This window comes from Acinonyx jubatus, chromosome A1, assembly GCF_027475565.1.
Source record: "Acinonyx jubatus isolate Ajub_Pintada_27869175 chromosome A1, VMU_Ajub_asm_v1.0, whole genome shotgun sequence".
Taxonomy (NCBI): Eukaryota; Metazoa; Chordata; class Mammalia; order Carnivora; family Felidae; genus Acinonyx; species Acinonyx jubatus.
The window spans coordinates 210,099,120-210,243,298 of NC_069380.1; the positions used below are offsets into that span (position 1 = coordinate 210,099,120).

The 144,179-nt window shown below is 40.8% G+C and overlaps 2 protein-coding genes and 1 non-coding gene across 6 annotated transcripts; 2 read left to right on the plus strand and 1 right to left on the minus strand.

Moving 5' to 3' along the window:
* Positions 1 to 4,849: 4,849 nt before the first annotated feature.
* On the minus strand, positions 4,850 to 96,773 carry NPR3 (natriuretic peptide receptor 3). Of its 4 annotated transcripts, none has more exons than XM_053201678.1 (8): positions 95,023 to 96,773; positions 81,520 to 81,642; positions 71,347 to 71,513; positions 34,633 to 34,768; positions 28,846 to 28,940; positions 27,346 to 27,481; positions 25,362 to 25,446; positions 4,850 to 5,646 (listed from the first exon to the last, which is right to left on the minus strand). In XM_053201678.1, the coding sequence occupies exons 1-8, from the start codon at positions 95,777 to 95,779 to the stop codon at positions 5,628 to 5,630; spliced, it is 1,518 nt and encodes a 505-aa protein (XP_053057653.1). In that variant the 5' UTR covers positions 95,780 to 96,773; the 3' UTR covers positions 4,850 to 5,627. The 4 variants fall into 4 exon arrangements, with proteins under 4 accessions (XP_053057653.1, XP_053057649.1, XP_026930900.1 ...); XM_053201674.1 differs by having other exon boundaries at positions 25,362 to 25,449; XM_027075099.2 differs by lacking the exon at positions 4,850 to 5,646 and adding an exon at positions 18,801 to 24,325.
* LOC128315890 (uncharacterized) lies at positions 96,389 to 98,132 on the plus strand. Its single transcript, XM_053223683.1, has 4 exons — positions 96,389 to 96,399; positions 96,523 to 96,659; positions 96,742 to 97,190; positions 97,280 to 98,132. The coding sequence occupies exons 1-4, from the start codon at positions 96,389 to 96,391 to the stop codon at positions 97,559 to 97,561; spliced, it is 879 nt and encodes a 292-aa protein (XP_053079658.1). The 3' UTR covers positions 97,562 to 98,132.
* An 11,101-nt stretch (positions 98,133 to 109,233) lies between these two features.
* Positions 109,234 to 109,339, plus strand: LOC113594998 (U6 spliceosomal RNA). Its single transcript, XR_003415472.1, has one exon. It is a non-coding gene; the product is annotated as a U6 spliceosomal RNA (small nuclear RNA).
* Positions 109,340 to 144,179: the final 34,840 nt, after the last annotated feature.

Below are 144,179 nucleotides of genomic sequence, written 5' to 3' on the forward strand. Positions count from 1 at the left end.
TTTTTTGTGGAGCCTTTTGGGCTTTCCATATGGAGTATCATGTCATCTGTGAAGAATGAAAGTTTGACCTCCTCCTTGCTGATTTGGATGCCTTTTATCTCTGTGTTGTCTGATGGCTGAGGCTAAGACTTCCAATATTTTGTTTAATAACAATGGTGAGAGTGGACATCCCTGTCTTGTTCCTGACCTTAGGGGGAAAGCTCTCAGTTTTTCCCCATTGAGGCTGATATTAGCATTGGGTCTTTCATATATGGTTTTTATGATCTCAAGGTATGATCCTTATATCCCTACTTTCTTGAGGGTTTTTTATCAAGAAAGGATGCTATATTTTGTCAAATGCTTTCTCTGCATCTATTGAGAGGATCATGTGGTTCTTGTCCTTTCTTTTATTGATGTGATGTATTACACTGATTGTTTTGTGGATATTGAACCAGACTTGCATCCCAGGTATAAATCCCACTTGGTCGTGGTGAATAATTTTTTTAATGTATTGTTGGATCTGGTTGGCTAATACCTTATTGAGGATTTTTTCATCCATATTCATCAGGACAATGGTCTATAATTCTCCTTTTTAGTGGGGTTTTTGTCTGGTTTTAGAATCAAGGTAATGCTGACTTCATGGAAAGAGTTTGGAAGTTTTCCTTCCGTTTCTATTTTTTGGAACAGCTTCAAGAGAAGAGGTGTTAACTCTTCCTTAAATGTTTGCTAGTATTCCACTGGAAAGCCATCTGGCCCTGGACTCTTGTTTTTGGGGAGATGTTTGATTACTAATTTGATTTCTTTACTCGTTATGGGTCTGTTCAAATTTTCTATTTCTTCTGTTTCAGTTTTGGTAGTTTATACGTTTCTAGGAATTTGTCCATATCTTCCAGATTCCCCTTTTTATTGGTGTATAATTGCTCATAATATACTCTTATTATTGTGTTTATTTCTTCTGTGTTGGTTGTGATCTCTTTCATTCTTGATTTTATTTATTTGGGTCCTTTCCTTTTTCTTTTTTGATCAAACTGGCTAATGGTTTATCAGTTTTGTTAATTCTTTCAAAGAACCAGCTTCTCATTTCATTGATCTGTTTTTTTTTTATTTCGAAAGCATTGATTTCTGCTCTAATCTTTATTATTTCCTACCTTCTGCTGGTTTTGGGTTTTATTTGCTGTTCTTTTTCCAGCTCTTTAAGGTGTAAGGTTAGGTTGTGTATCTGAGACCTTTCTTCCTTCTTTAGGAAGTCCTGGATTGCTATATACTTCCCTCTTATGACTGCCTTTGCTGTGTCCCAGAGGCTTTGGGCTGTGGTGTTATCATTTTCATTGGCTTCCATGTACTTTTTAATTTCCTTTTTAACCTCTTAGTTAGCCCATTAATTCTGTAGTAGGATGTTCTTGAGTCTTTAAGTATTTGTTCTCTTTCCAAATTTTTTCATGTGGTTGATTTCGAGTTTCATGACATTGTGGTCTGAAAATATGCACGGTATGATCTCGATCTTGTACTTGTTGAAGGCTGGTTTGTGTCCCAATATGTGATCTATTCTGGAGAATGTTCCATGTGCACTGGAGAAGAATGTATATTCTGCTGCTTTAGGATGAAATGTTCTGAATATATCTGTGAAGTCCATCTGGTCCAGTGTGTCATTCAAAGCCATTGTTTCCTTGTTGATTTTCTGATTATATGATCTGTCCATTGCTGTAAGTGGGTGTTGAAGTCCCCCACTATTATGGTATTAGAATCAATGAGTTTCTTTATGTTTCTGATTAATTGATTTATATATTTGGGTGCTTCACATTTGGAGCATAAATGTTTACAATAGTTAGGTCTTCTTGGTGGATATACCCCTTAATTATGATATAATGCCCTTCTTCATCTCTTGTTACAGTCTTTAAAGTCTAGATTGTCTGATATAAGTATGGGCTACTCCATCTTTCTTTTGTCAACCGTTAGTATGATAGATGATTCTCCATCCCCTTACTTTCAATCTGAAGGTGTCTTTAGATCTAAGTGGGTCTCTTGTGAACAGCATGTAGATGGATATTGTTTTCTTATCCATTCTGTTACCCTATGTCTTTTGATTGGAGCATTTAGTCCATTGATGTTTAGAGGGAGTACTGAAAGATATGAGTTTATTACCATTATGTTTCTTGTAGAGTTGGAGGTTCTGGTAGTGTTTTCTGGTCCTTTCTAGTCTTTCTTGCTTTTGGTCTCTTTTTTTTTGTTTTTCTTTTCTCCCCTCAGAGAGTCCCCCTTAAAATTTCTTGCAGGGCTGGTTTAGTGGTCATGAACTCCTTTAATTTTTGTTTGTCTGGGAAACTTTTCATCTCTCCTTCTATTTTGAATGACAGCCTTGCTGGGTAAAGTATTCCTTGCTGCACATTTTTCCAACTCAGCACATTGAATATATCCTACCACTCCCTTCTGGCCTGCCAAGTTTCTGTGGATAAGTCTGCTGCAAACCTGATCTGTCCTCCCTTATAGGTTAAGGACTTTTTTTCCCTTGTTGCTTTCATGATTCTTTCTTTTCCTGAGTATTTTGTGAATTTGACTATGGCTATGCCTTGTTGATGGTTGGTTTTTGTTGAATCTATTGGGAATCCTCTGTGCTTCCTGGATTTTGACGTCTGTGTCTTTCCCCAGGTTAGGAAAGTTTTCTGCTATGATTTATTCACAAAACCCTTCTACCCCATTTATCTCTCTTCATCTTCTGAGACCCCTATGATTCTGATGGTGTTCCTTTTTAACGAGCCACTGATTTCTCTAATTCTTAAATTGTGCTCTTTTGCCTTAGTCTCATTCTTTTTTTTCTGCTTCATTATTCTCCATAAGTTTGTACTCTATATTGCAGATTTACTGCTCTGCCTCATCTATCCTTGCTGCCGTGGCATCCATTCGAGATTGCAGCTCAGTTACAACATTTTTTATTTCATCCTGATGCTTTTACTTCTTTTATCCCTGAAGAGAGGGATTCTAAACTATTTTCAACCCCAGCTAGTATTCTTATTATTGTGATTCTAAATTCTGGTTCAGACATCTTGCTTGTATCTGTGTTGATTAAGCCCCTGGCTGTCGTTTCTTCCTGGTCTTTCTTTTGGGGTGAATTCCTTCATTTCATCATTTTGAAGGAAGAAAAGGAATTGATAAGGTAAAAAAAATTAAAATTAAAAAATTAAAAACACACATACACACAAATCAAATAAATGATGTTATATTCTAGGAGTGTTTTGGTCTGGCTATTGAAAAGAGCTTGATAGATTAGAGAAAAAAAGGGGGGGAGAAAAAAGGAAAAAAGGTCGAAAATTTGAGAAAATGAATACAATGAAATAGAATAAAATGAAATGGTGGAAGTAAAATAGAATTTGAAAAATTTACAAAAAAAAGTAAAAAATATAGTAGAAAAAATAAAGAAAAGTGTTTTTAATAAAAATTGAAAATAAAAATATTTTTTCTCTTTCTGTATTCAAGAAAAAGAAAAGAAACAAAAAAGAAAAAATAAAAAAGAAAGAAAGAAAATTGAATAGATGGACCTAGAAAACAGACCGAAATACAATTGAAATTACATTAGTTTCCCCTAGGAGTCAAACTGTGAAGCACTTTATAGTCCATAAACTAAGCAGGTGGAGAGATTTGTGGTGTTCCTGAAGAGCAAGGTTGGCCCAGTTGGGCAGGACTTAGTGTAACAGCTCCACTCTCCACTAGATGGCGCTGCTTAGCTTAAAGGGGTGGATTGTTTGTGGTGCTTGTAGGTGTGTGTGCACATGCGCTGGAGGAGTGAAAATGGTGTCACCCAGCTACCCAGTCTCTAGTATCAGAACTCTGTGCTCTCCCTGACCAGCAATCGCACACCCATCCTTTGTCTCTGGCTTCTGTCCACTCCCCGCTTTTATACTATCTGTGACCAAGCCATCAGGTTGCCAAGCAGCACCTCCCTCCTGAGTTTTATCTCAGATGTGACTGTATTTCCCAATCCCTCATTTCTGAGGGACAGCAGCTTTGACCCACTCAGATCCGCTGGGGGAGGGTCTCACCAAGCAATGGCCAGGTGCTGGCTGCACCCACAAATGTTCACAGGACCATGCTGCTATCAACGCCCAGAGACTGCGGCTGGGCACCACCCTGCCCCAGAAAAAGTTCACGCAATCATGTAGCAGCAGTGTTTCAGGTGTTATGGAAAACCACAACATACATCTGGCACTAGGCTTCACCCTTAATGACCTTGTTCCAGCACCAGTGAATGTGGTTGTTCTCTGGGACCTGCTGGGACTAGGTGGCTGCACAGACTCTACCAAATGCCCTTCCGGCAGTGGAATTGCTTTTCCCCATGTGGACCGAGAACCTTCCAGACCCCACTCTGCTTCTGGGGATTCGCCCTTCCCATAAAAGCACCGCCAGGTATTGAGCTGTGGAGTTTCAGACTCTGCGCTCCCCCTTTTATAGATTCTTAATGGAATTTAAACACTCTCCTTTCTCCTTTCTCCCTTTTTAGTTCAGTCCTTGTGGCTGTTTCCACTTTTCCACTTTCTCTCCAGCTGCTTTGTGGGGGTGCTTTTCCCATACTCTCCCCCCACCCCATCTCTGTCTTCTCTCCACAAGCAAAAATAGCTCCCTGCCCTCCGCGGCTTCTCTCTCCCCCAGTTCACCTCTCCATGTCATGTACCTGCTGAATTCTGTGGTTCATGTTGTGCAGATTGTTGTGTTAATCATCAAATCAGTTTTCTAGGTGTGCAGATGGTTTAGTGTTGATCTGGCTGTATTTCATGGATGTGAGATGCAAAAAAAACTTCCATGCTATTCCGCCATCTCATTCTTTTTTAAAAAAAATCATTATGTCCCCAACATCTAGCAACAAGTACTTAAAACATTTATTGAATTAACAATGAATGATTGCAACCCTTTATACAACATCACATAATCAGCCTTTCAGCACAGAAGGGGGTCTTTTCTGAATTGTGATCTCAATTGTACTTAGAACATTAACAGCCTGGGTGATTTATTTATTTATTTATTTATTTATTTATTTATTTATTTTTTGTGCTGCATTGGGAATCCCATGCTAAGAGGATGGCTTTTTCCTGTCCTACAGACCAGTCTCATGGTCTTTCTCTGCTTCATTGCCTTTCTCACTTTCTTTTTTCTTCTCTTTCTGGCTTCCTCCTGCTTTAACAACCTTCAAGTCACATACACAAGTTGAATTTTGTAGGAGCTTAGGTTTTTTTTCAGTCCATTTTTGAAGTATAATTGACATACAATGTTACATTAGTTTCAGGTGTACTGAAACTACTGATTCCACAGTTCTATACATTACTCAGTACTCACCATGATAACCATATTCACCATCTGTTGCCATACAATTCTATTACAATAGTATCGACTATATTCCATATGCTGTACTTTTCATCTCTGTGACTTATTTATTTTATAACTTGAAGTTTGTACCTCTTAATCTTCTTCATCTCTTCTGCCCACCCCTTAACCACCTCCCCACTGGGAACCACCTCACCTGCCTGCCTGTTTTTAAAGCCAAATGGGATGTCTTTCCTTTAAGAAGTCTCTGTAGTGACAGCTTTGGTCATGGCCACCTCAAGCCTGGAACCAGCACCTCAAGTATTGGAGGTCCCAGGAAATGATACCAAACTGTTGGGTCAGGAAACCAGTAGACATCTAGAAGGAAAAAAGAAGTATACAGTTACAGTAAAAACAGAGCTCCTTATCAGTGATGTCATTCTCCTCAAAGAAATGAGGAATTTTGTGTTTTCCTGATAAATATGAGAAGATCATTAGCTTTGAGGTGACTCACTGAAATACACCCAGAGTGGCATGTTCACTAGGAGACCCCCATGGCATTGCAGGCTGTAAATTATGGTCATTCCTAAGAGGTAACAAGAGAGGTTCTGTCAGCTGTGCAATTACTTTGTTTTGGCAGGACACTTTGGATTCAAGAAAACATTGGCTGGAGTTCAAGGCCAAGATTTTGGATCAGCTGCCACCATAATTTTTCAGAAATGTGATGACTGTACCTCAAGAAATAGTTTCCTAAGTAGGCTGCAGGAATGTCTCTTGTACATGTTTGAAAGGAATGAAGCTCTTGGGGACTTAACAGTAAAGCTGAGTTATCATGGGCTTCTCAAGCAAAGGGTGAGAAGCCCAGATCACATCAGGAATCTTCTTCACCAAATGTAGTGAAGTAATGAGAGAGTGGCTTTAATTGAGATAGGATATGGCTGGACTCTGTATCTTCTACATGATATACAAACACAGCGATATAAAAATCTATCAAGGTTACCCAGATCTCTCTTTGTCATTGAAAGTTCTATGTTAAACTAAACAGCATAAGCTTCTACACTTCTCAGTATCCTGTCTGAATGTAATAATAGTGAAGAGGATAATCATGTGAACATCTAAATGATCCCCAACCCTCTAGAGGGCCAGTAGATGCACTCAGTGTCCATTTCTTGCTTATTCACAGTCCTTCATTTATATATCAGAAAGCATCACTCAGACGAAAATTTCAGGGGGTCATTGCAATTTGAATACGTAAGTCTATGGCTTGACAAGGAGACTATTCCCAGCCCGTTTTTATTTAGCATAACATTGTCTCTAGACAAATACTCTATTATTAACACTACATATTGTGGTTGTCAAGGGAAATATTTACAATGTACCTAAGTTTCTAAGATAGAAAATAAGATAAAATTTGAGTGGTGGGAAATTGGGTGTGAAATTGAAAGTCAAATATTGAGTCAGAAATACCATCACAGAAGCATAGATACGATGCCTACAGAGGAATTGAACATGCTTGGCCAGTGAGGGTAGAAAAAGAAAACACTAGTCCTTTAAGGGCAGTAGCTGGGCCATGCAAATAACAACCTGAAAAGATGAAGCAATCCATTAATTTACTTTCAATTATTACATTCATTTTATTGATTTTATGGAATAAAATTAAGAATATTAAAAGCACTGTCCTATAAGAGAATTAAAAAAATTGCGGTGGGTCTCTGAGAGTTTATATAGGAGGCTGATGCTGGATTCCCCCTTCTATTTAGAAAATTATATTCATTACTCTTGAGGAAGCCTGTAAAATTTCTCTGCTGTACTATGAGTGTGCTTAATTGGTTTTACATCATAAATATAATATTGAAAATGCCACAAGTTAAAGTATTATACAAATGTATGGACTGAGATCTTACTTGGAAAACCTATTATTTTCTATATTTTTCATCATGTTGCCAACTTCCCTATGTGTGCTATGTATGGGTATGTGGTGTGTGAGGGTGGGAGTTGGAAATTTAGGAGGAGATGGGGGTTCTAAGAAGTTCAACAAAAGCAAGGCTTCCAATTATCATATTCCTAAGGGCTCTCAATCTTTTGGACCTCCCCTTCCCATCCCCCAAATTCCAATGTACAAACAAACCTCACTAAAATATCTACGGCTTCTTGTAAAGCAATTTGGGACTCCTAGCTGTGGCCATAAAAGCATTTTTGTCTCTTAGGGATTTCGGTCACAGGAATCAAATCTTTGATCTCTTGGGAGACCCCCAGGGCAGCACTTTCTCCAGAGCCATTAAGCTGGGAGGTTTATACTAATATTCGAGGTTGTTTTTAGAGTCTGAGGTCCTTCATTCTCTAGCATAGGCTAGAGGCTTTTGAAACCCTAGGCTCTAGTGCTGAGCTTACTGTTTATCAACTGTGAGACTTTGAACAGATCATGTAACTTCTCAGAATATCAATTTCTTTTTCTGTGAAAGAGAAGCATCATTGACAGGTTGCATTCTGGGTTCACTTAGTAGGAAGGGGAGAATGGTAAACAGTTGGTATGTTGGTGAGCATTTAACAGCCAGGTCTCTGGAGGGAATGTGCCATGATTTATAGCATTTGTTGATTTCTGTGGTGGAAATACTCATAACATGACCAATTTCTTTATTATTATTATTATTATTATTATTATTATGTAATTTATTGTCAAATTGGTTTCCATACAACACCCAGTGCTCATTGCAACAGGTGCCCTCCTCAATGTTCATCACCCATTTTCCCCTCTTCCCCACCCCCCATCAACACTCAGTTTGTTCTCAGTTTTTAAGAGTCTCTTATGGTTTGCCTCCTTCCCTCTCTGTAACTTTTTTTCCCCTTTCCCCTCCCCCTTGGTCTTTTGTTAAGTTTCTCAGGATCAACATATGAGTGAAAACATAGGGTATCTTTCTCTGCCTGTCTTTCTCTGCCTGACTTATTTCACTTAGCATAACACTCTCCACTTCCATCCATGTTGCTACAAATGGCCAGATTTCATTTTTTCTCATTGTCAAGTAGTATTCCATTGTATATATAAACCACTTCTTCTTTACCCATTCATCAGTTGATGGACATTAGGCTCTTTCCATAATTTGGCTATTGTTGAAAGTGCTGCTATAAACATTGGGGTACAAGTGCCCCTATGCATCAGCACTCCCGTATCCCTTGGGTAAATTCCTAGCAGTGCTTTTGCTGGGTCATAGGGTAGATCTATTTTTAATTTTTTGATGAACCTCCACACTGTTTTCCAGAGTGGCTGCACCAGTTTGCATTCCCACCAACAGTGCAAAAGTGTTCCTGTTTCTCCACATCCTCTCCAGCATCTATAGTCTCCTGATTTGTTCATTTTAGCCACTCTGACTGGCATGAGGTGGTATCTCACTGTGGTTTTGATTTGTATTTCCCTGATGAGGAGCGATGTTGAGCATCTTTTCATGTGCCTGTTGGCCATCTGGATGTCTTCTTTAGAGAAGTGTCTATTCATGTTTTCTGCCCATTTCTTCACTGGATTATTTGTTTTTTGAGTGTGGAGTTTGGTGAGTTCTTTATAGATTTTGGATACTAGCCCTTCATCTGATATGTCCTTTGAAAATATCTTTTCCCATTCCATCAGTTGCCTTTTAGTTTTGTTGATTGTTTCCTTTGCAGTGCTGAAGCTTTTTATCTTCATGAGGTCCTAATAGTTCATTTTTGCTTTTAATCCCCTTGCCTTTGGAGATGTGTCAATTAAGAAATTGCTGTGGCTGAGGTCAGAGAGGTTTTTTTCTGCTTTCTCCTCAAGGGTTTTGATGGTTTCCTGTCTCACATTCAGGTTCTTCATCCATTTTGAGTTTGTTTTTTGTGAATGGTGTAAGAAAGTGGTCTAGTTTCATTCTTCTGCATGTTGCTGTCCAGTTCTACCAGCACCATTTGTTAAAGAGACTGTCTTTTTTCCATTGGATATTCTTTCCTTCTTTGTCAAAGATTAGTTGGCCATACATCTGTGGGTCCAATTCTGGTGTCTGTATTCTATTCCATTGGTCTATGGGTCTGTTTTTGTGCCAATACCATGCTGTCTTGATGATTACAGCTTTGTAGTAGAGGCTAAAGTCTGGTGTTGTGATGCCTTCCACTTTGGTCTTCTTCTTCAATATTACTTTGGCTATTTGGGGTGTTTTGTGGTTCCATACAAATTTTAAGATTGCTTGTTCTAGTTTTGAGAAGAATGCTGGTGCAATTTTGATTGGGATTGCATTGAATGTGTAGATAGCTTTGGGTAGTATTGACATTTTAACAATATTTATTTTTCCAATGTTCATGGAATGCACACTTTCAGATCACAACGCTATTAAACTTGAAATCAATCACAGGAAAAAGTCTGGAAAACCTCCAAAAGCATGGAGGTTAAATAACAACCTACTAAAGAATGAGTGGGTCAACTAGCCAGTTAGAGAAGACATTAGAAAATGTATGGAAACAAATGAAAATGAAAATACAACAATCCAAATGCTTTGGGATGCAGCAAAGGCAGTCCTGAGAGGAAAATACATTGCAATCCAGGCCTATCTCAAGAAACAGAAAAATCCCAAATACAGAATCTAACAGCACACCTAAAGGAAATAGAAGCAGAACAGCAAAAACACCTCAAACCCACCAGAAGAGAAATAATAAAGATCAAAGCAGAAATAAACAGTATAGAATCTAAAAAAAAAAAGTAGGGCAGATCAATGAAACCAAGAGTTGGTGTTTTGAAAAAATAAACAAAATTTATAAACCTCTAGCTAGGCTTCTCAAAAAGAAAAGGGAGAGGACTCAAATAGATAAAGTCACGAATGAAAATGGAATTATTACAACCAACCCCTCAGAAATACAAGCAATTATCAGGGAATACTATGAAAATTATATGCCAACAAACTGGACAACCTGGAAGAAATGGACAAATTCCTAAGCACCCACACACCTTCCAAAACTCAAACAGGAAGAAATAGAAAATTTTAACAGACCCATAATGAGTGAAGAAATTGAATCAGTTATCAAAAATCCAAATAAATAAGAGTCCAGGACCTGATGGCTTCCCTGGGGAATTCTACCAGACATTTAAAGCAGAGATAATACCTATCCTTCTCAAGCTTTTCCAAAAGATAGAAAGGGAAGGGAAACTTCCAGACTCATTCTGTGAAGCCAGCATTACTTTGATTCCTAAACCAGAGAGAGACCCAGCAAAAAAAGAGAACTACAGGCCAATATCCCTGATGAATATGGATGCAAAAATTCTCAACAAGATACTAGCAAATCGAATTCAACAGCATGTGAAAAGAATTATTCACCATGACCAAGTGGGATTCATTCTTAGACTGCAGGGCTGGTTCAGTACTTGCAAATCAATCAATGTGATATATCACATTAGTAAAAGAAAAGATAAGAACCATATGATCCTGTCAATCAATGCAGAAAAAGCATTTGACAAAATTCAACATCCTTTCTTAAAAGAAAAAGAAACCCTCGATAAAGTCGGGATAGAAGGAACATACTTAAACGTCATAAAAGCCATTTATGAAAAGCCCACAGCTAATATCGTCCTCAATGGGGAAAAACTGAGAGCTTTCCCCCTGAGATCAGGGACACGACAGGGCTGTCCACTCTCATCGCTGTTGTTTAACATAGTGTTGGAAGTTCTAGCATCAGCAATCAGACAACAAAAGAAAACCAAAGCCATCAAAATTGGCAAAGATGAAGTCAAGCTTTCACTTTTTGCAGATGACATGACATTATTATGGAAAACCCGATAGACTCCACCAAAAGTCTCCTAGAACTGATACATGAATTTAGCACAGTCGCAGGATACAAAATCAATGTACAGAAATCAGTTGCATTTTTATACACTAATAATGAAGCAACAGAAAGACAAATAAAGAAACTGATCTCATTCACAATTGCACCAAGAATCATAAAATACCTAGGAATGAACTTAACCAAAGATGTTAAAATCTGTATGCTGAAAACCATAGAAAACTTATGTAGGAAATTGAAAAAGATAAAAAGAAATGGAAAAACATGACCAATTTCAAGCTGATGTCACTGAATGTGGAGCTAAGGAGAGATGTACAGTGTGTTACGTGATTATTTTATATTTCCATACAGATACCTTACAGATAGAATAGATGTAAATACTCTCAAATGCATAGAAAATAGCAAAATAATTTGAAAGTGAAATTTTGAGTATTTATTACCATTGTTTTTAATAAAATGAATTTAATTGTAAGCTTATATAACTTAGCTTTGAAGAATGACTTTGTTAACCAGCTCACAAAGTTTCTGAAACTATAATAAATTGTTTTCACAAGCTAGTACAAACAACTCCAGCACAACTCCACACATATTTTCTTTATATGACAGAGATGAACCAGAGAATGACAATTAATTCTTAAATAAGATCTAAGAAAGCTTTTGGGCCAAGGCTTACTTGAATGAGAAGATACAGGATCTTGGATGGGTAGAAATTAAGAATAAAATGCAAAAAAAGCATCCAGACTAATATACAGGGTTTTGGCTTCGGGGGGTTTTCTTTTTTTCTCTTAAGTCAAAGCAGCTAGAAAAAGCTTAAAGTAAGAAAAAAAAAATGTTTCAAAAAAGAAAAAAAATGTTTCAGTGTGCTTTTCTGGAGGATACACTAAGTAAGAAACACAAATACCATATGATTTCACTCATAATCTAACAAGCAAAACAAATGAATAAACAGACAAAAAGCGTTATCTGACCTGTAAATTCAGAGAACAAACTGATGGTTGTCACAGGAAATGGGGGTAAAGGGATGAGCAAAATGGGTGAAGAGGAGTGGGAAACACCAGCTTCCAGTTATGGAATGAGTGAGTCACAGGAATAAAAGGCATAGCACAGAGAATATAGTCAATGATACTGTGGCGATGTTGTATGGGGACAAACGGGGACTACTTGGGGTGAACACAACATAAGATATAGAAAGGTTGAATCACTATGCAGTAGGCCTGAAACTAATGCAACATTGTGTGTCAACTATACTCAAATTTTTCAAGAAAAAAATTTTAAGCAGATAGAAAATGCTTAATAGAGTAAGAAAAAAATGTTTCAGCATGATCGTTTCAAGTGTATTGTTGCATTATTATCACTATCACTATTGTTGTTATTATAATAAGCCGATAATTAGTGCTCTGTTTCACTATAGGAGCTGCCTGTTAACTAAAAGTTTAATTAGTGCTCTGTTTCACTATAGGAGCTGCCTGTTAACTAAAAGTTTAACACTGGAGGCTGGTTTTAAGAAACAGTTATGAAAACCTTTGAAGAGGCATGAGATGTCTATTTTGCCAGTAGTTTTGGTTTAAAAATAGCCTGTTAATCACTCAACTAGTCAGAATGTGAGAGATCTCTCAAGGAAGACAAAGATAAACTATTAGGAATCTGGGGTGGACACAAGTTTGTGTGGCCTCTAATAGAATCAGCCAGCAAAGATTTACTAAACAGATGGATATCTCTAAGACACTGAGATACAACAAGGGGGAAGCGTGGCCCAGGATCTATTCTCAGGTTACAGTGAATAAACAAGCAGACATTATGTAATCCCATCAGACAACAGACTAATGTCTCCAGACTGATGGATTTCATAATTTCAACTATCATTTACCAATGTTTAATTCTGTCAAGTAAAGACATAAAAGCGGGGGGTGGGGGGACCACTGTTATCACTACCATTTGATGATAGAAAATGTATTCTCACAGCTCAGACACAAAATCATAGTTGTAATCTCACGGGGAAAAAAAAGCCAAACAAAGCTTTATATATTCAGTCAATTAGTGTTTATGAACATTTCCCTATTATTGTCCTTATTTTTCTTATTAAAGCACAAACTGCTAACACTTCCTGGACAGACAACCATCCTGAAGATGTGACATGGAAACCTCTGAGCAGCAGTCCTAAATTCTGCTGTAAAGGTAGCATCTTTTTCTTATCATCACGATCAATGTCTGATAGGGCAGTATGCGACAGAGGATTAAAGGTGAGAGGGTCTTTGAGGGTCATCTAGGTATACTTAGGGTGTGAACAACACTAATCTCATGTTGTTACTGTGGCCACTGCCGTATTTCACTCCCTGGCTTTGTCATCTCCTGGCTGGGTGACCAGGGCAAGGTGTAAGACTCTGTCTCAGAGATGATCGCAGTGCCTGCCTCACAGGGCTGTGGCAGGGACTGCATGAGATAGTTTGGCCCTGGAGGGTCCTGGGAAGTTTGATGCCACCAGTGTGAGCCATCATTGCTTCTCTCTGCTGGGAACCTCCCACCCACAACGTTGTGCACACCTCAGGGTCCTCATCTATGAAATGAAGTTAAGGACTAGATAGAATCTACCACACACAAGGTCACATACAAGAAAGATCCCAGGGCCACAGTTATGGGCCAATCTTGACACTAGGAGCCCAAGAACTTGAGGTGCTAAAATAGTAGCAACCCCATTTGTTGACCTGCCACTGCATATCAGGAACCACTTGAACCCTTCAAATGACTTATTATTCTCCTAATTGTACCAAGGGGCAAACTGAGGCAAACAAAGTCCTGTGGTTTGCTGAGACCCCCACAGCTAGTTTACAAAAACACAGAGATTTAAGCAGGCCATTTGAGAAAATCTAAGTTTTAACAAAATTTCACAAAGCAGAAACATCATGGAGTATTAACCTTACAAAAACTATACAGAGTTTCTTTGGGTAATAATTCCCCTGGTGCAGGAAATGTTTTATTTTGGAATACTTAGTACTTGACAAAGAAGATAAAAGGAAAGAAAAGTTTCAGGGAATTCTTTGAAGACCAGCAGTGTGGAAGTTATAATGTTAAAAGGATAAATAAGGTGGCGACTGAAGAGATGGGACAAAGCTACAAGGTTGTTCAAAACAGACAGAGTGCAAGCCCCAAAACCTGATGTAAATTAGTGAAGAACGCTGGATGTAAAAACACTGGGAGTGGAGGGCTCCCAGCAAATTAGAGAGTATTTGCCCCATCAAAGGCATTAAAATTCCTTTTTTTTCTTTCTGCAAACACTAGCTGTCCAAACAGAATGCATCTGCAGAGACTCCAATCATAATCACTGAGACAATAAATGCCCCAGAATGAGGGAGAGCTCACCTGAAGCCAGGGTGGCCGGGGAGGTCTGCAGAGCAGCAGGTATGAACCATCGGGTGAAAAACAGACCCGACTAGAAAGCCAAGGGTTTTCCCGGCAGGAGGAACAAAAGGGATAAAAAGTTGCAGTCAGGAAAGTGTGAGGAATGTTTTGTGTGTGACAAGGAAATCAGTTTGAGGAAGTCAAATTCAGCACAATTTGAACCTAAGGACCTGCCACTAGTAAGACAGTAAAGCCAGACTGAGGGTGTAGAGCTGTGAACACCAGAGGCGGGTGTGGAATCTGATGGGGAAGAGGGAAGCTCATTAGAGGTTACTGAGCAAGACAGTGACGTTGTCAAAGCAGCATCTTAGGAAGACCAACATGGCGGCAGTGAAAAGAAGGAGGAAAAGGGGGGAGTTGAGGAGTTGGGAGGCTGCTCTCCACTACTTTGAGGCTGAGGTGATAAAGGCCTTGTTTGGTGGCAGAGAAGATGGACAGGGAGAGATGGATGAGAATCTGACTGGATGTGAAAGGTGATAAAAAGGAAGCCAGGTCTACTTACAGAAGATGAAAAATGACCACTCTACTGGCCTAAGTGGTTTGGCATGGTCATTGTCTAGAAACAGCCTGACTTCAAACCCCAGCTCTGCTACTTGGTAGCTGGGAGGACTTGGGCAAGTTACTTAACCTTTCTGTGCCTCCATTTACACACTTTTAAAGTGACCGTAGTCGAACTTCATAAGAGTGACACATGGATAGTGTGTCATAGGAACTTCATAGGAGTGACACTGACACATTGTTCAGAAAATGAACCTATTTAAGGTGCTCAGCCCATTTATGGTGCTTAACCCATTTAAGGTGCATAGGTCTCTTGGCATGCAAAGAGCTCTCAATAGCTCACTACTGTTACTGAACTGAGAAGGGCACAGACTCTTTCTCATTCTTCATTAAATACTGAGAACAGTTATGAGGGGCATACAGTTAAGACACCAGGTGACAAGTTTCATTTAGTTAGTCTTTTGTTGGATTTTTTCCTAAAAGCATAAAATACCTTTGACACCACCCAGGACGCTCCTGCTGGAGGAGCACAAATCTCTCCTGCATAGCTGGTTCTTTTTCAAACCCTCCATGGAGAGCACCCAGCACTGGCCACCACACTACAGGATAAGGAGGGGGTGACACAGCCTGGAATGCAGTCTCCCAGACCTGTCTTACTTGACCCTCATTCTGAACTATCGGAAGCCCTTCTGGAAGAGAGGTGTTGTCTCTATTCTGGTCTCTGGTGTCCCTGGGCCTGGGAGGTACCCCTATAGGTATTAGGAACTTCAGGGCTTTGATGCAATCATCTTCTACCAGCCTGCCTGATGCCTGGTCTCTCTTGGCCCACTGGAGTAGCAGTGGAATAAGAATCCCTTTTGTCTACACTATGCAATCTCCCCACCCACCCACTAACACCTTTATGAGGTGCTGCAAAATCCCAGAATTCCCAGGAGAGACTTGGACTGAGGTCAGGCACTGGTGGGAAAGATGTTCTTCGGGACCCATGAGGGTCTTTTATATTGGGGGGAGGGCAGGCATTGCTCTGACAGATGACAGCTGATAGCATGATTGCCCCAGGGTAATGACGTCCAGGGAGCAGTTCTTAGGAATGCTAGGTTCTTCAGTTCTTAGAGGTTCTGATAAGCCAGGGCAAGAAAGCAGGTGTGTGACAGTGCTGATGCGCTAGGCCAGCAGGCGCCTCCACCCCGAGGAGAAAGCAGATTTGAATGAAACTTCTCTGGCCCTCTGAGGGCTGTCACTGGCCCACACTGGCCCTTGTCTGGCCCCTTTGGATGGGGGCCAATGTACAGAAGAGGGACCTCTTCCTCCTTACTGTCATCTCTTCCTACAGCAGGGCAGGGCTACTTGTCACCAAGCCAAATTGTCTTGAAAGGCCTCAAAAATGACAAGCTGGGGGCTTTGTCCCCTTATCCAGGGCAACAGGAGAGTATCGTAATTGTCCTACTGAATGCTTCACTCTATGCCAGGCAGGGTTCTAAGTTTTAAGCCTTCACAGCAGTTGTGAGGTTGGGACTATGACAATCCCACTCACCACAGGGTGCAAGTCACAAGAACGGAGCCGGGTTATAACCTGGCTCCAACAGTGTCCTCATCTATGAAATGGGAATGATACAGCTTCAGCAGCTAACGATGCTCAGGGATGCACAAAGCCTGCAAATGGAATTCTTTTCCTTACTTCTAGTTTGGTGTTAATAGATGATTTTTTAAATTGCTATTCTTTAAAAAAAACACAGCCATTGGTACCTCTCCTATTAGTAGTCCTATTTCTGTCAACTCCAGAAGCCCATGATTTAGCATTAGGGAAAGAGTGTGGTACTAAATCAATGGTGTTTGGAGCTCCGTAGAGCTCCTCTGGAGAACATAGCCCCCACTAGCCACAGTGATGAAGCATATTTGGCCATTCGTGGGAAGTTGCATATGCATGAAGAAGTTCAGAGAGGGAGGAGGAGGTAATACACAAGATGGAGATTCAAGAAGGCCCAGGTCCCCAGGGTGGTCCCCAGGGTGATATGGGAAAACACTAGGAATACTCTGTACATTATGGAGTGAATATTTGTATTCCCCCCTAAAATTCATATGTTGAAGTTCAAATCCCCCGGTGTGGCTCTATTTGGAAATGAGGTCACAAGGGTGGGGGTCTGATCTAATAGGATTAGTGTCCTTATAAGAAGAGACACCAGAGAGGCGCCTGGGTGGCTCGGTCGGTTACACCTGACTTCGGCTCAGGTCATGATCTCGTGGTTCGTGGGTTCGAGCCCCACATTGGGTTCTGTGCTAACAGCTCAGAGCCTGGAGCCTGTTTCAGATTCTGTGTCTCCCTCTCTCTCTGCCCCTCCCTCGCTCACACTCTGTCTCTGTCTCAAAAATAAATAAACATTAAAAAATAATTTAAAAAAGAACAAACATGAGAGAGCCCCTCTCCCTCTCTACTTGTCTACCTCTCTATTTCTATCTCTATCATTGCATTACCTGCCCCACACACACCCATTCCTGGGATTGGTAAGTAATAAATGTGACTTTACTCCCTCTCTGTGAGTATATTGAAACTGTGCCTTCAATCAAAATAACCCCAGGGTTCTTACTTCCCCAAAGTGCGAGCTCTGATGCTAAGGGAGCTAGCTGCCAACCCTGTGTAGGTGCCTTGTGCCTCCTCATTCATCAGATCAGATTCTGCATGTTGTCAATTCAGCACACTAGCTCCAGCTTCCCAACATTTCTATCTGCCTATCTCCCTGTGCACACATGCACCCAGGAAAGGACATGTGAGGATACGGCAAGAAGACGGCCATCTATAAGCCGAGAAGCCCTCGCCAGGAACCACATTGGGAGACATCTTGATCTTGGCCTTGCAGCCTCCATAACTGTGAGAAATAAATTTGTTGGTTCAGACCCCCAGTCTTTGGTATTTTTGGTATGACAGCCTGAGTGGACTAAGACAGCCTGTGTTTCCTGGAGGTTTCCTGGCCCCACCCTTCATTTCTGGCTTGCCCTTCCACACCCTTCCCCCAGCCCCCACTCCAACCTCCAGCCCAGAATCAGCATCCGGCTCAGAATCCTCTCAAACGCGAGCCCCCAGTATGAGTGGCATTCGTGGTGCTGTCAGGGGACTCCATGGCAGTGGTAGGAGCAGGAAGACCAGGGAAATCACTATGTGGTGCTCTGGCTTAAAACAAACCATAAGTAATTTTCCAGGTAATGAAGCAGCTTTTTACAACCTTGAGGAAACTAGAGATGCTTAAATCTCCTCAGTCTAATGAGTACACCAGAACCTGAAGAACTCTCTAGTGACAAAACTGACTTGGGACCTCTTCAAACTGGGCAATAGGAGTCAGTGAGGCCAACTGTGTAGCTGTGTGGTGTTCTCAAGCTGTAGAGATGCAGGTAATAGGATTTCTGAAGGGTTCTTCCCTTACCCTCCAATTCAAGGCTCACCACTCATTATAATATATTGTTTTCTTAGGGCACCTGGGTGGCTTAGTTGGTTGAGCATCCAACTCTTGATTTTGGCTTGGGTCATGATCCCTGTGTTGTGGGATCAAGCCCTGTGTCAGGCTGCACGCTGAGCATGGAGACTTCTTGGGACACTCTCTCCCTCTGCCCCTCTCCCCGACTCATGCTATCTCTCTTTCTATATATAACAAAATATAAAAAAGTAAAATAATAGTAATTTTTTTTCTTATTTCTATAAATTTCCCTTTGCTGGGCAGAAATTCTTGAGTTCTTTCATGGGTACCATTCAAGCAGTACAATTCATCACATCTACTAATTGATCTTTACTTAAACTCCCCCTAGGAAAACAAAGTCCCCAGAGAATATGGATATGTGCAGTGTATGTTGGTTGAATTATAAACAGGAAAAAGTTTCTGTGGGATGTATTTTTAATGAGAACACCATTGTTATAGTGTGAGCATGTGGCATTCTTGCTTAATAGAAACATTTACAAGAACATACATATTTATATCCAAACACCAAATGAAGTAGATACTCTAAATGACCAGTTTGCACCAGAAATAAAAATATATTATACAAAACAGGGGTTATATCCACAGTCATTAACTTTCATTTTCCACACAAAACAATAAATTAAATCACATTATATGCAGATAGTTCTACTTACATTAGAATAATAAATTGTATGTAGCTTGTGCAGCTCTTATTTTACTTTTCTACCACCCTCATGGTAGATTTACATTGGTTGGTAGTCCTATATTTAAGATAACAATGAGTAATAAATGGCCCAGAAGGCAAAGGCTACAAAAGCAATCCTCCACAGTGTCTGTTCCATGTCCTCTTGGTTTCAACCATTCACCACACACAGGACACAAAGCTCAGATTCCCAGGACCCAGCAAAAAAGTCTGCAAACTCACAGCATCTGCATGTTATTGGGAGCGCCTTATCACTGTCTTATAAGTAAGACACACCACACTGAACTTTGTCAGATGTCGGCATTAAATAATAAATAGAGTATCTGGTTTTGAAATCCAAATTTTCCTCTTTCTCAACATTTTCTGCCCAATTATTGTATGACAGCTTTGTTCCCCTAGCAAACAAAATTTGGTAGTCTATGTTATGATTTACACCCTTGGTGGAAGGGCCCTTTATTCCTATGCATAAAATTTAGATCTTTAAACATGTGAATCAAAGCAACAGCATCTCTGCTAACTCTTAATTTTGCTTGTTCAAATCTTTCCCCTAGAAATCATTCCACACCTGATACATCAAAGAGCTATTATAACATACAGATTTTTACTTCCGAGACTCAGCTCCCATTGAAACCCTTTCACCGTGTTTGAAGTAGTTTACAACATGAACATTAACAGCATCAGCTGGTTTAGAATTGCTTTCCCTTTGGTATGAATTAACGTTAGTGGTTAATGAAAAATTTGAACAAACTCCAATCCAGCACTCTTTGAAAGTCATTTTAATCCTAGAGTCTAGCTGTGGGATATGCCTGCAAGAGACATTTGTGAGATCTACATGCTGAAAACCAAAGCCAGGCTTGTTGGAATATACGCACATCACAGGCTTGAACTGCCCCGAGAGCATGTGTGGTCAAGTCAGCATAGGGTTCGATCCAAAGCCAGCTACATTCTTATAGGCAGCACTGTTTTCTCTTCTTTCCCTCTGAGGAAGTGCAGAGGTCCTACTCAAGTCTCTACCTGCATGGGCAAGATGCCGATGCATCTTTGGAGCCATGATGGATGGTGGAGGGGTGGGCAGAGGGAGTAGGGGAGAAAGGGGTGGTAAAGACAGTGGCAGCTTGCAATGCCACCCTCTTCTGTTTCTTTCGGAGGATCAAACTCTTGACTTTTCTTGCTGGGTGTGTCCCAAGCTTCTTGCTGAGTCTGGCTATTGAAGATGGGCTAAACTACTGGGTATTCTGTAGTTTAAAGATCAACTGAAAAGGAAACAGATCCTTCTGAACAGCACCTTCTCATTTCCTATGCTTCTGCACTGCCCCCAAAACATATTCCATGTTTTCAGACAGTTTCAGTTTGTTCCAGTGAAGAAGAAATTCAGCCCATTTTCAGCTTCTCCATGAAGCACTAACCAACAGGGCATAACTAAACAAAACCCATGAAATACAGATCGAGAGGCCTGATTTTGGTTGGTGTTTGGCTTTATCCTGTATCCACTCAGGATCTGGGTTCTTTGTGTCCCAAGAAACATAGGTCCGCATTCCTTTCAATTTATAAACACCCCCTTAATACTGGTGGTATAATATTTTACTTGGCGTCCTAAACAGACTTCCACAAATAGCCCAGTATACTCACTCACAAGAAGGTGGTGATGCCACAGAAACGACTTTCTGAATTGTCACTGTATGAGGTCTATACAATAGCTTTAATTTCCCTGCCAATGGCATATCTTACACTTCCAAAATCAGTACCAACCAGAAGGAAAGTGGTAAATTAGGGAAAAGGGGGACACAGGTACCTGGAATAAGCTAACTCTAGAAGCCTGTGAGTTAAAGTAAAAATCTGAATTTTAGAGAAGAGGAGAAACGGGCATTATCTTTCCATGCCTTTCTCTTCTCCCTCCACTAAATATAGCATCTGAAATGTAAAAAAAAAAAATAAATAAAAAAATAACCAAACTATTTTAAAGCCTATGGAACCATGTATGTAGTTCAGGAAAGGGACAAGCTGACAGTTCGGAGAAATGTAATGCTGTAGGGGCTTCCTCATGGAATCTGTGATCAGCCTGGGGGAAAATATGCACTCTATACAGAAATTTCTTTCTGGATAGAAATGATCATCTGGAGAAGGCTTTTATTTTTGAGTCCGGGGGGGGAAAATCCCTAAGAAGGTGACAATGATGACCATAAAACCTATACTTATTTCCAACACCATAAGTATATACAGAAAGTATATACTCATTCTGACCTATATAAACATCAGCTTGTTTGTCCGGATGAAAAATACTGATGAAGTTTCCCTTTTGAAATCTGAACACCCTAGATTTCAGGGTAAAAATTTATAGAGTGATTTAAGAACTAAAGCCTTACTCATTTTACTGTATGATATGTGGCTTCTGGTGGAGTATGAATGACTAGTTGTCAAAGGTGCTGTTTAGCACTTAGGAACTTAAATCCCAAATTATAATTTCCAGAGGTCTTAACCCAGGGTAAGCTTGGGCCAAACATCTATACTTTTAGCAAAGTTTTCCAACATAATAGAGTTTTCAAAACTTAACAGAGTTTTGGTAACACATGGATGATTTCAAGGAGGAAAGAAGTGAAACCAGACATGTAAAGAAGCAATCAGAAAGAACTGCTTTAAGATTGGAAGAGAATGGCATGCACATACGAGAAACCTCATGATTTGTTCCGCCACATTTAAAAGACTCAAAATCTCAATTCTACCATTTTATCTGGGTGTAAAATATTAAGTTTAGAACTATTCTACTACTTGAAGTAGAAATAAAAGATATTTGCTTTAAAAATGTTAGAGTTAATGGGCCCCTATATAAATTCCAGAAAGGTTAGAAACATTTATACCCAAAGACTACAACCAGGTAGAGTGATTTTTCCCCTGTAATAAGCACATAGGCTTGAAATTTAATTTTTTTTTACGAACACGAGATGGTATAAAATGAATATCTCTAAAATACATTGAAAATATCATTGAAAAATAAAAATTAGAGAGAAATAAGCTCTCAATTCACGAAAATAAGATAGACGCAAACCTTCCATTATGTTTTCACTTTAAGGAGTCCTGAGCTGTTAAATGTTTTGCTTTTCTAGATTATACCTCCCAAACTCTCTTCCTACATTGGAATTTCTGGAGCTTGCATTTCTTGCCTTCTTTTTCCATCTTTTTTTGAAGTCAGCACTTTTTCCTTCACATCCACTATGGAGAACTACAGTATAGTCATTTCGGTTGATCATAGCTCATTCTGTTATGTGCTCTCCAACTGCCTGAATCCTATTTTTTAAACGTGGAGGGAAAATATGCCTTATACAGAAATAATTCATTCACTGAAATAATCCATTGGCCGGTTGAAGTAGGAGTGACAGAGGCAGACTCCTCCTGGGAAGCAACCTCGGCCAGCTTCCAAGACACACAGCTTTCACTCTCTCCGCCTCCACTATTACCTGTGTCAACTACGACCTCCATCACTACCAAGGAATTATTCTAACTCCTCTATTTTCCTCTCTATACATGGTCTTTTATAGTCATTAAGATAATTTTTAAAACTATTTTCCAGATGTTCAAAATGTTATTGAGGAAAGCCCCTAGTGACATAATTACAAGATGGTACACTAATCTGGCAACTTCCTATTCTTCTCTCACTGTTTTCTCCATAAATTATAAGCAAAAATGGCAACCTGAGTTTAAACCTCTGTGCAGAGTATTGGGTGCAAAGTAGGTATTCGGCAAATACCTATTCAACTCTGTTCAAATCCCTTACATATACACCCATAACCCACCATTACACGGGTTATTAGCGGATGACTATTAAGCTTTGTGGAATCAACTAAAAAGGAATATAAAAGCTATCTAGATTCCCTCTTTTAACCAAAACATCACTGAATTTTAGTAAAACGTCATGTGTGCATTTTTTAAATTTATCATCTCTGTGCTTACTGTTAAATTCTAATACTCTTTATAAAGTTGTTCTTGAGGGAAAAGGCTGCCTTAAACCATACTTAATTCCAATAAATTCCACCCTTTATCTTGAAACTCATCATTTGACCAGAACCGGAAGAGGTCCATCCTGAAAATAACTTGCATTTAAAACAGGTAAATTGTTGTTGTATGGAAACCAATTTGACAATAAATTTCATATTAAAAAAATAATAATAAAAAATAAAACAGGTAAATTGTTATACTCCTGTAGAGTCTGTGATCTGAATACAATTCTAGGTCTCTGTAATTAAAGCAGCAATTGGCATTTGGCTATAACCAAGGGCAAGAGGGAAACAGAGAAAAAGAGAAGCATCTTTCATCATCGTTGTTTTGTGGTACACTTTACCCATGCTTTTAAAATATAAGTGAAATTCAATCTTCAAAATGAAAAAATAGACACATTTTCTAATAGCAAAATATAAGATTAAAAATACCTAAAAATAAAATGTTAGTGTGAAATAGGGTTTTTTTACATTAAAAAATGAAACATTTTAGATTTGCCTTTCTTATATAAATCCTCTTATCTTATTAATAGTTACAACTTTCCAGAATAGCTTTTATGAGACACTGAAGGAGACAGGCAGGAAATCCTTTTTCAAGATATGACATCAGGACCTGAATATATACATTGGACAGAGCATTCCTCAACCTCAAATCCATCCAGCAGCACTAGAAAAAGGAATGCTGTATTTCCAACCTTGAGATTTTTCATTACATTTTCTTCTTTTTGGATGTTAAATTCTTTCCAAGAATATTCTACTTTAAAAATGATTTTATTCTAGCTATAAAACATTTCATTTAAGAAAACCACACATTGTAGCCTTATGTGAAATGTCCCCAAAAGCCATCAAGATATGGAGACATTGCATTTTCAAAACATAAATCTAATCATAGGCCCTGAAACAGTATGACTATTTAAACAGAGTGATGTTATATTCTCATATTTGTTTGTCATGAGATGAAAGGCCAGGAGGCATATGGTGATTAATAACAGTTCCTGAGCTTCTAAAGAAATTATACAACAAAATGACTAACTGCTTAAAAGAATGAGTTCTTCAAGAGCGCCCCTTCTGTTCCATTGATGTCTTTCATCCCATCTATCTCCTTAAAGAATCTCAGGGCAAAAGAAAAGGCTTTCTTTTAAGCCACTGAAAAATGGGATCTGATGGAATCTTCCCGTAACTCTCGATGTTTTCCAACATTACTTTCTTCTTGCTGGCTTCTCCTCTCAATGGTTATTCTGTATTTCTTCCTGGGTAAAGGGAAAGTGAATGCAGTAATAAAACCTCAGTTGGCTACAAAATACTATGGTTTCTCTTACAAAGAATGCCCTCAAGGGACATCTGGGTTTGGGTTGATAAATGAGAAGTGACAGAATATGAAACCCTGGTCAGAGATTAAAGCTGTGTGCCCCAAGGCATTATGCACTTCTTCAAGGAGGAAAATTGGCATGCTTTCTGAAATGCCATAGAACAAACCTCCCCCTTTTTCCCTGGGTGCCTTGTGGGTTAAGTCTTGTCTGTTCTGCCACAGAAGCTCTCCCTAACTCCCAGGATGTGCCCTAGATAAAGATCAGACTAAGTATACTGTGACCAAAGGAACAGGAATACAATTGTTCCCACAAAGAATCACATACACCCAGAGTTAAATTTCCATACAGAAATGAAGAAATCTTGGTCTAATGACATGAGAATAATCCACAAACTCAATCACCAAAGATTACAAAGGAATGAATCGCCCTCACCATTTGGGACTATCAGTATCTTGAACACACATAAATATTACAAGTTTACAAGCTTTGGGGCTTAACCACAGTGATAATTAAGCACATGGATTCTCCAAACTGAGCACACACCAGCCTGAGAGTGTAGATTAAGGGCCACCTCCTCCTCTTCAGAAGGTGAACTCAGACACCTATTTCTGAATTGGAGGAAGCTTAAGAATAGGGAAGTTGTTTCTCCTTTGTCTACATTCCCTCTCTACTTACACATTTGGTGGGTAGTAGGAATTTGTGCCAGAATATTTGTGATCAAAGGATAGCAGTGGCTCTGTGGCCGACAGGGGGATGCAACAGAAAGCCTGACCCACTACCCAGTATGCTAACCCACTGATCACCAAACCACCAGGGTCACAAAGACCATCACAGAAGAACAGCTTAGTTCTTTTAACCACCATGCTTTGGGGGTAAGAGCAAGATATAGACAAGTCATAGGGAGGACTGTGCAAAGGCAAGTGACAAGGGCAATAAAGGAGAGTGAATTTTAAAACTTGATAAAAACAGTTCTCACCTGAAAAAGTAGAAGGCCATTAACAAACCAGCTCCTAGTAAGGCCCCCACAACAATTCCTGTCACTGCCGATTCTTCTAGACCACCTGCTTAAAAAAGAAACATAGATAATCAGAGTTCATTTTGAGAAACAGAAATGTCTCAAGTTTCATTCACTGGAAGGTGTATCTCAATTTCCCACTTGAGGCAAATTTTCCCTTTTTTTAAGAAAGATTTTCTAGGGGATCCTGCACCTTCATTTGTTTGCTAAGCGCAAAGCTTCAGAAGCATTTAAGAAAGGACCAGATGGACGAACATACCACTCGAAAAGAGTGAGAACAATGAGAAAAAGCAGGTTCCAAAAGTATCTGAGGAGCACAAGGACTGAAGTTTTAGACACATCCACACTGAGTTCATAGTCAGAGAAGACAACTGGACAGACCATGGGACTGACCCAGCACATCTTACTTTCACAGATGGATGATGACACTTCAAAGTGCTAGAAGATTTGGTGAAAAATGCACTGGGTTAATATTCTGTTTTTAGATGTTCTCTCACCAGAGCCAGAGTTTCATGTCAAAATGTCCTATATAGCTTTGCAAAGATGGGAATAACAACTTGAAACAATCAAATTCAGTAGTGTCCCAGTTATTATATAAACATGACAAAAAGCTAGCTTTATATAAACAGTATAGTGTCAGCCTTTAATGCATTATCTCATTTAATCCTCTGAACAGCTCTAAGAGTTGGGCGCATTTTTTTCATTTTACATATGGGAACACTGAGTTTTAAAGAGGTAAAGGAATATTCCTAGGGTCACAAAACCAGTAAGTGACAAGGGTGGGATTTCAAACCCATGTCCAGTAACTCCAGAGAATGTTCTTAACACACTTCTGCCCTACTCCTCCCTGTAATTATTGCATATACATAAATAACATGGTTTGAAGGCTGGACCCAAAATAATAAGCATAAATACATTAGCCTAAAGTGACCAACTGGCCTGAAAGATCAATATTCACTTGGTTCTCCCTCACTAGCTTATCAAGGGTCTCTCTAAAGCAATGATTTCCAACAGTCTCCTATTTGTAAGCTCCTTATAAGAATGTCCACTTGTGGGGCCCCTGGGTGGCTCAGTCCATTAAGTGTCCGACTTCAGCTCAGGTCATGATCTCGCATTTCATGAGTTTAAGCCCTGCATCGGCTCTGTGCTGACAGCTCAGAGCCGGGAGCCTGCTTTGGATTCTGTGTCTCCCCCTCTCTCTGCCCCTCCCCTGCTTGTGCTCTCTGTCTCTCAAAAAATGAATAAATGTTAAAAAATTAAAAAAAAAAAAAAAGAATGTCCATTTGCTGGGGCACCTGGGTGGCTCAGTCAGGTAAGCATCTGACTTTGGTTCAGGTCATGATCTCATGATTCATGGGTTCAAGCCCCACATCAGGCTCTGTGCTCTGTGTCTCCTTCTCTCTCTGCCCTTCACCCACTCGTGCTCTCTCTCTCTCTCTCAAAAATAAATAAACACTAAAAAATTTTAATTAAAAATAAAAGAATGTCCACTTGCTTCTATCTTTATGACAAGGCTTCTCATGAATAATATATTTTACACTTATTTGCTAATTTGTAAATTTGGGAGTGTTTAAGTCTGAGGGGTAGGAAGGTACCAACAAACTCTGAAGATCAGACTGAGACTTGCTACACATTTACTATTTGATCTTTTTATTTTCCCCAACTAGCAAGGCCAGATGCTAAGAGATTATACATAGTAAGAGATGGAGTAATAGGGAGAAGTCATCTAGCATTTTGGGAAAAGATGAAAGAGAAGAAAGACCTAGAAACCTCTGGTGAAGGTGGGGTGCCAGTTCGTGAACTGTTCCCCTGGGTTTTACCACATCGGAAAAAGAAAGCTGAACGTTCAGAACATGAGCTCCTAGAGAACATCTGTCTTTTAAACTTGCATAACACTGACATTAAAGATGGTGAAACACAGCACAAGTTAAGTCTCTAAACTTACATGATTTGCAAGGAGAGCTGTTTGTGTGCTCCACGATTCTGGTTTCATCTATTCTCAGTTTTAAAGGTCCCCAAGGATATTTGACATTCGGCCGCATTTCAAAACGACCTTCTTTTCCAAAGTAATCACCAATAACCTACGTAAAAGCAGAAAACATGCAAACTGAAAGGTCGAAGTTATCTGTTTCCAAAGGAGGCATAGGGTGGGCTCCCCTGTGACACTGACTATAATGATGTGTTTTTGTGGACTTTGTAAGTCAGGATTTGTGGTCACTGATGGTGCTTTCAAAGGAGGCATAATTGAGGGAGAACTGTGGCTCCCCATGGCAGGAAAGTGGTTACACAGAAAACAATAATCTTGGAACTCATGGCTCTTCCCTTGCTCATCCGAGGAGGTGCTGCTTGACCCGTCTGCCACAGAGCAGCCCACACACAGGCAGCCCTTTGTAAGGCCCCAGTTACTTTTAGGGATGTGGGAGAGAGTCAGGCATCTCATACCCAGATTAAGCCAGTCCAGGTACACAGCCTCATACCACTCATTTAGCTGGGCACATAAAGGGTCAAAAGTATCTTTTAGGAACATCCTGTTTCACCCTCCTCTGTTTGGAAGATTATTCCCTGATTTCGAGAGTTACATTCTCCTCTCTGCTGAATTTATCCCATTTGCACCCCATTTCCAGACAACTTTTTTTTCACTTGGTTCAGTTTTCTTTGATGCTCACTTCAAGGTTCACCCACGGTTCCTGGTTCAAACAGATGTTCCATCAGCTACCTGGGCCCTGACCTAGAAGTACCTTCCCACCCAGGTTCTCAGGATCTGTTTCTCTTTTTTTCCTGGGCACCAGCACACTGCTCCTGAGTGGCCTGTGACATCTCCCCTTCTGTCTTCTGAAGGAGGGCCAGCAAGCTCTCACAGGCTAGCTCATGTCATAGTGAAAAGAATTCTAGATAATCACCAAAATACAACAATCACTGGCATGTACGGAGCATGTCCCAAGTACTTTAACTTCACAGCGAGCCCATAATAGACTATTACTATCCTCCCCTTAGAGAGGGAGAGACTAGAATGCACATGAGACTCAGGCCACTCCAAGGGTGAAAAATCATTCAGTACATGCAGCAAGTGTCAGGTCCAGCTGGCTCTGCTCCTCCCACAAAGGCCACATATATGTGTACTAAGAGAAAAGCAGCAAGCCCTTTAGGCCAGGGTCACATCAAGTGCTATGGAAACATCAACCCTGGATGAGAGCCATCAAAGAAGCACATTTGGCCACTGGAAACAGGATTTCCCCACTCAGGAAAAACATGGAACCATTTCTTGAAATCTTCCAGGATCCCCTCAACCAGAAGGGAGCCCTCTCTACTTGGAAACTCCTAGATTTCCAGCTCATTTTTATTTGGAGGCTGCTCTGGGGACAGCTATTTGGACACCAGAACAAATGCATTCCTTGGAACCTCAACAAGCAGAAGGAGCAGCCGAGGCAGAGTCTCATTCGCTCACCTCCTGGGTGCCCGCCTCCGGGTCTGTCATTGCAATCACAGAGAAGTCCCCGTACCGGTCTCCATTGGCATCTATGGACACCTGCCCGGCAATACCTAGAGGATGAGACGGGAAGAACTCCAAGTTAGTGACTTCAAAGGCCTCTGTCTGCCAACAAAAACAAGAAAGTGAATTGACAGGATTTTTTAAACAAACTCATGCCACAGGGAAGCTCATCAGACTCTGAGCATTTTTGTTGGCATTTGGAAAGACATTGTAATTTCATCTGTGTCTGCATTCCTAAATTCTTAACATTTCTCCATTTAAAAATGAAAAGAAAAAGAAATAAATGACCCTCTTTGGGGAATATGTTTAGAAAAAAAAAAAAAGATTAAGGCTAATCCTGAAAGCAGCATGCTTATCCCAGAGTCTTGTATGAATTAAAAACAAACAAAAACTGCAAAGAGAGAGAGGCTGGAGGTGTGGTGCACTCCTAGACCTGTCATGAGTTCGTGTTATCACTGGCCAAACATTATAGAAGTCATTCTAGGCCCAGGACTCAGTGGATGTGCATCACTATAGGCACACTCAATGTACAGGAGAGCAGAGGGCCTGCTTCACAGGCCATGGGAGCCAAGAGCTAAAGAAGAGCTAGTCTTCACCCTACTTGTGTTCATTAATTCATTTTATTGTGTTTTGTTTTGGGGGTGTTTTCCCAGTTTTATTGAGCTATAATTGACATACCTCACTGTATGAGTTTCAAGCATCCAGCATAAAGGTCTGACTTGGGTATATTGTGAAATGATCACTACAGTAAGTTTAGTTGACATCTGTCATCTCATATAGATACATGAAGTCACTCGTTGTTTATCCACATGAGTTCTGGGTCGTTACTAGGTGCTGAACTGGACACATTCCCCACTCAAGACAGGGGCAGCCTGGACTAAGGATTTCACTTGTTCGCACTGGAATCTGACTGCATGTATTTTAATCCTAGCTTTCACATTTACTAGCTCTGTGACCCTGGGCAAGGACTTAGCCATCTGGGTCTCCACCTTCAGGACTGTAAAAGAGGTACACTAGTACCTCTCAGCCAAGAGACTGTTGAGAAGATTAAATGAGCTACAACAGGTAAAACACTTCCACCACAAGTATAAAAGAAGTTAGTTGTTTTCTTCTACTGTTAGTGTGCCTGGAATACCACCACTACTGTGCCCGGAATCTGGGAGAGGGCATCTGACCATGCCGACACCACTCAGAAAAGGAGCTGGCACATCCAGTTGGAGACTCAAGGAGGATTCAGTAAAAGAGCAGATCTTTCATAGGAATACTAGTAAAATCCATGATTTAGACAAGCAGCCATCAGGAAGTAGCAGTATTCTAAGCAGAAAGGCCAGCCTTGTTCATATTTACAAAGTCATGGAAGCTGAAAGGAACCAGAGGGACTGTGACATTCTGGGGTAGGTGGCCCATGCATGTGGAAGGAAGCAGTGAGACGTAAGGCTGGCATAGGATGGCCAGAGCATGGAAAGCCTGAGTGCCCACACAAAGGATTTCAATTTGCTTTGGCTAGCAACAGTGGCTTAGACAGCTAATCAGTAAAAGAGAATATGTATCATTAGTTGATATTAAATGTCTATACTGTAATTTTCATTAACTAAGCAAGAGAATGCATAGGTCAGCCACATTCTAATTAACTAAGGCAATTTGTTTTCTTTCATTTTAAACTGTGTTAAAGTTCAGTGTAATTCTTAGTGTTTCTATTGATTTGATTCTCTCTGGAAGTAAAATGAATGTCTGGGAAAAGGGATCCCAAGGGAAAGTTCCATCCTCTAGTGTGGTTTGGAGAGGGCAAGTATTTGGGTTTACTGTCCTTTTGGTTATGGTTTGAGGGCCCACTGATTTTTCCAGACTTCAGTCTACTTTGCCGCAAACAGAATGGAGCTACCATTCATCTTGATTTTTTTGTCTTTCTAATATATGCCGGTTACAGAGGATACACCGATCTTAAACTTGTTTATTCTTGACAGCCTATACAACGTTTAAGTCACATATGTCATTTTTAAACATCATTTATCTTGGGGCACCTGGGTGGCTCACTCACTCAAGCATCCGACTTCGGCTCGGTCATGATCCCGCAGTTCATGGGCTCAAGCCCGAAATCAGGCTCTGTGCTGACAGCTTGGAGCCTGGAGCCTGCTTCAGATTCTGTGTCTCCCTCTGTCTCTGCCCCTCTCCTGCTCGTGCTCAGTCTCTCTCTCTCTCTCAAATGTAAATAAACATTTTTAAAAATCTTTTGAAAACATCATATTTATCTCCAAACATATTGTCTATCCAAAACTATTTGTTATCCTGTTCAGAGGTGTTTATAAAGAAAGATGTGTTCTGCTAAGGGTTTTGTAGAGTATTTTATAAGACAAGGTGGCCCTAGTAATCCAAGACCTCATTACACTTTAAGCTATTACAATTCTGCCAAGAAATGGGGTGAGAACCCTCAGGGTGGCCAATTAGCAAGTGAGACTTCACCTGAGAGTATTGTGTATAAGGTGAGATTGTCAAGCTGACAGCAGAATTTTCCTGTACATAAGTAATGAGACTTTCCACCCTCATTTCCATTGGCCTGTAGTGGACTTCAAGGTTTGAGCCACAGTCCTATTTACCTTGTCACTCTGACCTCTCCCACAGAGAGGAAATTCAGCTTCTTCCCAGGCCATTTATTGAGAGCCTTGAAAGACGGTCATTGGTTTCACAGTAATGAAATCCAAATTTGTCAAATAACATCCAGAGTATTTTTCCCTTAACAATTTAATGGTCACTTACAGAATGACCATTTCTCAGAGTTCTTTTGGGAGCTATCCTCAGACTGATCATTGTTTAGCAAATAAAATGGGCTTTCCAAACAATTCAAGCCCAAAACTTACACTGGCTTCAATTATCTTTATATCTGGACAAATAAGAGTCTAAGTTTAGACTCGACTATATAGTTGATTGTTTTAGGACTCATTTCATATTGTCTGTGTAGACCTCGCCCTAGAATGGAAGCATCAGGATGACCTATGGGAAAATTTAGTCCATGCCCTCTATACAATGCTGAATTCCAGCCCTTGTGGGCACCTGCCCTTCCCTTAACAACCTCCTTCAGAAGAACAAGAACAAATGACCACACCATGTAGTAAGGAACAGCTAAAAATGGGATGTGGCCTACCAAGGTTGTGTCCACACACACACTAGTTTCTCAGTGTATTGGGCACAACTTCTGGGAAATCTGACTCTGTCCTAATATGCCCCCTGAATTATCTGATTGGATTCCAGCTCCTCAACTGAAGCAGTCACAAGTTGAGCAAGACAATCCTGGAGGCTTATTTGTTTGTCATGTCCTACAATCTGTCTAAACTTAACATAGATGCTACTCTAGTGTCAAGTAAGACGTGACATTCACTAAAACGACCACAGAGAAACTAAAGCCAATTGTCATCATATTTGCTGCCCAGACAACTGGAACTTGACCTCTCAGCACTGTCCTACCATTCCTAATAAACGAGGGCAGGATGAGGCAATGGAGTGCATTGAAGTCCCAAATGAATGTGTGTGTGTGTGTGTGTGTGTGTGTGTGTGTGAGCGTGCGCGCTCCAAATCTAGACTTGGCAGTACTTGTTCCCATCGCTGAAAAATTTCATTAATTGAATTGCAAATAGATGTAAGCATAGCGCAGTGTATGAAAGGGCTCACATGAAGAGTTAGTGTGATGTAGGACTGAAAGGGCTCTTGTCGGTCATCAGCTAGTCCAACTCCTTCATACAGGGGATGACAGAGAAGCCCAAAATACTGTGACAGTGGCTAGGATGCAGGTTCCCTGAACTCCTGGTCCAGCAATCTGTACTCCATATCAGTGGTTTTTAAATGATACCCATCAGTATACTATACTTTATTTTCCACATAGTCCCCGTAAGGACTCCTTTTAAAGACTTCAGAAAGATCATGTCCCTCAAAACTTTCTGGTGGCTTTCTATCTCACTCTGGGTGCAAACTAAAGTCACCAGCACAGCTTCCAGATGCATGTGATTTGTCCCCCACTCCCTCTCTGACTGTGGCTCCTATCACACTGCCCTTCACGTGCTGTGCTTGAGCCCAACAGGCCTCTTCGCTCTTCGGGGGGCCCACTCAGCACTCTCTCGCCAGATACACTCAAGGTCTCTGTGTTCACTGCTCTGTCTGGAATGTTCCCTCCTAAACATCTACATGATTTCTTTCACTTTACTCAGGTCTCTACTCAACTTCAACGTGCCAGAGACCTTCCCCAGCCACTCTCTTTAAACTAGCAGTCCTCCCACCACCCCCTCCTGTCACTGTCTATCTCCCTACCCTGCTTTATTTTATTGCCCCTGAAATGGTGTGTTTGTTTGTTTATCACCAGTTCCCTCCACTACCTGGAAAGCTCAGCTGATTGCAGGGAGGGTCTTTAGCTCACTGCTGAATCCTCAGCACTTTGAACAGTGCCTAGCATATAGCAGGTGCTCAGGAATATTTGATGAATGAATGGATGCATGAATGCAAAATTGACATCTGCAAGGCTCCAGCAGCTGGGTCATTCTCATTGAGTCCCGTGGTAATCTTCTTTGAGACTACCAGTGAAGTGAAAGGAAACCAGAATTCTATACACTATTAGCAAGAATTCAGACCAGGAGACCTTTTGGGAAGATATTTGGCAATATTTAATGCACCTTAAAAGGCACTAACATACTTTTGGACCCAGATATCTCACGACTAGAAATATTCCCCATTGGATGTACTCACAAAAATTCATCAAGATGTGTAAGATGCTTGAGATAGCATTTTGCATAACAGCAAAAACTGTATACAACTGAAGTATCCGTCAATAGGAAACTGATTAAAGAAATCCTTGTACAATCGTATCGTAGAAAAATATAGAACCATCATTTTAAACTGTGCTGAATCTATGAGTGCTCATATGGAAAAATTTTTTACTTGACATACAAGTTTTAAAAAAAGATGAGATGGAAGAGTGACATTCATTGCATGGTTCCTTTTGTATAAATTTTTTTGATAAGATATATAAATGCATATGTGCTGGCAGAAGGCACAAAATATTTTTAGACTAAATCATAGGAAATTGTTAATAGTGGTTACATTAGGGAGAGGAGATTAGGGTGGGAAGGAAAACTTTCACTTTTCATTTTGTACATTTTTGTACTGTTTAAATTTTCCAGCCAAGAATAGTCTCATTCTTGTACAATTTTTAAATGTCAACAGAGGTTGCTTGAGTGATGAGATTATGGGCCATTTTTTTGCTGTGGTTCATATACTTCTCTGTTCTAAAGAAAGCCACAGCTGATATTCACCATTTTAGAAATAAAATAAAAACAGAGGGCTTGATTGGACTTGCTTATAATCTCAAACTACCCATGATTAAATTGATGAATGTGTATCTGGGATTATTTCATTTAAAACTGATCACAGAACTCTTCACAAACTAATTATTTGTTGTGAATAAGGCTTGTGACAAATTTAATTTGAAGAAGCATAGAGTTGTTATCTAACAATCAAAAGGAGACAAGGTACTTCCTGTTTCAGTGGGATTCTTTCAAAGCACTTTCACAAGCTTTATCTCATTTAATTTTCACAACAAGCCTGTGAGGTAGTTTGAACTTGACATATTATCCTTACTTTACAGCTGAGGAAAACAGGAAACTGACAAAGTCCCATAGGTGTAAGAAAGAAAAACAGAACCAGGGAAGAAGCAGCTTGATCATCTACAGAGTGTTGTCATCTTATAGACTAAATCCTCACCTTCAAATGTTCTGTTCCAAGTCTGTTGGATAATTTTCCCTCCATCCTTCTTGCTGTAACCAGCTCTGAGTACTTCATGTAAAGCCAGAACATAGAGGAGGATGGCATCGTGGAATCCTTCAACAAACATGTTAACCTGAAAAGGAAACCCCAGTTGGGTGAGCCCAAACACCAATGACTCAACGTTCATGAATAATGAACGTTATTCAACGTTAATCAAATGGTTAACAAGTTAGACTCAAGGTTCACAAGCAATGGCAGAGATGGCAAAGTGTAGCCAACAAGAATCATGCCATGATTTTCCTGGTACTGGCTTAGTGAGGAAAATCCTTCCCACATTTAGGAATTTGGAGAGCAGACAAGATATTACACAAGTCAAGGAAATTGTACCTGTTGAGGAGGTTACGTATTCCAGGTGCATCACACTTGCCCATAGTTCCCTCTATACGGGTGCCTTCTTTCTTCCTCACGTCTACTCTCTACCTCAAGCCAGCCTAAGTCCAACCTCCCCCTTTAGGTTTTCATCTCCATCAGTCACCATGATCTCTCCATGCTCTGAATATAAAACTGACTAAGAGAACAGTAGGGATTCACTCATTCATGTTTGGATACTATTGAAAGCCTACTCTAGTGCTGGTGTTAAGGATTCAAAGAGGAGTGCTATTCCTACCTGCCTGGCATCTGTGGGCACTGCCATTCCTACCTGCCTGGCATCTGTGTCCTCTCTTCCATCAGCAATGGCATCTCAGTTTCTCTTTCCAGTTTGTGTTTGTACTGGTTCCTGTGGATCTGACCATCTCTACTCACCCTCTGGACTACCCCTCTCCACCCCAAGTTCTAAGGACAGGAATGGAAATATGCTGGGCCATTGGTTTATCCCAGCCAGGTCCTGGCTTAAGTAAGATAGCCCTTCCCCTCAAGAAACTTAAGCTCCATGTGAATTTGGGGAAGTCATTTAATTTCTTTGAGCATTGTTTCATTCAATAAGCATCATTTGAAAGTTCAGATACCATATTTAAACCCATTGAACATGAAATGAGAAAATACAACCTTGAAATTTAGTAGCTTACAAATTCTGTATAAAAGTACAAAAAAAAAAAAAAAAACACCACACACGCACAAAAGCAAGTCTTTTTATTTCAGGAGAAATTGTCAAGAATGGAATGCCATGGAGCAGAATGAATTCGGCATTCCACAGATGACCACCATAAGTCTTTGTGAGGAGGCATTCTATGCCTCATTCCTAGAAAAGGTTCCCATAGGAAGAGAGCCACAACTGACCTGCATCACCTAGTTCAAATACACAAACATCCATAGAAAACACAGCTCAATGTCCAGTGCTACTTGGCCTCATCTCATCCTTAAGGATGGTGAGTCCTGTTTTTTGTCATAGAAGCAAATGTTTTGCATTTGCCAAAGTCCAGTGCTGAGAGGCTGTTTAGAATAATGGCTAGAGCCTGGGCTCACTACTCAGAGCTGCCACTTCCTGGATGTGTTTCTCCACAACTCTGGGCCTCAGTTTTCCATATCTGGAAAATGAGGAAAATAGTAGTACTTATCTCGTGGGGTTGCTCTTAGGTTTAAATGAACTAATAGATGTAAAAGACTTCCAACAGTGCCTAACAGAGTTGGCACTCACTGTTGGGTTTTATTGTTGTTATTGTCTACATATAGAGAATTATAAACCTAGGGATCCTGCTTAGCCTTTAATTCCTAACAGCAGTATTCAGAAAATAAGCATTCTACTTATGGTATAACATATCTTATGGACCCATTTTACACTTAATGGAAACTAAGACTCCTTGTTCATGCTTTAACATGCCAAGCAGTGTTCTTACTTCCAGAATGTCACACCCTTAATTCTGCCCAAGCATAAGGTATGCAGCCCGCACTGGTCAGTTCCATGGACCATCTGGGAGAAGAGAGGTGTCTGATCACAGAAAAGCTCAGAATTAGTTGCAGGGCCCAAAGTCTAATCCTAGCCCTGACACATTACTTAATCTCCCTAATCTTAAATTTCCTCACTGGCTGAATGGGGGTTTAGTGCCTGCTCATCCCACAGAGCTCTTCAGGGAACTGAATTAGTGATTGCATATAAAACATCAGAAACAGTTTCTGGGACTAAGAAAGCAAATGGTAGACATTGGCTTTCACTCTTAACCATCAGCTTAAGTCTCAGAGAGTCATTATTTTCTTAGGCAAAGAAGAATGATGTACAAATAACATCTAGTCAAAGATGATTTTCTGCTGATTTGGCTATGCTAATTCAATTTTCCAAAGGAATATGAAATTTTCACTTAAGCCATGAAGTCATCATGGCTTAAGAAAGTGTGCATGCTGATGAGTTAATGAATTTTAATAAGTGGACTTTAGGGGCACCTGGGTGACTCAATCAGTTAAGCGTCCTACTCTTGATTTTGGCTCCATTCTCACAGTTCATGAGATTGAGTCCTGAATTGGGCTCTGCACGGACAGCATGGAGCCTGCTTGGGATTTCCTCTCCCTCTCTCTCTGCCCCTCCCCTGCTTGCACTCTCTCTCTCATAATAAATAAATAAACTTAAAAAAAATAACATAGTGGTCTTTAGCTGTGTAATTTCTTAGGCCATGGTAAAAACATTTTTCAAAAAAATCTATCTTCCCTAGGATAATTATATAAAACTCATCCTGCTACACAGGGAAGTCATACAGCCCTGGACTATGGGAAATATAAAGTGGCTCAGAAAAACTCTGGTCTAATCCTCTCAGTACTCTGAGAACCAAAAGAGCATCACTCCCCATTAGTCTTTCTGCACTAATTGAAGGTTTTCCCTCTCCTTGTTCCTGGGGAGCCTAGTCTGAGCCCTGTTAAACTGCAAATTACCAGCCACTGGGTATCAGCTCTCCACTTATCTTCCTCCCCCTCCTGATTCCTGCTCAAAACCTAGGGCCACCATGCTGACATTGAGCACCCAAAGCACTGGACATGCGCCCCAGCATCAACCACCTTCTGGCCCCTCCTCTTCCTTCCTTCTCACTGTGCCCTCTAAATTGCCCCTTCTACAATTGCAGATTATCTGGCTGAGAAACATGAATTTGGATTACCCTTTTCCTAACAGGTTTGATGGTAGAAGAGAATAGATAGGTTCTGAACACATGGCCAGGTCTGAAAACTCATTCTATCTTGATTTGCAAATGGATCGCAAAATTTACCTTCTTTCCTCTCAAAGTGGCTGAGTGTTTCCCTCTCCTGCCAAAATTAGCAGGAGAGCTGCTGACCTGCGCCGAGGCTCACTGGCACCCTGGGCTGCTGCGGAGGAGGTTTCATAACACCTACCTCATAGGACTTCAAGCCAGAAGCAAAACCCCAGAGACCGTCTTTTCTTGAGGAGAACATTCTCACATCCACATGTGTTTTTTAATGGGAGGAAAGCCCATCAGCACATTATAGACACTAAAAATCACAAGTGCAAACATTTTTTTTAATGAGGAAGAAAAAGAGCCAGAGTATTAAGTTGCCTTTGAAACATTTGTCACTCGACCTCCAGGCTGAAAGGAACAAGATCATCTGCTCTGTCCCCCTGCCTGTGGTCATAACAAAATTTGAACCTCGAAATCCATGATCCAGACAGATCATGCTATAGTTACTAATCAAAGAAAATAGGATACCCTTACCTGAGTATTCCAGTATTTAGCATCATTTCTAGCCAAAAAGCTCTTCCGTACCGTCATTAAGCATAAGTCTTAATTAAATTCCTAAATGCAGCCATTCCCCTGCTAGATACCGAACAGAGTTAAGAGAACGATGTAGTTCTTGAGGCGCCTGGGTGGCTCAGTTGGTTAGGTGACCGACTTTGGCTCAGGTCATGATCTTGCAGTTTGTGAGTTTGAGCCCCGCATCGGGCTCTGTGCTGACAGCTCAGAGCCTGGGGCGTGCTTCAGATTCTGTGTCTCCCCCTCTCTCTACCCCTCCCCTGCTCATGTTCTGTGTCTCTTTCTCAATAATAAGTGTTAAAAAAATTTTTTTTAAAGAGAGAACAATGTAGTTCTTGAGCCCTGGGAGTTTACAATCTCAACCAAATAGCCCCACAGTTCCACAAAACACATAGATGAACTCCATACTAGAAAGTTATGAAGCAGAAAGTTATGAAGCAATGAGGGACAAGAGTCAGAGTAATAATTATTTGTGCTGGGTGTCATCAAATAAAGTATCTATCATTAAACAAGATGGAAGTCGTTCATCATCTTCCACTCACTCTGGGAAGTTTTCCAGAACAAGGTAGCATGCTGGCACTAACTCTCTCATCATTTCATCTCCATCCTCCTGATCTTGCCCTTTTAGTTGGCCAGCATCAGATATTCCAAATGAAAGAAAGCCATTTTGCCACTGGCCTTCCTCTCTGATAGTGCCTGTCAGCCATGTCCATTAGTGTTTTTTAATTTTTTTTTAATCCTCTATCATGGGGAAAGCTGAATAGAAATCTTGTTATATTTTAACTGAGTATATAGAGTTGCCATTCATAACATGGCTCTTATCTGTGACAGTGAGCAAAGTCTTTCTTATTTCTCTTTGGAGGGGCAAGTTGATAGATTGATAGATGAATTCTTCAATGCCTGAGTTCCAAACAAGTAAGCAAAGTATGCTGCATGCCTCAGCTGTTCTGTAAAGTGAGAATGAGTAACACAGCAGTAATCTAGCTCCTGGGATGTCTGGATATCTGAGAAAGACTCTAAAGCTCTCAGACCGAGGCTACTGGGAGAAAGCTACCAAAGTTAAATGCTAAGGCTAGGCTGCCCTGGGATTTTGCTTGCGGTATCCACATAACTCAAGCATATCACACAGTGGTTCTATCTTCCTTGCCACAAACCAATGGTTCGTAATGCAAATGAGGAAAGCTGAGGGTGTTGGGCAACATTTCTCAAAAGTCTTTTGAAAAAGACATGACCCTTAACCTCTCACTCAGTTGAAGGGGAGATGGAGGAAAGGGAAATTTTGATGGCTTTCTGAAAAGGTAAGAAGAGAGACGGGTCCAGGACACCCAGAGACGGGTCCATCATAGCAGGAACAATGGCAACTTGTCTAATTAATAATAAGACCCTCAAATGAAACTTATCCAGCTGGGCCCCTGTTGATCATGGACAGGGGAAAGAAATTGCCTGGGCATGCTACATGGGTAGGCCAAAGGTTAGAGAACATTATACATTTGATGAACACTTTACAAGTGATCTACATGCAATAAAAACAGATACTATTTGTTTTAATTCAACTTTCTGTTGAATTAAAAAATGAAAAATCTGTAATTTAGGGGGCACCTGGGTGGCCCAGTCAGTTAAGTCTCTGACTTCAGCTCAGGTCATGATCTCATGGTTCGGGAGTTCAATCTTCACATCGAGCTCTGTGCTGACAGCTCAGAGCCTGGAGCCTGCTTTGGATTCTGTGTCTCCTCTCTCTCTGCCCCTCCCTCACCTCTCAAATATAAACATTAAATTTTTTTTTTACTCTATAATTTAGGATAACAGCAAGAACTTCCATAATCCAATGGACATCACAACCTCTTCAACACCAAAAGGCACAGTTCTCATTCTTACTGGCAGACACTCCCAATGTCTGCTCTTCTGTACTGGGCCTGCCTTCATGGAATTCACACTTGGTCACTTGCTTATTTTAGCCTTGAGGAAAGTTAAGTTGAAAATCTAAATCCTTATCCTAGTTGAAATCTGAGGAAATGCAAAGGTCAAGTGGCTTATTAAGAACAGTGAGGCAGCACATCAGGGAGAGAGCCAGAACCCAGTTATGTGCTAGGCCGAAGCATTGCCATAATATCTGACATATTTCTTTCTCCCTATGCTGGGGTTTGCCCTAAGTTTTTCAAATAACTATCTCTATCCTGGGCTCAGCTCCACCCCTATAGCAATACCTACTAGGATTAACTCAGATCTTATAGCCTCGAGTGTGGCTGCCGACAAACAGAGGTAGATTTTTTTCTCTCTCTCATCACCTAACACATAATGCATCATTAAACAAAAGCAGTCCTGAGAAGATTGTTAAGTCAACTTATGACCCCTCATTTGTCTTCCATACCACAGCAACTGGCTGCCCTTTTAATGACTGCAGCAGCAGTGGAGGCTAAATGCAGGCACCACAGTGCTGATACGTGGCACTCATTTATTTACACAAGCAAACCTCAGCAAGGAAGGCCATGTGGGGCCTGCTGGTGGGGAGCAACAAGGTAGAGGAGGACTCCATGGAATTGGCCTGTTGGAATTGGTGGCTGTGGAGCACAAGCAAATGATAATGACTTAAAAACTCTCCCCTTGCTCATGCAGAGAATTCAGTCATCTGATATATCTACCCTCTGAATGTGTCACACACACGTCATATCCAGATGCTTCTCATCACCCTTACCCTTGATGGCTTAGTTGAGAAATACACATACATAATGACATAATTGTCCCTGGCTTTCAGATGATCAAGTGAGCAATGTCTGCCCTTGGCCTTGATTTCCACCAGTACCTGACCAGATGTACCTCTGGAAGGCTTGGTGACCAAACCCCCAAGACTGCTCTGGACACTCTCTGGCCTCTCTTCCCAGGGGTCTGTGGTCCCGTCAGGCTCAATGTTGAAGTGGGTAAATGTGTATACCAAAATCCAATGAGAGAAGGGCTGGGGCATGCAGCAGATAGTGAGGTAGGCCCAAGCCAGTACAAGGGGTGACCAAGTCAAAGGGAGATGGAGACACGGAAACATGAGAGGACAATTTCTGGCTTCATTATTTCCAAAAGGCCAAAATCAGAAAGCACACGTAAATTCTAATTTCTCCAACTTGATGACATCCTTTTAGACAACCTGAGAACTTCAGATCACTTCTCCTGAATTTCTTGAGTCATCTATAGATACGATGGCAAGGAAGAGATGAGCAAAAATCCAAGTTTAGGTGGGTTTTTTTTGGGGGGGAGGGGTGGTAGTTACTTCTTTTCATTTCTGTCTTGTATCTTAAAATAAAACCAGTCCCTTTTTCTTTAAGCAATTTCAAGATGTGGTAAGGACTGAGCTAAGATCCAGAACCCTAATTCCTAGTTCTAGCATTTTTGATTTATTCAATCACTGTGAAGAGTCAGCAGCTTAATTTTGTTCAATTTTTAATTCAGAGTTTCCCAAGCTGTATTCCACAGAGGAAGAATTCTTTAAAATGTAATGCATGACTCTAGAAATAGCAGTAATGTGTCTAATAAGTTTACAAAATGCTAGGTTGAATAAAGTCAAGCAGTTCTCTTTACTGCCAGATAATTATCATAACAGCTAACTTTTACTGAACATCTCCTACATGCTAAGAGATATGTAAACACTTAAGTTCTACTGCATTTAGTCCTTACAAAACTTTCATAGATAAGTCCTGTTATTATCCCCTGAAAGAGACTCTGACTAACCCTTTAACAGAATGGAGATATCTTGGTCAATTGATTAGGTCAAAATTCCAGAAAATGTTGGGGCAGACAAGCTCTTAGTAGGGGTCCAAACCAGAACTGCCTAGTTACGACATTTATCTTATTGATATGTTCAGCCAACTAATCCTGGAAAAAAAGCTTTGCGCTCTACTTTGTGTTTTTAATTGACTTGGTAGCTCTACAAGTTGAGTACATAGACTGGAAAGAGCAATGAGAGACTATGAATGAGAAGACTAAGACAATGTTCTTCAGGGTGATGGAGGAATAGAACCCACACCTAGAGAGGGAATGAGATGGCAGAAGATGAAAGGAGAAAGGAGGAGAAGGTACATGAGGCAACAAGCTAACTGTCCCTCGTTTCTTAATCCAGTCTTTAAGCCAGAGCTAATACAACATGACTCAGATCAAGTGGATCAGGAGTTCTGATAAGTCATTGACTCAGATAAAGTTAACTGTGTTCCAGCAATTAATAAAAAGGCCTGTTATGCCAAAGGAGCATCTAAACAAGCTGGATGTTAAGGATGAGGGTCCTACTTCAGAGACCAGTCCGTTCCAAGCACATCAGCAGCCAAACCATGTAATAAAAGATCTACTAATGTAATGTTTTTTTAACTAGCACACAACATAAAATGTGATGACTTTGATAAATAATAGTAATAAATGTAGCAAAGCTTCATCTACCCAGTTTCATCAAATAAAAAAAATATGTCTCATATCAGCAAAGTTTCCAGGTTCTTAAACATTATTTCTCTAAGTATCAAAGTTTTTGAATAATATAAACACTTTTGATGGAAGTGCTTGTAAAATTAGCCACATACATTCCTGCCTTGGTAACATAAGTATGCTGAATGTGATATTAACTTATTACGATTCTCCATATGTAAGGCTATGACAATAGCCAGTCCAGTAGGCTTCATTGCTATTGAAAAGTGTACTGGGGGGCACCTGGGTGGCTCAGTCGCATAAGTGTCCAGCTCTTGATTTCAGCTCAGGTCATGATCTCATGGTCATGAGATCGAGTCCCTGCAGCAGGCTCTGCACAGAGTGTGAATCCTGCTTGGGATTCTCCCTCTCCCTCTGCCCTGTCCCCATGTGCACATGTGCACTCTCTCTCTCTCTAAAGGGAGAGAAGAGAAGAGAAGAAGAGAAGAGAAGAGAAGAGAAGAGAAGAGAAGAGAAGAGAAGAGAGAAGAAAATAAAAGAAAAAAGAAAAGGAAAGTGTATTGGGCTCTTTACACAATGCTGACACCAGACTTCTATGTTTCTAGATATTCTCACTTCTTCCATTCTGATAGAACATGAGCTGGGACCCACTTCCTTTTCTGAAATGCTTCCTTCCCTTGGCTACTGATTGTTCTGCATCTCCTTATCTAGCCATTCCTGTTGGTGACTCCAGGGTTCTCAACAGCTAAAGAACTAAGCCTAAATGTTTCAGGGTGGTGAAAAACACTATTATTAGCCACACTCCCAAAAGAACTTTATGCCTTACTCTTTACAAAATCTCTTAGATTCTCTGAGCATGCCATGAAGTACCTTTACACATTAGCCCCTGGGTTTGGAATGCCCTCCACATGAGTCTTGTCTCATCCAAAGCAAACTCCTACTCAACTTTACTGGACATTCTCAGATTACCCTCTCCAGATCCACCTTCTACCCTTCTTCAACCAGCTCTGTGCCCTGTGAGCCTGGCATATATGGACAACATCAACTGGGTCCCCTTGCCCTCTGGTTTCTGGTTGGTTCAGCAGATGAGAGGGTAGAAGGAGATAATGGTCAGGATGTGAGAGGCTGCACTCCTCCACCAGATGCCACAGGTGGTTCTCCCCAACAGCCACAGACCTCATGGGTGCTAGAAACCTCTCCCTCCTCTTGCCCCTTCTAGTCTAGGGGCTGTAACAGCTTCCCACATTTGCAGGCCATGAGGTTCTTTGCCATTGTTTGTTGATTTTCCTTAATTCCACACTTACCTTTGTAATCATCCCTTTACTGAGTTCTCTTTCATTTCCTTTCAGTGTGTCTTTTATTTCCTCCCAGGATCCTAATGGACACATCAACTTTCTGTGAGCCACTCAAACTTGTTCTTGCTGCATCCTTCCCTGAACCACCCAATTCCTCCTTTCTTCCACAAGTACACTTAGTGCACATATTATCTCACTCACCAGTCTATTTTACTCTTTTGCATGCCTCCATACCCTGACATTCCACAAGCCCCTTAATGCACAAACCGTATGTTAGGTACCTTAGTTTTCCTAGAATCTAGCCCTGCATCTAACACAGAGACTGTACTCACTTGAGTTGACTCCACTGTCACCTGTCACTACCTGTTACTTTCACTGTGCCTACTTCTAGATGCCATCTTCTTCTCTCAGACTTACTACTATTAATGTTCTGTAAGCTGGAGAAAGAAATCACAAAGCTCATTATAACTGTACTTAAAATGGGGGTAAACAGTTTCTGAGTGAGGATTTGAGAGATTCTCCTATAATAAAATTAATAAATTAGATGTTTGCTTTAGCTGCTCAAAAGCCTTTTTCACATACTTTTTGCTTTTGACTGGGTCTAATGTAGTTGAGATTGCCATAAAATTGATTCAGCAGGTACTTCTAAGAGAAAGACTTCCAGATTTTGACACCCAATACAGGATTCTCATGCTGAAACAAATAATTCTCAGCCAGTAAATGAATGAACCTTTTTCTTTTCTTTTTTTTTATGTTTATTTATTTTCAGAGAGAGAGCATGAGCAGGAGGGGCAGAAAGAGAGCGAAACAGAGAATCCAAAGCAGGCTCCACACTGTCAGAACAGAGCCCGATGCAGGGCTTGAACTCATGAACTGTGAGATCATGATGTAAGCCAAAATCAAGAGTTGGACACTGCCAAACATTTTTTCTTTTAATAGATTTTTTTGCCATCAAGTTTGCTAAACACACACACAGACACACACACACACACACACACACACACACAATAAAACTAAATATTATCTCCCCTACAAGAAGCTTAATTCCCTACACATTTTGAACACTGTTTATTAAAGGAAATTAAGGAATTATTGGAAGATTTCAGGTGTGATAATAGTATTATAGCTGTGTTTTTAAAAAGAGTTCCAGTACTGGCAGAGTAATTTGTATTAGATTAATTTTTCAAAAAGAAATTAAACTCTCTAAACAAAAAGTTTTAAATTTTTTTTCAACGTTTTTTATTTATTTTTGGGACAGAGAGAGACAGAGCATGAACGGGGGAGGGTCAGAGAGAGGGAGACACAGAATCGGAGACAGGCTCCAGGCTCCAAGCCATCAGCCCAGAGCCTGACGCGGGGCTCGAACTCACGGACCGCGAGATCGTGACCTGGCTGAAGTCGGACGCTTAACCGACTGTGCCACCCAGGCGCCCCTAAACAAAAAGTTTTAAAAAGAACTAATTGAAGACAATGGGAAGTGACCAAAAAAGAGGCCAAAAACAGAGGAAATTTGATCCTTGAAAAACTGGACCACATTTCATAAAAACTAAATGTATATGGTTTTCTTCTAAGGGTACTCCTTGTCTTGGGGTATCTAGGACTCAAGCAGAAAGTCACAGCCTTCTTGGCTTTAGAGGTCAGAGGGTGTAGTTCAGAGCTGATATTGAGGACATACAATGAGGGAGTAAATCCTGGGCAGAAGAGAGCCACAGAGAAGGGAGCATTCCAACCTGTTTCATAAACTTCTGTCCTTAGTTGATTTTTTTAATGTTTATTTATTTTGAAATTGGAAGAGAGAGAGAGAAAGCAAGCCGAGGAGGGAGAGAGAGAGATGGAGGGAGAGAATCCCAAGCAGGACCTATGCAGTCAGCACAGAGCCTGACGTGGGGCTCGAACTCACAAACTGTGAGATCATGAACTGAGCCAAAATCAAGAGTCAGATGCTCAACTGACTGAGCCACCCAGGCGCCCCGAGTCCTTAATTGATTTCTAAACTGCACATATACAAGAAAGACACCAAGGAATCCAGTAGAAAGCAACAGCTGGAAAGCTGAAGAAGCTAAGGAACATTTAAATTGCTGCCTTCTAGAGTTTGTAACTTGAGAAATATCTCAGGCTTTCTGGTAAAACCCCATATGGGCCACACCTTAGAAGTAAAGTCTATACCAAGAGACTAAGGATTCATCCTAAAACTGAAAGTAACCCAAAACATAATCACCTTAATAAAAAATAAAACCAAGCTTCCAAAAGTTCAAAGTGGGTGGTCAGTAATTTAACTGCCTGCTGGAACAAAAATCACTCTTCAGGGGAACATAACTGAATACACTCTCTATAATATCATCCACAACATCCATTACAAACTCAAAAAAAGTAGACATTCAGGGGCAGGAGAGATCATCTATAGTCAAGAAAATAGTGAGTAAAAAGTGACCCTGAAATGATCCAAATGTTGAAATCAGCAGATAAGAACTTTAAAGCAGATTTATATACGTTCAAAGACTTAAAGAAAAAGATGACAAAAAGAAGGACCAAATGAGAAATCAGCGGAGAAATGTAAGGTTTAAAAAAGAATAAGTGGATATTCTGGAACTAAAAAGTACAATATTGAAAAAAGAAATATTCACTGGATAAGTTTAAAAGCAAATTGAGTCCATGATCTTAAAGATATCAATAGTGGGGCTCCTGGGTGACTCAGTCAGTTAAGCGGCCAACTTTGGCTCAGGTCATGATCTCATAGTTTGTGAGTTTAAGCCCTGCTTCAGGCTCTGTGCTGACAGCTCAGAGCCTGGAGCTTGCTTCGGGTCCTGTGTCTCCCTCTCTCTCTGTACCCCTCTCCTTGTGCTCTGTCTCTCTCTGTCTCTCAAAAATGAATAAATGTTAAAAAAATTAAAAATTAAAATAAGCAAATAAATAAAAATTAATTTTAAAAAAGATATATCAATAGTAAATATCTCAATCTAAAGAACAGAAACTATACAAAGTGAACATACAAACCCCAACTGTAATTTCTGTATATTCTACTGTATATTCTACCAACAAAAAACTGAAGATGAATTTTTTATTCTACTTACAACAGTATCAGAAGACATAAAATTATTAGCAATAAATTTAACCAAAGACATGCAAAACCGCCACACAGAAAACTACAAACATTATTGAGAGAAATTAAAGATGACTCAAATAAATGGAGAGATATATGGTCACAGATTGGAAGATTTAGTGTTTTTAAGATGTCAGTTTTTCCCCAAATTGGTCTACAGATCAATACAATCCAAATCAAAAATCCCAGCAAGTTTCTTTTTTTTAGAAATTGACAAGTTGATTCTAAAATTTATACAGAAAAAAGAAAGAACTTAGGACATGCAAAACTTCCCTGAAAAAGAAAAGCAAATTAGAGGACTTGTGTTATCAGATTTCAAGATTTACTGTAAAGCCACAGTATTCAAGACAGTATAGAATTGGTATATATACAAATAAATAGATTAAAGGAACAGAATAGAATCCAAAATCCACACTAATATCGTTATCTGGGTTTTGACCAAGGCATTTAATTCACAGTGGGAAAAACAGAATTTTTTCAACACACGGTAATGGGACAAATTTATTTTTAAAATATGGGAAAAAACTAAAACTTGATTCCTATCTCTCAGCATATACAAAAATTCATTTGATAAGGATCACAGACCTAAACATAAAAGCTAAAACTATAGGGGTGCCTGAGTGGCTCAGTCAGTTAAGTGTCCGACTTCAGCTCAGGTCATGATCTCACAATTCGTGAGTTTGAGCCCCACGTCAGGCTCTGTGCTGACAGCTCAGAGCCTGGATCCTGCTTTGGATTCTGTGTCTCTCTCTATCTCTGCCCCTCCCATGCTCACGCTCTGTCTTTCTTTGTCTCAAAAATAAATAAACATTTAAAAAAAATTTTTTAAGCTATATAAAGCTGTGAAAGAAAACAGGATATCTTTTTATCTTTGGGATTAGCAAGTTTTATTAAAGAGAATACAAAAAAGCAACACACATTAAAAAAAGACTTCATCAATATGAAAAAAAAAAACCTCTGCCATCAAAAAGTATCATTAAAAATACCAAGAAGTGAAAAGTTGAAAGAAAATGTTCATTATACATATTTCTGATTTACATTCAGAATATTTAAAAAGAACTTTTAAATTCAATAACAAAAGTAATAAATAACCCAATTTAAAACTGGGCAAAACACTTCATCAGACAAGTTACAAAAGTAAAGTAAGCCAACAAGCACATGTAAAGAGGCTCAAAATCACTAGTCACCACGGGAATACAGTTTAAAAACTACAATGAGGTACCATCCTACACCCATCAGAATAGCTAAAAGTAAAAAGTTGACAACCCCAAACGTAGATGAGATTTTAAAACAACTGTAACTCTCATACATTGCTAGTGGGGATTTAAAACAATATTACTTTGGCAGATTTTTAGAAAGTTAAACATAGACCTATGCTGTGACCCAGCAATTTCTTTCTTACATATTTACCCGATGAAAATGAAAGCATATGTCCATAAAAAGACTTGTACAAGAATGCTCACTGCAGCCTTAGTCATAATAGTCCCAACCTGAAAAAAAGGGTCCATCAACAGGAGAATAGATTGTAAAATTATGGCATATTTATATAATAAAATATTACTCAGCACTTTTAAAAAGAGAAAAGTGAATACATAAAACATGAAAAATCTCCAAAATGGCATATTAGTGAAAGAAGCCAGGCACAGAGTATACACTGTATGATTCCATTCATATAGTATGTGCTATATGAGTTTAAGAGCAGGTAAAACAAATTTATGATAATAGAAATAAGAGTATTTGCATCAAAAACAATAAACTACTTAGGAATGAATAAATTTAACCAAGGAACTGAAATATCTGTGCACTGAACACTTTAAGAGATTGATAAAAAGAAGCTGAAGAAGACACAAATAAATGGAAAATATCCTGTCCATTCATGGTTAGGAAGAAATAATACTGTTAAAATGCCCATACTGCCCAAAGCAAGCTATGGATTCAATGCAATGTCTACTAAAATTCCAATGGCAATGTTCATAGAAATAAAAAAAAATATCCTAAAATTTGTATAGAACCAGAAAGGATCACAAACAGCAAAAGCAGTCTTCAGAAAAAGGAACAAAGCAAGAAGCATCATACTTCCTGATTTCAAACCATATTACAAAAATATAGCAATCAAAACAGTATGGTATTAGCATAAAAATAGACACAGAAGTCAATACAATAGAATCAAGAGCCTAAAAATAAATCCACACATATATGATCAACTAATCTTTGGCAAAGGAACCAAGAATACACAATGGAGAAAGGATAGTCTCTTTAATAAATGGTGTAGGGAAAACCAGATATCCACATGTAAAAAAATGAAATTGGTTTCTATCTTACAACACTCACAAAAATTAACTCAAAATAGATTAACTTAAAATGTGAGGCTGAAACCATAAAACTACCAGATTAAAACATAGGAGAAAGGTTCGTAGACATTAGTCCTGGCAATGTTTTTTTTGGATATGACAATAATATCAAAAGCCCAAGCAGCAAATGCAAAAACAAACAAGTGAGACTATATCACATCAAAAAGCTTCCGCACAGCAAAGGAAACAGCGACAAAATGAAAAGGCAACATATGGAATTGGAGAAAATATTTGCAAACCATTTTTCTGTTAAGGGGTTAATATGCAAAATACATAAGGAACTCATACAAGTCAACAGAGAATAATAATAATAATCTAATTTAGAAATGAGCAAAGGACCCAAATAGACATTTTTCCCAAACAGTTCATACAGATGGCCAACAGGTACAATGAAAAGGTACTCAACATCACTAATCATCAGGGAAATGTAAATCAAAACCACAATGAGATATTACTTCACAATTCTTAGAATGGTTATTATTTAAAAAACAAGGGGTGTCTCCATGGCTCAGTGGATTAAGCATCTGACTCTTGATTTTGGCTCAGGTCATGATCTCATGGTTCGTGAGATCAAGCCCCACTTCAGGCTCTGTGCTGACAGCATGGGGTCTGCTTGGGATTCTCTGTCCCTCCCCTGCTTGAGCGCTCTCTCTCTCTCTCTCTCCCTCTCTCTCTCAAAATAAATAAACATTTAAAAAATAAAAACTAAATGGGGCACCTGGGTGGCTCAGTCAGTTGAGTGTCCAACTTCAGCTCAGGTCATGATCTCACCGCTTGTGGATTTGGGCCCTGCATCGGGCTCTGTGCTGACAGCTTGGAGCCTGGAGCCTGCTTTGGATTCTGTGTCCCTCTCTCACTCTGCCCCTCTTCCGCTCTCTGTCTCTCTCTCTCTCAAGAATAAATTTAAAATATTTTTTTAATTTTTTAATAAAAAGTAAAAAAATGAAACAAAAATCAAGAGATAACAAATATTGTCAAGGATGTGGAGAAAAGGGAACAATTGTGCACTGTATGTGGAATTGTAAATTAGTACAGTCATTATGGGAAACAGTATGGAAATTCCTCAAAAATTAAAACTATGACTACCATATGATCCAGAAATCTCACTTCTTGGGTATATGTCTGAAGGAATATCTTGAAGAGACATCTGCCAACCCATGTTCATTGCAGCATTATTCACAATAGCCAAGACACAAAAAACACCTAAGTATCCATTGATGAATGAATAAAGAAACTGGTAGATATACAATGAAATATTATCCAATCATAAAGAAGAAGGAAATCCTGCCATTTGTGATAATATAGGTGAACCTAGAGAGCATTATGCTAGAAAAATAAGTCAAAGACAAATGCTCTATGATCTCACCTCTAAGTGAAATCTAAGAAAGTCAAATTCATCGAAACTGAGTTGAATGGTGATTGCCAGGGGCTGAGGATGGGAGAAATGGATGGGGAGATGTTGGTCAAAAGGTACAAACTTTCAGTTATAAGATGAATATGTTCTGGGGATCTAATATATAGCATGGTGACTATAGTTACCAATACTATATTGTATACTTGTATAAAATAATAAAGAGTCTTATATGTAGATACAAACTAAAATATTTACAGATGAAATAGAGGACACCTTGGATTTGCTTCAAAATTATCAGGAGTTGGGGATGAAGGTGGGGGAAAGTTTATAGATTAAATTACACTGAGTTGTTGAAGCTGAGTGATGGGGGCATGGAGCTTCAATACTTCGTGCTCCCTCTTTTTATATATATTTTAAATTTCCCACATAAAAAGTTTTCTTTATTGGGGTGCCTGGGTGGCTCAGCTGGTTGAGCATCTGACTCTTAATTTTGACTCAGGTCATGATCCCAGCGTCACGGGGTTGAGCTCTGTGTCAGGCTCCACACTGATGGGGCTTGCTTAAGATCCTCTCTCCCTCCCTCCCTCTCTCTCTCTTAAAAAAAAGTTTTCTTTACTAATCAGTTCCCTAAATGAACAACTCCAGCCTGGAAAATAATGGAAATTTTCCACAGTTGGTGCGATTAGAACGTATGAAAATACTAACAATCAGGTCAACATTCATGTTTTGTTCAGTCTAGTTCTTTGTCTTCTATCATCAATCAAAAATTTTTTTAAATTTTAAATCAATAATTTTTTTAAAGACATTTATAGATCTGAAATATCATGCTAAAAGAATAGGGCAACATACCAAATGATCACCACACTCTCAGTCCCATTTGGAATCCATCATAATGAACTTATCTGAATCATTCTGGAACATATTTTAAGACAGCCTTTGAAAACTATGCAAATAATGAGTTTCATATGCTTACTAACTACCAGGAAAAATAGTCATTCCTTGTAATTATCCTGAAAGTATGCCTTCAGGTCTACAGTTTGAGAATTCAGTTAAGTCTTCAAATTTCAAGAAATGCCCATAGTTTTCACAAGGTTGGATCATGCTACATATTATTATACATTTTGAAGAGACTGGTCTTTTTAAGTCTATCTCATTAAGAAAAGTTTTTTATCCCCTTGAGCAATTAAAAGATACTCCATTTCTTTCTTAAAATCTGTAGAGCTAACATACACTCTGCTAATGTGAGGAGACTCATTACTCTTAAGAAAGTTACCAAAACAGTGACAGTATTCTAGATGCAGATGGGTCATGATTTTGAATCATGGCAGTAGTTCCAATATTTTAAAAGGTAGAATAAGACTGAACTCAATAAACATATTGGCCACAAAAGAAGAAATTCCTGGTATAGCCCAAAAGAATTACAGAATTACAAAATTCCACAACATGAGGGAATTTAGAGCTCCTTCAGTCCAACCAGCGTATTATGTAAATGAGAAACTGAAGCCCACAACTGTTGCCTGATTCACTTGAAGTCACGCAGATATCAGGACCTACAACCAGAACTAAAGACTCCAGACTCCAAACCAGCACCATCATCAGTGTTAACTTGCTTATCAAGCAAGGCACCTCCCTAAGGACCGAATTCACACGCAGGGATAGAACACCAAGGATATCAGCCTCTTTCAAAGACTAACATGACTTCTCTAACATAAGATTTCCAAGAACTTATCTGCATATCAGGAGGAAGAAAAAAAAGAACGCAAAAGTTTATCCTAGCAAACACGTTTTTAATTGTCAGGGAAATAGGATCAAGGCAGAGGAGGGGGGCAATAATATTGGATACCAGATTCTTCAATTGTTAAAGAGAGCTCTAGGGCTGCTAAAAAAATAAAAATAAATTTTAAAATTTTTTAAAAAGAAGAAGAAAAAGAAAAGACAAATTGTAAATTGAAATAAGCTAGAAAAAAAAGGGCTTAGCCTCATTAAGTCCACTGCTCATAAAGCCAATTCATCATCATTTAAGAACCTGCTATGTTATTTTAAGAGCTGAGACAGGGAACTTAAAGGGGGAAAGTCCTAATTAGACACTGTGTTCTCAAAGAACTGAGATGTCAAAAATTCTCTGTCAAATATCACTGTCATCTGATGCAAGGACCCTCCCCCACTCCCCGGGCATAACGAATGCATTAAGGAGGTTGGCAGTCAGCTCACATTCTTCCTCTCCACCCACGTTCTTGCATTCATACTGGGAGATTTCAATGTCCCTGTGCATTATTCATTCATCCAACACCATAGCCTCTTGGTTCCCTGACTGCCATTATCTGACAAATTTCATCTGCACTCAATTTCAACTCACTCTCATGCACATGCCCTAGACCAATGCTTCTCAGACTTTAATGTGCATACAATTCACCTAGGAATCTTGTTCAAATGCAGATTCTGATTCAGTAGGTTTGAGGAATGGGGCACCAACATTCCTCATTTCTACAATCTCCTAGTTGATACTAATGCAGCTACTCCATGACCACTGTTTGAGGAGTAAGACCCTAGACCTCGTCATCACCTGGAACTGCTCTACTTTCAAAATCCTTGAAAATCTCTTATTGACTATAGTCTCCTACTTCCTACTTCCTTCTGGGGGTAGAACAAGTTCATTGAATTCAAATTTCCATCTTCACTCACCCCCTTTATGCTTATTCCAGCGAAGTGCTAAAATGGAGCAATTCCCAAAAAAAGGATGAGGCAGGCAGATACCGTGTTATCCAGGTGGAGGAGCCAGTGGGAAACTGGAAGCGGGGCCTGCCACTCAGGAGAGAGGTTGCAATTGGAGATACAAATTTAGGTGCTATCCACAGAGATGAACATCCCACCTAGACAAGTGGATGTGCTGCCCAGAAGTGGTGTTTAGAGAGAAAAGGGCCAAGGGAAGAACCCTGGGAAACATCAGTATTTGTGGAGCAAGTGGAAAAGAGGATTCATGAAAGGACACTAGGGGGGACCCCAGTGGGCAGAGAACTTGGAGACAGTGGTGTCTTGGAAGCCAAGGGAGGGGCAAATTTCAAAACAGGAGACCTTTCCAAACTACTCCCCTGTGAAATCCTTCCGGTCAAGCCAGGTTATTTTGCTCATTATTCCCTAAATGTGTCTAATGGCATTCCAACTTCTAAGCTTGGAGTCACTTAGCTTCACTTAGGAGGCTCATCTGTCCCCATCTCTTCTTAACTATCCTTCCAGAGACACCCACACAGACACTAAATTGTCCTCACTGGACCCAGCACAATGCCTTGACCAAAGGAAGGCCTCGATAAATGCTTGATGGTATCCACACAGATTCAAACAGTAACCATCTTCAGGCTTAACTATACACATGGTGATAAACTGGGTCAAGTGGTCAATAAAAATACATGTGCACCTAGAGAGCATATGAACTACACCTGAAATCTGTTCTACCCAAGAAATTCTTGGACATAGGGTTGACATAAATACATGTCACTGCTGAGCAGAGAGAAGGAAAACTGTCCTAAAATTGAAATGCATGTAACTTGTATGGCAACACTGGGCAAATCTGACACAGGGCCATTTGCTAATGAAATCAAATCTTCAAGATCTTTATGACAGGATAGAAACAAAGCCATCTGACTTCGGTGAGTGGGTAATTATCTCACACAGAGATAACAGGAAAAGGATAGAATAAAGGAAATAATTAATAAAGATCTCCAAATTTAGACCAATTGTCAAATTGTTTATTATACCAAAAAAAAAAAAAAAAAAAAAAGATATCCCCTGTTCATCTCCTCCCTGCCTCTAATCACAGCCCGTGGGAGCAAGATTTTCAGAAATTTACGAAATGAAGCAAATTCACTCCAGGGGGGGAAAGAATCAGAAAATAAATACTAATCCAAAATAATTTCTTACAGCTTGAGCTACTTTCAAATTTCACAACTGGGAAGAGGACTGAGTCCCTAGCAATATATTATTCTAGTTCCTCTCTTTTAACAATTGGCTGGGCCCCAGGAAGGGTGTCATTTAAAACTGCTACTGCCTGCTCGCTTGCAGGGCTATGGGATCTTCTGCTCTCAGCTACTGGGGCTATTTTCTTTGGACACTATCACTCAAAGCGCTTAAGCTTATAAAACCCCTTTACAATCATTTTTCATAACTCCCAAGAGCAACTCAGTGCGGTTTTCTCCATTTCACAGATTAAAGTCTCTGGCACACAAGGTGGCATGCCCCAAGGTCACCAATTGTTTTAATGCCCATTAATTAATATTTATTGAACCACTACCTTGGGCTCCTCCACCACATCCACCCACACGGGCAGCAGCATCAATGGCCAGGCCTCATGAACCAGAAATCTACCCTTGGACTTTAAAAACCTGTGGCTGCTGTCAGCATCGAACACCAGAGTCCTGTGTTAGCGCAGTGGCCAACAAAGCTGGCCAGGCCCTGTCTGCCTCCCTTCTCCCAAGCTGGAAGGCTGAACACACGGGCATTCTCTTCTGGCTCCTGTCAAATTATGTGAGATGCAGAGTCCTTTTGCTGCTTGCTCTACTCGTGAAATAGAGCAAGGCTTCGTGTAAGGGAGTTGAAGTTTCTGAAATCACTGTGTTGCTCTAGCCGTGGGGTGATCTGACTAAAGCAATGTCTCCTGAGCAGAGCTCTCCGAGAAAGAATGAATCCTGACATATGGGAGGTTCTTTCAACTGAGGCTCTTTCATATGTCAGGCTCCTCCTGACAGCAAAATACCACCTTTAGGTTCATTTATGTGAGCCTTCCTTTTCTAGATCCTTCCTTTAAATGTGATATCCTGGTAAGGCCCATCTGCTGAACCCCAGTATCTTTGTGTAAATGAGTTCTTCACCAAGTAGAAAAAGACAGATGCTGAGACCCTGAGCGCCCAGGAGAACCAGGGGAGAAAGCAAAAAAAAAAAAAAAAAAAAATCAGAGCTTTCATCCTCTACAATTTTGCCATGTGCTCCTTCACTTACGGTAAGGAGTATAATTGTGGGAGCTAATGCATGTTCTTTCTGCAAGCTAGACTGGTCATATATCCACAGTCCATATTTTATGTGATCTGATAATTCTAAAAAGAAGTTAAGGGGCGCCTGGGTGGCTCAGTCTGGTAAGCATCCAACTTCAGCTCAGGTCATGATCTCACAGTTCGTGGGTTCGAGCCCCGTGTCAGGCTCTGTGCTAACATCTCAGAGTCTGGAGTCTGCTTCAGATTCTGTGTCTCCCTCTTCTGTCTGCCCTCCTCTGCTTGTTCTCTCTCTCTCTCTCTCTCTCAAAAATAAATAAACACCAAAAAAAAAAAAGAAGTTAAGTTGTGTTTTCATTGTGAAGAATTTGGCCAAATGTACTAAAATGCCCTCTACTCCATTAAGTGACAATAGATGTGAAAAAAAGTAAAACAGCTTAGCCTTTCAATTGTGAAATACATTTCCACACTGCATTGCTATTTTAGTCATGCATATTTGAGTATATTGTCACCCTTACTGCAAAATATCTTTCTAACTGAAATTACATCACTGTACACAATGGAAATGGAAAAAACAATAATTGTCTTTCAAAAGGTCAAAATGAAACCTACTGCCTGGAAAAGTCCTTTCTCATAGGTACTGTGGCTCTTCTTTAAACATTTTCAGATTGCACCTATTCTGCAAAAAAATAGTATTTTTTGCAATTAAGCAATCCACACCTGCAAACATGTGAAAATCACAAGCAAATGGACAATTATTTACAATCAAACAAAAAAGTACTTTAACCGGGAGATTCCCAATTTTTTAAAACATTCTAATTTGGCACAACTAATTGAGTTAAAAGTTGTAAGAATAATCTATTTCAAAGGATTCTTCCTCTGTATTTCAAGAAAAGGGAAGTAACTATATTTTAGATTTCAGTACATCTTTATTTAAATGTGTTCTGAAAGCCAATTGGTATTTCTTTAGCTGGAAAAAAGAATGGCTTTTAATAAGCCATTCCTCTTGCAGTGCCACTGTCTGCTGATTACATTTTCCTAATAAAACTAATCTTATTAATATGTTGGCATGTGAACTCATTATTTTTCTGCTGTTAAAAGCCAACTTGTGGTTTGCTTTTACTCTTTCAAATACAATTAGCAAAGCTCTCCAGTGCCTGAAAGGGTCTTTTCATTCAGACAAATTATTCCTGGGCTGGTTTTAAAGAAAGGGGGTGAGGACAAAAAGGGGTGATGGCTGGTGCACGGGGAAGAGTCTCCTCCATTCTGATGTATCTCTGGAAGACACGAAAACTTGCCTGTGCACAGTCTCACCAGAAGAGGGGCCAACAGGGCTTGCACCCATCAGCTGCGGGTTTTTTCTTACATTACTTTCACCAAAGAGCTAATTTTTAAAAATCTCAATCAGAGTGCACAGAGTCAATTAAATGATACTATTTTAAGACAAGAGGGGGTGAAGTGTCTGGCAAAGATTTTATTGATGATCTGATAACTTTTCAACTGATGTCACTTCCCACACTGTTCCTGTGCAAAACCAGTGTCAAAATACAAGCTGGTTTAGACAGCTTTACTGCTAGGCCATCCCCTCATTGAAGGAATTGAGAGTTGTTTTTCAACATTTCGGACTTTCCAAAATGTAATGTCTGCCTATCTAAACAATGATTTATTAAACTTGTCTCTGTTCAAATACCTTGGCTAGATACATCAGCTGCTCTCCAGCTTCCCTTTTCATTTTTGAGTGTCAGAGGGAAACCTGGAAGACAGGAAATGCCCAAATACATATCCCACCTCCCTAACAATACCGTTGCGCACCAAACACTGCCAGAATATTTGTTTAATTAGTTAAATTTTCAACTTTTAAATAAGGAGAAAAAACAAGCTATGGGTGGCCTGTAACCTCAAACGAGCAAATATTCAAGGTTATAAAATCACCCCCTGCTCAGAATACCTGGTTAGAAATAAAAACAGCAGTTACCAAATTCTACCCCAAGTCAAGAACAGAGGTGGCATTAAGAAGCATGAAACTAAATTTGAAAGCCAAAACACTAAGGATGAAGCATTATTTCGTAGAAAAAAGACTCTACATATTCTTTATAACTAGAACACCTTTCTTTAACAACAACAAAAAGCCATTTCTGAAATTCACTGGAGAAATACTAAAAAACAGTTCTGAGCCATTCTTAAAAACTATGCTGTAATTTTGTGCTTGTAAAAGTACACTTGTAGCTGTATCTTTGTTAATGCAAACTGAAGACAGAACACTACAATTACTGAATTCATGTATACAAAGGTGAATTATGCATATATAAACAGTTACACATCATAGAAGAGTGACCAGTTCAAAGCTGAAGAAAAGTTGGTCCTTTGTTTTTTTAAAGCTGGAGTAATGAAAATTTCCAAGAGATTTTCCTGATGTAATATTACAAGCAGCAGAATAGTACATTGTCATAAAAGTCTCCTAAAAATGGGTGTGGGGGGTTGGGGAGCACTTGTGATGATTGTTACACTGTGATTTTTCAGTAAGGGATATGTACATTCCATACCCAGAGAAGGACAATTCTAAATTAGAAAAACACTTTCCACATGTTAATAACAGAAACCCGGAAATGGGAAAGCTTCTCAAGGTGGTGGCCCAAATATCTGGTTTTACAACAGAGGAAGCCCCAAGAGGTAAAGGGACCTGGCCAAAGGCTTTCTCGGCCCAAGTTCACTGCCCTAGTTCACAGTCAGGAACTCTGCCTTCTCTTCTATAGCTCTTTCCCAGCTGGGCTGCCTTTGGCTCTAGAGTAATGTTGTCTGCAACCCCGGAGATAACTAAGGGTTGGATCACATTCAGAGGAGACAGTCCCTACATAGGAAGGTAACTGAGCCCCACATTGGGGCCCTCTTAACATGTTTTACATCTTCAAATGTCTTTTAACTTTTTTTCTGAAATATTTTGTTTTACAATAAAAGAGTCCTAGCAGATTCTAGAAAGGGTTTTAAATTGCTACCACTGCATTGTGATAAATTACAAATAACATATCAGGACACAAATAGCTCCCATTATTTTTATTTAAATAACCCATCTTCAAACTTTTAACTGAGTCGACTTGGCTTTTTAAAAAATCTACTTTAAAACCTAAACTTCTACTTATACTGGCAACAGGATCCCTAGATGATGTTCCTGTATATATACAAAGGAATCACTTACAAGTGAAGCTGGTCCATAAGCTGTATTAGAGGAGTTTAGCCCTAGACATAAAATAGAAAAAGGTCTTCATACACCAGTATGACAAACCTGTAAAAGACAACCGTTTTCTTAGTATTACTGTCAATCTATGTCACTTGTATATAATTGCTTTTAAAGAATCACAGAAGGCAGGTATGTCTGTGAGGGGGAGAGAGTGAGCACTAAGTTGGTAAATCAAGAAAAAGCAGCCACTAGAAGGGAAACTATAACTGAATAGGAATTTCTAAAGGAGCTACAGCATTTGAGGCCAAAAGAAACATGATAGATCCCTGTCTCCAACACACACACTCTCTTTCTTCCTTGCTTTGAATATAAGATTACCCTCCTACCCCTGCACTAACAAACAAACAACAACAACAACAAAAAAAACCCAAGATGCCATCACCTTCTCTGAACATTTACACGGTACTGAGAGTCAACAATCCAGGGTGACTTCTGGTAAACCACTCTGGTAAAACGCACATTCCCTCCAAAATCCCTACCAAAACAACAATAAAAATATCTTTTAAGGTATAAACTTATAAGTGGAAAGAGTACAGGAAGGAAATAGATGAGAAATGTCAACAAAATTTTGGAAGCTGGAAAGGGGTAACCAATTCAACAGACCTGAAAAACTAAAACTAGAGTGTGCACAGGAACAGGGCAGGCATCTCCAGTAAGAAACAAAGAATTCCTGTACAGAGGTTCTAGAATTGGAAACACTAGTTACCTCTGGAGGTAGGGATGCCCTGCAGATGAAAATGGCGGGATTCATTGAAAGTCTAATAATGGATCACTTCAACTCAAGTGCACCCCACCTTCCAGCCATCACCAAACCTTACCCAGAAAAAAAATTGCCCCTTCCCAACCAGGCAGAAAAAAGGAGGTTTATTGGCTGAAGGTGTTGACACAAAAAAAGATCTGAACAGGAAGGTACCAGGCACATCTAGAGCTCAGGTGAAGCATAAAACTGAAAATCAGGTTTAAGTGGAAAGTCTGCAATCCTAAAGGTGAAGCTTCCCCACCATGGGCTCCCAGAATGTAGGAAAGGCTTATGATTCTCAAGAAGAGATTTGGAGAATTCTTTTTTCTTATATACAAAAAAAATTTTTAAGTTTATTTATTTATTTATTTCGAGAGAGAGAGAGAAAGAGTATGTGTGCAAGTGGGAGAGGGGCAGAGAGGGAGAAAGAGAGAGAGAGAGAGAGAGAGAATCCCAGGCAGGTTCCACACTGTCAGTGCAGAGCTGGGCTCTGCAGGGCTCAAACAAACAAACCACGAGATCATGTCCTGAGCCGAAGTCAGATCCTTAACCGAATGAGCCACCCAGGTGCCCCGTTGGAGGAGAATTCTTTAATGAAACTGATAAGCCTAGGAGATACAACCTCCAGCTAATCATATTTGGGATAACCCTTTGAAAAAGCTAGCTCAACATGTTATTACCCTACAATAAAGTCTACTTCTAGACACATTCCCATGCACACAGAGCTTCTAGATAGCCTCTTTCATGGCTCACCCTTAAATATAAACAGACAGCTAAGGATTACCAACAGTTTAAGAAAACCTTGTAATATGAAAGAAATCACAATATTTTTATAAGGAATCTGATGTAAGTAAAATGCAATGTAAGTTAAAGAAAACTTACAAAAAACACCTTGTGTCAGCAAAAGTAAGATACCAGAATTATAAAAAGCACCTTTGTTTTATGTTCCCTTAGAAAAAAATTCTACTTACTAAATTATGACAGTCTACCAGTTATGAAATGGATCCCGACTTCAGGTAAGTTAAATGTGTTCTAGAACTGATGAAAGGATATATGCAGAAAGATAAGATATTGAATCCAGGAAACAATGTCAGGGTACTATTTTTTAGAAAGAGAGGCACTCAGAGAACAAGAGAGAACTCTTAGAAATTTAACATATGATAGCAGAAATTAAAAATTCCAAATATCTTTGGAAGATAAAGGTGAGGCAATCTCTCAGAAAGGAAAAGAAAAATGCAGAGTTGGAAAATGGGAGAAAAAATTAGAGAACTGACTGACAAGAGCCAACATCCAACTTTAAAATTTCTGGAAAGAGCAAGCAAAGTGACCAGCACAAAGATTTTAAAAGACACACACCAAGGTGAAATCATTGTGAAACATCAGAGCACCAGTGAGCCACTTGTCTGCCTTATGGTCTCCAATTCATTTCCCTCCCTACACCTGCTTTGCTTTGCTCTAAATCATAGGAAGACGATTCTTCCAGGCTGCATTTCCCTGTCAGTTGACTTCTGGTTGGTTCAGCCAAAATAAGCACTGGTGGAAGAGTCAGGAAGTAAGGGGAAAGCCAGGATATGTCTTCCTCTCTCTCACCTCGCCTTAGGTACCATCTCTGGGAGAGGTTGTATTTCTTCCATGCTGCTAGCTCCTATGAGCAGCTCTAAGTCTTTGATCCCGTAAAACTCTTTCTTCCCTGGTCTTTCTAGCTCTGGAGGTGGTAATGGCTTTTTGCTGTTGCTAATTTCTGGCTTGTCTTACTATTCTATTTGGTGTTTTGGCTCTTTCTACACTTTAAAGTTAGTTTCTCCAATTAAATTCCTTCTGTTGAAGTATTTAATTTTTCCAGACTAGACTCTGATTAAGCAATCACCATTATGTAAAGAAAATACTAAAGTCTTCGGGATAGAGAAAAAGAAAATAACATGAAAAAGATAAATAATCAGAATGGTAACACCAAAAGCTGCAAAACAATAGAGCAATGTCATCAAAATTTGAGGGAAAATTAATCTTCAAACTAAAATTTTATACCCAGCTAAATAACTGACTATATATAAAAATAAAACAAAATGTTTTCTGATATTCAAAGTCTCAAAAGATTTTCTACTCATATCATCTTGTTCTTCAAAACTAAGGTGAAATTCAACTAAGAAAGAGATTTAATATCCACTAAACAGGGAAACTGATACAGGAGAAAACTGAAGGAATTTCCAGGTTTATACTAAAGGAAGTAATTACTCTAAACAGGAGCAGGAAAACAAAGGGCTAAAAAAAATCACTAACATCATTCTAGGGAATGAGAATGAAACAGAACTACATGGAAGCAAATTTTTAAAAAGGAAGGAAATTATTAACTTTGGAGAAAAAAAGCTACACAGGAAAGGAAATGTAATCATAGAACACTACACGGTTCTGCTACATGGTTCAATATATATGGTCATAATAATAATAGCTCTTAATAAGGAGGGATAGCTATTATTCAAATTTTATTTTATGAATGTACCTGTAAGTAAAAACTATGCTACAAAATATTAGGAGGATGGGAGAAAAAGTACATATTTGTAAAGAAAGTGTGCAAAGGAGCTAAATCTTTTTCCATTTTAGGAAATGATGAGCTATATCAAATTTCTCATATCAAAAACAGCAATACCAAGAAGCTATTTTAGAAATACAGAGGGCAACACTAGAAAAAGCCAATAGAAACATTAAGGATTATTGCCTCTAAGGAATGGAAGTCAGGAATAGAAAGGAACAGGACACTCCTGTTTGTCTACAACTCATACAGTACCATAAATTTATTTTTAATTCAGTCTGTTTCTTTTTTTCACTTGTTATAGTCAATATAGAATGGCATATATTATTTTGATTTAAACAACAACAACATCAGGGAAAGAAGGTGAGCTTCACCCAAAGGCAGAGCCAACAGCTCGTGAAGCCAGCCAGTGAATGGGCTTCAGAAGTGCCAAACACAATAGAGAGAAAGGGGCAAGGCCAAGAGTGGGATTTACACGACTGAGAAGTCAGACAGGCTGCCAGAGGGGAAGAGATGTCTCCAACACTGGCTCAGCCTAAACTGAGAAATAGTAGCAAGGACAAATTTGAGTCTACCTCTTAAAGACAGTGTGAAAACACTAGGAATTGGAAAGACTAGACTGACTCCCTAGCCCAGAATGAAGGAAGGAAGGAATGACTTGGTATCTCTTTCATCTCAGCAATAAAACTAACGTTTTTCAAATTTAAGATTAGTAAATATTCAAGCATTTAAGTGTTTCTTCATTTTCTTCCAGGGGAGTGATTTCTCAGTGCAGCAGTGTATACACCATGTTGTGCCCTATCCATGAGAATAAAAGGGGCTTCGGACAATAATTGGGCAAATGGCATGCTGACTAGCCATCATCTAGTTCAATGATTCTTACTTTTTTGTGACACTGACCCCATTAAGAATCAAGTGGGGGGTACTGGCCCCTCTCTCTAGAAATACGCACATGTTCACTTACACACAAAAGTTTGTACATAAGTATAGAGTTAATGCACACTAAGTCAAGAGATCATTATCCACTTAAAGAGGTCATGGAAACTTGGATGAATTTGGAAGGAACTTCTCACTAAAGAACTAAATGAACCCACTCCACTGTGTTTAATGTCATTTCTCTAGAAACATGGATATTTTCACATATGCACCACATATGGTCTGCTACAAGATAAATGGTCCACACCTCTGTGAGTACCGTCAGTGTATGAGAATGCTTTACACTGAGGCGCGTAATGATTAATATCCATCCTGGCACAGAAATGCAGATTTTGTGGGCTTCCAGAGCTCGTGGCCATGGATATTTATATACCTGCTTAAGAATTTGTAGGTGATGAGGATCTCACCCCAGATGGGACCACGGCATGGTCACAGATCAAGCTCACAGCCATGTTCTCTGGAGCACTCAGTAAACAACATCTCATGATCTAAGAAATAATGATTTACACTCCAGAAGAAAACAGGAAATACAGGTTGCTGCTGATGAAGAAGAGACAGAGTCCCAGCAGATTTTGTGAAGTGTGTGAAAGAGTAAGGAGAAATTGGTATTTTAAAAGTGTATATTTGGGGAGGCAGTGTGCAAGAAAAGAAGAGAAGTCCTTCAGCCTGTGTTGCCTGCCAGACTCACTTGTCGGGCTTGAGACACTTAATCTTCAAGTCACGGGTTCACTCCCCATAGTGGGCATGTTGTTAATAAAAGGGTCAGACTGATGTAGTGGAAAAATAAAGTCACTGAACCAGGATTCAGGGGATGCAACTAATCTTGGCTTGGCCACCACACAGTGCATTCTAAAACCAAATACCAGTGCCCTAGAATTGGAACCACTCACATGGCAAAGGCCAAACACCCATTAAGATATCCTTGAGTCAGAGCCACTGCCTATGTGGGCAACACAATAAAACCACTAGAGAAAGCAGGCAGGCACTCTGCAAACACTTGTCTGAGCCACGCTGGGAGCCCCTTTGCTACTTGAGGGCCTCTCCAGCAGAGCTTTACTTCTAACTTTAGATTTCTAATGACTGTTAGAGGGTCTTCAGAATCCCCATTGTGAAAACCCATTACTGTCTCCCAATACCATCTCCCACAGGACAAGTGAAACTGAACTCCTGGTTTTGTGGACCTAACAAGATCTAGGCATAGGATTTATTCAATGCTCACCATTGCTATATTGATTGCAGCATACAGGTTACATTTGGAAAGGCCACCTCACCTGACTGGACCTCAGTTTCTACCTTTCCGTCACCATGCTAGGAGTAGGTTGAATTTGATGTCCTTCTGGTTTAATAATAACTAAACTAATAAGCATAATAATAAAAGCTTAAGTGTATTGGCTGCTTCCTTTGTGCCAAGCATACAGCAAGAGGATGCAAGAATAAACAGAAACAGACATAGTTCCTGCTCTCACAGAGGTGACAGTCTGGTAGAAGAGGCAAGATTTAATTATAAAATCCCACACATAGCTGATGGGGCGCCTGGGTGGCTCAGTCGGTTGGTTAGGTGTCCGACTTCGGTTCAGGTCATGATCTCACGGTTTGTGGGTCCGAGCCCCACATTGGGCTCTGTGCTGACAGCTCAGAGCCTGGAGCCCGCTTTCTGTGTCTCCCTTTCTCTCTGCTCCTCCTCTGCTTACGCTCTGTCTCTCTCTCTCTTTCAAAAATAAATAAACATTCCAAAAAATTTTTAAAAAGAAAATTCCCCACCTAGGTGAGAGGCTATGATGGTAAGGATCAGAGTGCCATAAGATAGTTTGGAGTGTCAGGAAAGACACATATGGAGATGATGGTATCTGAGCTGAGATCTGAAGGTTAAGTACAAGTACTAGTTACGGTAAGCATGCAGGAGCATCATACACTTTGGTCTGGAGTATAAGAAACAAGAGTAAGAGAAATAATAGCTATCATCCATTGAATATTTACTAAATGCCTGACATTGTGTTAAGTATTATTTATATACAATCCTTGAGTTCTTTCAACAGCCTTGTCAGTTAAAAATTATTATCCCCATTTTAGAGTCAGTAAACTAATGCACAGAGTTTCAGAAATGTGCCCAAGATAAGAACTGTAAGAGACAGAACCAGGTCTATGACACCCCCAGCCTACATATTTTTTTTAAATTTTTTTTTCCAACGTTTTTATTTATTTTTGGGACAGAGAGAGACAGAGCATGAACGGGGGAGGGGCAGAGAGAGAGGGAGACACAGAATCGGAAACAGGCTCCAGGCTCTGAGCCATCAGCCCAGAGCCCGATGCGGGGCTCGAACCCACGGACTGCGAGATCGTGACCTGGCTGAAGTCGGACGCTTAACCGACTGCGCCACCCAGGCGCCCCCCCAGCCTGCATATTTAACCATCAGGTCACACCATCTCCAGTGGTGCCCGTGGGCCCTACTAAAACATGATGTATCAGAATGGAACAGGTCTCCAGTAGGTTCAATAGTAAGAAAACAAATGTACTTTTAAAAATATTTTTATATTACCTATAGGAATGGTAGAAATATCATCATAAGACACTTGTACTAATGACCATTACAGTACATGCAACACCCACAGCCCCAATGATAGAAGAGCCCTAAGTAATCTGATTTTCTTTTTTTTAAATAATCCTCTTTTTTAACTTTTTAAATGTTTTTATTTATTTTTGAGAGAGAGAAAGACAGAGCATGAGCCAGGGAAGAGCTGAGAGAAAGGGAGACATAGATTTTGAAGCAAGCTCCAGGGTCTGAGCTGTCAGCACAGAGTCTGATGTGGAGCTTGAACTCACGAACCAAGAGATCATGACCTGAGCCAAAGTTGGACACAACTGACTAAGCCACCCAGGTGCCCCAGCAATCTGATTTTCTATACACCACACACATGCACCCACCAAACCACCCACCAAAGACAAGGGAAACAAGAGTAGATATTTGACCCAGAGATGCTAATGTACAGGCAGCAAATAGCCTCTTATTCTCCACTATATGACCTGGGCAGTAGAAAAGCTCAAAGTCTTGAAGTGTAGAGCGACCAGAGTTATGCCAGGAGTGCAGACATTATTAAAATTAGAAAAATCTAGTAATGCAGGTGATTAAAAGGTACAAAAATTTGCAGTTATAGGATAAATAAGTTCTGGGAATCTAATGTACAGTATGATGACTATAGTTAGCAATCCTGTATTGTATATTTGAAAGTTACAAAGATACTAGACCCTAAAACTCATCGCAAGAGGGGCGCCTGAGTGGCTCAGTCTTAAGCGTCCAACTTTGGCTTAGGTCATGATCTCGCCATTCCTGAGTTCAGATTCCGTGTCTCCCTCTCTTTCTGCCCCTCCCCCACTAATGCTTGCTCTCTCTCTCTCTCTCTCAAAAATAAATAAACGTTAAAAAAAATTTTTTTAAACACATCACAAGAAAAAAGTTTGTAACTATGCAAGGTGATGGATATTAACTAAACTTACTGTGGTAAGCATTTTGCAGTATGTGCATATATCAAACATTGAATTTATACAATGTTATATATCAATTATAGCTCAATAAAACTGGAAAAGAGGAAAATTTAGTAATGTAACTCATTACATTATAATAGAATAAAGAGGAAACCATCTGATTATCTCAGCAGATACAGAAAAGGCATTTGATAAAATTCAAACACCCCCAACCTACACAGGTGATAAAACTGCATAGAACTTAATATGCATATACTATGTTACACACACACACACACACACACACACACACACACACAGGAGTACAAATAAAACTGAGGAAAGCTGAGTAAGGTCAGTGTCAATATCTGTATTGTGATCGTATATATATAATCTTCCAAAATGTTACCAATGGCGGAAATTGGGCAATGTATACAAGTGATCTCTCTGTACTGCATCTTAAAACTGCATGTACCTCTGCAATTATCTCAATAACAACTCAAATTTAAAAAGAGAGGGCAAAGGGTGAAAATGGAGGGGAAAAGGGAGAGAGGAAGAGAAAGGAGATCAATTTTTTGGAAACAAAATTGCATTAATCCATCAAAATTTGTTAAGTTAAAAATATAGGATAGTAATTTTACTTAAAAAATCATAGCCATTCCAACCTCCCAATGTTTTAGTATAGCCTTATAAAAATTTAAAGTTTCAAATTTTTGCATTTTTCTCATTTTTTTAATGTTTATTTATTTTTGAGAGAGACAGAGAGAAAGCCAGTGGGGGAGGGACAAAGAGCGAGACTCAAAATCTGAAGCAGGCTCCAGGCTCTGAGCTGTCAGCACAGAGCCTGACACAATGCTTAAACTCACAAACCTGTAAGATCGTGACCTGACCTGAAATCGAATGTTCAACTGACTAAGCCACTCAGGCGCCCCTCAAATTTTTGCATTTTGAGAATATCACGACCTTTCCAGGGATGCTGCCAACATGCTCAATATGATGAATACAATACTAACATATATGACATAATGTCAACAATATATTACAATTTACAGTGCCTACAATAAAAACTGTGTCTGGGGGTGCCAGTGGCTGTCAGTTAAGTGTCTGACTCTTGATTTCAGCTCAGGTCATGATCTCACAGTTTGTGAGATCCAGCCTCACATCGGGCTCTGCACTGACAGCGTGCAGCCTGCTTGGGATTCTGTTTCCCTTTCTCTGCCCCTCCCCTGCTTGCTCTCTCTCTCTCTCTCTCTTAAAATAAATAAACGTTAAAAAAAATTTTTTTAACCTGTGTCCAAAGCCTTTCCCCTAACCTATATTATATAAACTTAAACCTACATTATATAAACTTCGATGCTTGCTATGCTATTTTCTTTTCAGTTATTCCAACAAAATATGTAATTCTTTCAAAACAAAACAAAACTTCACCAACAAAGAATAGAAGGGAACTTCCATAATCTAAGGACTCTCCCAAAAACTTCACACTCAACATTATGTTTAAACAGTGATATGAACAGATATGAAATGTGTTATATGTTCTTTGTAGTAAAGTTAAGAACAAGGCAGGGATGTCCAGTGTCACTGCTTATATTCAATTGTGTACTGGAATCCTAGCCAGTGCCATTAAAAGTTTTAATAAAATATACTTAATTTAATATGCTTAATTTAATGAAGTATACCTTCAATCAAGCATACTTAGGAGAAGAATTGAAAAGAAAGAAAATTGTCTCTATCCACAAGCCATGTGATTGTTCAAAGAATAAGTGGTAAATTTTAGAACTAATAAGAGATTCCACCAAAGTTGCTGGATTTGAAATTGATAGCAGAGGCCGAAGAGCCCATGATGAGTGTCATGAACTGAAATTCTAAGTAAAGAGATAAGACAACCCATTAGTACAAAGAAGAGAAGCAGAATGACCTAGAAAGGACCTGAGCCCTAGAATGAAGACCACTACGTCTTTCTAGTTGTGCTAAACATCTCCTGCTGCATTAGAGCAAAGTCTCAAACCTGTGAGTCCCAGCTGCACCAGCTCCTGGGTCTTTGGCTCCCACAGCTCCCTCTCCCACAATAGCCCCCACAACAGCCCCCACAACCTCCTGTCTAAACTAACCTGATGAACTCAAAAGAGCCCAACTAAAACACACGTAAGTATGAAAAGTAGACATATTTTCAGAACTGGAATAAATTACTATAACGAGCTGTAATTTCTACTCATAATTTTTATTTATTTATAAAGTCAGTTTTAATGATCCCATCATCAGAGGGAAGCAGTATTAAAATCCACAACTACAACTAATCTCTAAAGCACTGACACATGGTTTGGAATATGTTATGGATCTTTGTAGCAGGTACAAAGATACATACTTCTTTTGCCCAAGAAGTATCATTATGTTGGACAGCCTCTACTGTAATACTTTAACTTCAACAGCCTCAGGTAGGAGGCCAAACAAAATGTGCTCAGTGCCCTTTACATTCTTTCCTATTCCTGAGGCAAAGGATTTGGATAATGACAATACTATCATAGGTTTCCTTCAACTTGGTCTCTATTGCAAAAGTTCTACTTTCATTATTCAGAACCCACTCTCCAATATGGTAGCCACTAGTCACATGACTACTGAGCATTTGAACTGAATTTAGATATGCTATTAGAGTAAAACACACATTGAATTTCAAAGACTTTATATAATAAAAAAGAATATATAATCTCATCCATAATTTTTATATTGATTAAATGTTGAAAGAACATTTTATATGTGAGTTAAATAAAATGTATTATTCAAATTAATTTGACCTGGTTATTTTAACTTTTTAAAAATGTAGCTACTAGTTTTGAAGGAGAACATGCACCCCAATGTTTATAGCAGCACTATCAACAATAGCCAAATTATAGAAAGAGCCCAAATGTCCATCGACTGATGAATGGATAGAGAAGATGCAGTATATATTTACAATGGAATATTACTCAGTGATCAAAAAGAATGAAATCTTGTTATTTGCAACAACACAGATGGAACTAGAGTGTATTAATGCTAAGCAAAATAAATCAGAGAAAGACAAATATCACATGATTTCACTTCTATGTGGAATTTAAAATACAAAACAGATGAACATAAGGGAAGGGAAGCAAAAATAATATAAAAATAGGGAGACAAACCATAAGAGACTCTTAAATGCAGAGACCAAACTGCCGGTTGCTGGAGGAACGTTGGGTGGGGGGACGTGCTAAATGGGCAAGAGGCATTAAAAGGAGGGCACTTGTTGGGATGAGCACTGGCTGTTATATGTAAGTGATAAATCGCTAAATCCTATTCCTGAAATCATTTAAAAAATGTAGCTACTAGAAATTTTAAATTACATACATGGCTCACATTTGCATATACACACACCTTTTGGCTTTCTAAATCAGAACCATCCAGTATGTATGCATATGTATATTATACACATATATAACATTTAAGCCATGAATAAATATATTTATGAGAACTTTTGTACATTATTTGATAGCAAATAATTCTTACAAAGACAGGTATAATATAATAATAGCATAAAAGAGGCCTCATTTATTGAGCTCCAACTTTGTGATGCGGATAGCACTAAAAGCTTCAGATAGATTATCTGTAATCCTTCCAACAGGGAGCAGTAGTTTGGACAAAGACTGTGTGATTTGCCCCAGATCACATTGCTAAAAAGTGTTCAACTCAAGCTCTGAATGTAGGTCTGTCTGAGGACAATGTCTGCACCCTGTACTCCTTCAAATAAGGAAATCGAGAGAGGCCCTGTTTGGAAGGGACCAAATGAAGCTCGCCTTACGAAGATGGTCATTATCCACTTTGGGCAAGGACTATCCAAAGCCATATATCTATCATTAAGAAGGTGCTCCTTTTCCCCTTTGGACACTGTGGAATGAACAATTTTGAAAACCGGCACACACACACCCCCCCAACCAGCCTGAGGAGTGCACTGCTCACCCTGCTCTGAGAAAGAATTTGCTGGAAGGACACAGAGTTTGAGGGCCCGCATAGCAAAGTACGCCAGAAGCAGCAAAACAATGGCACCAAGTGAGGTGTGGCCGGCTGTCTTTGGTGCCACCTCTCAGATGAGTTCTCTGCTCAATCCTTAGTGTGGCCAAAGCTTCTGACCCTAGTCCACCGTCAGAAAATGCATCAGTAAAGCACCACTAATGGAGTGGGAAGCTCGAGAATACCCAAGGGGAAGTGACGCTACCACAGGAGAGAAAAGCAGAGTCGCCAAAAAGATGGCCGAAAGAAAGAGCCTTCTAAAACCCAAAATATCTTATGCCATCAAGCTTTGGAAAAATTAGGCACGCAAAACTTTGGCATTCCTTCGTCCATCTTCTCTCCCACCATGCTCCCAGTCGAACAAGCCTTGGAAGTCTATAGACATCTGCTCAGCATGGCCACAAGTACCCACAAAAAGCAATTCTCCTTCCTGCAGCAGTTGGAAAAGTGGGGTGACGGACATGGAGGAGGGGGGAACTGGTCAGAAAAAAAAAAGACAAAAAGTTCAGTGACATTCAGACATGAACCTAGGGATTTCTGAATGGTTCAGAATAGGACACTGTCACCTCTGATTTAATTAGAAGACTGTTTTCGGGATGCTGAAGGTCTCGGCTCATAATCAAGCACTTACATAATCCTCCTCATTGAGTCCTTGTTTCTCAACAGAACTTTTCACCTCCATGGAAAACTTCTCAAACTCAGGTTTCACTGTCCTCAGTAGAGTGATTGTTTGGAGGGATGAGTATGCTTGCTTAGCTTCAAAGTCATGCTTGTCTCCTCTCTTCCACGAGCCATCTCCTACAGAGAAAGAAAAATATTTATAATTCCAAGGCAGTCACCATAAAGGGACCATTCTCCCTCTTCAGCTGCAGCGTGTCACTACATGTTACTTTTGGCAGCTGGGGCAAGCGGTATTGTCACAGTTCTGCACTTGGATATAACATGACCACATCAAGATCCTCAAAGGAGAAGAAGGCCTTTTGGACACGTGTTCCTTTGAAATGGGAGAGGAACATAAAAGCACTGTGGACTTCACTGCCTCAACCACATAACTGTAATTTTCAGCACCTGAGAATCCAGCACTGGAGGAGTAAGAAGTAAATTTGTCTTCCTTTCCATTCACATTTTTTTAATACCTACAATCAACCGTGGAGGTCAACCAAGTTGTTACTACTGTGCAACAAACCTGATGTTATGTAGATGTGGAATGACAGGAAAGTCTATGTGTGACAACACAAGTCTTGTGCACAAGACTTATGCACAAGTATGATAAAGCTGGCACCATTCACAGGGAAAAGTTTGACATTATTGATATTCTTTGAAATATTTCTGGAATCTCTTCAGAATAAAAGCAGCTCAGGTGAACACGAGGGTTTATATCTCTGTAGTGTTGGGAGCACCATAACAATTATTTTTTGGACAATATTCGTCAGTGCATCAATAGTAACAAAATTAAAATTGCTAACATTTATTGGACATATATAAAAATAAAAGCTCTGTTTATTGAGCACTTTATACATATAAACTCATTGAATCTTTACAAGACTCTCTGTGATTCGGGCACATTATCCTATGTTACAGATGAGGAAACTGAGGCATTGAGAAACTGGGTCCTCCCTGCTTCACAGCACTCCCTCTCACAAAAGCAAAGGCAGATTACATGGATAAGAATCATTACTCTTCTCGTTATGATTTCATTTTTGAGGAAATATGTGGCCTGCAGGACCCCAAAAGGAAACATGGGCTTCCAACATGTGGCAATAAACTGTTGTTTCTATGAATTACCATTATGACCCCTACAGATCCCTGGAAATACAACAAGGAATTCAGCCCGCTAGAGTTCAACATCAAAGTCAGTTGTTCACACCAAGCCCCTAGTCCACAGTGGACAAGTGGAGCCCAGCAGCTAAGCAGTGAGGATGCCTGGGGAGTGTGCAGCCAGGGCTCGGGGCACTCACTCTGCTCTTATAGACAAAGCTCCATAAAGAGTCGGTGGCTCTGGAACTTCTACCACAGCTTAAATCAGACAAACATTAACTAACTGTATACCACACACGAGGTTCTGTGATAGCCAGCACAGGACACGTCATGAATGTCTTGAACAGTCTCCACCACCATCACAGAGGGGTTTAGAGGGGCACCTGGGTGGCTCAGTCAGCTGGGCATCTGACTCTTGGTTTCGGCTCAGGTCATGATCTCACAGCTATAAGATTAAGCCCCCCGTTAAGCTCCACACTGGGTGTGGCACCTGCTTGGGATCCTCTCTCCCCTTCTCTCTCTCTCTCTCTCTCTCTCTCTCTCTGCCCCTCCCCAACTCATGCTCTCTCTCTCTCTCTCTCTCTCAAAAAAAAAAAAAAAAGAGGGATTCAGAAATAGACACGTAAATAACTGAAGTTATTACAGGGTAACAGCTTACTATAGCAGGAGGCGGGGGAATACAAAGAAACAATGCAGAGGGTAGAGGAAGAGGCAAGAGGCTCCCACACTCCTAAGGGGGATGGTTTCGAGGGAGGTGGAGGAGCAGGTATCGGCTGGTCCTAAACGTGTGAATAGGATTTTAATAGAAGGAGAGCAGGATGGAAAGGCGTGCTTGGCAGAGCCTGTGGCACAGGCAAAGGTGCAAATGTGTATGACATCAAGTAGGCAGCTGGGAGCCTCAGTCTAGAGCATGAGAAAAGGCAGAGGCAAAGAATTTATTTGTGGGGGCATCTGTATAACCATAATCCTATTAATAGCAACCATTTATTAATTGCTTACTCTGTGCCAGGGAGCTGTTAAAAGATAAATAAGACAGAGCTGAGGACAGAATTCATTAAGGACTAGATCCGCTCTCAATGAGCACAGATTAAATTTCAAGCCACCAAACAAAACTTGACAAAGTCCTCCTCCTTCATATGAAACCTCCCAAACACCAAGGAAGCTGCAACATGCACAGCAGCTGTGCCCGTAGTGAGTGAGTTACAGCCACTGCCACCAGCCAGGGGACCCAGCGGGGTGCTCAAGACCCAGGCAACACAGTCTCTGTTAAGGAGCCAGGTCCATTTGCCAGGAAGACCCCCAATTCTAAGAATGTCCAGAACATTCTTCATCCCAAGGAGGAACCCATTTCTTATAAGCATGCAATCAATACTTATTGATTCATTTATAATTGATTTGAGATACCAAGACTCAAAAGGAATGGTATTTTGTAGGCAAAGAGGGTCAGAGTTTCTAAGCTCCGGGAAAGAGTATTCTCCAGACACAGAAGAAAGAAAATACTTAACCCTAAAGGGTTTTATTCTGTGGAATTAGAAAATACATATACAACTGGAAACAGTAACTATCTCTGTTATGAAATAGGAAAACACTCTTTTCTGAAAGAAGTGAAATCCAATGTAATAAATCTGTCTACCACAATCCAAAGAGGAATAACTGTAGAGTTTTGTCTTCTAGAAAAAAAAATGGAAACAATAATGCTTAAATAAATCTGAGCCAAACTAAATAGTTCCCTTGTCACAACCATAATCGATACTGTAACTTATCACTTTTGTGGGCATTTCTTATTGTAATATGTCAGTAACATTTCCCATATACAGGGTGTTGAACACTGGAAAAGCAGAGTTAGCTTGGCATGATGCCCCATCAGCGAGGACAAATTTAATGCAGTAGACAACTGGGTGCCTCTAGAGATTTACGAGTGTAACAGAAGAATGACATGATCAGAATCATGCCTTGGGAAATAGCAATGGATTAGAATGGGGAGACACGGAGGGTTCACAGCCACAGTAATCCAGGCAAGAGGTTACAAGAGGCTCTAATGGGAAGTCACACACCAAAAAACTAAACATGACTCTTTTGGTAGTTAGAATTACAGGAAAATTTTCTTTTCTTTTCTTTGCATTTTTCTGAATCTAGTAAATTATAAATACAAAATATTTACTGCTTTTACAATCGTAAGAGGGAGAGTCCTTGAGAATAAAAGCAGAGGACAGTGCAAGAGGAATCTCAAGACTCTGAAGAGTTAGGGAGTGAGGGACAACAAAAAGAGAGGCACGTCGCTGATGACGCCAAAGAGGAAAGGAAAATGGGATGTTATTAAAGGAAAGCGCAGAGCCAGATGGCAGAAGAGGGATATGAGGTGGAAATGGTAATGACTTCAGTTAGGGTCACGGTCAACCCAAGGTGACTAACTACAGAATGCCCAAGTGACAACACCAGGCTAGAGTTGGAAATAGCAGTCTGACGCCAGAAAAAGGAGTGAGCACTAGAGAGTATTGGATGCCATTTCCAAACGGCTTCAAGTGAAACCAGGGAGTGACCACATTGGATAAGAAAGAGAAGGAGAAGGGTTGAGCACAGACACCTTGTGGATGCTGTTTCTGGTGGGCAGGAGAGAGGAGCTAACAGAGAACCAAAGAATGCTGTGCCACCAAAACCAAGAAAAACAGGGTTAGGGAGTGGGGAAGAGGAGAAGGTGGGTGATGGGCATTGAAGAGGGCACTTGTTGGGATGAGCACTGGGTGTTGTATGGAAACCAATTTGACAATAAATTATATTTAAAAAAAAAAAAGAAAGAAAAACAGGATTTCCAGAAACAAATGGGTGGAAACAATACAGAATTCTCTAGAGCTGTGCTGCCTAACAGAGCAGCCACCAGCCACATGTGTGACAATTTATTAAATTAATATTAAATTAATTAAAATTAAATAAAATTTTAAATTTGGTTCCTCGGTCACACTTGGCCACATTTCAGGTGCTCAATGGCTCCGTGTGGCTAGTAGCCACCATACTGGGCAACCTAGAACAGAACAGAGGCAGCGTCACAGAAAGTTTCACTGGACAGCACTGCTTTAGAGGCACAGGGACTTGTTCTGAGGTAGGCCAATGGCTTTGGTAGTGAGGTCATTGGTGACCTTGATGATGGCACTTTCAGAGTGGTGAGCACTAATGTCATATTCTTTCAATGCTCCTGAGCAAGGGATCAAGAAGATGAAAAAGAAGTCTGCTAGTGAAAAGTAGGGCAGGGAAGGTGATTCTTTGAAGTTGGTTCAGGAGTGAGGAAAGTGTTGCTTTGTTTTGTTTTAAACATCATGGAGTCCCAAGCTAGCATTTAGAGAAGGGCACAGAATATTTGTGAAAGAGGAAGTAACCTGCTCACCATCAAGCCCTCCTGTGGCCAGGGAGCTGGAACTGGCAAAAGGTACCCACACTGGGATAACAAGCTGAAACATCACAGAATACATCCAAGAAATGAATGCCTGGAGTTCACCTGGACTGACCTTGCCTCACTCTACCCTCTCCGAATGTCTAGGTGTTAAATGCTTGTCATGAGCTAGGCTGGTCCAGTCTTCCTCCCATCAGTAATAACAGCACCACTTACTGCGTGATTCCATTGTGAATGGCATTTCCTATAGCATTTCATTCTTTATTCCTCATAAAAACTCCATGAAGAAGATCTAAGTATGATTGCCACCTTCCAGACAAGGAAACTGCGGCTCAAGGAAATTAATGTGCCCCAAGCCACTTAGCTAATAAACAACAGTGGCAGGATTCAAATGCAAGCCAGACTCCAAACACTGGTGCCATGCCATACCTGCTCTACCTTCATTTCATCAGAGTTTGGGGTGTTGCAAGCTTTAAAACTGAGCAACCCAATGGGATGACAAAAATGTTAAAAACAAAGTAACACAGAAAGAAAGATCAGAGGAGGAAGCGTCTAAATGTTACAGTTCAAAGATTGCATGAAAGTTCTTTTTCTTTTCTCATGGTCACAAACTGACTTTAATGGGCATATACTATTTTTATAGCAAAACATAATAAATCTAATCTCTCCTCAATGTTTCTATTTTTCCACTTTTAGCAAGTCAATTTATGTGCCTTACCTAGCTCTACTTCACTTTCATCTTCACCTTAATTAGTGCTCTCTGAGTTAATCAGGAAGTCAAGAAAGCTCTACAGTAATCTTACAGTCCTGGACAGGATCACCTAAATAACCTGCCACCTAACTTACATCCAAAGACAATAATGCCAATGAATAAGAATGCCAAGAGGTGCTATTAAAAACTCTACAAGGCAATATATATCATCTTCTCTCTAGATTTTGTTAAACCTATCCTTTCGGTCTTATTTTCCATCATTTGAATCCCCCGCCCCCCATAGTATATTCTGAATTCCTGTAACAATATAATTTGGGCAAATCTGATAATTTTTTTGAGTACTCATCAAGACCAAACAATCCAGTAATCAGTAAATATGAACACAGTGTCCATATGTTTTTTTTAATCCAATGGCAAGGTAAGTATTAATTAAAAGAGAGCCTTTTCCTAGAACTTGTATGGAGGAAGCACAGGGAGAGGAGGATGTTGAAAAACTTTTCCCGAACATATATCTGATTCTTCAGGCACAAAATCTCAGAGAGGACCCTTTACTGATAATGGACACCAGAATCTTGGTCCAGGTCCCCCTGCCTGCCATCAGATTCTGTCTACTGCTTCTACTCTGAGGAGGAAAGGGCTTCAGGGTCTGTGGCAAACATGGACATTTGTTTCCCATCATCCATTCTTCTTTCTCCATTAGTAACAGATTCCTAAATTGATTTGGGACAACAATGAGTCCAGCTGAAAGCGCACATTTACTGCCCTCTCTCACAACTAGGGGTAGCAAATGATATGTAAGAAGTTAATGAGAGAGGCTTCCAGAGAGCCTTCAAACAGAACTGAGTCAACGGAGATGGTCTCTTTCCCCCTTCATCTTGCCTAGATTGAAGACACAATCCCTGGAGTCCTAGCCACCATCTTGTGATCTTGAGGATGGACACCGTTCACTAAGATTAAAGGTGCCAAAAAACAGAAGAAGTTTGCATCCTTGATGACATTATGGAACGACCACCTCTGCTCTCAACTGCCCACCTCTGTAAAGGATAAACCTCTACATTTGTTTAAATCACTATAGGTGGGAGTTTTGCATGCAGATGTAATTCTTAATGCACCTACATCCATTCCTAGGCTGTATTAGATAAAGTTGGTTAATTTGTTAATGGAATGTATCGCCTGAACTTATCTATAAAACTATACCAAGAAGAGTTTATGAACTTACCATTTTTTGAGTACTATATATAATCATCAAAGCAAACTAACACTAATAATAAAGCTAATATTTATTAAACACTCATTATGTTTCAAGAAGTTTTCTATGTATCTCACATACATTATCTCATTTATTACTCAGCCTGATACGAAGAAGTAAGTACTATTATTATCATTAGAAGAAACTACGGCTTGCGGGGGAGGGCAGGGTTGCATCAATTTGCCAAGAGCACAGCCCCTCAGAGAGACTGATGCCAGAGCCCAAAACCTGACAACCATCAGGTGAAAAAGAAAGGGTACCTAATCAGAAACACCAAGGATACATTGTAGGTTATATAGAGTACACTGTGTAACTCTGCAATTAAATTTTCAAGAAGCAGAAAAACTGAATTCATGGAAAAAATATGTTTTAAAAAGTTGACCCAAAATTACACTGATTATACACTAATATAATGCAATGAGAAGGACACAGCATCGCTTTTGTAGTACTCTTGCCAAATAAGTTTAAACTCAATCTTACCATGTGAAAACAACAGGTAAATCCAAACTGGGAGACATTCTACAAAATAACAAACTCATCAGAAGTGTCAGGTCATAAGTGACAAAGATTAAGAAAATATCACAGATTGGTAAAGATTAAGGAGATACAACAACTAAATGGTTTGGATCCTGGAACAGAAAAAGATCATTAGGAGGAAAGGTAGTAAATTTCAAATAAGACTTGTAGTTTAGTTAGTAGTATTATACCAATGTTAATATTCTTATTTTGATAATTGTACTATGGTTATTTAAGTTGTTAACATTAGAGGGATCTGGGTAAAAGATATACATGAACTCTCTATATTATTTTTGCAGATTTTCTTTAAGTCTAAAATTATTTCAAAACTATTTTTTTAAGTTTTTCAAAAATTACCTCTAAAAAGAAGTTAGGTCCAGATACAGAGTTGAATTGTTTCCATCTTTCAAGGAATATTCTTATGGTATATAAACTGTTCTAGAGCACAAAAACAATGGAAAGTGTCCCGATTAATTTTATAAAGCTAATATAAACCTGACATTAAAACTGGCCTCAAGGCAAGAAAACTACTGTCCAATCTCACTCATGAATATAGACTCAAAAATCCTAAATAAGATTCTAAAAACATAAAATCAGCAGTGCATCTAAAAAAGTCATCATGACAAAATGTACTTAATTCCAAGAATACTACAAGGACTCAATATTAGGAAATTTATTAAAAGTATATGTCAAGTGTATTTGATAACATTCACTGCTCATTTCCAATTTTTAAAACCACACTTAAGAAACTAGAAATAAAAGGATACCTTATAACATGTGCTTCAGTTCAAGAAATCAAAAATTAATATAATATATATATTATATATATATTATATTATATATATAATATAATAATATTCTGGAGGTTCTTGCCAATGCAATAAGAAAAGAAAAATATATATTCAACTTCAAAATGAAGGAAAAACTCTTGTCCTATATGAAAATGATATAAAAACTACTGGAACAGAGGATTTAATATGTGGAATTCTTGCAAAATAAATAAATAAAAATTCATAGCTTATCTACATAACAACTACAATTATAAAATGTAATGGGAAATGATCACCATCATAGTAACAACCAGAAAACATAACCTCTAAGAATGAACTCAACAAGAATGGTACAGAACATAAATAAAGAAACTGAAAAACTTAGCTTATGGACATAAAAAGAAGTTCAAATATATAAAATAATTTAAAAGTTAGACGATGTAAGGATGCAGAAAAACAGACAATCTCATAGCTTGTTGCAAAAGCATAAAGTGGTAAACCTCTTTAGAGGTCAACTTGGCAATATCTATCAAAACTTAAAACTTTTGACCCAGAAATTCTACTTCAAGAAACTTATCCTACAGATAATATGTATGTATAACTATGTGTATGTGCATGTGTGCACGCACATACAAAGCCACTCAATATAGGACTGTTCTTAATAGTAAAAAGCTGAGAACAGCATAAATATTGAAAAATGACAGACTATTTACATAAAGATGGCATATCAGCATTACAAAATACTATGTAGCCACACTTGAAACAGTATCAACACTTTATTAAAAAATATTTTCGTAAATATGTTTTTTTATAAAATAAGCAAGACGTACATACTTCTACATATTATCAATATACTTTTAGCTGGGTGGCAGAATTATAGTAACTTACTTTCTGCCCTGTGATTTTCTATTTCTCTCAAATTTTCTTAATACTCATGTATTATAATTAGCAAGGAAAAGTAATACAAGCTTTACCTGCAGATGCAAGAAATTCCGGTACCTAATATTTGCATTGCCCTGGCCCATTTATACTGTGCATTCACATCATTTTCTCCGAATAAATACTATGTTTGCATTACCAACTTACAAAACTCAGGATAAATGTTTTTCATTTTTCACCAGTCTCTACTACTATCTCAGTGAACTCAATGCTATAGCCAATAACATAATTACATTCTGATCTGTGGTCAAAAAGTGAAAGCAGAATTTTGCTTATGCAAAGAGAAGGGGAAAGACAACCATGGCAGCAAGGAGGAAAAACATGGTGTTTACCCTACAAGCCTCAAATCTCCAATCTTATCCACTACAGGAAGCTGTAGCTACTTGTGTTTCATCAACTTTTGTTTATCCCTGTGAGAACTGTGTTTTATTATCTGTTTATTCACAATGCTCTATTGCTTGGGTTGCTTGAATAAGCCAGGGTATCAGAGCAGGAAACTGAGGTGGATGCTTCAATGTCTAGATCCTGTCTAACCATATCTCAACAGCAAGAACTGGGAAGTCGAGCTCAGCATAAACAAGCCATTTGCGATAAGCACACTTACGATTCCCTAGAACTGCTCAGCTTTGAGCAGTCAAGATGCAGTATTTAAGAAAATGTGCCATTGCTCTATACTGTCTCCTTCAGAGAGAGCCCTAATCACATATGGAGAAAATGTTTTGTATCTGTGATCTTCCTGGCCTTCTTAAACACCCTCCATCACAGGAACACTGGGAACTTCCCTGGATCCATTTTAAGAAATTATATTCTTTCAATCATATGTGTTGGTGGATCTCGAACTTCTACAAAGGAGAAGCTTAATGGGCAGTAATCTGGAAGGAAGAGGGGCTGGGAGCAGTAGCTTTTAAAATGTTTTACCTCAATTTACAGTAATAGTTGTTTTACTTTCACACTATAACCCATTACAAACACATGTGTAACATGCATAAATATATACACACATACAATTATATTTCCAAAATAAAAGTTTTATGAAATAATACACATGCAATGTGTAATACACTTTGACATGTTCTATTATGTTGATATATTCTAGTCTATTCTATTAAAAATTATGCCCAAATCTCACTAACATTCTTCCAATAGTCAATCATGGTGGCAACCTGCAGTTGGAAACACACTGAGGAGGGGTCTTTAGGGCCTGGATTTACAACCATCTGGAGGACTGGAGAGAGCTATGCTCACTCCCAAACAAGTCTGTTGCCATCACCAGTATGAGGTATCTGCTTGCTGAGTTCTCAGAGAAGAAAAGCATGAGAACTTACAAGAAGTCCCCAGAGTGTTCAATATCACAGATTTCTAAAACCCTTTTTGTGGAACCAGATCTACTGAGGTAATTCAAATTACTGGCTTTCTCATGACCTCGTTTTGACACCTTCGAGGGAGGGGAGACAGGAAGCGGTATAAGCATTTACCGTAGGAAGAGCTGTTGAAGAGCTCAATGTTGAAGAAGGCGTAGTCTCCACTGGTCATCCCGTGCTTGTGCGCTGCCAGCATGATGCCCCGGACCGTGTCACTGCTTGCACACATGATCACCACTGGGGAAGGAGGAACAAACAACATGCATGAAACACCCCTTCCCAGAGGATAGTGGGGACGCGGAAACCAGGGGAGGGAGACAGCGTACTAATATAGCCCTTAAAGCATCTCCTCACTCATTACTTACTAATTACAGAGGGAATGAATAGTAACTTTACAGTGGAGAAAGCAAGCGGTCACTGGCATAATCAAGTGATGGAAGCCAATATTATCAACCATGGGAACACATTCATGAGCCTACACCCAGGATCCAAATGTCAGATGGGCAACATAAATCTAATCAGGAGAGAGGCCAAAAACTCAACTTGGGGGACAGTCTATAGAATAGTTGTCCTCTGCTCATGAAAACGATCAGTTTCATGAAAACAAAGACAGCCTGACGAGATGTTCTAAACTAAAAAGACTTTTAGGAGCAGAAAATTAAATACCGTGTGTGATTCTGGATCCTAAAAAAAATAATAAAAAGTGTTGCTATAAAGGGCATTATTGAGACAACCGGAGAAATCTGAGTAAGTCTGTAAATTAGATAGCAGTGTTGCATCTGTGTTCAAGTTTTTGCTTTTCATATTTATACTGTGGTTACGTAAGTGAATGCCCTTGTTCTTAGGAAATACAGACTTAAGTATTTAGGGGTAAGGGAACATGATGGCCCTACTTCTCAAGTGGTCCATAAAAAGATCATTGTGTGTGTGCGTGTGTGTGTGTGTGTGTGTGTGTGTGTGTGTGTTTGAAGAGGAGTAGGAGGAGAAGGAGGAGGGGAGAGATTTGGAATGAAAGCTTATGTGGCAAAATGTTAATAACTGGTAACAATCTGGGTGAAGGCTGTGCAAAGGTTCTTTATACTTTCTTACATCTTTTCCAAAAGTGTAAAATTACTTCAAAATAAAGTTCTTTAAAAATACCTCAAATGTATCATCAGATTTACCCAATATAAGCCAGTCAAGTGTGTCAACTGCTTTTAATACTTAACAGCATGGAAAATACATTTTCCTGAAGAAGCAAACTGAATGGTTTGAGGGAGAACAGTCATTTGGCAAATCAGGATTCAGTGAGGGGTATAAGCTTTCTGCCGTCTGAATTTTGAAACATTTTTCTCAAGCTGTCTCATCATATATAGGAAATAGTTAACAGAATTCCAGGCCCCACCTCATGTTCTCTCAGCTTATACCCACACTTGTCAAACTTGAGAAGCTTTAAACAGCTCCAGAACATTGTTGCCCGCCACATAAGAGCTACATCAGCCAACAGTGAAGTGGGTACCTGGCCGTTATCTAGTTAATTTGATCATTGTTGATGGCCCTGGTCCATCAAAACACAGACCACTGTGTTTTGCTGCATACATGGAAACAGAAGGCCTGGAAAGGCCTGGGGGCTATAACCATATTATCACCATGCGTGCAGCCCTCCGCAATGTACACGTTCTTTGAAAAAGCATGGGTGCTGAAAGACGTAAAACAAACCTACGTGAAGGTTTACGCACTTGATATTCTGTTTACTGTGCATGTTAATTCAAAGTGTTCAATCATGACTCTGACATTTCTTACCACAAAAGGGCTCTGTGTGCAGGGTAAAAGCTCTGAAAAACAAGTTTTAACAATACAAAACTCCTAAAGGTCTATAACTGTGGGGATAGGTGTTATCTGTGCCTGGAAATATTGTTATATATTTGGAATAAATAGTCAAATTCCAAGGTGCCTTAGCAAGGAAGCTTTCAAAGAAACTCTTCATCGCTCATTATGACCTAGACCCTTGTTTTAGCTCTGATTCAATTCTCGACCCTGGAATGACAAAAGAGCCATAGAGTCCTACAGAGCAGCCAATAAGGACAAGGCTGAGGCTGGACAAGTTTGAAAAGCACAGATTCCAAGAGTGGGTGTCTGCGGAAGGCCCTGGGAGGCTCTGGCTGACTGTCCAGCAGCTCTTATCAGCTTTTGATCAACTGATCATAGTCTGGAGCTTGGCTCTAAACCCCTGGATATAGAACCTGATTCTGTCAGCACATAAAAAATAGAGTCATTGCTTAGAGGCAGAGTCCCAATAACCTAACTCAGATGTTTTGGGTTTTTTTTTTTAATGGTTATTCATTTTTGAGAGAGAGAGAGAGACAGAGCGTGAGCAGGGGCAGGAGCAGGGAGAGAGGGGGACACAGAATCTGAAGCAGGCTTCAGGCTCCAGGCTGTCAGCACAGAGCCCGATGCAGGGCCTGAACCCACGAACCATGAGATCATGACCTGAGCCGAAGTCAGACGCTTAACTGACTGAGCCACCCAGGCACCCCCTAACTCAGATGTGTTTAGGCACCCTGAGATGCAGATTACTTGATTTCAATGATAACCAGAGTGGTCACGAACACATTTGTGTCAGCATATACCCGGGCATGCCAACTGATAAGCCAAATTGTAAGGTAGTAGAATGCTAGTGAGGATGAAATCAGACTCAGGGACGTCAGTTGGAGGATTCAGGCACCCAAAGGCACCAGGCCATACAAGTGCTATACCTGGCCCAGGACCGAGCAGGCTGTGTCCTTAGGCCAGAGCACAAGCTTCCCCAAGTCCTGGACAGGCTATGCCCAACACCTGCCCCTCTATAACTTCTTTGTCTATTTTTACAGTCCTGGCCCATCTCCTCCCTATTCCTATCACCACCAAGACCAAACCTTCTGACAGACATATTCTTTCTTTAAAATGTCAGTACCTGCTTGGGCTGGGCAAGAGTGACCCACAGCAGCAGTGTGTCTATGTAAGCACACTTTGATTATTTTTTTTTAAGGTTTATTTATTTTTGAGAGAGAGAGAGAGAGAGAGAGAGAGCACAAGCGGGGGAGGGGCAGAAAGAGACAGAGACAGAGGATCCCAAGAAGGCTCTGCACTGACAGCAATGAGCCCGATGTGGGGCTTGAACCCACAGACGGTGAGATCATGACCTGAGCCAAAGTCAGATGCTCAACCGATTGAGCCACCTAAGTGCCCCGATTTTGATTATTTTATACCTCATCCACTTTGTGTTGACCATGTAGTTAAACTCCCAAAAAGGAAATCTTAATTTCCAAGTCCATGGACAGGATATGGTTTTTTTCTTGCATAAAACAAACCCATAATGTACATTATCATCCAGTTTAAGTTGGAACAAGTACTCACAGACACCAGCAGAGCAGAGACAATGCAGAATCCTTCTCGATCTGTAGGCTGTTCCCTAATCTCTTATGGCTATTTCATTCATGCCTAACTCCACAGTAACTATTTTTAACAACTTGCCTTTATACAATCTGTCGGAAGGTTTAAAATAGTTTTCACTAAAATAGCTTTCTCTTCCTACTCATGTTTCATCAGTTTATATAATAACTAATTAAATTACATACTTATGATAATAAGTACAAGTGGTATAAACACATTTGGCAACAACTCTTGGAAAGGACACGGACAAGTGTGAGAAGAGTGTGGGCATACTCAGGAGAAGTATACAACTACCAGCATTCACCAACAGTCAATAAAGTGTACAGAGAAAAAGAGACCTTCAGCTAATCCTACAGGCTGCTTAAATGAAGGTCAATTAAGACAATTTGTGTTGTATTTAAGTATAGTTAAATATATAAATACTAAGTTTTTTGGTCAAATTGTTAAATTTCTGAAAGAGGGGATGATAGTGTGATCCTAAGTTTCTGGGTGTTCTTCATTCTGCTCTATTTTTCTCTTTGCCAAAGAACTTGTGATGTTCCATGGCATCCTCCACCATCTGATTCCCAGTGTCTTCTGTAAGTGACTTCTCACGATCACAATATGTTCTTGCAATCACTCTAAGAAGGGCAGAGACAGAAGTGCAGAGGGGTGACTACAGAGGTCAATTCAGAGAACCAGAAACAGAGCAGGTAGCATAACTGAGTTAGGAGGCTATCTTTTCCCCCGGCTCAAGTTTCCATCTGGAGCAACCTCTGAGAGAGTGACACTCCTCATCTCTCAGTGGACCTCCATTTATCCCTCTCCCCCCACCCACCCCAGAGGAAAAGGACTAAATTGTTGGATTGGTGAGTCTAAAACCAAAAATGGCATGCTGGACCCAGCCTTTTCTTCCTTCCTTTTTTGGGACATGTCTGCTTGTGGAGGGCACATATTAGGGGAGAAATAATAGCAAATATGCCCTCTTGGCAACAAAGCTAAATCCATATTTTCTAATACGTTTTACCAGCAGTAAAAACATATTCTCAGAGTACCTGGGTGGCTCATTCGGTTAAGCATCTGAATCTTGGTTTCGGCTCAGGTCATGATCTCATGGATCACGAGTTTGAGCCCCGCATCGGGCTCTGTGCTGCCAGCGCAGAGCCTGCTTGGGACTCTATCTTTCTCCCTCTCTCTCTATGCTCTTCCCCTGCTCACTCGCTCTCAAAATTAATAAACTTAAAAAAAAAAAAAGGAAAAGAGATGTTATGTCATGAAAGTGAAACAAGATATGCCATGTGCTGAAAATCAAAAATATGATAGCAGAAATTAGAAACCAAAACTTAATAGAAATCTGGGGCATAGTCAGAGGAATATCTAAATAAGAGGAATTTCTTTTTAAAAGACAGGTGGTACTGTCAGAATGGCTAAAATTAAATCAGGAAACAACAGAGACTGGCAAAGTGTGGAGAAAGGGGAACCCTTTTGCACTGCTGGTGGGAATGCAAACTTGTGCAGTCACTCTGGAAGTTCCTCAAAAAATTAAAAACAGAACTACCCTATGACCCAGCAATTGCACTACTAGGAATTTATTCAAAGGACACAAAAATGCTAATTCGAGGGACACCTGGGTAGCTCAGTCAGTTAAGTGTCCGACTTTGGCTCAGGTCATGATCTCACAGCTTGTGGGTTCAAGCTCCACAGATTGGAGCCTGCTTCAGATTCTGAGCCTCCATCTCCCTCTGCCCCTCCCCCACTCACACACTGTACCCCCCCAAAAATAAACATTAAAAAAAAATTTTTAATGCTGATTCCAAGAGGCACATACACCCCAATGTTTACAGCAGCACTATCAACAATAGCCAAATTATGGAAAGAGCCCAAATGTCAAAGACTAATGAATGGATTAAGAATATGTGGAATACTACTCGGTGATGAAAAAGAATGAAATCTTGCCATTTGCAACAACATGGATGGAACTAGAGTGTACTATGCTAAGCGAAATTAGTCAGAGAAAGATATCATGATTTCACTTATATGTGGAATTCGAGAAACTCAACAGATGAACACAGGGGAAGGGAAGGAAAAATATGATAAAAACAGAGAGGGAGGCAAACCATAGAAGACCCTTAAATACAGAGAACAAACTGAGGACTGCTGGAGGGGAGGTGGGTGGGGGGATGGATTAAATGGGCAATGGGTGATGGGCGTTAGAGGGCACTCTTTGGGATGAGCACTGGGTGTCATATGTAAGAAATAAATCACTGGGTTCTACCCCTGAAGCCAAGACTACACTTTATGTTAACTAACTTCAATTTAAATAATAAATAAATAAATAAATAAATAAATAAATAAATAAATAAATGACAGGTGGCAAATAGGAGAAAAAGACTAAGAAAAGTAACGTTTTGATCCAGGAAGCCTAGATTGAACATCAAAATAATACAATTCTAAGGAGCGCCTGAGTGGCTCAGTTGGTTAAGTGTCCGACTTCGGCTCAGGTCATGATCTCATGGTTCATGAGATGGAGCCCCGTATCGGGCTCTGTGCTGACAGCTTGGAGCCTGGAGCCTGCTTTGGATTCTGTGCCTCCCTCTCTCTCTGCCCCTCCCCTGCTTGTGCTCTGTCTCTCTCACTCTCTCAAAAATAAATAAACATTAACAGTTTTTTTAAATAAAATAATTTTTAAAAATGTTAAAATATTTGGAGCAAAAGGAAAATTCTAAAATTTTTCAGGAAAAAAAATAACAGATAACAAACAACAGGTCAAGAATCCAAATCAATTCAGCTTCCTAGTAGCAGCAGTGGAATTTAGAAGACAATCCTTCAAATCTTGAGGGAAAACGATTTCCAACCTAGAATTCCATAATAACGTATAAGGGAAGAATGAAGACATTTTCAGTCATGAAAGGTATCAAGCTTTAGCTCTCATCCACCCTTTCTGAGAAACTCCTGGAGGATGTGCTCACAAAAACAAGAGCATAAGCCAAGAAAGACGAACACATAGAGATCTAGACAGAGAGAGATAGGGAGGCAATGGGAGATACAGGGGGGTGTTGGGGAAAGAATCCAGACTGACAGCTGCGCAAACTGCTTAGATAATAACCAAACCGGAAAATTTCAGGGGGCTTAAAATAGAGTTGATAGATGATTTAGTTATAAGCTCGTAGGACACTAAGCAAACAATCAAAAACAGACTTTTTTTTAGCCCAAGGAAAACTAGAGCAATAAAGGAAATATCATTGTAATAGCCTATATGGGCCAACTATAAATAGCATTTAGAAGGCAATAATGATATAGACACTGAATGCGGAGCTAACCAAAAATATTCACACAGCCATTGAAAGAATGGCTGCAAGGAAAACCTTGAGTGTGTGGTGAACACGCAGTAGAAGAGAACCAAACTAACATCTTCCACTGGGATGGCAAGAGAGAAAAACAAAAACTGAAATAATCAAAGTAACCTGTTTTCTGGAGGTCTAAAGCCAAATACCAACAGAAATAGTTGCAAGGGTTGAAAATACTTTCCTCTGGATAAAACACCTTGGAATAAATCTAACCAAAGAGGTGAAAAATCTATACACTGAAAACTATAGAAAGCTTATGAAAGAAGTTGAAGAAGACACAACAAAATGATAAAATATCCCATGCTCCTGGATAAGAAGAATAAATATTGTTAAAATGTCAATACTAACCAAAGCAATCTACATCAATGCAATCCCTATCAAAATAACACCAGCATGTTCACAGAGCTAGAACAAACAATCCTAAAATGTGTATGGAACCAGGAAAGACCCCGAATAGCCAAAGCGATTTTGCAAAAGAAAACCAAAGCAGGAGGCATCACAATCCCAGACTTCAAGCTGTATTACAAAGCTATAATCATCAAAACAGTATGGTACTGGCACAAAAACAGACACTCAGATCAATGGAACAGAATAGAGAACCCAGAAATGGACCCACAAACATATGGCCAACTAATCTCTGATAAAGCAGGAAAGAATATGCAATGGAATAAAGATAGTCTCTTCAGCAAGTGGTGCTGGGAAAACTGGACAGAGACATGCAGAAGAATGAACCTGGACCACTTTCTTATACCATACACAAAAACAAACTCAAAATGGCTGAAAGACCTAAATGTAAGACAGGAAGCCATCAAAATCCTCGAGGAGAAAGCAGGCAAAAACTTCTTTGACCTCGGCGGCACCAACTTCTTACTCAACACGTCTCCAGAAGTAGGGAAACAAAAGCAAAAATGAACCAAAATGAAAAGCTTCTGCACAACGAAGGAAACAATCAGCAAAACTAAAAGGCAACCAACAGAATGGGAGAAGATATTTGCAAACGACATATTAGATAAAGGGTTAGTATCCAAAATCTATAAAGCACTTATCAAATTCAACACCCAAAAACCAAGTAATCCAGTGAAGAAATGGGCGAAAGACATGGATACTCCTCCAAAGGGGACATCCAGATGGCCAACAGACACATGAAAAAATGCTCAACATCACTCAGCATCAGGGAAATACAAATCAAAACCACAGTGAGATACCACCTCACACCTGTCAGAATGGCTAACATTAACAACTCGGCAACAACAGATGTTGGCGAGGATGCGGAAAAGAGGATCTCTTTTGCACTGGCTGGTGCAGCCACTCTGGAAAACAGTAGGGAGGTTCCTCAAAAAATTAAAAATAGAACAACCCCACGACCCAGCAATTGCACTACTAGGTATTTATCCACGGGATACAGGTGTGCTGTTTCAAAGGGACACATGCACCCTAATGTTTATTGTAGCACTATCTACAATATCCAAAGTATGGAAAGAGCCCAAATGTCCATCAATGGATGAATGGATAAAGAAGATGTGGTACATATATACAATGGAGTATTACTCGGCAATTAAAAAGAATGAAATCTTGCCATTTGCAACTACATGGATAGAACTAGAGGGTATTATGCTAAGAGAAATTAGTCAGACAAAGACATAGGACTTCATTCATATGAGAACTTTAAGATACAAAACAGATGAACATAAGGGAAGGGAAGCAAAAATAATATAAAAACAGGGAGGGGGACAAAACATAAGAGACTTAAATATGAAGAACAAAGGGTTACTAGAGGGGTTGTGGGAGGGGATGGGCTAAATGAGTAAGGGGCATTAAGGAATCTACTCCTGAAATCATTGTTGCACTATATGCTAACTAACTTGGATATAAATTTTAAAAAATAAATTAAATTAAAAATAAATAAATAAATTGTGTGTGTGTGTGTGTGTGTGTGTGTGTGTGTGTGTGTGTAGACTGAGGAAGGTTACATAAATAAATTCACAGGTAACATCTATAAAAAATATGAAATTAAAAATTCACTAGTATGGGAAGTTATGGCTAATATTTCTTTTGAAATTAGCATCATGGAAGACAACCACTTGTTTCTTTTCTCAGGGAAAGAATTTGGGGATAGAAAAAGCTGCTGATTTGATCAAATACTGTTTTTGCTTCAACCAATATACTTGCCAGCAACAAAAAAAGCTTTCCTCTGGGAAGTGAGAAATGGGAAATACAAGATAGGAAATTCTTGTTCCTAATAAGGCTTGTGTAATCTTACATTTTTTTTAAGTTTATTTATTTATTTATTTTGAGAGAGAGAGAGAGAGAGACAGAGAGAGAGAGAGAGAAAGTGCAGAGAGAGGGAAGGAGAGAGAATCCCAAGCAGGCTCTGCACTGTCAGCATGGAGCCAGATGCAAGGCTCAAGCTCACAAACTGTGAGATCATGACCTGAGCCAAAGTCAGACGCTTAACCCACTGAGCCACCCAAACGTCCAATCTTCTGACTTTTTAAACTATGTAACTGTGTAACTAACTCCCATAATATTAATATTTTTAAAAAATACTTCTTTCTGGCTGTTCCTACGCTATACAACAATGGGTTTCATTTGCAAAACAGAGATTGCACTTTTATTTTTGTTGTTCACAAAGTTCCATCTACTCCAAAGGCTTTCAGAATTTCAACACTACAACTTACAATGCTTCTTTCTTCCCCTGCTGTGTGTTAGTTATTTTACACTTAACATGCATTCTTTGCTCAAAAATTCTGCTGACCCACCACTTGGTCATTTACCCCAGGCTAATTCTAAAAATAAATGGCTCTTGTACTGATTAAGTACTGTTATCTCTACAGTTGTTATGCAGCCCCAGAGTAATGACATATTAATAACTAAAAGGATAAAACTATAGTTCTTCACACAAAAATGTGTGTGTGTGTAAGACTTCTCGTTCTGCATCTCATAACATGTATAGACAAAACAACTGCTAGCCTCTATTGCTTGAAAAAATCTTTATTTTTAAACTAGCCTTTTTGAAACTAAATTTATTGCTGAGTATAGAATACTGAGGGCAGTAGTAGGCGTTAGAATTGAATCAGTTTTAAATAAAGATCATTATTTTTTATGAATATTTACTCAGGTGTGTGTATCTTGGTGATGATATATGTTGGTTAAAGATAAAAGAGGGGGGAAATTTTTAACTATTGATTTCAATGCTAAGTCCCTAAAAGGAATGATTAATGTCCCTTCATTTTGCAGTACAGCACATGACCAAATAAAATTTTAGTCATATTATTATTTGAGATGGTGGCATTATCAGTTTTTACCCATTAAGAAATTCAGACATCTGTGATATGATCTTAAAGATGACTTAAGATCAGGGGCGCCTGGGTGGCTCAGTCGGTTAAACCTGACTTCAACTCAGGTCATGACCTCATGGTCCATGAGTTCAAGCCCTGCATCTGGCTTTGTACTGACAGCTCAGAGCCTGGAGCCTGCTTCCGATTCTGTGTCTCCGTCTCTCTCTGCCCCTCTCCCGCTCATGTTCTCTCTCGAAAATAAATAAGCATTAAAAAAAATAATAAAGATTAATTTAAGATCAAAAAAACTGCCAAAAATGTTACCTCCAAAAGAGGGGAGAAATGGGAGACTCTCTAGTTCTCTGAGGTTTAACATGGAGTTTTCAAGGACAAAAATGTGGTCCGTCATATGTTTCATACCTGAATGAGCACAAATCCAAACCCAGGATCAGTGTGAAGAGGCCTGATTCTCATCCAACCTCACCGTTTCGGGGAGGAAATTCCACCTCAGAGAAAGTCAGTGCCATGCCCGGCCACACAGCAGCTGAGTGGAGATGCCAAAGCCAGAGCACCTGCTTCTCCTTCCAGGGTTCTTTCCCCACAGCAGGGCCTCACCCCTGCAAGGGCGATTATCATCACATACATAAAATAGTAATAACTATAATAAAACCTCGCGTTTACTGAGCATTCAGTGTGTGTCTGGCACTGCTTCAGCACATCCCGTGTGTTAGCTCATTTAGCCCTCTCAGCATCCCCAAGATGGGGTGCCCCAACCACCCCTACTTGACCTGAGGAGCCCGAGGTACCGAGGTTTAGCAGCAGCCCACCTGTTTTGCCAGTGAATGCCTGAGCCAGGGCAGGTGCTCTGAGAGAAGTAAGAGTGATTAGTACTTTAACCACTTATGGAGAAGTAAGAGTGATTAGTAAAATGTCCCCAGAAAGGGGCGCCCAGGTAGCTCAGTCAGTTGAGCAGTCCAGGCCATGATTTTGGCTCAAGCCATGAACTCTCAGTCTGTGGGTCAAGCCCTGAGTTGGGCTCTGTACTGATGGCTCGGAGCCTGCTTGGAATTCTCCCCCTCACCTCTCTGCCCCTCCCCCACTTGCTCTCTCTCTGTCTCAAAATAAATAAACCATTCTGGGGGCACCTGGGTGGCTCAGTCAGTTAAGCTTCGGACTTCTGCTCAGGTCATGACCTCAGGGCTTGTGAGTTCAAGCCCCCCACCATGCCCTGTGCTGACAGCTCAGAGCCTGGAGCCTGCTTCAGGTTCTGTGTCTCCCCCTCTCTCTGCCCCTGCCCTGCTCACACTCTGTCTCTCTCTCAAAAATAAACATTTTTTTAATTAAATAAACAAAATTTTTTTTAATTTTTTAAAAAGGTGCCCAAAGAGAGCTTTGTTATCAAGCAACTTTCTCTCCTGAGGGTACAGAAATGGGGGGTGGGGGTGAAGGCTTAGGAGAGAAACTTTGGTTGTATATTTCTGAAAATTTATATTTCCACCAGGTCACTGCTGGAAATGTATTTCAGAGTAAGCATGGTGGCCTTATCACCTGTAAAGCATACAGTTCAGCCCAGCAAACTTCCACTACTAAATTCAAACGTGGAAGAAAAACATAGAAGCAGCAGCAAAAAGACCTGGGAACAGCTCTGAGGCTCCGGGATTTAAAATAATCGGCAGCACCAGACTGTAGCCCAAGGCCTCTGAGCCCCCAGGCCTACCAGGGCACTGGTTCCTCTCTACTCCTCGCCTCAGCCACACCACTGTGAGGCTGAGGGGCCTGTCCTCCTCTGGGCTGACCGCTCCGCTAGGCCAGGAATCGCAGGCCATGTGTACATGACTCACCACCACCAGCATTTAGACCTTCAGGGCTTTGGCAGCATAGACGCCTAGGCGGATCGCGGCCCGCGCCCTCAGGGTAACACGCCCCCGATTCCCAGCCCTTCCTGGCCTCAAACCCAGGCCCTGGAAACGCCTGGCCCTCGAAAGTCAAGAGCTGAAAAACCAGGTTCCGAAGAACAGAGGAACCCGAGGTCTGCAGGGGTCTGCGGTAACCTGGGGACAGGGAGAGGGGAAAGAAGTAAACGTGGGTTTCTCCGCCGGGCGTGGCGAGTCCGCAGCGGTTGGACACAAGTGCCCTTTTTCATAATCAGCGAAACCGGCGCCCCGCCTGCTTGTCTGGCAGGGATTCGGCGCAGACAGACTGGAGTTCAACGCTCAAAACTTGGCGGTGCATCCCCACTGTCAACACCTCCCATCTCCTCCCTCTAAAGAGAGCGTTCACTCCGGAGTCGAGTCCGAGTGGCCAACCTGGGAAAAAGGGATTGCCACAGCGCCATCCTCCGTGGAGCCTCGGCCCACTCTCACCTGTTCCTGAGGCCCCCAGCTTCCGGCTGCGCTGTGTCCCACGGCCAGCGTCCAGGCGCCTGGCCTTGCCAAATCGTGGGCTAGCCCTGTGTTTGGCTCAGCCCTTCTCCCCTTTAGCTTCCCCGCGTGGGGTCGTGGGGTCGTGGGGTTGTGGGGTCGTGGGCAGCTTTGCCCGGACTGCACCACTGACAATCCAGGCGCGTGCGCGCGGAGGGGGAGCAGAGGTGGGATTCCCTGAGCACCGTGCACCCCAAACCTGACACCCGGAAGGAGGGAACTGCACTTTACTGGGACCTCAGCCCACCTTCACGCAGCCTACGCTGCTGTAAAAGGGGCCTTATTGGGGGCATCTGCAATTAGGTATCCGCGACCATCCGCTTCTCCACCCGCTCGCTGTAGCCATAGCCGCCATCCTCAACCTTGAGCTTTGTTCGGTTAGGTGGCTGTTCAAACCTCCACAGACCCGGGGAGAAAACTTGGGGGGGGGGGTACACTTGGAAAAGCAGCACAGCGCCCGCTTCTCCAGCGCTCTCTCGCGCAAAGCCTCAGTCAGGACGCTTTAGAGACCGCGGTTTCGAACGCACCGGGGGTGGGGGTGTTAAGTGAACCTGAGTCCAGACACAACGAGGCATTCTTGGTGGAAACCGCAGGAGCTCGTTTATAAGGGGCACAGAAGAAATGAGAAGGGCGAAACAATGACCCTTTAAAAGAAAGCTGGGATTTGTGGAAGGAGCAGCCAGGAAAACCGGACAACCAAGCTAGCCAAATAGCGGCGAGCCAGCAGTGAGTCCGCATACGCTTCCGCACTAGTGGGGGGCGACACATCGGTAAACGACTGGGCAACAAGTTCTTTCGGCCTTGAGACGTTTTCAGACCATGTTTGGAGCAGGGCATCGGAGTGCGCCCCCAATCACTAGACTGGCGCTGGTGAAGGGGGAGGGAGGAAGAAAAGCCCAAGCGGTTCGACAGCACCTGTCGGACCTGGTCAAGCGGGAGCTGCAGGCTCAGACGCCCCTCCCCCAGGCCCTCTACATTCACCCCGAGACCTGGAAGGGCGATAGTCAAAGGTTGTCGCAGCCAAACAGCGCACGCCCCGGCGAATCCCCGTGTGCGCGATCTCCCCCTGTCCTCTGTGCAGCAGTGGGTAGTGGACTCCGCAGAGGAGCGGACGGGTACGTAGGGAGAGCCGCCGAGAGCGGTAGGGTTAGGGCCGGAAGCCCGGGGCGCGCTACTGCTCACCTCGCTCACTGGCCTGGATGTAGCGCACGATGTCGTCCAGATCCAAGTCTTTGGTCTCATCGAAATTGTAGGCAGACGTATGCAAGCCCTCCTCCTGGAAGACTTCGTGGACCCCTTCGAGGGTGAAGTAGCAGTTCCGCTCCAGCTTGTCATCGCTGTAGACCAGCGCGGCGCGGCTCCACTGGTGGTGGCGAAATAGGGCGAGCATCATCTCACCCATCTTAGCGTATGCGGGTGCCACGCGCGTGAGGTGCGAGTATTCCGTGTCCTTATGCTGGAAGCCGGCGGCTAGTGCCCCTGCCGACAGCATAGGCAGGTCCCAGTGCGACGCAAGCCGGGCCACCGGCGCTGCCGCGTACTCGCACACCGGCCCCAAGATGAGATCCGGCTTGGCGCCGCGTGCCGCCGCCACGCGGTCCACCAGGCTGAAAAGTGCGCGGTTGCCGCAGTCCGAGTCTTCGTAAGCCACATGGAAGCGAGTGCCGGGTGGCAGAAGCCGCCTCTCGGTCCCGTTGCCCTCCACGCTGCGCAACGCGTATTCGATGGCCGGCCGCACCCGGGCCAGGGAGAACAGGTAGGAGTCGTCCTGGGGTAACAATACCAGCACCTCGATCTTCTGCGGCGGCAGCGCCTCTCTCTCCTGGCGCCCTCCGCCGGGGCTGGCGCCCTCGCCGCCACCGCCACCGGTGCTGCCGACCAGCAACGCCCAGACAAGCAAGACGCACTCGGAGAAAGTGAGCACCAGCAGGGACGGCATCGTGCCGCAGGAAAGCGCTTGCCCTCGCTGCCGACTCGCCCTCTGCCCCCCACCCACCCTTCCTCTTTCCTCCCCACTCTTCTCTGCGAGGTCCCTGCGCCCCCTTGGGCGCTCTAAGAAAATAGAATATCCCTTTCACTAACTTAACAAAAGACAGAGAGGAAGAGTCCTTTGCAATGTCACTCGCTTAAAAAAGGGAGAGAGAGAGAGAAGGAAGAAAAAGTTCACCGCGTGTAAACCTGTACGCCTGTAATATATATATATATACTTATAAATAAATATATATATATTTGCCCTCCCTTTATATATACTATTTTACTTAGAGGTGGCTTCTTATTTGGGCGTTGCTAAGATTGCTTTTGAAAGCGTATTTGTAAAAAACAAAACAAAACAAAAAAAGGAAAGAAAAGAAAAAAAAAGTTAGACTTGTCCAAGTGCTTGTAATTGACGGTGCATCTCCCCCGCATTTGATCTCATTGATTAGCGCCGGTTCCTGGATCCATAGTCCGCGTTTAAATAGCGTGGCAGCGGCGGAGCGTGTTACCACACAAGGCGCTCCGAGGCTGGGCTTGTATTTCCAGCGGGTGGGGTGGGTGGGGGTGGGGAGTGATGGGGGCTGGGCTGGGGGGAGCCTCTCATTAACATTCTTACATCAGGGCTCCTCCCCGCACCCCTACCTTCCCACCCTTCCCGGGTCCCTAACCCCAACAGCTCCCAGCTACCCCTCGGCCTTGGCCTTAAAGCCGCAGTCGCCCTCGTCCGCACCGGCGGGAGCCCCCACCACACCGCACCACCCCTGGGGTCCCCCGCCTTACCCTGGCCGCGCACGCGGCAGCGCTTTCCCCAGCTCCAGGCTTTACACAGGGAAATGTGTTTGATAGTAAAGAAGTGCGCACAGGCACACACACACCATGCAAAAAATAACTGGATTAGAGGAAGGGGGTGGTCCTAGAAATTTGTAGTTTCGTTGCAGAACTCCGTAGGTCCCGCTCGCTCTCACCTCTTTCTCACTCCGGCCAAATTCCCTCCTGACGCGCCAACTCGGGGCGGGCACCGACCTTCCTGGTCCCTTGGCGCAAGGTCAGGGAACAGGGACCAAGGTCCCAGGGCAGACGGCTCGATCGAGGACCCAGAACTCCCAGCTAGCGGAGGCGTTACTTACACCCCTCCCTACCCCGCTTTCCCCTGCTACGCGCCCGCGTCCTCCCCCTGGGCCACGCGGGTTCGCGCTGGAGTCGTAGCGTTTCCAGGATTCCAGTGTCCCCGCGCAAAGCCCCTCAGCCGGCGCGCTGCAAGCAGAAAAGCGAAACTTGTTGCTCCCAAAGGCGAGCGAAGAGTTCCGCTTCTCGAAGTGGCGAATAGTTTGGAGAGCATCTCCGAAGCGTCCTCAGGGTTTTGTTTGCCAAACCAGGTAGCTAAAGAGACCTCCCTAAATCGTCACTCGAGGGTCCCCTGGGTGCAGCAGCACCACCCTCCGCTCTAACCGCTTCTCCTCGCCAGCGCGCGACACACTGTGCTCCGGGTTCTGCACTGCCGAGAGAGGTCCTGTGTCGGAGACCTAGGCTTGCCACTGGTCACAGCCACAACGGCAGTGGGGACAAGGATGGAAACGGCGGTGAAGTCCGCGGCCAGAGGAGCCTCGCGGAAGTCCGCCGCGCTTCAGGGCAGGTCCAAATGGAACTTGACCCGCTGAAAGTGACGACACGCCGAGGTCATTTGCAGTGTGAACGTGCTACATTGGACTGGGGAATTCTGATACTTAAAGGCCACAAATTAAAATAAGGTGAAAATGATTTTAAATGGGCTTTCATTAGACTGGGTGTCTGTGTCCACGAATTTCTATTAGTCTTAGACCAACGCCCTCTTTCGGCAGAAACTTGCAGCCGACTGACTGCTATCGCCGGTGCCACCGTCCCAGGCGCTGCATTTGGTTGGTTTGTTGTTGGTTGTTCTTTTCTTTCTTTGTCCTTTCTTTCTTTTTTTTTTTTTTCTTTTAAACACGGAGGCCCCAAACAGCAATCGCTCTTATTTGTGACGGTGAAAAGGCAAACTGGGATTTAAGGAGACGTGGCAACTTCAAGTAACAGCGCTTGTTGCCATTTAAAGCACCTCCTTAACGCTCTTTCTGGCACCGGAAGTGTGATTATGGATAACATTTCACTCTCTGGGTCATTTAGATTTCAGATTATGCACCATGATCCCTAAAACTTCCAAGTAGGACCTTCCAACCCCTGCATGAACTCTCATTTATTTAATCAGAGCTGCAAATCAGCAGCAAAAGAGGCATCTGTATAAAATTTTAATTCCACAAAGAGGTAATTCGCACATACTGGAAATTAGATTTAGCACTTCACAGCAATTAAATCCTCCCTGAACTCCTGGGAAGAAAGAGGATGGAAGGAAGAAGGAGGGAGGGAGGGAAGGGAAAGAGGAAAGAAAGAAAGAAAGAAAGAAAGGAAGGAAGGAAGGAAGGAAGGAAGGAAGGAAGGAAGGAAGGAAGGAAGGAAGGAAGGAAGAAAAAGAAAGAAAAAAGAGAACACGACTATATCATGAATTCCTTGGGTCTTAAATGGATTTTGAAACTGGTTGCCAGGAGACGTGAAGGAACCAAGGTTTCCTATTACTGCTTTCTGTGCCCTGCGTCTGGGGAACACCAGCCAATGGCGATATGATTCTGCACACTATGTGGTGTGGGTTTATTAGGAGAGTCTGGGGTTTCAGTGGCACCGGGCGTGAAGGCCTCTGCCCCACCGGCACCGAGGGTCACGCCCAGGGCAGTACGTTTGCGTTTGGGTGAGTATCATAGTCTCCCAGTGGCCTTTGGATCAGAGCTCTCAACTTCCAGCCTGTTACTCAAGGACACCGAGAAACCAACCTGTGGAAAGGAAGAGCCCCCAAACTAGACAGCAGAACCAGAAAAACCAGCATTACTGCCCATGCTGGTGTTCAAAGCACCCCTTAAAATTTTTCAATGAGCAGAAATTAGGATTTTTTTAATTGAGGTATAATTAATACATAACATTATATTAGTCTTGTAATATGTATTATGTTGTATAATTTATATACAACATGATTCCATATTTTTATATAATGGGAAATGGTCACCACAATAAGTCTAGTTAACTTTCATCACCATGCATAGTTGCAAAAATGTTTTTCTTGTAATGAGAACTTTTAAGATCTCTTTGCATCTTTCAAATATGCAATGCAGTCTTAACTGTAGTCAACATGCTATACGTTACCTCCCCAGGACTTATTTATTTTATAGAAATTATGATTTTTATTTTTTTTAATGTTTATTTACTCTTGAGAGATGGAGAGAGATGGCATGAGCGGGGGAGGAACAGAGAAAGAGGGAGACACAGAATCTGAAGCAGGCTCCAGGCTCCAAGCTGTCAGCACAGAGCCTGATGGGGGGTTCAAACCCATGAACCACTAGATCATGACCTGAGCCGAAGTCAGATACAACTGAATGAACCACCCAGGCACCCCCTTGAAATTAGGATTTTTGAAGAAAAATCTTTAATTGAAAATATGCACATCATAGGAAACCCCATCAAGTAATTTAAGTATATCAATTGTAATATTACAAGTTTACTTTCCATCAAATTAAAATTTTTCCAAATAGCTGGAAGTCTGTGTGAATATCTTGACTATCATGAAGTTCTCCAATCTTAGGACTAGAAAAGATTTTAGAAGTCACGCAGCCTGACACCTTTCATTCATTAAGGCCAAAGAATAGAAAATACATACTTAAATATATCTTCATCCCTGAGATTGAATTAGAAATAAGCATTACCACCTATTATACCATCTAAAAAAGGTTTGGAAACAAAGCTAATTTTCATTAAATAATAACAGTCTTTGTATAAAAATTTTCTCTTATATGTGGCTAAGTTTTGAGGATATACAGCACACTAAGATAATTATTAATAGGTTATAATAGAATTTTTTGCAGCATTATAATCATAAAAGTGAATCAAACCAAGAAGAGAGGGGAAAAGAAAACAAATAGAAATAACTCAGACCCAGTTTTTAAATACTGTTCCTTTTAATTCTGTAAAACACTGATATGGGGGGGGAGGAAGATTGCTAACCTTTTCACTTAGTACATTATGGCTACAATTGCTGAATGAAAGCAAAAGAAAGTTACAGGGAAGTCCTGGAAAATAAAAGAAAATTACCCAAATGAAAGGCAATGTTAGCTCTAAACATGATTATTACAGAAACTAATAGACTTTTTATAGGATTTAGAAATGTTTTCATCCATATCCACAAACTATATTTTTTTAACTTTAAAATAAAGTGGCCAGTTTTCTATATTCAATTGTTTGGTTGCCAGCTCTTTGAAATGAAAGCAGTGTCTATATGTTAATTCCTCTACCACCAGGAAAAACAGCATTATCTAAGGAACGTCAACATGTAATTCTTTGAAATGTGTTAGAAATGCTATAAGGAAATTTTCTCCACCAGTTTTAATCGTCTGTATGATCTTCTCCCTCACAATCCCCATGGCAATCTCTAAAGCAAGAGCCCTTCCAGATTTTCGCAGAGAACATCTCCCTTGTGAAGGCAGCCCTGAGGTCACATTAAAGAATATTCCTGTGAAGCCTTCAGCCCACAAAGAAAATACCTTCTGGCGACAGAATTGTTGAAAACACACTTCCCCCTAGAGGCAGAAAAGATGAAAGAATATTACACACAATTCACAACATTTCTGTAATTTAATGAGTATTGTATTGAGGTTTTATTTTTAACATATATTTGATGTTTTAGAGGGAACCATTCAAGACATGGGAGGGAAATCGGTGAATGCCAAAAAATTAAATTAAAACTTTGCCTCTGGGTTTTAGCTTTCTTTAGCAGGGACCCTATTCATTGATTGACCCTTTTTCTTCTATTATACAAATCTAGGATTTTTTCCAGCACTATAAATAATAGCAATTACATATTTTTTCTATTTAAATTTATGATTCAATTTCATCAGAAACTGCAGTGAAAGGTGGCCTTGAGGGATTCTTTTGAAAACACAGCTCTAACAGATTTTCTTCCTTATGGTCAGATTTGTTTCTAAATTACTGTCAGGTTTCCATTAACTACATTCTGTTTTCACTTCTTTGAAGATGTTCTGAGACAAAGTGACGTTAGAAAGACTTCTGAAAAACATACAACTAGTCTGATTTAACCTGAGTACTGACATGTTTCCTAGGATTTGCAAGCCACATGAAGAATTCTCCTATCATTGATTTAGAGGTAAGTTATTTAATGTAGAGTATCTCATTCACAAAAAACAGTGTATATGCCTCAGCTTCATGCATACCAATACTGACTATATTCTGTTGGTATAATTACTTGTACATTGCATTGAATTATTCCAGAAAGGATTTTTGAAAGCACATAAAAATATAAAGTGGAAATTTGGAAAAATGTCCTTAGGGCAAAATCCACAGCCATTGAGTCCTCCTCTCTTGGATTGTGCTATTCCTTTAAGCCTTTACTAACAGCCACAAACCTCAGCAACATCCACCTCTCCCCTCTGAGCTTCCACCGTGCTCCTCAGGGTTATGAGCACACTCAGTTTTACTTCCATTTCCAGGGAGGCACATCAGGTCTGGGATCCAGGCTTCAGAGTGGCGTCCTGGGAAGCCAACACATGCGTAGAACCCTCACAGCACGTCAGTAGGCTATCACCTCACCTCCTTGGCCAGTTTCCCCACTTGCCTCAATTTTCTTGCTTCTAAAATGGAGAAAATAATATTGTTCTGGTGTTGGGGTCCCTGGGTGGCTCAGTCCATTAACCATTGGACTGTTGATTTCAGCTCAGGTCATGATCTCAAGATAGTGAGATCGAGCCCCACCTCAGGCTCTGTGCTGACAGTGCGGAGCCTGCTTGGGAGTCTCTCGCCCCCTTTCTCTCTGTCCCTCCCCCCCAAAATAAATAAATAAACATTTATATATATATATATATATATAAATAAATAATAAAATAAAATAAAATAAAAATATATATATTATATATATTGTAGTATATATACTGTAAATATATATGTATTTATATATTTATAAACATATTATATTTTTATATATAAACAATATATCTATAGGTAGATAGATAGATAGAGTTGTAGGAGTAAGGATCAGAAAAAATAGATGCAGTCCTTTGTATGCAGGAGGAAATTAATAAATGGCAGCTCTCATTATTAAATTCCTTTCAATGCCTGGTAAAAAGTACTACACCAAGTAAGTGTTCAATAAATGTTTATGGAATGAAGGAATTAATTCAAAACCCCAAATGGTGTGGCTTATGTGTAACTTGCTTAGAACTATCTATTGCCTCATCACAACAGACCTCACTTAATAATGTTTATTTGGTGACAGTGGCTTCCCTAGGGGGAAACGCTTTTGGCAATCACTGTGATATTGGCCCTGGATGTCAAACCTCAGATATTTCCTGGTAAGCTTGAGACAAGAGCTAGTTCAATATTCTTCCTTCTGCACAGTGGAGCAAAGAGAGCAGGCACTGATGTTTGCCACCCACAGCTGCCCTTAACATCTAAAAGCCTCCAGAAATCCAGGCTGCCTCCAACCTCAGAGAACTAACAGGAACAAGAGGATTGTGCTGCAAGGAACGTATTTATAGATTGTGTACATTATAATAAATAATGAGAAAAGAATAGAATGGTATCCTAATGTACTAAAAACCCAGGTAATAAAAGTATCAGGCCCAGGGCTTAATGCTCTTGTCCAATTCAGCAAACCTTTCAAAATCCCTATAGTGTATCAAGGATAATGGTGTTCTATAGCTTAAACCTATCCTATCAGACAGTCATTTGTTTTATTTGGGGATATGATTTGACCCAAGTTATACTTAAATCTATGCACTAGCAATCACACTATAATGGCCGAATATGCTATGTTTAGGAGAAACGTTATAAGGACAAAATTATATCAAATTTCAAAAACATAAATATAATGTTCCTGGTGTTATTACATTACAGTATCGAACAGTTTGTACTCTAAATTAACAAACATTAACCTATTAGAATATAAACTGCATGAGGGCTGCGATTTTTTTCTTTAATCCTGCACCATTGATAAATCCAAAGAATACAAATTTCCCATAAAACAGAATTTAGAAGAGAAATAGTAAAGTAATGAAAGGAAAAAAGAGATAATTCAAAGAGAAATTCGCTCATAGATACAAACTCACATATATATAAACTTCTAACTTCATAATTTTCAGAACATTCAGATATGACCATATTGGATTTCTGAGTATACAAATAATCTTATAAGCTAAAAATCCTAAATATCAATTTTAAGAGGTCTCAACACACTGATACACCAGCATCTCATCACTCGTGCTCAATTCTTGATTATTTTCTTGTCAGTGAGAAAAATGCAGTACCCTAAAAGAAATCAGCTCATTATCTTTTGTAATGCTATGAACTGGAATTTAAGGTCGATGAGGAACATTTCTGTCACACTAATGCGCAATGCCGTGAGATGCAATTTTTTATTTCTTTCCAGCAAGTACATTCCACTAGGTATTAAATCTTGGATAGCTGATACATAAGACTAAAATAGAATAGAATGCCATGAGGAAAACATCAGGAAAATTCTTGACATTTGCCCTCTCATACTTTTGGTGATCATGTTGTGACATCAAATTTCGCCCTGACACTAGTGGAGAAAATTGTTTCTTCAAGCTGACATTGTTACTTTTCAATTGTTGACAACTCCTTTGGCATTAAATGTTGTTCTTTCCTCTTCATCCATCCTACAAAAATATTCTCTTGTCAGCCCATATTCTCTTTTTCCTTTACTAACTGCCTGGGGGAAATAGTAAAGATTATTTTAAACAGAATCCATTGCGTTGCAGACTCTTGGAAGTCTCAAAGTATGACATGGAGAAGACTTTCTACGTGGGCCACTTTCTCATATTCAAGTGTATATTACATGTATGAATTGTCTCAAATTGCAAATCATTCATGTTGTAATAAATCATTATGGGGTTTTTTAAACCTCAGGTACAAATTTTTTAATTAATCTCAACCTCAATTCCTGGCACATTCAATCTGGCACATATCGATCTGAAAGTTTCCTAATTTCTCTCCTTCATTGCTCTCTTCACATTCCTTTTACTCCATGGGATCATCTTTCTGTGTTTAATATATGCCATTGATACATCTATATTCTTGAAAAAGAGTGTTTCTCATGCATGCATGTGTTATTCCAAAATAGAAATTGTATTGTCCTATTTCTCATTTTCACAGAGAATGACATGGATAAATCCTAACTATTAGGTGAAAATTTTACATCCTTAATTTGTTTTGTTTAATTTTGTTTAATTTTTAAAACTGGTGATCTCTTTTTTTCCTAACTTCATTGAGGAATAATTCACAAACATAAGTGTACTTATTTACATTGTACAACGCCATGATGAGATAGACATATATATTGTGGAATAGTTACCAAGGTCAAGGTAATTAGTACATACATCACCTCATATAGTTAACTCTTTTTGTGTGTTTGGTGAGAATGCTTAAAATCTACTCTCAGCAAGTACTCAAGTATACAGTACTCTATTATTTTTTTTAAGTTTATTTATTTTGAAAGAGAGAGATATATGGTTTACAAATATTTTCTCCCCTTCCATAGGCTGCCTTTTCAATTTCCTGATGGTTTCTTCGGCTGTATAGAAGTTCTTTAGTTTAATGTGCCCCACTTGTTTCTTTCCGCTTTTGTCACCTGTGCTTTTGGTGTCTTATCCAAGGAATCATTACCAAGACCAATGTCAAAGAGCTTCTTCCCTGATTTTGTCTATAATTTTTATGATTTCAGGTCTTACATGTAAGTATTTAATTCATTTCAACTTAATTTTTTGTGAGTGGTGTAAGATACAGGTTCAATTTCATTCCTTCGCATGTAGATATGCAGGTTTCCCAGTATCATATTAAAGAGAGTACCCTTTCCCCATTGTGCATTCTTGTTGCCCTTGTCAAAGATTAGTTGACTATATATGCGTGGGTCTTCTGGGCTCTCAGCTCTGACCACTGGTTTGTATGCCTGTTCTTATACCAAAACCATACTGTTTTGACTATAGTTTTGTAATATAGTTTGAAATCAGGAAGTGTGATACTTCAGCTTTGTTCTTCTTTCTCAGTATTGTTTTGGCTACTTGGGGTCTTTTAGGGTTCCATAAACAGTTTAGGATAGTATTTGTTCTTTGAAAAATTCCATTGGAAATTTTTTTTAATTTTTTTTTTAATGTTTATTTATTTTTGAGACTTGGAGAGACAGAGCATATACGGGGGAGGGTCAGAGAGAGAGGGAGACACAGAATCGGAAGCAGGCTCCAGGCTCTGAGCTGTCAGCACAGAGCCCGACGCGGGGCTCGAACTCACGGACCGCGAGATCATGACCTGAGCCGAAGTCGGACGCTTAACCGACTGAGCCACCCAGGCACCCTTCCAATGGAATTTTAATACAGATGGCATTGAATCTGTAGATTGCTTTCAGTAGTGTGAACATTTTAACAATATTCGTATAAGCCAAGTGCATGGGGTATCTTTTCCATTTATTTGTGTCTTCTTCAATTTGTCTTATAGTTTTCAGTGCACAGGTCTTTCACTTGCCTGGTTAACTTTATTCCTAAGTATTTTATTGTTCTTTATGCCACCATAAATGGGATTCCTTTCTTTCTCTTTCAGATACTTCATTGTTAGCGTATAGATACCTATAACATATTTTTATATGTTGATTACATATCCTGCAACTTTACTGAATTCATTTGTTAGTTCTAATAGTTTTTTAGTGGAGTTCTCAGGGTTTTCTTTATATAGGATCATCTGATCTGCAAAACAGATACTATTACTTCTTCCTTTCCAATTTAGATATCTTTCATTTCTTTTCCTTGCCTAATTTCCATGGCTAGGACTTCCAATATTATGGTAAATAGAAGTGGTGAGAGTGGACATCCTTTTACCTTTCCTAACCTTAAAGGAAAGGCTTTTCACTTTGCACCATTGAGTATAATATTAGCTGTGGGTTTGTCATATAATAGCCCTTATTATGTCAGTGCAGTGACAGCTCCAGCCATGGGGAAGAAGCATAGCAGTGGGGACCAGTGGGGTGTCTGGGCAGCTCCATCAGATGGTTTCTGTATTGGTGAGGACTGCAGGTGTCCTCAATAACAAAGGCTGCAAGGGCAGTGAGGCTTACTAGGGTTCTGCTCTCTTTTTCCTCCATGGGGTAAAATCCCTCAAAAGGGGATCCTTCTTGGAGCTGAGTTGTTTTGGACAGGGGGAGGGGATGACATAGGTAAAATGTTTCCTACTCTTTCCTATGCAGCCATCCTCGTTTTCTTAGCTCTGCAGAGTTCTGTTGCTCCTTCATTGTAGTCCAGAGCTTCCCCAGAGCTGTTTTCACCAGTTTGTAGTTGTTTACTTACTGGGATTTTTGTTTGTTTTGTGGGGGAGATGAGTGCCAAGATCTTCCAACCAGCCATGGTGCTGAACTACATTATTACTTTTGAATGTTGCATAGTATTCCATAATATTTCACTTGTTCATCCTCCTAGCTTTCAACTAGTGTTAATTCTCTGCTGCCAGAAACGGCTCTGATGAAGATGGTCATCTGTGTCCCCTAGAGAGTTTCCCTAGGGCATTTGTTGCTGGGTCAGAGGTGTATGTGTTTGTATTTATTATGGCCAGATTACTCTGCAGTATGGCAGCATCAGTTTACGTCCCCACAAGCTCTACACGAGGGTTTCCTTTAGGAACGTCTTTAGAGCAAAACTTCCTAATGCCTGTTTAGTGTGTCTTCATTACCAAAAAAGAGGGCTGAACCAGTTTCCTCAGACCCTACATAACGGCAGAGTCTGTCTTCTAGATGAAAAGAGAATTTGAACAAATCCTAAACCTGACTTTTAATTGTCTGAATTAGATCACCTACCTCTTCCTGTCCAAACACCGTGGCCAAAGCAATCACATGTGAGAACTGAATAACTGACGGCCCCAAGTAAAACCCCAGTATTGTTACCAAAAGAGGGAGAAAGGATGTTGAATGACGAGAACAAGTGCTTACTAGAGCATATGTTCCCAAAACCACAGCCTTGTGGTTAGCAGGTATGACCCATCCACAACCCTAGCCCAAGCCACAACATCTCTGAGCAATATCCAAGATGGCTCAGGTTTCTTTCTGCATAAAAGACCACCTCAAAACTTAATGGCTTAAAACGGCACCCATTTATTTACTCATGATCCTGTACGTGAGCTCAACCGGGTGGTTCTTCTGGTATTTTGTCTAGAATTACTCACGTGACTATAATCATCTGGCAGCTTATCTGGGGCTAGAAGATCCAAGAGGGCCTCACTCACATGCCTGGAGATCAACTGGGGCTGCCAGATGGAATGTCTCCATTCTTATCCATGCAGCCTCTCTGACAAGATGGCCTGCATTTCTTACACAGAGCTGATAAAAGTAGGCAAGCCTCAGTGCAAGAGCACATATCAGGTCTCTGGCTTGACATTTGTTGATGTCTCACTGACCAAAGTGTGTCACATGGCCAAATCCAAAATCAACGTGGAAAGGCATCACATAGGGGGTAAGTACCAGATCCATGCTTTATTGGGAGCCATTAAAATTACAGTCTACTATCCTAGAGGACAGTTCCACAACATATTACACTAAACTTGTGTTTTCCTGAGAGTCACCTAGAAAGAGGTGGGACTCACTGGCCAAAAACTGAAACCAAGAAAGACAAACCTACAGAAATATTTGGCTCTTCTGGGGTGAGCCAGCCCAGGAGACTGAGGAAATGCTGACATAATGGGTTCTAAGACAACACCCCTACGTGGAGACTGGGGAGAAGTTCAAAGTACAAAAGAGACAATGTGACTTCGAGCTTTGTAGCACAAGGACATCTTCTGAATGGAGATTCTCAGCCATAGAAGCAATGTGTGGTAGAGAGGGCTAATTGTCCACCCAATACCCATTCTTCCCTTTGTGCTTATTAGCATAACCCCATTTTATTCAAGGCAACGATCTTCTCTAATGAAAAACTATATTGATCAGCCTCCCTCGAAACTAAGTATGGCAGTGTGAAACTAAATATGGCCAATCACACTCTGGAAAACAGTATGGAGTTTCCTCAAAAAGATAAAAATAGAACTACCCTACTATCCAGCAGTTGCACTATTAAGTATTCACCCAAAGGATACAAAAATACTGATTTGGAGGGATACATGCACCCCAATGTTTATAGCAGCATTATCTACAATAGCCAAATTATGGAAAGAGCCCAAATGCCCATCGACTGATGAATGGATTAAGAAGATGTGGTACATATAGTGGAATATTACTCAGCCATCAAAAAGAATGAAATCTTGCCATTTGCAACAATGTGGATGGAGCTAGAGAGCATTATGTTAAGTGATATAAGTCAGTCAGAGAAAGACAAATACCATATCATTTCACTCATATGTGGAATTTAAGTAACAAAACATATGAACATAGGGGAAAGAAAAAAGACGCAAACCAGAAAACGGACTTTTTTTTAAATGTTTTTATTTATTTTTGAGGCAGAGAGAGACAGAGCATGAGCAGGGGAGGGTCAGAGAGAGAGGGAGACACAGAATCTGAAGCAGGCTCCAGGCTCTGAGCTGTCAGCACAGAGCCGGACGCGGGGCTCGAACTCATGGACTGTGAGATCATGCCCTGAGCTGAAGTTGGACACTTAACTGACTGAGCCACCCAGGTTCCCCAAAAACAGACTTTTAACTACAGAGAGCAAACTGAGAGTTACTGGAGGGGAGGTGGACAGATGGATGGACTAAATGGGTAATGAATATTAAGGAAGGCACTTGTGATGAGCCCTGAGTGTTTTATTAAATGATGGATGAATCACTAAATTCTACACCTGAAACTAAGATTACACTGTAGGTTAATAAACTGTAATTTAAATAAAAACTTGAGGAGCACCTGGGTGGCTGTTGGTTGAGCATCTGAATTTGCCTAGGGTCATGATCTCACAGTTCGTGCGTTCGAGCCACACGTTGGGCTTACTGCTGTCAGTGCAGAACCGGCTTCCAATCCTCTGTTGCCATCTCTCTATACCCTTCCCCCATTCATGGTCTCTCTCTGTCTCTCGCTCTCTTTCTCAAAAAATAAATAAACATTTTTTAAAGATAAAATCAAAAACCCAAAAGGATAAAAAATAATAAAATAATAATAAATATGACTAATCAAATGTAAGTGGAAATTAATTGTTGGGTAAAATTTCCAGAAAGACTCTTAAAGGGGGGGCATACTGAGCTCCTTGGTCTTTTCCTTTCTTCCTCCCTGGAATATGTACATGATGGCTGGAGTTCCAGCAGTAATATTAGACTGTGAAATGACCTTGGGAATGGAGTCCTTGTGTCAACGATGGTGGAGTAGAAAAATCAGTATCTGCACTCACTTTGGCAGCACATATACTAAAATTTGAATGATACAAAGAAGATTAGTGTGGTCCCTGCACAAGGATGACACACAAATTTGTGAGCATTCCACATTTTTAGGTGATGTGGATTAAGGAGTACACTTGTGATGAGCACCGGGTGATTAAAATAAAAAATTTAAAAAAAAAGATTTTAACAATGGTGGCTAGATATATGTCAATAAATGTTTAGGGGGTGCCTGGGTGGCTCAGTTGGTTGGGTGTCCGACTTCGGCCCAGGTCATGATCTCCCGGTTCGTGGGTTCGAGCCCCACATTGGGCTCTGTGCTGACAGCTCAGAGCCTGGAGCCTGCTTTGAATTCTGTGTCTCCCTCTCTTTCTGTCCCTTCCCTACTCACACTCTGTCTCTCTCTGTCTCTCAAAAATAAATAGACATTGAAAAAAAATTTTTAATAAATGTTTATAGTGATGACTGAAAAAAGAAAAGAAAAATCAATATCTGAGTCCCCAGTGACAGACTGGTAGGCTTCTTTTACAAGAATGAACATACTATATTATTAAGCCATTCTTTGAGTTTTTGGCCAATACATCTGAACTTAATCCTAACTAGTACTACTCAAGGTAGATTGAGTAATTTATATTTTGTAAATTGGGCTATTTGTGGCTTCTTGAAATTTGGTGTTTATTTTCATTTTATTCTGTTTTACAGAAAGTCTTTAGAAGTTCTGTTCTTGTTCCAGTTGTACCCAGGAGCACAGGGCAAGAGAATCTTGCCCAGACAGAGACTGTGTACAGGTGGGTAGTGGTAATAACAAAATGAGAAGACACATAAAGGTCATAATTAGAACTACAAATTGGCTTCCCTTCATCACTTTTACATATTGATAAACTTAAACAGTAGAGGTTCTGAATTACTAAGAGAAGAGAATTATTCTTCATACATCCTAGAGAGCCATCAGATAAACCTTGAACATTCTTTAAAAGATAGAAAACATTTGGACACAGAAAAGAGAAGACAATGGACATTCCAAACAAGGGTAGTCTCATAAGCATGAACTCTGAGTGACAGTGTTCTGGATGGACTCAGAGGAATGGACTTGTCAGGGTGAAGGGTTCATCTGGAAAAATCATAGGACTATGGTTTGGAAAAAGAATAGAGAAAGGTTTTAATAACATTTTAGAGCCTGATTATTTCTCCTGAAATCATCAAGCAGAGCCTGAGGATTTTCTAGGTAGGGGGATAATATGATGAAACTAAAGATTTTAAAAGGTCAGTCTGGTCATGATATTAAAGATGGGTTTGGAACTGAAGGGAGTCTAAAGGTTAGAAGAGCCTTTGAGGGTTCTTATAATAATCCAGAGGTGAAACAGTCTTTTCCTGGATGGACTAAATTGATAGCAACAGGAATGGAAAGGAAGAGGAAGAGGTCAGTAAAGGCATATCGAAGGAAGTCATCAGGACAAGAGGACTTAAAAGTTTTAAGTAGCACTATCATGGTTATTAGGGAGCTTGTTTCTCTGAAAAACTAAGAAACTAAAAATGTGTTACTGAGACCTATTCCAAAAAGCATTAAGGAAAAGTTTCTGAGTTTTTAGGTCAGATACCAAAGTCAAAGTATATCTGAAAATCAGAACAGTCAAACATATTCAAAGAAAACAAAAATGTTCAACCTGAACAGTCCCATTATTAAGCTGTGTCACCCAGACCCATAGAACAATTATGGAACTGTATACCTTTTTGTAGATTTATAAACTTCTCTATAGGGCAATCCAAGTGAAATGGTTAAAACCATAAGCTTTTTTTATTATAATTTTTTATGAATGTTTATTTATTTTTGAGAGAGACAGAGAACATGAGCAGGGGAGGGGCAGAGAGAGGGAGACAGAGGATCTGAAGATGGCTCTGTGCTGACAGCAGAGAGTTTGATGCAGGGCTCCCGTGAGATCATGACCTGAGCTGAAGTCGGACGTTCAACTGACTGAGCCACCCAGGTACCACAAAACTATAAGCTTTGCTAAATGCAGTTTGGTATTTTGGACTGGATCCTGAGATACAAAAAGGACATTAGTGGGAAAACTGGTGAAATCTGAACAAAGTCTAGAGCTTAGTAAGTAGTAATGTACCAATATTAAACTCCTAGTTTGAGCAAATGTACCATAGTTACATAAGATGTTATTTATTATTAGGGGAAACTGAGTATGTTAGCCCATTCAGGCTGCTGTAACAAAAATACCATAGACTGGGTGGCTTGAACAAAAACGTTTATTTCTCACAGTTCTGGAGGCTTGGAAGTCCAAGATCAAGGTGGTGGAAGATTCAGCGTCTGGTGATGGCCCACTTCCTGTTTCATAGAGAGCCGATCTCTCACTGTGTTCTCAGATTGTGGAAGCGGTGAGGGAGCTCTCTAGGTTCTCTTTTACAAGGGCACTCATCCCATGCATTAGGGGTCCACCCTCATTACCTAATCACCTCCCAAGGGTCACACCTCCCAATATCATCATACTGGGGTTCAACGTATGAACTCTGGGACAGAACATTCAGTCCATAGCACTGGGAAAGAGGAACTCTCTGTATATCTTTGTAACTTTTCTGTAAATCTAAAACTGTTCTAAAATAAAAAGCCAGAAACTTGAAGTCAATCAGACCTAGACTGAACTCCAGCTGAATGAATTTAGGCAATTTCCCTAAACCTCACTTTCCTCACAAATGAAAGAGGGCAACAATAGTACTGATCTCATAGTATTTAAGGACACAATACAGGTAAAATCCAAAGTGCCCTGCCTAGTACCCAGTAACACTCAGTTTTATTTGTTGTGGTATTGGTGAATTCTTTATTCAAAAGTGTTCCCAAATAACTCACAAAGTAATGGAAAGATCTAAAAACTTGCTGGTCAAAAAACAATTCAACCACAACACACCTACCAGAATGACCAAAATCTGAAACACTAACAACACCAAATACTGGTGAGGATGTGAAAAAACAGGAACGCTCGTTCATTGCTGATGGGAATGAAAAATGGTGCAGTAGTTTGGCTGTTTCTTAGAAAACTAAACATACTCTTACTATATGATCCAGCAGTCATGTTCCTTGGTTTTTACCCAAAGAAATTTAAAACTTATACCCATACAAAACATGCACATGGATGTTTATAGAAGCTTTATTCATAATTGCCAAAACTTGGAAGCAATGAAGATGTCCTTCAGTAGGTAAATGGATCAATCAACTGTGGCACATCAGACAATGGAATATTATTCAGCACTAAAATAAATGAGCTGTCAAGCCATGAAAAGACATGAAGGAACCTTAAATGCATATTACTAAGTGAAAGAAATCAATCTGCAAAGGCTGCATACTGTACGATTCCAACTATATGACATTCTGGAAAGACAAAGCTATGGAAATAGTAAAAGATCCCTGGCTACCAGAGTTTGGGGAGTGGACAGAGATGAATACAAAGAACACAGAGTATGTTTAGGGCAGTGAAAATCATCTTTTTAATACCATAATGATGGATATGTGTCATTATACATTTGTCCAAACCCATAGAATGTACACCATGAATGAATCCTAATGTCAACCATGGGCTTTCAGTGATTATGATGTGTCAATGTAGGTTCATCATTTGTAACAAATGTACCATTCTGGTGTCAACTATTGATAATTAGGAGGAAATTATACACATATGAAGGCAGAAGAATATGGGAAACCTCTATACCTTCCTCTTAATTTTGCTATGAACTTAAAACTGCCCTTAAAAAGGAAGTCTTTTTTTTTTTTTTAATCTCTTGGATAAATACCTAGTAGTGCCATTGCTGGATCGTATGGTAATTCTATTTTTAACTTTTTGAGGAACCTCCATACTATTTTCCAGAGTCACTGCACCAGTTTGCATTCCCACCAACAGTGTAAGACGGTTCCCCTTTCTCCACATCCTCGCCAACATCTGTTGTTTCCTGTGTTAATTTTAGTCATTCTGATCGGTGTGAGGTGCTATCTTATTGTGGTTTTGATTTGTATTTCCCTGATGATGAGTGACGTTGAGCATCTTTTCATGTGTCTCTTGGCTATCTGGATGTCTTCTTTGGAAAAATGTCTGTTTATATCTTCTGCCCATTTCTTAACTGCCCATTTCTTTTTATTTTTTTATTTTTTTTTAAGTGTATTTGTTTTGAGAAACAGAGAGAGAGCACATGCAGGGAACATAAGAGAGAAGTAGAGACAGAATCCCAAGCAGGCTCCACAACATCAGCTCAGAGCCCCACGTGGGGCTTAAACTCACAAACCGTGAGATCGTGACCTGAGCCGAGATCAAGAGTCGGACGCTTAACTGACTGTGCTACTCAGGTGCCCCTTAACTGCCCATTTCTTAACTGCATTATTATTTTGGGTGTTGAGTTTTATAACTTATAACTTATATTTTGGATTCCAACTCTTTGTCAGATATATCACTTGCAAATAATCTTCTCCCATTCCATAGGTTGCCTTTTAGTTTTGTTGATTGTTTCATTGGCTCTGAAGAAACTTATTATTTTGATGAAGTTCCAATAGTTTATTTTTGCTTTTGTTTCCCTTGCCTCAGGAGACACATTTAGTAAGCAGTGTTGCTATGGCCGATGTCAAAGAGGTATGGAAGTGTTGAATCATTAAATTCTATACCTGAAACTAATATTATACTATATGTTAACTAACTGGAATTTAAATAAAAACTTAAGAAAAAAATGAAGTATTTCTTTAAAGAAATGAAAAACATTCATATTTGATTTTTTTATCGAGGTATAAATGATATACAATGTATTATTTCTAGGTGTACAACATAATGATTAGATATTTGCATACCCTGGGAAATGATCACCACCGTTAAGTGTAGATTACATCTGTCACCAAACATAGCTACAGAATTTTTTTCTTGTGATGAGAACTTTACTCTCTTAGAAACTTTCAAAAATGTGATAAAGTTATATTCACTATAGTCACCATGCTATACATTACAAGATTTGATTTTTTAATGAGATTGGATTTAATGTTATAGGTACTGTGATGGTCACTTTTATGCATCAACTTGGTTGAGCTGCAGTCCTGCAGTTATTTAATCAAACACTAATCTAGGCGTTTCTAGGTATTTTGTAGATATAATTAAAGTCCACAATCCTGTTGACTTTAACTGAAGGAAACTATAGATAACCTGGATAAGCCTGATTAAATCAGTTGAAACGCTTTTAAGAGTAGAACTGAGTCTTTCATGAGGAAGAAATTCCACCCGTGGATAGCAGATAAGGCTCTTACTCAAGAAATCTGACCTGCCTTTCCTGCAAACCTGCCTTATAAATTTTGGACTTGCCTTGCCACCCCCACAATCACCTAAGCCAATTCTGTGGAATAAATCTTTTAATATATATCTCCCATTGGTTCTGTTTCTCTGGTTGAACCTAGACTGATACAGGTAACTTCACCTAAGATTCTGGATTCACAGTATGCCACCTCAGGCAGCTTGGGTTTCTCCAATATTAACCTAAGGTGACCAATGTTAAACAAAGTTGAGGTGACAGAAATCCATTAATATAATGCAGAGGAATGCATTCTAGGTGGGTTTATCATGTTTCCCTCTTTCAGCTCACACCCAAAGCAGTATGGAGTAGAGCCCCCTTCTGACCAACTGATGAAGGGGCACAGGGCTGAAAATGGACTGCTGCCATGCTGTAGTCAATTCAGGGGCAGCCCTGAAACACGGCGGTGAAGGGAAGTATTCACAAGGAGCAGAGCTTTGGGCCGAACACTTAGTCATCCACCTCATGTGGAAAGAGCAGGGGCTCGAGGTAAGAGCATTCACAGACCATAAATGTATACCATTGTCCACCTCTGGTGAAATACAAACTGTTCTAATCCTCCTTTCGGGAATGAAAAAAAACACATTCATCAGTGTTCTTCAGTGTTCATTCACATCAGTGTTCATTAACCACTATCTGTGTGCCTAAGGCTTTGTGTACATGCCCAAATCTGGCACAACAGCTGCAGTTCAAGGTATTACCTGGTTGAGTGGTGGTAATCTTCTGTAGTCCTCCGTGATCAGTCTAGATTTTGTAGGGGCCGAATCTGTGAATTAAACAGGGATGCATGAGGGCCACTACCCCCTACATCACTTAGGGTAACATGAGCCTGTGCTATTTCCCATGAGGATGTAATATTAACTGGGCTGGGGCAGTGGGCAGGGGATAAGGAGCTTCAGGGATTCTCACTGTGGTGCTCTTATCTTTCAGGCCCAGGAGCAAATGTAGAGGTTCTGCCATATACCAATTTAGGGACCAGGGAAATGGCCACTGCTCAGTCTATAGACCCAGCTAACCCACTAGGAAATAGACCTGGGTCAAGACTCTATTACCTGGCCTCCCACTTGCCCCCACTGTAACAGTGATCCATAAAACTGCTTTGGGTTCTAAGATAGCAATGTCAACTTGTCCCCTATGTCCAACAGTTTTTGAAATGTTTGGTTATTCCTTTTCCCCAGTGGTTGGTTATCTAAGCAAATGGCCACAGGTCTCTCTGGGAAAGGACTAGAGGAAACATTACTATATCTACTTGTCATATTGTTGCAGTATCTTTCCTTCTGGAGACATGGCTCCTAAATTCAGGGTATCGGAGTCTTAAAACAGCTCATGTCCGAAAACTGAGCAAAGGATTATGACTTTTAGGTCTGGCTGCATTCAACCCTTTTATCATCCATCCTTGATTTCTCTCAATGGTTTAAATTAAGCAATACCTTTGTTGCCTGCCCATCTGTCTTTCTCCCGGGGAGCACATCTATTAACCAACTCTGCAGGCTTCTTAGACATCAGATCCACCCACCCCCATGACCCTTCAATTTTGTAGCCTCATTGCTTCTGATGATTAAAGACCTGCTGGTCTTTATTATTTTGGAGTTCTTTTATCCCCTTCTTATCAGGAAACCCAGTTCTATCGTCAGCCCTGTACTACAGGGACAACAACCAAAGAGTGAATCTGGTGCCCTCTCACCAGAGCATTCTTTAATATGTTGATAAATGGACTGTTCTCTGGGCCCCTCCCCAGAATGGGCTTTCTGGTCTTCAATTATATGTCCATTCCAGCATGCACTCCTCTCTGAGCTTTCTGACCTACTTTTCCACCATCTGCCACAGCAGTTCTGGAATTTCTACTTCACTTGGTGTGGGCCTTGCCTTTCTTCAAACTTTCAAAAACTATCATTTCCCAGGGTCATTGCCAAAGGTGTTAAATCACATATCATGGAAGAATGCTCCCGTGATCAACTCTTATTTCATTAAGCTCTAATCCCCCTTCAGTTGGCACCCTCAGGATCCAGTTCCATCTCTATCCTCCCGGCTGCTGCTAGCGCATGTCAGTGCGTTCCCTCATACAGCCTCTATCCTCCCTAGCAGGTTGGCACTTCCCCAGCCGAGTTTTACTGTGATTTAACCCTGCTTTTTGGCCTGATAGCCAGGTCAGGAGATGGGTGTAGATCCTGAGGGGGCTTCATATTAGTTACATGAAGAATAATTCATCATGTTAGGCAGGTGATTTTCTTGTTTGGCTGCATGGTGTGGGGATGCCAACGAAAGTGAAAATTGAGATGCCGAAGTCATCTCTGCAATGCATATTCATCAGGGTTTTTCCCCCATGGCCTTCCCAACCCCCACTCCTCCCAATTTTAGGACAATCTAGGTGGGATTCGGTGCTCTGCCTCCCACTGTGGAAATCAGGTCAAGGAGAGCCTTTCCTCTTTCCACTCCCTACCAACCAGCACACAGCTGCCTGGCCTCTTTTTGCCGAGGTCCAGTCATCTGGAAGGAGGGGCGCCTGGGGGGCTGAGACTATTATTAGGAAGACGTGGACGTGTCAGAGAGGCAGGTGACCTTGGCATTACTGACCCGGGAGTGGCCGGCATGGCTGCAGCCTTGCTTCTGGCATGTGTCAGTCCTGGTTCTGATTCTCAAGCAACTGGGACTGGCTGTTGTCAGCACCTCACCTATATCCCCTCTGTGTGCTGCAGCCCAGAGTCAACCGCCACTGGCTGCATCTCTAACTGGAGGCTTTCCCCAGAGCAGGAGAAGCCTGCCCTCCCTGTGCTAAGGGCAGCTGGAACGGTGGGACAGTGAGCAGCCCCAGAGCGGTCCCCAGGCTAGGACTAACAGAAGTCAGTGCATAACCATCCCAATGCCCGCGATCCCAATGCCCGCCCGACGTAAGCAAGCTAACTCAAAGATCCATGTTTCCAAAGGTTCGAAGAGTTCCTTCCGCTGGGGGGTCATTTCAGGGGCCCACAGTGGTAGCTGTGATTATACACCTTGTATCAGCTGCCTCCCTTCCCATCTCACTTCACCACCCTCCTAACCAATGTTTCTGCCACCCCCCAAATAAGCTACTTGCTTTCAAAGTCTTTCCTCAGAGTCCGCTTCTGGGGCACCAAACAGGTTTTCTTCAGCAAAAAAGGGATTTCACTGGGAAGCCACTGGAGGCAATGCAAAGCTCACAACCAAGTCGTAAAATAGATAATCCACAGAACTCAGCAGGGGTAGGCCCAGCGAGAGCCTAGCCCACATGCCTCCGTATCTCTGAGAGGAGCCAGAGTCTGAGAGATGGTCCAGTCTGCAGACCTCAGTTCCAGGGCTAGCCCTGGCTGTGTGTACAGGTTGGAAAGGAGAAAATGTTCCCTTTGGCTTCTGACATGGAAGGTGGGTGTCTCCTCCCATCAAGACTTATAACATGAGCTGGGTGCTCTTACAAAAAAAGTTGAACTCTTAAAAGATGGGGGGGAAAAGGCAAATGTCTACTCCAAGCAGAAAAAAACTTAGTGGCCTTGAATGTATTTCATTCAGTCTCCAGGGTGATGAAGAAGATGTGAAGCCACTGGTTGTTTTCTGCTGTTACCACCCAAATAGTAGTCATACCCTTTGCCATCTGCTTATCAAAATGTCTGTGGTATGAAAGCTTTATGACAGTCAAAATGTCATGTTCCTTCCCAGGGCGCCTGGGTTGCTTAGTGGGTTGGGCATCTGACTTTGGCTCAGGTCATGATCTCACGGTTCGGTTCGTGGGTTTTGAGCCCCGCATCGGGCTCTGTGCTGACAGCTCAGAGCCTGGAGCCTGCTTCAGATTCTGTGTCTCCCTCTCTCTGCCCCTCCCCCTGCTTGTGTGCACTCTCTCTCTCTCTCAAAAATAAATAAACTTTTTTAAAAAAATGTCATGTTCCTTCCCAATCTGATACTGAAATTTTTTAATCTGTCATTTCTTAATTTCCCTTTGTAAACTCTATTAGGATCTACTCTCTATATTTGCAAAACAATTCATCTTTCTCTTATAATAGATGTTCCATTCCCCCCAGCTTCCTTTATATTATTATAAATCATATCTCATTTTTTTCTCTTTTTTTCCTAATCTCACAAGATCATAAGGGCACAGAACTGAGATCTGAGAAGGTAATATAGCATAATAAGAGGAACTCCTTTTTTTTTTAATTTTATTTTTTATTTTTTAAAATTTACATCCAAATTAGTTAGCATATAGTGCAACAATGAGTTCAGGAGTAGATTCCTTACTGCCCCTTACCCATTTAGCCCATCTCCCCTCCCACAACCCCTCCAGCAACCCTCAGTTTTTTCTCCATATTTATGAGTCTCTTCTGTTTTGTCCCCCTCCCTGTTTTTATATTATTTTTGTTTCCCTTCCCTTATGTTCATCTGTTTTGTCTCTTAAAGTCCTCATATGAGTGAAGTCATATGATTTTTGTCTTTCTCTGACTGACTAATTTCATTTAGCATAATACCCCCCAATTCCATCCACGTAGTTGCAGATGGCAAGATTTCATTCTTTTTGATTGCCGAGTAATACTCCATTGTGTATATATGCCACATCTTCTTGATCCATTCATCCATCCATGGACATTTGGGCTGTTTCCATACTTTGGCTACTGTTGATAGTGCTGCTATAAACATGGGGGTGCATGTGTCCCTTTGAAACAGCAAACCTGTATCCCGTGGATAACTGCCTAGTAGTGCAATTGTTGGATTGTAGGGTAGTTCTGTTTTTAGTTTTTTGAAGAACCCTAAGAGGAACTCCTTTTTGAGTGCTCGCTCCACAAGAACAAAGCACAGTTGAGTGCTCTACATACATTATCTCATTGAAACCTCACAGTAACTCTCCAAAGTAGGCATTTCAGCTCCATTTCAGAGATGATGAAACTGCCTTCAAAAAAATGGAATGATTTGTCTGCAGTAGCACAGGTAGTATGTGACAGGGCTGGGATCCGAACCCAGTTATTTAATTTGAAAGCCCATATTCCTAAGGAGTATTCCACAAGCAAAATAAGGGGTTTAGATTCAACCAGAACTAGGATCGAACTTGCCAGTGTCAACTGTCACTCTCATAGTGAAGAGCGATTCAGAGCCTACCAACGTGGTGGGCTTCCGGACTCCATAGCTATGCTGAACACCATCTACCCTCCTTGCTTCGAGAAATCATTGTCAAAGAGTTTTCCATTTTAGCCATTAATCTTTTTTTTTTCATTTCTTTATTATAAATTGTAAATGCATGCATCTATATTTTGGCATATATCAGAAGTGTTTGGTCTTGCTAATAAATTAAGAGGAAAGGTCTCTACCAGAGGGTTTTCTAATTTGAAGATCTAAAGATGGGCTTGGAATTGTCACAGAAAGAGTCTCAAGTAAATTATTAATATGTCAGAATTTTAGAACTGGAAGAATTCAGCCAGTCCAATTCTTTGATTTCACGGATGGAGGAGGGCCTGGAAAGTGAAGGGAATACCTTATTGCCACCAACTGAAGACAAGCCAAGAATTAAGGCGTGGTGACTCTATCGTTCCTCGGTACGACAGGTTTTATTGTATTACCACACATTATGTTATTAAGAACTTTTGCAATTTTTGTCCTGAGCCTGCAGTGTGTAAACGTGCTACTCAGTGAGCATTTAATGTTTGAGTTAATTTTCTACATTTTCTCAATTCAGCATTTCATCAAGTAAGTCGTTTTTTTAAAAAAGCTATCTACCAAGCTTATTTTTCAGAGGGGAAAAAAAGTCTTTTTTAAGATGTACATAAGCCCTCAGGTTCTATTTCTGTTTGATTTATACTTTCCTATTGAATCACAGGTTTTCCTAGAAGCGCCTGTGTTTCCTCATCTCATTGTTTGCCGGCACTTTTCTGTTTCTCAGCAGGAGTTGTTTTTAAGCTGCCAGAGCTATGGAGATCAAATGGAGGCTTTGGTTAACATCTTTTACAAGCCCATTACTGGGCTTTGGGGAAAGAATCGCACTGGGTAAAATTTCCGTTTGCTATAGATAAATTTTTGTCATTTAAAATCCAGGGGCCCTCTTGTTTCATGCAGCTATTCAAAGATTATGAAGCAAAATAATGGATTATTTTCTTCTTTTGAACAAGGAAAGACCATGAAGATCCAGTTAAAAGTAAAAAACAAAACCCAGATTGTAATACCCAAAGGGCATTCTGTATTATGGGGGGAACCACTTTGTCCACACAGTGTATAGAACTTCAGGGTTTGGGCATTCCTAAAACCTCAGATGCCCACCAGCCCTGCATGGATGTTGCCATAAACCAGGAAAGGCTAAGGGATTGGGACCCCAGGCAGCTTTAGAATGTTTATGGTTAAGGAGAAAAGGTAGGTGTTCTAAGATGTACTAGGGATTTGTTTTAGTCAAATATGGTGGTGACAGACAGAGAGACAATTGCCTTTGAAAGAAGAGTTTATTCCTTACATTTCCCAAGGTGGGGGCGTGGATGCGGCCACCACACCACACAGGGCCAGGGCCCCAAGGGAAAGCCAGGAGGCAGAAGCAGCAAAGGAGAAAGGATGACCCAGAGTCTTTATAGTGGTTCCTGGGGGAAGAGAGGGGTGAGGCGGATTGACAGATTTGAGCAAGTTTAAGATTGAGTAGTTTGAATAATTTTGCAGGGCTCTAAGCTAAAGGGGTGGTCTCCAGTTGCCCAGTACCTGATTTAGGGCAGGGGAAACATTGGTTTGGCGTGTGAGTGAAATAAAGGAAGTAGCTGGCGAGTCAGACTTTGGAGAGTCAGACTTTGGATGGGTTAATGTGCGTATGAAAATGACACTCACCAGGGAGCTGTTGGGGCTCCAGGAACCAGCCAGCCCTGGGAGGGGCAGTCTCTCCCCAGCCAGGGCCTCCCAAGATGTCAAACGTCATAGAATATGGAAAATAGAAATCATGATTAATACAGGCCCCTATTAGGCAAGTCGTTCTTAGGCGGAATTAACCAAAACCGAAATGTCATGTAGAAGTGCTATTTGATATTTATCAGCTCTTATGGGAAAAAAAAAAAAAAAAAAAGGAAATGTATACAAACTGTGGCTTTTACACATAATTCTGTACCAGACATCACTCCAAGCGGTAGGATATGGAGCTGAACTAATCACCTAAATCACAAAAGCATTACGTTCAGTAAGTTTTACAGGGAGGGAGACACAGAATCTGAAGCAGGCTCCAGGCTCCGAGCTGTCAGCACAGAGCCTGACATGGGGCTCGAACCCACGAACCGCGAGATCATGACCTGAGCTGAAGTCAGACGCTTAACCGACTGAGCCACCCAGGCGCCCCTCTCTTTCTAAATAAACATTTTAAAATTTTTTAATTTTTTCGTAAGAAGCATGTATTATTTTATAAAAATGAGAAAATAAAAATTTTATTTTTATTATATTGGAGTTTCTTTTCCCAAAGAAATTTTCTCCTACTGCCGATTCGGCTGGTCATAAGGTTCAAGGGGCAGGGCAGCTGGGATCTCAGCCAGACTTACCGCACAACCATTTCTTATTCCAGACCCTATTTGTCCTAAGGCATACCTGTTTCTTGGTAAGACATCAAAGGGGTTTGCTACCTCCTGACCACCAGGTCCCATTAGCATAATTCCATCCTCTATGGGATATCAAAATGACCATTGTCCCCCAAACTATACTGTGATAGCAAGAGAACTGACTTAGCCTAGGGCTAAGCATATGAGATGGGATATATATTCCAAAAGCTTCGGAAAATACCATCTGTCACAACATGGCCGCTGAGTGCAGATTTTGGTTAGCCAATTTAACGCACTAAAGTCAATAGGCTAAATGTAGAATCCCTGAAGAGCACTCCAATGTTAATAATTCAGACCAAAAGAGCCTTAAATAGTGTCCCTTTTTGTCTAACACCTTTACAGCCTGCTCTCATAGTTGCTCCCCAGACTCTTGTCAATACAGATCAGTGACATCTTGTGGCTTTGTATAAACTCTCTCTTCCCAGACCAGCCTTTGTGCCTATGAGGGCTCTCTAGGCTTTAACTCTTGTTATGGGCCTGGAGGCAATGAGTGATGACATTAGTTTGGGAGACAATTGCCAGGTATAAAAGACTTTTTTAGAAGAGGAAGGCTTGTTCCCTCGAAGAGGGGTGGGGTTTCCTCAGTTGGCAAGGGAGTTAAGGGGAATTTACAGACTGAAAGTTCTCAGCCTCGTCCATGTCTGCCCAATGTCTTCAAACCAACCGCATCTCATGTCCCGCTCCAGGCCCACCACTGCCCTTACCCCAGGTAAGCCTAGCAGGTATAAGCATTTGATCGTTTTCGTACCTCTTCACCCTTTACCCCTCAGCCATATCAACCCTGCAGTCACAAAGAAGGAAGGATTCCCTCAAAGCTGTCATGGAGGCCTTCGGGCTCCCTGTGTGTATTCTTAAGTTTATCTTTAAAGCTTTTCATTTCTCTTGGACTGTCTAGGGTTCTCAGAAGGAGCCAGGTGACTCCATGATCCTTACAAACACTACTATCGCTGTAGCAATTAAGTCCCACAGCCACTTGATCTCTCCACGCTGTGCCCTTCACCTGCACTTCACTTCTTGCTGCCAGGCAGTGATAATTTGGGTAGGCATGATGCCACTGCATGCCATGAATTATCTATGTCTCTTTCTCCCCTACCAAGTGAGTGATCTCTGTGCTTCTTGAATATATACACAACCCAATCCCAAAATCCCATTTCAAGGGTCTGTTTTTGGAGTATAATATAAATTATAGGCTGGGTGCCATCCCTTAGTTCCATAATCCCATAGAGAACTCCAGAAATAAACCACAGATAATAACTGTCCCCTAACTTCACACAGGCTGCGTCATATTACATCACTTTTTACTCTAAAATCTCCGATCTGTCATTCTTTGGCTAATTTCTTTTCCCATCCTCACTTGGCTTTTAATTAAGCATTTCCCTGGAGATGCTTAATTCCTTGCTTTGCACTTGAAGCAGATTATCAATGTACTTCTTCAAAGTCAATGTTTTTTCCGAGAAAAATATGGGTGGATTTAATTTCTTTTCTCTTACTACTTCTGCGCCCCCAGCATGTAGTTCAATGACTGTCTCATAATACATATCAAAACTGTAATAATAGCACCTTATATTGTAAGTATTTACTGTAAGTTTTATGTATCTTGTCTCATTTAATCTTCACAACAATACCATGTGGTTTATACTATTACTATCTGCAACTTACCTCTGAGGAAACAGGCCTGGAGAGTTAAAGTAGCATGCTCAAGGTCACACACAGCTGGTAAGTCAGAGAACCAGCTCTATTTGATGCTAAAGCCGCTAAGCTCCACAGTTTCTTTCAGTAGTGTTTATAGAATGAATAGCCAGATGAGGAGCCCCAGTAAATGCTATCCATATGACTTTATTTCCACATTATTTTGTTGACCCCAGACAAAACTTCCTAGCATTATCGCTAACCCTTTCTACCATACTTTACCCTTATGGCCCCATCAATGGTTGTGTATATATAACAAACCAACTCTGGCTAACCTTATCAAAAATAGAGGGATTCATTGAAAGGTAAGGTTAGCCTACAGAATTAAAGTAATGGCTGATCAGCAACTTTGGGGAGGGACAGAATCTAGGCAAACCCAGGGAATAAAGTAGCAGGAATTAATAAGCAGGAGGCTGTTTGGGGCCTCTACCACTGGAATGAATCAGCGTCAACTATTTTCAGTCTTTGTGTCACTGTGCTTCAAGCCTCAGATTCCAGGGAGAGTCTGCCTGACATCATCTGGATCCCCTGTCCAGCCCCAGGCCAGGGAATGGGAGTGGAGGCGGGAGGGGGCACTGTGACTGGCAGTTCCACCAAGACTGCATTCCAGAAAGGAAAATCAAGGGGCAGTAACCAGAGGTTGGCTTCATGGGTGCTGGGCAGGCAACAAAATGTCTGCTGCAATGACCTTAACACATCCAAGACCAGAGGAGAAAGACGTGGACTACTGAAAATATCCAAAGAAATGCACGACAAAGGCTATTCCTAGAGAAAAGGTTCAAAATGTTTAGAGCACCATGTATCAAAAGGACCGCTTTTAACAAAATAAAAAAAAAATGATTTTTTAATTTTTTTTATTTTTGAGAGAGAGAGAGAGAGAGAGCAGGGGAGAGGGGCAGAGGGAGAGAGAATCCCAAGCAGGCTCCATACTTAGCACGGAGGCCGGATGCAGGGCTCGGTCCCACGACCCTAGGATCGTGACTTGAGTTGAAATCAAGAGTCAGACACTCAACCAATTTAGCCATCCAGGTGCCCCAAAATAAATAAAAGATTTTATGGACCATCTAATGTTGTCTTAAGTTACTTTTTACTGCAATGTTACTTAGATGTGTACAAATATCAAAACAGGAGTAAAAATCCTTGGATTTGTAGCACTTACGAAATTACAAAGCACAACAAATTTTATTTATTTATTTGAATGTTTGTTTATTTTTGAGAAAGAGAGACCGGATCCTAAGCAGGCTCTGCACTCCTGAGTTGAAGTCCAGGCTTAACCACTGAGCCACCCTGGTGTCCCCCTGGTGTTTTTTTTGTTTTGTTTTGTTTTTTTTTCAGTATATGAAACTTATTGTCAAATTGGTTTCCATACAACACCCAGTGCTCATCCCAAAAGGTGCCCTCCTCAATACCCATCACCCACCCTCTCCTCCCTCCCACCCCCCATCAACCCTCAGTTTGTTCTCAGTTTTTAAGTCTCTTATGCTTTGGCTCTCCCACTCTAACCTCTTTTTTTTTTTTTTCCTTCCCCTCCCCCATGGGTTTCTGTTAAGTTTCTCAGGATCCACATAAGAGTGAAAATATATGGTATCTGTCTTTCTCTGTATGGCTTATTTCACTTAGCATCACACTCTCCAGTTCCATCCACGTTGCTACAAAGGGCCATATTTCGTTCTTTCTCATTGCCACGTAGTACTCCATTGTGTATATAAACCACAATTTCTTTATCCATTCATCAATTGATGGACATTTAGGCTCTTTCCATAATTTGGCTATTGTGGAGAGAAGCACAACAAATTTTAAAATTCAATGCAAACAAAAATGACAAAACCACTATCATTCAAGTTACTTACATAAGTTGAACTTGACAAAGGACATTTTTCTGAACCTGAGCTGCTCTGCTTCCGATGTGCAGGTGGTAGTGACAGCTATACTGCAGGCATTTTGGAGTTCAGCACTGCTGTGCTATCGCATGCCTGCTGATGACTCAATTCTCCCGCCACTTTATCCCTTCAATCCACGGGGAAACCTCGGGACAGCATGGCCAGGTCCTTACTTGGCCTTCATTTGGCATGAAAATATCTTGTACTTTTTTCTTATTAACCCAGGATAGAGTACTGTTCTCTGATGTGAACGAGTCAGAAACACAAACGCACGTAGAGGCACAAAAATTCCTGGCAGTGCTGTTATGAGATGGTCGCTCAGGTGATCCATAACATGCTGATATTAAAAGTTTTTAGAGTACCTTAGACACATAAATGCAACTTTTAAACTTTCTTATGGAGAACTCATGGATATCTGAGACTGCATCCTTTGGCACCCAGGGATCGTGAACCCCAGTTTGAGAAACAGTGTTTAGAGCCATGGCACCATCCTTAGAATAAATGTGTGATGAACCCTTTGAAAAGGGTACTACAGGGGCGCCTGGGTGGCTCAATCGGTTAAGCAGCCGACTTCGGCTCAGGTCATGATCTTGGGGTCCGTGAGTTCGAGCCCCACGTCGGGCTCTGTGCTGACAGCTCAGAGCCTGGAGCCTGTTTCAGATTCAGTGTCTCCCTCTCTCTGACCCTCCCCTGTTCATGCTCTGTCTCTCCCTGTCTCAAAAAAAAAAAAAAAAAAAAAAAGTTAAAAAAAAAAGGGTATTACAATGATTTGCTGCTATAAATTCCTAGATATGTATTTGTATAAAGTTTCCATATGCCTTCTGATAGTTCTTATGCCCTTGATATTCTGCATACTGTATATAAAGAGAAAAAAATACTTAACAACCTCTTGATAATCTCTATGGAGTGGGCGAAAACTCCAATTTCTAAGAATACAGTAATACATGTCTGTCAAATTGCATAAAAAATCATGTTAATTGAGCAGAGGTTGAGATTCTGACCATTCCTCTAGTTATGAAATGGCTAATAATTATCTAGCTATTTTGAGTAAATGCACATGTGGAGAATTTTGCTTTCCAGTGATTGTGAAACACAGCACTGTATTTTAAAATGTTTCTGATCCAGTAAGGCTGAACAACATTCTGCTCTATTTAAAAAGATCAACTCAACCAAATTTTGCAAGCATTGACTTTCTAAATACATTTTTTTAATTATACTAAATTATATGGCTGAGTTAGACTCAGAATTACAGCCCCCTAATAAGGAACAAAGCACTGATAGCTAAAAGGAAATACTTTCATATGTAAGATAGAGTCCTCCAAGAATGTTTGAATTTTGCGTTTACATTTATAAAATAATCTCAGAAAGCTTAATATCAGCATGTTATGATTATCTGGGTGACCATCTACAACAATGAGAAGGATTTAATTATCACCGGTGGCATAGGTCTCTTTAATTTATAATTATGCCTTGCTTTACAAGTGTCTTGGAAACATGAACAAATAGCACTGGGAATATTTCAGTAAAGAATAGCTCTCATATTGTCCATATAGGAAAAAAGTAATCTCATGTGTGCCAGTTCCAAATGCCAAATCATCTGAATGATTCTGATTACATAGATCAACAGAACTAGTTAATGGGCTAGGTTTATGAAGAGAGGCTATACAGAAACATGTTCTTAATATTTAGTTTCATTTTACACAAAATATACTATATAATCCCTAATCTCCACAGTTAGAAATCCAAAGAATTTGCTTTTAATAGTAATACATTAATAGCAGCATGTTTTATCAACATTTTACATCTATCTGTATGAAAACTCCCATGATAAAATTGGTCACATTGAAAGAATGCAGGGTTGAGCAAGTTTAATTATTTGCACAATTCAAAGTGAGTTGATTGTTGAGAAATAACAAAAAAAAAATTTAGAGATTTTTGCATCATCTGTCACTTTAAAATGTCACCTTTTACAGTATGTTTTATAAGAAAAATTAGAACACTTTAGAAATATCAGAAAAATCTAGGATTCTCCCTTTATTAGTTGTGAGTTGGGGGAGGAGGAACTATCCTGCAGAAAGTGTCAATCATGCTAGTGTCTTCATTTTCAAACCGGATATGAGCTAGCTTATGAGCATCGCGTGATAAAGTGTAATGGGTGGGCTTTGAAACTAGACTTTGAATCTGGGTCTGACTACAGGCTTTGCCATTTATGAATTGTGTGATCCAAAGCATGCCCTTAACCACTCTGAACTTTCGTTTCATAATTTGAGGTGAAGAGGGTGATAAGACTTTCCTGGAGGAGTGAGAGGACTTGGTTTCCTTCCCGGCTCTCTAATTCACGCTGTCATTTGGACAGTCACATGACCAGTCCAGCCTCCTATCTTATAAGAAATGAATGTTTTAGTGGTTCTCAACAGGAAAGATTACTTTCCTCTCCACAGGGGCATTTGGAAATGTGTGGAGTGGTTTCTGGTTGTCCCCAAAATTAAGGGAATCAAGAATGCTGAATACCCTGTAGTGGGGATGACAGTCCCATACAACAAAGAATTGTTCCATCAGGAAATCAACATAGCCCTTTTGTGAAACTAACTAGATCATCCCTGACCTTTTCACTTTGACATTTTAGCTTTTATTTTAGTTTCATTGTTTCTTTACAATCATGTTGGATGAGCCAGAAAATTAAATGCTGTGAGCCACCATGATACACATGAGCATGTTGATCAAAATGAAGACTTGTGGGGTAAAGAATGGGCTTTGTTTTTGTTTTTGTTTTTGTTTTGTTTCTTAGTTGGAATGAAGTGCTCAAAGCAAGCCTAAGAGCATGTGAAATAAAAGCTTTCCTGGAAATCATTCCCAAAGCACTCCAGGCTAACCAACCTTAGGCCTTAGACAAAAGAAGAGTTCTTCTCTGCCTCAGCAAAGACCCACCCCTTATGCTCCCACCTCCTTCCTCAAGACAGACCTCTTTCCAGGACGACTGATGGTGGTTTCACAGGAAACTCCCAGCCTCCACTCCCAGAACTGTACTATTGTTCTTTAGCCCCAAAAGACATCAGAACGCATTTCTATATCAACACGTTTCCCAAATGCGGTATTCAATCTTTAATAACACCATGTGGGGTCAGCCAAATCCCACCCGTGTCCCTTTGCTCCAAGCAAAGTTTCTTGGCACAGCTTCTCCTCCAGCATAAGAGAAGACTGGGGACTGCGTGTGTTCCCAGACTCTTCAGGGTCTCTGCTTCTGATATGGGAGCAAGAATACACATTGCACCAATATTTGGAGCACTAACATACAAAACATCATGGCCTGGATCCGCACCTAGAAAAACCCCACTAATACAAAAATAATGGATAGCAAGGCGGCTCTGTCCCTGTGGGTCCCTGTGCATATAGACAAGTCATTTAGCTAATACCTGTCAGTTCCAAAAGAAGGCCTTTGCGTCTCCTTTCATTACTAAAGGCCTGTCTTGACTAGTTTCCCCAGAACAAGGGGACAGCTGCCCAAATAAATGAAAAGTCAGGAGTTTCCCCAGCTTTGGCTCATCAAGTGTTCAAACACTGTGGGGTACATATCAGTCAGGATCCCTTGTTACAATCCAACAAACATGCAATGATTGCCTCTTGGGTGTCAGGTGCAATGCCAAGTCTTAAAAACACAAACAAACCAAAGAAGAAAAACAGCTCTAGACTCAGGAATAAACATGTATAGAAATTCAGTGACCAGTTCCTGATAAACCAATTCTAGCAAAAAACCTACTGCTATACATCTCTTTGGCAAGCCTGAGAACTCTGAAGCCAGCAAACCCAAGTCGCCCCTGATGGGCATTTCTAGAAAAGAAAGAATGGAAGTGGAAATAGAATGCCTGAAAATAGAAAATGAAGGTAAACCACAGAGCATTTCTCCAATGAAAACTCAGGAAGATAAAGGAAACTGAGAGAAGCCTACTTCCTTGGGATTGTACTCTGGGACTGTACAGAAGGAAGGAACTAAGACATAGATAAGAGGACTTGACAGCCAGGGCCGAGCAGAGACATGGGGTGCCCCGGGAAGGCCAGCAATTTGGCACATCTTCGGATCAACGCTATTTTTTTAAATGGTTCAACATTTATTTAGTGAGGTTAAGGTTAGGGTCCTTTCATTCTTAAAAAGTGAGTCTAACTCCTCCTCCTTCTGCTTTCCTCTTTCCTTCTCAAACCATTCAGTCCTAAAGCTACCAGATGAGGCAGGAAAAGGGAGGAAGAGGGAAGAGGCCACAGTGGCCCAGAACAGGATGTCAGCCAAGCAGGGAGAGTGCAGTGTCCGTCTGCACACTGGGGTGCCCCGGTGGGGTTTGTCAGAGCTCTGCACAAGAGGAGTGTGTCCTTACCTGGGAGGCACCAGGTGGGGGTGCTGGGGCAAGCTGGAGAAGGGTGTCTCTGTGGAGGGGAGAGGGGCAAAGGGCACCAGCACTCTGGAGTGAAGAGAGCACCTGGGCAGGGGAAGGGTTGGCAGCGGAGATGGAAGATTGGGTGATCAAAGAAGTAAACTATGGTTGTCCTCCTTTATCCGCAGAGGATACATTCCAAGACCCCCAGTGGAGGCCTGAAACCACAGAGAGTACCAATCCTATATATACCATATTTTCTCCTGGACATACGTATCTATGATAAACTTTAATTTATAAATTGCGCACAGTAAGAGATTAACAACAATAATAATAAAGTAGGACAATTATGGGGCGCCTGGGTGGCTCAGTCGGTTAAGCGTACGACTTCGGCTCAGGTCATGATCTCATGGTCCGTGAGTTCGAGCCCCACGTCGGGCTCTGTGCTGACAGCTCAGATCCTGGAGCCTGCTTCAGATTCTGTGTCTCCCTCTCTCTCTGACCCTCTCCCATTCATGCTCTGTCTCTCTCTGTCTCAAAAATAAATAAACATTAAAAAAATTTTTTTAATAAAGTAGGACAATTATAACAATATACTGTAATAATAGTTGTATGCATGTGGTCTCTCTCTCAAAAGATCTTACTGGACTCACGCTTCTATTTCTTGTAATGACGTGAGATGATACAATGCCTATGTATCATACAATTCCTCTCATCAGAGCAAGTGAGGTGAATGACAGAGGTGTGGTGACCTAGCATTAGGCTACTAGTGACCAGACAATAGGTTAGAAGGAAGGTCATCTACTTCTGGACTGAAACCAAGGAAAACGAAAATTCTCAAAAGAGGGGACAACTGTAAAGCTAATGGAGCCAGGTTTCTCATGCAGAAGAGAGGTACAAATACAGAAAGGAAGGAAAGAACTTTCATGGTGATGGATTCAGACTTAAGGTATTGGCATGAGGTCAAGAGCTTCAATATATAGCTGATACAGAACTTATTATAAACTTAAGTGTGTGCTTCTGTACATGCATATATCAAGAGAGAAGAGAGACAGAGAAAGAATCTACCTACTAAAAGGGCCTGGAAGCAAAAATGTTCTGATAACAGTGAACACACCCAGCACCCAGATTTGGATCCTAAACACCACTGGCCATTAAAAGGAACCAGGGCTCCCTGAGGAAATGGCTGACCCGCCCCAGGCTGGGGCAGCGAAAGTAGAAGATGAACCCGGAGAATCTTATGCCAGAAAGCAAGAAGCGCTCAAAGAATGAGGGGACATGCCAAAAAGGACACAAGCCAGCCTGCGCAGGGGCCAAAACAGGGACAGTTTATCAAGATAAATTACAGTCGTCACAGATTACTACCCAAACACATGAACCCATATTCATATTGGAAAAGCAATCAATGAATTGTCAGTTTAATGAGGTACAGGATGTGTATACAGTTTTAGAGGCTCTCCCCACAAAATACTTACTAATTACAAAGAGGAATAGAGAAGTCTCAGAGGTAAAAATGTTCTGTGTTGTACTTGCAACTTTCCTGTGTCATTGGTCAAAATTATATATTTTAAAAGTATATGAGAAATGCTAATTTGATTCTGATTGAAACAGAGTCAGTGGTCTGAAAAAAAGTCAACAGAACATTTCCAGCTTTTCTGTAGTTCTTTCCTTTTGGAATTTTCTAATCCTAGCCAGTTATCAGGAGGTATACTAAATAATAAAAGAAATCCATCATTTCTTCCATCCACACAAAGTTCCCTGTGCCATGCTTTCCTCGGTTTCAGAATTCCAGTTGCCTGGGACTGCTCACTTTTAACTGACTAGATGGGACTGCGTGTGGGCATCGCAAAAACAGGAGACAGAGCTTGGCACTCAAGTTATTTTATTTCTCCTCACAGGTACCGTGTGTCTGAAACAACTTACCTCTGCGTTACTGCATTCCAGATGCATGCTCCCACCACCCGCCCTGGGCTGTGCTGGGGTCATCACATTTGGAACCACAGTGAGTGTGGGAAATGACTCAACAGCCCGACCTGCTGACCATTTGGGATGGACACACAGAGGCAGAGGAAGAAAAATGTTTCTTATTGCTTACGTGCCATCTCAGCAAAGATTATCTGCATGCGTATTGCTCAAGTACAGAAGAAAGACCCTATAAAGTTTCTGTCAAGACTGAGCCTGGGTGGCTCAGCCAGTTAAGCATCTGACTCTTGATTTCAGCTCAGGTCGTGATCTCACAGTTCTGTCCCGACAGCATGGAGGCTGCTTGGGATTCTCTCTCTGCCTCTCTCCCTCTCTCGAAATAAATAAGTAAACTTAAAGAAAAAAGTTTCTATCAAGCACGTTTAAATTATTTGTAGCATATTCATATGACTATTTTAAGATGTGTAAAATGCTCTGGGTAATCCCTCTCAGAGCTGCCACGTATGGTTGGTCAAGTTGTGCACAAGGGCACCTGGCTGATTAAGGCTGTGTCCATCCAGAAAAAGAGATGCATTTTAAGTTTTTCACAGAGGAACTGTATGGCCTAGCAGCATCCATGAATGTATTATTTTTACTTCTCTTAGTGAACAACAACAAAAAATGGTGTAAAAACTTTTATATGTTCACTTCTGACTCCACTACCTCAACTCCTTAAAATCTTATTTTTCAACTATAAATTCTCCTTCATTACAGAGTGTCAGGAACCTCTCCTTGCAATTTGAGAAAACTGGAGAAATAGGACAACATGATACTTGCAGAGTAAAGACTGTACAAAGTACTAGGTGAGTGAAAAAGAATGGCCACAGGAGGATTGCAGCAGATTTCTAAATAGTGGTCACTTTTAAACTCACCTGTAACATTCGTATAAGGCAGAAATGTAGAACTGGTAAAGTGGCCTTCTTACATTTGGATGATGTCATATTCAATATTCAATATGATCATGGTGAAGAGATAATCCTGTGTTCATTATAAAATATTTACCTAGCACATAGTTCCATAGAGAAAACTCATGTCTACTGCCTAAGTCCCTGGGGGGGGGGGGGGGGGGGAGGGGGGGGGGAATCTGGAAGATTAATTTTACCCTGCTAAAGCAAGTTCATGCTGAAATTACCATACTGGAGAGGTTTTTAGCAAGAATTAGTGTTAGAAAACACACACACACACACACACACACACAAACACCTTATCCCCTTTTCAAGTGGGATTTTGTATAAGAGTAAAACAAGAGGATACACTCTCACCGGCCATGCTATTTAGACAGACAAGCAGATTACTAGCTGTATTATAATTAAAGAACTGCAGCTCAAGTCCTAAGTCAGGGTACAGGGTTGAAAATCTACACATCATTCACTGGCTTAGTATGTAGTTTGACCCCATAATGGAACTAGTTCAAATTTCTTTTTAACATTATATTATAGATTTTTAAATGTTGCTTTTGGGGCGCCTGGGTGGCTCAGTCAGTTAAGCGTCCGACCTCAGCTCAGGTCATGATCTCACTGTTTGTGGGTTTGAGCCCCGTGTCAGGCTCTGTGCTGTCAGCTCAGAGCCTGGAGCCTGCTTTGGATTCTGTGTCTCCCTCTCTCTGCCCCTACCCCTCTCGCACTGTATCTCAAATATAAATAAGCATTAAAAACAAAAAGAAAATTTTTGCTTAAAAAAAAAGATTGCTTTAAAAAATAAAATCTAACTCTGTTATGTCTTATGCTTAGATTTTTTTATTAATTATTATTTTATTATTAAATATTTCAAAATACACAAGGGAGTATAGAGAATGATACAATAAACACATGGTCCCTACCACTTAGCTATAACAAATATTTTTGCCTTGCCATATTCACCTCCCATTTTTTTGTTAAAGACACGAACCCCACCCGTGAGGTTGCTGCTGCCTATGTAGCCCTTACCGATGTCGTTCCCTCCCTCCTGCCCGGAGGAGCCCACTACTCTGAAGCCAAAGTGTTTCTATCCCAAGCATATTTTTAAACTTTAACCTCCTAAGTATATAATTCTATAACTTGGGTTTTTTCACTTAACACTAGATTTTTAATATTTCTTCCATGGTAATATACATACTTCTAAGTCATTTGTGCTGGTTACTGTAGGTTGTATCAGTAGTTTATGTATCCATTCTGCTACTGAAGGAAATCTGAGTTGTTTGCAGTTTTTCACCATTACAAACAAGACTCTGATGAATAGTCTCATGCATTTTTCCTGGAGCACAGGCATGAGAGTTTTTCCAGAGGCCTATCCATTCCATTTGCTTTTCCATAAAGGTTGCTTAAATATAGCAGATTTATATGGCTGCAGCTAGCTACAGGTTGCCAAGAAATTCTTCCCTTCACAGAGGAAAACATAATGGCCAGGGAGGTCTCTGGGTGACCTGGGCCTCTACCATATACAATGGCTCTTACAGAAGCCCCCTCCCTCGGCGAACAGCAGGACCCTTCCTGCCTCACCCTCCTCCATAGGGAGAACTAATAATACATCAGGGCATGCAGCTTTCCTCCTGAAGGTACCCAGGCTAGTGTTTATAAAACCTGGAACAGACCAATGGAAGCACTGTGGAAATGATGTATGTATGTGGCAAACAGCCAAAGCTGTTTGGAGGTTTAACAGTGAACATGACAGCTGTGGTGGGCAGATTAATGGCGCCCCCCCTCCCCCCACCAAAGATTTCCACATCTAATCCCTGAAACCTGTGAATATGTTTCCGCACCTGGCAGAAGGGACTGTGCAGGTATGAGTAAGTTAAGGACCTTGAGAAGAGGTGACTATCCTGGATTATCTGGAAGGAAATGGGGTCCAATGTAATCACAAGGGTCCTTAAGGAGGAAGACAGGAGGGTCAGAGTTGGACGCTGGAAGATGCTAAGCCTTTGAAGATGGAGGAGGGGCCACCAACCAAGGAATGTGGCAGCTTCTAGAAGCTGGAAAGGGCAAGGAAAGGGATCCTCCCCTAGAGCCTCCAGAAGGAACACAGCCTTCCCAGCACCTTGATTTTAACCCAGTGATCTTGGCCCAGCTTTTACGTCTGGCCTCCAGAAATGTGAGGTAATACATTTGTGTTGTTTTAAGTCGCCGAGTTTGTGGTAATTTATTACAGCAGTGGCATGAAATGAACAACAGCAAAGGTGGAGGAGGACCCACCTTGTGGATCCTCACAGAAAAGGAGGCACACCTCACCCTACCCATCCGAGAACAGAGCCGCCAGTGCAAAGGCTAACTTGAAGAAGACCGTCATCCTTCAGGACTGCAGCCATTGGCAGGCAACACAAGAGCTCCGTGCATATCCCCATTGGGATTTGGGATTTGGCAACCCATCCCTGCAAGTAGCCAGTGATGGCCTCCGCAATTTAGCGGATGTGGTGGGTTGCAGTAAATCAGTGTGTTGTTTGTGTGATCTTTCCCATCCAGGATCTGGAGGAAACTCTCTGGTATCACTTGCTTCCTAGTCAACCCCTGATTTTGGAATCTGAAGCCTTGTCTGTCTGTTCTAGGTCTGAGGGCTGTTCCCTGGCCTCCCCCCTCCCCCCACCCATCTGGGATCCTACACTCTGACCTCACTTTGAGCTGGACCTCCTGCCTGGCTGGACTCCTGCCTGCACCCTCTCACTTAGATGGGAAACCTCCAGACGTTGACTCCTGACCTGTCCCATCTGAGCGTGTCTGTGCTCTGTGACAAATCTGGATCTTGTTGTTGTGTGTCCTTCCCTGGACTTGTGACCTGGTTTTGTTTGTCCTCCAGGTTGGCCTGACCTCTGAGGCCTAGATCTTGACCTAACTGTGATTTTTATTCAAAGCACACTTCCCAGCTAGTTCTGCCTCTCCTTAGTTTAGTGTCCCTGTTAAAACAAGGGTCTTTCTCTCCTGCAACCTGAATAGAAGAGTAGCCACAAGAAACTGACAACCTATTTCAGTGCCAGGAACTGTGCTGGCATCTCTATATACATATCCCATTCGATCCTAAAAGATCCCAGGGTGTGTCAGAGTTCAGAATACCAATGCCCCAAGCCTTTTCTTCTGGAAAACACAGCTTCCTCCTTTCAGAGACCTGCTCCCCATCATGCTATCATGAAGACCATGTGGATCTAATGCAGGTGGCTAATCGTGTTCTCCACTCTGCCAGCCACGGTAGCAGTCCATGAGCTGAGCTCATTAGCACACGTCACCCTCCTGCCCATCAAGACTGGAAGTGTGACCTCAAGTCGGGCTAATCAAAGCCCTTCTCCAGAATGTTTTCAATAGAGCATTACATGGGAGGATCCCTTTCCTGGGAAATAGGTGAGACACAAGCTAAGAGGTGAGAGCCAGGTCACCAATCTCATGGGGAAAGCTGGTTGAAGAGAATGAAACAGACCCAAGGACACAAGAATCACACCGAGAAAATAAACTTTGACAGCGTTTAAGTCTCTGGAGATGCACAACACACAGTGTTTCCAAGTGTGGGCTCAAAGTCAGACTGCCTGGGTAACCTTGGGAAAGAACCTCTCTGAACCTGAGTTTCACTTTTGCAAAAAGATAATAATAGTATTTAACTCGTGGGGCTGTTGTGAGGATTGAATGAATTAATGCATGTGAAGCATGTTGAACAGTGTTTGGCTTGGCACATGGCCCTCCCACAATAAATATTAACTATTATAAGCTACTCCAGCTGCCCATGACACTATTGCCACCCTCGTCCTGCCATTGGTTTGGTTACTTAAGCAAATATTGCAGCTGGTGTTTGGTCTCTATAATTTGCAACCTGAAGAGTCCTGAGATATGTAGTCCTGATTTTTCTAAATTCATGGATTCCATGAGATGCTCTAAGAGAAAAAGTTTCCATAGCTAAGTTTGGGCGACCCTTGGATACCCATTGTGTTTTCATTTATACAGCTCCCCGCTTTGATAGTCTGGTTTTGTGTTAATATAGTAAAGGCTCTGAGTGACCCTACAACTAAAAAGCCAGTTGAACTTCATTCAAGCTAGGCCTTCCCAAACTTAATTTTTAACTTCGGTTTCTTTTCTTCTTTCCTAAGATCTTTGTTTTCTATTCTACAAAACCAGCATTGTACAGGATACACTTTGGTGTGATGAATAGAACATAAAGCTGAGGAAGACGAGGAATATGCTGAGGGATGAGTTGAACCCAGATCTATTTGAAACTAAAACATACGCTCTTTCCACAGTTTCGTACACATCACAAACACAACATTAATTGTCATCAGCCATTTGGAAGGTAAGTGTTAGACATACTGGTTTTGAGTTTGCTTTTCTGTTCTAAGTGTTACTTTGCCAGGGAATGAAGTTTTAAGTGTTTGCTCTTGCAGATTCATATATACTATGCAAAATTAAGTAGAAATGAAATTTTAAGACAATTTTGAATAAAAATTATCTCGGACATGCAACAGCCTCTTCTTTGAAAAATTATAAGAAAGATGGCTTTTCTTTTTGGGTCGCCAGAGCCAATTTTGGAAGAAACATTAGCTTGGGAGATGTTTTCATTCTAATCCACGCTGTCAGATACCTTTGCCTTCATTTGCAGGAGGGCCAAATGATTGCACAAGCTCTCACATGTCCTTCTGGCCCAAACTCTAGCTTCTGATTATCCAAAGCCATGTTATCAAATCTAGGCAACGAAGATTATTATTGTTGTTGTTGTGGGTTGGTATTGATTGTTGGGCCCTAAGAATTGTCAGAGGGGACTTTTGGACCAAACAAGAGACCTGACTCCTTCTGGCAGCCTTACAATCAAAATTAGACTGAGTTGTATAATGGTTTTAGGCATCTGATATAGGACTTGCCAAATTTCATGGCTTCAGGCACACGGAATGCACATCCCTGTTCCAGGGAGGCTAAATATTTTTCCAAATCAGTAGATAAAACAAACTCCCTGACCTCAACTTACTTCCTGGCGCCTGGAGTCCTGAGTAGCTGATGAAGAGTGTCTGTCTGCTATCAAGTGACAGGACACATTCAGACTGGCTCCTACGCTCAGGACCATGTGGTACCTGATCCTGTCTCCATCTTCAGAGCTAAGATTTTGGCCACAACTTAAAGATCTAAGTCCAGAGGGCAATGGGCCAGGGTTAGATACCATTAAATGCCATTGAATCAGCCTTAAAGGGCAACTGTGGCTTCTTAGAGCATGAGGCAATGTGCTGTGGCTGGAGGCCGGTGACAGCCTGTGATCACAGACCCCAGGCACACCAAGTCTCAAACGTCATATCTGAAATGGAGAGGTGGCTACATCACTCTCTTAAGTAAATACTATGCTCAGATTTTAGACCTTACAGAGCCAACCAAGTAGGGAGTAAATCCATCAAAGGGAACCTGAAGCTTCTGACCTAAGGGCTTGGTTGGGTAGACACCTTAACTATTTGACAGTGACATCTACTGACTGTGTTAGACACTGCCACCTTACAGGTAAAATAGGAATTAGCTAAGCTTTGAAGGCTCAGAGGAAGGCAAAATGAGGGGTGGCAGGGAATTCCCATGGATGGTCTAGAGCGAGATTAATAGAGAAGGAAGAGCACACATATTAAAAAGCATCGTAGAGGGTTACAGACAATGAAAATGAATTTCTAACTATCACAAAGTCCTTTGAGTCTTCCAGGAGAGCTGCTGCAAACATGTTGATCACCATCCTAACGCCCTCTGCATCCATCAGCTCATCCCCATGCCATTTACCTGGGGTTCTCTGGTCAGTCAATTGCACTTGCCCGTCAGACTCTTTGGCATTTGCACTGCTGCACATAGGCATGTTTTCTCCCCACTTTCTCCTCTCCCTGCCCATCCTCCTGCAAATAAGCTGTATTTGACCAAAAGCCTGGTTCCTATCTTTTCATTTTATTGAGTCATCTACATAACTTTTTTTCTGACATCTGCTGAGCCCAGGAAGCCAGGCAGCCACAGTCTCCCCTCACGTCCTACTGTATATGTGGAAAGACACATGACTCCATTTTGTTCCAAACTGCCCTAAACCTCTCAGTCACTCTTCTTCCCACAAACGCCACCAAGCTGCTTGTGCTACTGAGTGGCCTGCTTGAGGGGACCGCTCACCCCGCTGTGGGTCCTGACTATATACCCTTGAAAGCAAGGAGAGTGTCACATCCCACTTGGGCACCCCTCAGACCTACCTGATGGCCTTTAACAAATGCTTACTGTATGAATGAATGATTGGGAGACCTGTTTTAATTCAGGGTCATCAGTGGATTGAAAAGGTCCTGTTCATGGCTATCATCCTGCCCAAATACTCAAAATTGGAAACATGGAAGTTAAACATTCTCAAAGAAAAATTGAGTCTGGCTTCCTGGTCATTTCTATCATTGTCTATTTTTTTATTATTAAAATAAATTTTTAAAAAAGGAACTCCTTTTGGGGCATCTGGGTGGCTCAGTTGGTTAAGCATCCAACTTCAGTCCAGGTCATGATCTCACGGTTCATAGGTTCAAGCCCTGCATCGGGGTCTGTACTGACAACTCAGAGCCTGGAGCCTGCTTCGGATTCTGTCTCCCTCTCTCTCTGCCCCTCCCCCACTCATATTTTCTCTCTCTCTCTCCCTCTCTCTCTTTCTCTCTCTCTCTCTCAAAAATAAATAAACATGTTTAAATTTTTTAAAGGAAAAGGGAAATCCTTTCGAACATGTGTCTCAACTAAGATCACAACACAGTGCTCTAAGTTTCTATAATGTTGTCTTTAAGGAAGTAGGTTTAGTTCTTCAAGAGAATGCTCAAAGAGGAATCCTGTGCACTGAGAGTCAGGAGCTGATTTGGGAACTGGCATCGCCTCCCAGACCTTAGACTGGGGGCCTGCTTTGAAGAATGACAGCAGAAGGCTGAGAATTATAGCTTCAATTGATTTAGGAAAATAACGTCGGTTTTTACGGCTAATTTACTACATGAAAGCATTTGCCATCAATTTTTACTTGGTAGATAAAATGCATGTATGGGAAACAGTATTTTTTAAATGTTGTCACAAACATGAGATGCTCAGAATGTCTAGATGTAAATATGTTGCTTTAGTCCTTTCATTATTTCTGTGCAACTATGGGCCAGCCTATGGAGATTTTCGGGTAGATTTTCATATTGTCTGAGCTTGTTGAGTAATTATGAAAATTAAACCCTGCCAGCAAGATTCAGTAGAATTATTTGTTCTCATCCCATTTGACTCCTTTTTGCGGGGGCACTGGATGTCTGTCATTTGGAAGGAAGAAAGCTGCAAGGGTGAATAGGTGGGATGAAATAGAGATCATCTAGCACCCCAACAGAAAGATGTTATGTGAGCAATTTATTCCACCAAGGGTGCCCAGCACAGCTCGGTGCTTAAGTTGGAACACTAGAAAGATAAAGATGACTCATCATTTAGCCACAAGCATGGATACAAAGGGCTGACCTGTTACAAAATGCTGAGAGGCACACTGGCACGGTTATGGTGTCGGGGTTCTGCCTTCATGACTTCTCCTGGAGAAGGGTGGTCACTGCTGGAGTAACCAGCTAGCGGGGAAAATGGGAAATTAAAAAAAAAAAAGTTGCTTAGGAATTGTCTCTTGGGATAGAATTTGGAAGGTTGGGTATCTTTAATACCCCAGGAACTAGGATGCAAGACAGCTCGCTCCACTGGACCCCAGAGAACACTTGGCCAAAGGGATGATTATGATTCCTGTTGGCAGTCAGTAATTCTCTGCCTTTTGTCACTTCCTAGCTCTTCAGAAAGCTCTCTTAAGTGACATAATCTTGTAATCTCGGCTCAGCTGTGCTGTAGTCGTGCGTGGGAAGGCCATGCTTCCCTGGTTAGGCCAGTTTTGTTAAAAGGGAAATGATGCTGGCTACTCTCACCACTACCCCCAGCCAGCATGGAGCTGGTGGCTGGGGTGCACAAGACATCCCCCCTGCAGGTCAGTGGAACTTGGGAGACAAACAGGGCTGTGGGATCTAGCCATTCCTCCTCTCCAGGAGATTCTCTTTCCAGGGTTAACCTCGAAGGACCTGGTTGTTATTTATTTATTTATAATAAAATTGGGGTGGGGTCATTACTTTCAGGCACTACTGTTTCCTAAATGAAATGATCTGATATCTAAAACAAAAGAAGTTGTTATGGGCTTAATTTCTATCCCCCCAAAATCCATATGTTAAAACCCTAACCCCCATTTTGACTGTAATTGGAGAGAGTCCCTTTAAAAAGGTAATTATAATCAAATGAAGTCATAAGGGTGGGACCCTAATCCTATAGGAAGGACTGGTGTCATTATAAGAAGAGGAAGAGGGGTGCCTGGGTAGCTCAGTCGGTTGAGTCCGACTCTTGATTTTGACTCAGGTCACGATCTCACAGTTCGTGGGTTGGAGCCCTGTGTTGGGCTCTGTGCTGACAGTGTGGAGCCTGCTTGGGATTCTCCTTCACTCCCTCTCTCTGTCTGCCCCTCCCCTGCTCTTTCTCTTTCTCTCTCAAAATAAATAAATAAACTTAAGAACAAGAAGAACAAGAAGGAGAAGAAACACCAGAGATCTGTCTCCAGTGAGCCCACACTGGTGGTGGTCTACAAGCCAGGGAGAGAGGATTCACCAGAAACCAACCCCATCAGCACCTCACCTTGGACTTCTAGCCTCCAGAACTGTGGGGAAAAAAAAAATCTGTTGCTTAAGCCACCCGGTCTATGGTATTTGGCCATGGCAGCCTAAGAAGACAAATAGAGAAGGCAAGGCCCCTAGCTCCCAGAACAGTTTTGCCCTTTGCTGAAGTGCCTGTCAAAATACTGTATTCATGGATGCAAGTTCTCTGAGGACTTTGCCTCCAGGGAAAGAGGTTATCTCAACAAACTTGCTAAGGACTTCAGTAATGTACAAGGTCCAAGGCTCCAAGGAGAAAATGACTCCATGATCTGAAGGCAATAACCTCTTTGTCACTTAATAGCATTTCCTTTTCCAGAAACATCCACATCCTGAGAGAGAATTTAATTCTTGTATCTGTAAACACCTTGATGGTATTTTACATTACTCAGTAAGTTCCTTATTCCTGTTTGTATCATGTAGTGACTCAAATGCTTAGCATGTTGCCTGGAATACCTTAAGCCTTCAGTCGTCATTGGTCAACTTCCATTGAACTTCAGAAGAAGATATCAATGACTGCATTTCTTTTTCTTTTTTTAATGTTTATTTATTTATTTTGAGAGAGAGAGAGAGAGAGTGTGTGTGTGCTTGTGAGAGAGGGAGGGGCAGAGAGAGAGGGAGAGAGAGAATCCCAAGCAGGCTCCACACTCAGTGCAGGGCCCAAGGCCAGGCTCAATCTCACAAATTGTGAGATCATGACCGGAGCCAAAATCAAGAGTTGGATGCTTAACCTACTGAGCCACCCAGGTGCCCCTCAATGACTGCATTTCTGAATTTCAAATTTGCTAAGGGCAAGAATGAAAGTGTTGAATTTATCCTTATATCCCAACCCTAGAGCACTTAAGAGAGGGTATACAATAGTCACTCAAGGGGTGCCTGGGTGCCTCAGTGGGTTAAGCACCCAACTTCAGCTCAGGTCATGATCTCACAGTTCGTGAGTTCAAGCCCAGTGTTGAGCTCTGTGCTGAGAGCTCAGAGCCTGGAACCTGCTTCAGATTCTGTGTCTCCCTCTGTCTTTGCCCCTCCCCATCTTGCACTCTGTCTCTCTCTCTCTCAAAAAATAAAGAAACATTAAAAAAAAATTAGTCACTCAATAAATGTTGGCTACAGTGAAATTTAACAAAACAAAACTCAGCCATTTTTTTAAGTTTATTTATTTATTTTGAGAGAGAGAGTAAGAGAGGGGCAGAGAGAGATGGAGAGAGACAATACCAAGCAGGTTCCACATCATCAGCACAGAGCCCCACACAGGACTCGAACCCACAAACTGTAAGATCATGACCTGAGCCAAAACCAAGAACAGGGCACTCAACTGACTGAGCCACCCAGCCACCACCAAACGCAGCCATTTTAAATAGCTGTTTGAAAACTGCTAGTTCTACTTCCGTTTGGATGAGGTTTGTTCATGTTTGCCTCAGTTTGACTCAGGTTTCTCAATTTGGTTTTTGCAACATTCCTGGCATCATGTCAGAAAAGCATTATAAAACAGCAGTGTTAATACAATCAGCAGAACATTTGAGTCATAACTAAGACATAATCCAGGAATTTGAAATGCAAATAAACCATTTTTCTTGAAATATCTGAACCAAAATGCATGGTAAATACAATCTAGTAAAATAGATGGTTGAAGAGACTGGAACTTTAAGAGACAGCAATTTTTTTGCAGTGTTGAATTTGTAAAACAGATGTTTTCTGTATTATACTCTTTACTTTTGATAATTTGAAAGCTCTCTCTAAGCCTTATAAGTTAAAACAACTGATTGAATTGAATACGGATAGCATTCATCACAGAGCAGGACAATTATTCATTAATTGACATCTCTATAACTAATAAATATTCCCCCCACCCCACCGTCTATTCCTTTTACTGAAATGTTAGTATTGTTGTTTTGAGATGCTTTCCCGTACTATGACTTTGGAGCCCTACGATGAAGATTTGAGGGCAATTAAACAGCTGTGTGCACTGGGGCACAGAAACACTTTTCTCCTCCTTGCCTGTGAATGAGCCGTGGCACGCTGATGTGGGGAACACTATGATCACTGGGGGGAATCACAGCCTCTTATTAGAGATCCTTCATCACTGGATGCCAACCCCTAGCATTCTTCTCTCCTCAGCCTGTGACATATTGGAAGCTTCTCTGACTTTTGACCTTTAAAAAAAAAATCAGGGCACCTGGGTGGCTCAGTTGATTAAGCATCAGACTTCGGCTCAGGGCACGAGCTCGAGGTTCGTGAGTTCGAGCCCCACATCAGGCTCTCTGCTGTTAGCACAGAGTCTGCTTTGGATCTTCTGTCTCCTGCTCTCTCTGCTCCTACTCCGCTCTCTCTCTTTCTCTCTCAGAAATAACAAATAAACGTTAAAATTTTTAAAATATAAATAAATAAATAAATAATAAAAAGGGGCTCCTGGGCTGGGTGGCTCAGTCGGTTAAGCATCTGACTCTTTCTTTCGGCTCAGGTCATGTTCTCTCGGTTCCTGAGATCAAGTCCCATGTGGGGCTCTGCACTGACAGCACAGAGCCTGCTTGGGATTGTCTTTTTCCCTCTCTCTCTGCCCCTCCCCTGTGCACACATGCACTCTCTCTCTCTC

Coding starts and splice junctions, on each gene's coding strand:
- NPR3 (XM_027075096.2), bottom strand. CDS start 95,779: ATGCCGTCCCTGCTGGTGCTCACTTTCTCCGAGTGCGTCTTGCTTGTC. Junction 28,941..34,632: donor TTGGAACAGAACATTTGAAG/GTGAGGATTTAG, acceptor CTCATCCTCTAG/GTATTGCCGGGCAGGTGTCC. Junction 24,326..25,361: donor ATGGCCTTCTACTTTTTCAG/GTGAGAACTGTT, acceptor CCCTTTACCCAG/GAAGAAATACAGAATAACCA.
- LOC128315890 (XM_053223683.1), top strand. Junction 96,660..96,741: donor ACAGGGAAATGTGTTTGATA/GTAAAGAAGTGC, acceptor AGAAATTTGTAG/TTTCGTTGCAGAACTCCGTA. Junction 97,191..97,279: donor GGTTTTGTTTGCCAAACCAG/GTAGCTAAAGAG, acceptor TCTCCTCGCCAG/CGCGCGACACACTGTGCTCC.